The sequence below is a fragment of the Lepeophtheirus salmonis genome, chromosome 14 (genome assembly GCF_016086655.4).
Source record: "Lepeophtheirus salmonis chromosome 14, UVic_Lsal_1.4, whole genome shotgun sequence".
NCBI lineage: Eukaryota > Metazoa > Arthropoda > Copepoda > Siphonostomatoida > Caligidae > Lepeophtheirus > Lepeophtheirus salmonis.
In genome coordinates this window covers 38,463,834-38,608,012 of record NC_052144.2, presented here as the reverse complement: position 1 = coordinate 38,608,012, position 144,179 = coordinate 38,463,834, and the positions used below count along the sequence as shown (strand labels likewise).

General features: G+C 31.4%; 1 protein-coding gene across 1 annotated transcript; it reads left to right on the top strand.

Moving 5' to 3' along the window:
• The first annotated feature begins 58,640 nt into the window (after positions 1–58,640).
• On the top strand, positions 58,641–140,649 carry LOC121129441 (glypican-6). The gene is made up of 8 exons (XM_040725167.2): positions 58,641–58,984; positions 126,508–126,666; positions 126,730–126,964; positions 127,516–127,672; positions 132,740–132,908; positions 134,918–135,093; positions 135,163–135,586; positions 138,885–140,649. Exons 1-8 carry the CDS (start codon positions 58,843–58,845, stop codon positions 139,289–139,291), a joined length of 1,869 nt encoding a protein of 622 aa, XP_040581101.1. The 5' UTR covers positions 58,641–58,842; the 3' UTR covers positions 139,292–140,649.
• The last annotated feature ends 3,530 nt before the right edge of the window (positions 140,650–144,179 follow it).

Sequence of the window (144,179 nt, the reverse complement as noted above, 5' to 3'; positions counted from 1 at the left end):
TTTTCCATTTTACTATACAATTGAAGTGTACATTTCGTGGATGAAGCTTTTCTGACGTGTGAGAAAAGGGGCCTGTTGCAACTCTCCCCAGTCTTTCCTTCATGTACATTATATTCATATTAGGTACATAATTTGAATTATATTTCCTTGACAAAATACCAATAAATGTTCATGCTGAGAGCTGGTTTAATCATAGCCCTCTAAGCAACGGATGCATGACCGTAAAATCCAATAAGTTATTATTAATAGCTTAGGGAAATGATGCTAAATAAATGGAGGGAAAGGAATTGGTTCAAGATCATTAGTCAAATGAAGGAATTTGAGTTTTAATAGGGTCATTCTCTGCATGAGAAAGAATTTATATATCATCTGTAGTATACTCTAACATTGATTACTCTCTCGCTCCCTGTTCGATGAATATCCATTTTTTATTTTTAAATGTTACAAGTTCACACAAAGTTATACCATTTAAAAAAAAAAAACCTGTACTAATGGTTTTTTTTTTCTACTATTAATGGAGAATTAAATATTTATACTCTTTTAAATACTTGAAATATTTATGCATGACATATAATTAAAGATGGGATGTGTGTATAGCGATTGGAAAAAAAAACGGCTGATTTGTTACTCTTTCTTTTTTTGTACATCATTTGATTAGTCGTGGGTAGGTTAAAATCTTCTTCTAAAAGAAGAATTATCGCCCATCTTGGGTGTAAATTGTTTTTCAAATCAGTATATATATATTTCTAAATATAATTATGATATTTTACTTCTACTAATTCTGTTTTAAATGTAGAAGGTTCTCTTCATTATAGGTGTAATTCATTTTCTTCATTCAAAATCAGATAACAGCAGATGATATTAGCAATGAACTTCATTCAGGAATACCATATGTCACGCTCCTGTCTTCTCCTCGCGTTCTTAAACAAACCCCATCTCTACATATAATTACTTTTATATGTGAACTTTTATTTTTAACATTTTGTTGGATACATGAAAAATGTATCAAATGATAGAGAAATAGTTGAAATATTCCATCCCACCCAAAAAAAAAATTCAAGGGTCAAGGATGGATTTAAGATCGAAGCAATAATCTGGAAAGTGCTCTTTATAACATATGGCTAAGAGTCTTTTGGGTCAGGCATGTCTAGAGGTTTGTAAGAGCTAGTGAAGATGCATATAATAATTTTGGGTGTTTTCGACGAGAGAGGATCGACGGTTGTATCCGTGGCAAAATTTGCGTCTCTACAATAGAAATGAATATACAAAAATATATTTTTGGTGGACCCCCCAGACCTCTCCCACCGATTTGGTCCTCAAAGGTTTCCATATATAGTAAAAAATGTTGGGTCAGGCGTCATTTTCAAAAAGTATATTTATAAAAAGTATGGGTATTATCATATAATGAATATCCTATACTATTAATAAAATTATTAAGGGATTTTCCAAGGGTTCAAAAATCAATAAAGGCTTGCGTGCGCATTGTTTGATATAACAAGGATGTTCATTTCATAAGAAAAGACCATACACAACTTGACGCAACTTTCGTCATGCTTAACTCTTTCTTATCTCAATATTTATTTTGGGACGGTACCCTCTTTACTGAACATGTTCTCCTACTCTAGTTAGTCAACCAATATTTCTACATACATTATGACTCCATCTATCAATAAAGTATTTATGTGTGAAAAACAAGGAATATAGTCATCTGGGCTTTATTCTGAAGAAGCTGGGGAAGTATTAAATTAAGACATTAGAAATGCCAGACTTAATCACTCAAGAAAATCATCAAGAATTAACACCCTTACAGATCAGGTTCACTGTCTTCTCATAAACAGTAACCCCTCTATATATCACCTTCGAAAATATAATTCTAAAGGAAATAAACAAAGGTTATTGGAAGATACTAAATTAATATTTATATTCTTGAAATAAACGATGAATCTAATGAGATAGATTAAATTTATATTTTCGTTTATTTCCATGTATCCAAAAAAAAATTATATTTCAATTATTTTCGTAATTATAAAGAGAAATGTTTTAAAAATGATAAGAAATAAGTTGAAGTTAATATATATTTAATAAATAAGTTAAATATAAAACTTAAATTGCAACTGGAATTGTAAAAATAAATATTCAATATGAATTTTTATAGTTTTGGCCACTTTGTTGGGGAAATAAAGCACTGTGCGACGGTGACGGTAGATAAGGAAATATAAAGGAATAATAATGTTCATCAGGATCTTTCTTTTAGAACTAGCTTATGATCCTTTCTTAATGTAGAGGTTCTGTGTTCTTTTTTTCCACTTTGCTTTTCTTTTATTTTATTATCTTATTCTTTAATATCATATTATTCGTTAATATCAGATGCTTGTTTTATGATTTTGGAGGGAGAAAATGAATATTTGCTATAAAGAGGAGAATCTTCAACATTAAAAATAGTATTAGTATAAGGACAATATTATAATTAGATTTAAATTCATATATATATTTTGTTAGGCATTTTTAAATCAATTTAAATCAAAGATAGGCGAGAATTCTTCTTTTAGAGGGAGATGTTAACACGCCCACGGCTTATTAAATAATGAACAAAAAAGAAGAAAGAGCACACGCAACCACCCTCTTTTCCTTTTCTAATCGCTATACCTAGTGTTTTCTTTACACACATTCCTTCTTCCCTTATAAATAAAAAAGGGATTTATGTAAAGGAAAAACTTTGTTGAGCGATTAGAAACGGGAAAATGGTTGTTGTGTGTGCTCTTTCTCCTTTTTTCATAATTTAATAGGTTGTCGTGGTGCTAATTTCCCTCCTGAAATAATAATTCTTCCCTATCTTGGAAAAAATTGTATAAAAATGCATAACAATATGTGAATTTAAATATAATTATAATATTTTCTCTGCACTAATGCTATTTTAAATGTAGAGAGTTTGCCTCTTGATAGCAGTAATTCATTTTCTCTCTCCAAAAACAGGCACCTGATATTAACAAGTGTCTTTATTCAGTAGGATCATATGTCTCACTAACGCCTTCTCATTGCCCTCTTACATAAACTCATATTTCTACTTATACTTAATCAGTGCAACTCCATCTGACCAATCAAAGGAACATAAAAAACAACTAGGTTGAGAAACCTTGTTCTATTCTTCATATATATGAATGAATATAACATCTTCTGTTAATAAGGAATTAATATATTTTTCAAAATACCTTTACCTTGATTAAACTAATTTTGAAATATAATTTATCCGTGGAATACCCTCAAAGTCCTTTCCTAATACATACCTTTGAATATCTGTGGAGGACACCTTTTTTGATGGGGGGAAGGGGAGAGAGTCAATCCCACTCCCAGAAAAAATAAAATAATACAAAATTCCTTGAATAAGTTCAATAACGTCTCTTCAAAGGATTTTATATTAAATACATTTATTTGAAATTGTTTAAATTCTTGATGGAAATTCAATTATTATTTTTATTACATATGAGTAATACACAATTTGACAAATTACACATATAAATATTCATAGTCTGTTTCATGAATTTCATGCCTGTTTTGCTCTTATTTGCAAGACAAGCTCATGATATTAAATAAAAAGATAGATTGATCGATTTATGAGGTAAAGTTATTTGATCGGAATGTCTAATGATATTTATTTTTAATTTGAGCTTTTAAATAGATTAAATTGGTTAAATCATTCCAATCATAATATTTATTCTTTAAAATGATATGGATCAAATTTCAGTGGAGGTTCAATGTTAATAACGTAATAAAAACATATTAAAAAACATTATATTATTAAGAACTTATAGTCAAATGTTGACTTTCTCATGATAACAGTGATGAAAATGAACTGATCAAAACTTGATGAATCATCACGTTAATAACATTGATGAAATCGGCATATTATTACAATTCCTTTAACTCTCTAGGAGGTTTTCCAATAGTTATTTTTTCATTTTTATATTCCTTCCAGGGTATTAATCTAATTATAGAAAAGTTATATATTGAGTTCATTACTAGAACTCAGGTTAATAATAAAACCATGATAAAGTGATTAACTTTAAGAATTAAAAGGTATGAAAAGAGAGTTTTCACTGACGTCACAGATTATATCATACGCTGAAAATGACTTCATGCTGGGGACTGTTGTAAGTTGATATATTTATTGAACAACATGATAATTGAAATAAATTCAAACAAAAATTATTTTTGTTGCAAACATAAAATATAGCAACAGAATGCTTTTTTGATGCTATTATCAACGAAACTCCGTCAAACTGCGACTTTTTTTACATCTGTAACGACGCTGTTGGTAAGTTGAGTAGTTATTAATATTTTGTTGCATTAGTCATAGAATACTGCGAAAGTAAAAATGTACTATAGTGAACAACATTAATAAAATCATCAAGACCTCAAACGTGATTAAGGTTAACTCCTTGAAACACTCAACCTTACTGCTGAAAAGAAACAGAATGAAAAAAGCAATTATTATTTTGCTTATCTTCAAACAATGAAGAAATGGCAGATTTTATTTGAAGGGCCCCATATCGTGGCCCATATAAGTATTTTTAATCAAATAAAGGTCCTTAAATAAAGCTAACTTTCTTGTGTATTTTAAATTAAGCCACAAATTAGAATACAAATCCCATAATTCCCTCAATTACGTATTTGAAATTTTAGGATGTATGGAACATACATATATATAAAGTAAAAAAATTAGTTTTGATTTTCTCCTATTTTTTATTTTGTTCAAGATTTTTTTTTATGTTGATGCACCAAATAGACCTTTTAGTCAAACTAAAACAAAAATTTAATTCAGATTTTATTTACCAAAAATTTAATAACAACATTATCAATTATTTTAATGGTCTCAATGCTTCAAAGTCTTGACTTTTTTTCCTTCATCTCATCAATCCGTCAAACCCTTGTTCTTGTCTTGATCTCAAGCAAGGTGGTCCTGAACACAAAACTATTAAAAATCTTTGGATATTTGTATCTATCTGCTGAAAAACTATGTATGATTGACGGAAGGAATTTCAACTTATTTCCAAAATGATTTTAAAGCTGATTATTTCGTACATATTTCCTACTAAAAAATTACAAATATATATCTATATATATAAATTAATGGGGATATTTCATGTCAATTATAGATATACATATACTGTTGACAGAACAGCAGAGAAAAGTCCGAGGTGAGCCTGTAATAAAGATCCCAAACCACCTCAAGGGAACCTGTGAACTCAATGTGATCCTTTTGATGAGAATACTTTTACTGTTAACCCTGTCTTCAACAAACAGAATGATTGAGTAGTGACATTTGAGGATGTACTTTGATGACATTATGTCTGGTTTCATCCAACAGGAAGGCTTTGAATCCTGTGTGGGTAATGAGTAAGTCAAAATTTTGTACAACAAAGTTTTACCATGGATACAAACCATCATTGGCAATTCTTACTGGGTGTTCCATCAATATGGAGCACCTGCCCACACCGCAAAGAAACCCTAAGAGTGGCTCCAGGCCAACATGTACTTCTGGGCAAAGGACTACTGGCTGCTGCAAAGCCCGAGACTTCACCCCATAGACTATTCCATCTAGACGAACGGGGAGGCGCCGAGTACATTAAGAGGGTTTGCAACATCTTCCTCCCTCACCTTGAGCTCACTATGAAACTATGAATTCTATGTTCGAATACATTAACTAAAACATGTTCTTCGGGTTTCAACTTAATAGTTAATAAACTTGTTTCCTAATTCCTGGCATGGACTTCAATAATTTGTGCGTTAAAAGGGGTAAATAATAACGGTTGACCAGTAAATAATGCAGGTGGATTTACTCCCTGTTATAATAATTCCCCAATGACCATGGACTGTAATAAATTATAAAACATCAATAACGCTTATTCTATTTATATCATTCGTCAAATGTAACTTAATATTCGTTTATTCTTTAGGGAAAGAAGGTCTATAGCAATAATAATAATAATAATTTGTAATTGATGAGTGAGAATACGTAATATACTAAGAGTCACAAATAATAGGGACAGAACCTTGACTTAAGTGTATTTTTACACCCCTTTCTCTATGTACACCGGAGAAAAGGATTACTTACATATATATTTTAGTAAATGTATTAGGAATTTAAAGCCTCTGTTCCCTTGTTAAAGAGAGGGAACTATAACAACAAAGACAAAATTCAAGGACAGCCTTCGACATTGAAAAATACATCTTAAATATTCATATGTGTATAGAGACAATTTAAATATTCAAACATAAATTATGCCTATTCAAATATCCTTACTGTATAGAAATTGCTATTTAACATGAGTAGAGTTCTTAATAATTTGTCACTTATAGAAGGATTTGACGTGACGTCATCATTATGGGAGTCCACCATCTTAATAGAAGAGACATATATGTTTTCCATACACACTATATATCTATTAGAATAAGCGCCCTATCTTCATTTTTAATTATGGAAACTGGTGAATACTTATTGATCTATAAACAAGGGTTGTTTAAAAAGTCCATTCAAAGTCCGAGAGATGGCAATACTGGCGCGTATCGAGGTTATGTTGAGTTAGTAACATCTCTTGGAAGAACACACACTAACCGTCAGCCAAATCGGTCAATTTCTTTCTGATTGGTATCCATTTGAATTGAGGAATTAGCCGTAAAAATTAAGGCAACTGTCTTTTGGAAAAGGGTATAAGTATTACAGGAGCATATTACTCATCCTTATTGGACTGTTTGATAACCGTTCACGTTCACGATTGGCCCACAAAATGGACATTTGCATTAGACATCCATCAGTAATAAAAATATAAAAAGTAAACATTTTGACTCATGGCATCAAATTTTAGACGGTACAAGAGCTTCAAAATGGATAATTTCGACCAAAAAATCACATTTTTTTTAAAGTGAATCATGACATGAATCAAATGCCTCAGATGTCCCAATTTTTTATCAAACTCATTTTTGTCTGACCCCAGCAGAAAATGTCCATGCACTGAGAAAAAGAATATTCAGTCAAAATTGTGACAGTCTTCCTTTTTAAATATTATATATTTCTGGGGTGTATAAGTAAATACATAAGTATTTGAACTTTAAGGGATATTTTAATTTATTGTTAATGATTTCAAGTTAAAATGCTATACAGGCATGAATATAATATTTGTTACTTTTGAGCATTGATTCTTCATTGCTGATATAATCATGTAATCTTCCTTTCTACATAGATATAAATGTAGAAACTTTGAAGTATAATTTGTTAAAAAAAGTTTTTTTTTCTTTAATTAATAATCCGTCTTGGGTCATTCAAAAGTTTTTAAGATAAAAAAAAAACTTCCTTTTTTGATTTACATATTAATTTTTCATTTGGAATATACATAGATAAAAAACCTTCAAAAAGTATTTAATGTAAACTTTATTCAGTTTACAACATTAATCCTTTTTATATACATACAACGTATATATTACGTCAACAATATAGAAAAAAAAACACGCAGCTCAATATTTCATAGACATATCTGAGTCAATAATAGGCTTATTATTAAAATTGCTGGATGAGTTAAGATATCTCATGAATTTTAGCTATAGTTCAGAATTATGATCAGATTTAAAGTAATTTTATTTGCACCGATATTGAATATTCCAAAAAAAAAAAAAGTATTAATTTCTCATTATTAATTTGTAAATATCAATTTTATCAGAATTTGCGGTGCTTCCAAAGGGATAATACTGGTTGGTCCATAAAAATCTGAACACTTACCAATTAAATAAGTAAGGAAGGTTGAGTGATTGAAATGAATTCATATTCTTATTTATAAAAGTATAAACAATTAGTTACAAAACAAAATAAAGGCTTACGTACAAGTCAAGAAAATGACCCTTGAACGTAATCGACGTATTTCCATTCGCACACTCCTTGACATTGGACGTTTACGCCGTCAGCAAGTCCAAAATGTTGAAAAGAAGAAAAGTTCTGTCAAAAAGGCAAACTGGACGCAGAGGAGTTAAAAAAAAAAATAGCCCAGGCTAATAACCCAAGTCCATAAGGACCCATGAAAGACAACTCGGGGTTTTTTACAACTGGCTATTCAAAAACCACCCAAAAAATTGGGTGGAAAGAGCCTTGTGGGAGTGGAGAGGCCTACACTGGGACGCCATGACAGATAACTACATCTGCAATATGTGACAGGCCTTTTGCCTCCACCTGGAAGCCGTCGTTGCCGCTAAGGACTGCTACATTAATGATTAAGAGAACTCAGACACAAATCTATTTGTAGTATTAATTTTGTTGAAATTTAATCAATAAATTATATTTTCTCCAAGTTTAAAATTCAAAGTGTTTGGATTTGAATGGACCACTCAGTAAGAATAATTTGTAAATATAAATTGACGATAGTTTGCTGAAGAATTGTGTTAACGGACTTTATGTATTATTTAAGTTTATTTTTTGTTGAAATGAAACATGATAGACGGCGTCTTTTAGAATAAAATTAAGACGAAGAACTTCATAGTTATGAATGTACATGGATAACCTTGACTGAGAAGAATAGATTTTATTTTTCTTATGAAACCATAATGCGACTAATAACAACATATTTATTCTTTTTGACTACAAAGGATTTGAAGAAAACCCCAGGACTAAAAGTTGCTTTTTATCATTGTCATCATTTTTTTATTATTAAGTTCTTAATAAAATTGATTAAAATCAAATTTTCAATTGTTCTAAATTACTTTAATATGATTTGAAAATTGAATTTCCATAGTTACTCTCCTTAATCATATTTAGTTATAATTATTTATTTTTTTTGTCAAATAATAAAGGTAAAATAATAATTATCGTTGTTCCTGATCATGATAGAAAATTCATTCTTAATGACTAATAAAAAATATTGCTCCGGGGTTTATTTTTCCTCCAAATATTTGAATTGATATCAAGCGATAAGGGAGGAAAGTAATATAATTGTGAGAAAATGTATTTGTAAAATAAGCCTCAAATTCTTATGTATCTAAAACAACTTAAACTGATTTTACTTTTAACTGGTTTTTTTTTCAAATATATTGTATTTTATAGCAAAATAATATTTACTAATGTGTCTTAATATTTGTCTCAAACCCTTATTGGGACAACAGGTGTTTTCAATGGCCTCGGGGTGGAGGGATGAAAGGAAACTTTTTGAAGGCTCTTATGGAACATGAAAGTTTCTAGGCATCTACCTTAATTCGAGAATATGAACTTGACCAATTCAAAAAATCTGAATGGGGTCGAGGCTCCTCATTGGCGTGAATGTAAGCAAATAGGCCCCTAAAAGTAATAAATTCTGCTCTCTTGTGTTGCAAAGGCAGCAATATTGTTTTCCACTAGTTAGTTTTTATGATAGCAATGTTGCTGGAATTTGTTTTCATCGATGAGAGCTGAATACAAGTAGTAATTGAGAAATATAATTTTTTCTGTCCTATAAAAGATCATTGTTGGGTAGTTGAACTTCAGCCAGGGCAAGAACACCTCCTAGAGGACGTCTTGGTACTCCCTGGCCTCAATTTCAGGATTTCAGTTAAATGTGGTCCGGATTTACCTTAATGACCCTTTACTATGGCCCTGTTTATGTTTATAGGATCAAATTGGTACTTAAAGATGTGTAAAATTTGTGTATCTAAATATAACAAGAGATTGATCATAAGAAATTAATAATAGAAACATGGTTTCTTATCGCTCCTATTATTTGTTTTTGCTGTTACATAATATTAAAATATCTGGAAATAATTATATATCTAATTATGTAGGTCTATATCTAAACTTAAATATGTCACTTTCAAAAAGTACTTTATTCATTAGACAGATGCAAAGCACTGTTGTTGTTTTTTGCTCATTTCAAGAATCATATTAAGACACTGGGATGCAATTAAAAGTTTTTAACGGGAAATATCTTGCAGCAAATGTAACTTTCAAACTCAGGAGTCAAAATCACTGCAATACAAATCTAATATCTTCTTATTTGCAGTAGAAAAATATAAAAATATTTAATATATGAATGCATTTGTTGACTTTAGATTATGCTTTATCAAACGCAACCCTTTCTCAAAAGTCAACTTGTTTTAATTTCTATAGAAATTCACAATGAAATTATTCAGACTGACGACGCCTTAATCCCTATTGCATCAAAGAACAAAACCAAAGATAACGAATACCTTATCAAAATTGGAATTGCTATATAATAGTATTTACAGGGTGATCCAAACTAGATGTCCACATTTACCTCATTCGACAACTTCTGGGTCTGTCAGCAACACTCCCGGTCTCCCTATATCACTTGATCGAGTAGAAGAGCAATGACTTGGACACATTGAGATCTTTTAGGGCCTTGATAATGGACCTACAGCTCTCCCTTCCAAATGTAGCGTAACGATGGCGCACTTTGGGTTCATGATGGCATCGTTAGAGGCTCAACGAACACGTTCTAGAAAAAGTTTGTTTGACAACAAACAAAGATGGAGGTCGCATGAGTCATATGCAGTAAACATAATCAAAAAATATACATCTGCCGAGGAGAAATATTATGTTGAAGTTGCAGTCCTAAGACTTATGGGTCATCATCCAATGTGTACAAAGATGGGCTTGTACAAAGAGTAGAATTAACAAGAGGGTAGATAATAATGGTGTCCCTTAGCATCTGCATTCTGATTGGCTGAGCTGAGTGACGTCACAAATGGTGTATTCACTCAGAAATGAAAACAATAATATTAATACAATATCGTGAGTTGAGAATTTATCAAGGTGGTGAATGATAAAGCTCTCTTCAAAGGCTTGATCTGGTCAAGGGATCTCGAATCTTAAGGGGAGATCCAATGAACAAATATATCTCTCGGTGGATATAATCTCCTGTAATGGAAAGATTGTTCATTATGCAGGTATCTCTTCATATCATGGTGACTGGTGACTTATGATATCGTTAATAATTGTCCCTTTATATCAATTCCTTCAGATCTTCCACGGAATCATAGTATACTTCTATATAAAAGAACTAAGGAGTTCCATAAAACGACAGAATAATTGACTGAGATACCCATTGAGGAGTAGGGAGACTTCTCATCCTCCACCCACAGCTCCTTCTTTGAAATTATTGAATTTCAACTCTGCTTCGTCTCCACCTCTAAGAAAACTATTCCATTAATAAGAGTCCTTCAGTTTCCTGGATGTATATAACGCAGAAATCACTCATCTCTACTAAGGATAATTGTTAACTGCTAAGTTATAACTATATAAGCTGGAATACTGAGTCACTTGTCATTGGAAAATAAGTGTAACATGATTCTAGACTGGTAAAGATAATGTGCTTCTCTTTTCTCGATATTTTGGTCTACAAGGCATATTCTATTCTTCCAATACATAAAAATACATAGTTATTTGGAGCTGTGTAGAGACTCTGCGTTTTACAAAATATATAACAAACCTCGTAACTTCTGTAGACTGATGTTTAAATATCTTAATGTCATTGAAATTCCCAAACTTATCCATCTCCAAACAGCAAAATTGTTTGTCACCATATTGGAATATTACTCTCATAGAGATCAAAACAAATAAATAAATTATTATACGTTTTCCATACTAGATAAGTTGTTTTACTGAAAACAATAGTTAAATGTAACAAAATAACGATGCAGTTGTTTTAGTAATGATCGAAAAAATATTAAAGTATCAGTATAAATCTTCAAAATTTACATTCCATATTTATGAGTCCTCAGTTATTTTATTTTTTTTATTGTAATGATTAATTTGGTTTTATTTTGGACATACAAATGCTATTTTGTTATAATGATTGTTATCAAGCGAGTAGAAAATTTTAAAATCCTTCCTATTATTAGTTGTAGAACATTTATTGGTCTGTATTACAAACTATTGCAAGCAATATGAAAGTGGAAAATCGTTAGAAAATTTGATTTCCCAAGTATTATTCAAATATTTACTAAAATATACATCTCTTTCTGGAGAAATAAGTAAGAACCGCAAGGCAACAGAGGCTTATTCAATGCATCATCTTCAGTTCTGTAAGCAAGATAAACTCTATATCAACATAAATAACAAATTAAGATCTATTTGTAAGTTGATTTTTTTCACATGAGTGTTTCATATTAAGAAAAATACTATCCACTTATTTTTGATGTATAAGTATTTAGATTTCCTCGCTATAATGAGTTCAATTTCTAATTTAAAAATTTTTGAAGAACAAATATTCAAATATTAATTTTTTTGTAGAAAAATTTCAAAAATACATAACTATTTACAGAAAATTTAATTTTTTGAAAAGAAAATTTTTAAAAATTAAATATATTTATTAATTTTTTTTAATACAAAGCTAAAATTCCTTAAAAAGTAATAAATAGTTAAATACCAGTAATAAATCAGAATCGGATTCACAAATTAAACATTACTTTTCCGATCCCGATTCCAGAAAAAATACCATATTCCCGATTCCGATTAATCATCCCATCACTAGTTTCTATTTGATTGGTTCGAACTATACTATTTTATCTCGATCAGATTAATTATATAGCTAGGGGAAGAGGAAAAAAGGAAAATAATATAAATATGATTGATTTATGAACCATTAACCAATGCATTTTATATTCAGCCTGATTCTTCTTGGATTTTGAATGGTATACATTCAGTTTATCCATCCTTTTTTGGGATTTCAAATACTATCAGAAAATGAAGGAGTTGCTCAAAATATCACGTGATGTTGATATGAAACTACAACTACGACAAATATTATAGCTATATAATTGTACAAAGTTAATAAAAGCTGACAAAAAATAATTTATCATCCAAAATGAGGGTTTTTACCACATTAATTGCGTATTTGGAGTTTGCGCTCCTCAAGATATTTTTAGAGCTCATTAACTATTCCTTCTGATTTGTTAATTATAAATTATCTTCGCACAATTTTCCTTTTTCTTTCTTCACGTAGATATATAGGTAGGTATGTACCGAGTGGTTCATTAAAAATCATTGAATTTTGAATCTTAAACTTCAACAAGATATAATTCATTTATTAACAATATAATTTCTTCGAAATTAATACTATCTATAGATTATATATGTGAGTGTGAGCTCTCTTAATCTTAGAGGTAATAATGGCTTCCAGGCGGCGGAGGCAAGGGTTTGTTGCAAAAAAAAAATCCTTGCTCATCTAAGATGTCAGACGTTCATGCCTTATTAATTTTTTTTTTGTAGATAAGTGACTAGATACATATTGACAGACATATTTTTTAAAAACAAATAAAGGGGGCTCTGAAAGATTTTTCCTTCTTTAGGCTATGTAGGTATCAGACGTTGTAAGATTATCAATACAATTACATTGCAAAATAAACATTGCCTGCTTATTCTATTTTATAAAACCACGGTTCAAATAATGTTACTAAATAATTTCAGGAGTAGAGTTGTATAATATATATTTTGGAACGCGTGAGAGACTTTTTGTAGTTGCAACCTTTTTTTTTTTTTTTTCAAAGCTATTACCATTGTTCTTTAATTTTTGAAGATGTAACATCTAAGTACAAAGTATTTATCCCTAGTGTGTGTACTCATGAACGGCGGAGAGTAACAATGAGGATTATTATGGTTTATATTTAATTGTCCATGTTGAATCGATTTTATTAATCATTGAAATCGGAAAATTTACTTATTCAATAATGAATAAAAGTTGAGTGATTGAAATTAATTCATATTTTGATAAATTAAAGATTAAACAATTAGTTACAAAATGAAACAAATCTGAGCCCTCTAGCTTACTCACAATTCGAGAAAATTAGACGAATTTCCATTCGCGCACTCCAAGCAGTTGCACGTCTTCAGGACGTCTACACCGTCAGCAAGTCTGAAACTTTGGTGAGGAAGAATGGACTGTCAAATAAGGTCAAACTGGACCTGAATGTGTTAAAAAAAAACAGCCCAGGCTAATCTCTTCAAGGCCATAAGGGCCCATACAATAGAATTTAGATCAGACTATCAAGAAAGCTATCAAAAAGTTGGTTTAAAGACCCTTGGCAGGATGGAGAAACCACTTTTGACACCAGGAACAAAAGCAGTAATTCCTTTCCTCCCTCCAAAATCATAAAACAGGCAGATGATATTAACTAAGGTCTTAATTCAGATTTACAATACGTTTCGCTTGCGCCTTCTCCTAGCGATTTCATAGGGAAAAAACCATCTCAAGTAATATTCTTCCCGTGTTTAAGTTTAACTAATAAATATCATATTTGTATTCAAAAATACTTTAATTATTGTTCTGTCCAGTCTTAAGACCTGTCTAATCAGTGCTAAAGACCTTGGTCTTTAGCACTTTATAAGTTTGGGACTGGTATGCAAGACTAAACTGTAGTGGACCAAGACTGAAATAGACAGAACTGCAGTATTCATTAATAAATAAGGACCAACCCTACACTTACTTCCATACCTCACCATTGACATATTTTATTATAAAGGTAGTATCAGGGATAATAAAGGTCTTTTAAATCAAATAAAGGTTCAATCATATGGCTAAAATTATTGGGTATCTTAACTTGTCCTACAAATTTGAATATAAAAGAATATAATAGACTCAAAATTGTTCATGAATAATTATTGGTATATATGTTTATGGTAAGTGAAAAAATATATTATAATTTACATTTTTTGTTGATTTTTGTTCAAGAGTGTCTTTATGTTAACGCACCTCATATCTAAGTATGTAAAATATTTTTTTTTATGTAGAGTATTAGTACATATGATGTTGTTAAAATTTATAAAAATAATGTGAAATGTAGAAGTTGTTGTTTTTTTATTATTAGGCTATCTATCAAAAAATAAAATATTTTTTTTGAAACATTGGCTATTTCTTTTATAATTTAATAAATATATCATTAGCATAAGTGCAAATGAGTAGAGAGCTGAATAATTATTTCACAAAAAAAAAAGTTTTGAGGAAGTGTGTTAAAAGCAGACTTGGAGATCTACTAAAACTATTTTATTAGGCGAAAAGAGGTTTTGTCCTATATACAAATAAAAAAATATTTCTGAAAATGTCGTTATAGGTAATGTTTATGTATCCATGTTTTGTTTTTAGTTAATTCACGTTTTGACATGGAAAAATATAATTACAAGAATGTAATTGAATCTTGATAATATGGACATACACGTCCCCTAGGCTTCATTCCAGCTGCGTTGATATATCATACGTCATTATTGGTTCTTAATTCCTTACAGGGTGTACAAGCTATCTGTGTGGTGAAAATGTTTTTTGTTTTCTTTCAGCAGAATTTTCTCTCCAAGAATAAATCAATTAAACCATACTCTGAAAGCTGGATTGATTCTAATTTAATTTACTCATTCAATTCACCTCCAACCTTGATTACAGTATTTATACCAGGCCGAAACTGCAAGCAGGGCTTCACCACATGGCCTCTTGGCAAAGCCTGAAATCCCTTCTTGATCCGACTGATAAGTTCGTCTTTGGTGTTGCAGGGAGTTCGGCCAAAAGTCCTGCGAGATGAAGTCGTCAAAATTGTATTGGAGCCATTTAACCTCAATTGGTGTTGCCCCTTAATCCCCTTTAGAGTCTCAAATTCCATCCTAACCTTGCAAACGAACGTCTCACTGAGTCCTAGAGTCAAGCAATTCTTATTTTGTCGCTCCAACACGGATTCCAAGGAGGGTTCTGTGCCTTTTCCAAATATTTGGAACAACAAATTTGTCAATTGGTTCCATTTTTTTTTTTTTTTCAGGTTTTAACTATCTTACAAAAAAAAAAAAAAAAAACTCCCTAAGTACCTGCATTTTCCCAAGAGAGTGCACCAAAGTGGTGGCATAGACAGCTTGCACACTCTGTATCTAACAAACCATGTTTCTTGAATAATAAAGAAATGAAAAAACACTTTTATTAGACAAAAGTTCGTCAATATTTACTTTCTTAATGTGTACTTATTTTGAAGAAATAGAAACCATTTCCTTGTTATTTCTCTATACAACTATTTTTTCCGGATAAGATTTCACCTGAAAGAAAAAGTTAGTGCTGAATCATTCCAACTATTTACTTTAAATGACATAGGCACATAATTATATCAAGTAAATAGGACAGATTCCTAATTTATAATTTTCATTATAAATGTATGCGACACACTATAGTAATTTGGTCTGTGACATCATCATTGTGGAAGTCAGATATCTTGGAAAAGGAGTAGGTATAAAGAGGGTTGTACGCAGGGGAAGGGGGAAGTAAAACCCCTAAATTAAAGAATTTTAAATTTTTACTCAAAATATTTTTTTTTTGTATCAGCACATTAAATATCGGATTTTTTTTTTGTTTTAAATTTAATATGAATTATTCTTTTTTTATATTTGAAATTTAATTTTCGAATTTTTTTCAAAAAATTCCAAAAATATATATATATATATAATCCTACGGACGTCCCAGATAGACTATCACATTTTACAAGAACAAAACTGTTTTTCATATAACTATTTAAACATCCCTTAATAGGTACATAATATATCTCACTACAAAAGCAATCTTGAAAGTTTTATTAAGTAAATAAGCTTCATTGAATAATAATTGAGTTGATTCATTTTTATACCAAACTAGATGAAGTTTTTTCTAATCACCTTTCTCCATGACTGCATAATATATTAAAAATTATGTTTCTAACGTGACATAGATTTTGGTCGATCATGCAAGTTGTGACGTCAGGGAAAACGTCCAAATATTTCATTAACATAGTTCGGTCAGTTATGGGATTTATATTTGAAGTTTATGGGATATATATGTATTAAGGTCGTTTAAAAAGTCACTGCAAAGTCCGAAAGATGGCATTAATGTCACGTATTGAACATATATTTGGTTAGTAGCTCTGGCCATCTCTAGGACATTTCACGGACTTTTCAAAGGACCTTCGTATATAAATAAATATCTACCTCCTGGAACGTTACTAATAATTTAAAACTGAAAGCAATTTTGTCTTTACTGGGAGGGAGGGGGGATTTATGTAGATCTTGTTTGAATCTTGATCTTGTTACGCCCTCTATGTAAAAAATATTTTTTTTTTAAAAAGAACGTCAACAGCGTAAAAAAGAATTATTCAGAAATTATTATTATTTTCATAATATTGTCTTTTATTAAAATGAAAGGGGCAATTAAATTTCTAAATTGACTAAATTTGGATTCTGAAATTGAGTAATTGAGGTAAAAACTTGAAGTGCCTGAAAGAAGAATTAACCCTCATAATATATTTCATACAATAGAAAACAATTCATCTTTTATATACTAATAAAAATTGTTGGATATAAACTTATACTGTCTTTATCCAAAACGGAGACATATACAGACTTTAGGTATAAAATAGTAATCTAACCCAAAGAAGAAGAATAGCAAGAAGGACGAGTCTTGTAATATTATTTCTATAATATACATTTTGGTATATAAGAGTCCCATTTCAATATACATACAGGGTCCACAAGTTATCTGTGCCACAAAATGATTTTTTTTTTAAAACACTATTTTCTCTCCAACCAGTCATCTGATTTAAAAATAAAACCAGATTCTGAAAGTTTGATGGATTCGGATTTAATTTATATAATAAAACCCCTGAACACCGCAATTACAATCTCTATACGGAACCGAATGCGCGAGCACTTGGTCCCTTGGCAAATTCTGGATACCGTTCTTGATACGAATAATAAGTTGCAGGGGGTTCCGTTGGTTTGTCGTTCGATCACATCCCCCACAAAAAAAAAATCAATCACAGCCAGATCCGGTGAGTTTCGAGGCCAAAAGTCTTCCAAGATGAAGTCGTCCAAATTATTTTGAAGCCATTTGATACTTTTTTCGAAGTGTGGCAGGAATCCGAGTCCTGCTACCACGTATATTACCTCTCATTGGAGACTATGTCGATTCAGACGTTCACCTCAGTCTCTAGCACGTCCAGGTAGGTATCAGTTTTGACCTTGGCCCCCATTCCTGTTTCCTCAAAATCATATTTAGAGGCCTCAAATTCCCTTCTAACCCTGCTAACAAACGTCTCACGGCCAGAGCTCAAGCAATTTTTATATTGTCGCTCACGGTCTAGATTCCAAGCAGGGCTCTGTTCCTTTTCCAAATATTTGGTACAACAAATTTGTCAATCGATTTTTTTTTTCAAAGGGTGCAGATATGAACTAGCTTTTTTTTTAAAATAAGCTGCTTAAGTGCTTGCGTTTTCCCAATACAGACCACCAAAGTGGCGAAATATATATAATATGTACATCTTGTATTTATATAGAAATAATAAATGAACCATTATTTTTTGTCAATGACGATCTAACATTCAAAAATTACTGGTCTGGAGTAGAAAATATATGAATAGACAACGGCAGACTATCATAGCATGTATTTAAAAAGATAACTACTTAGTGTGCCTCAAACTCAGAGAGACTCCGTAAAGCATTGGCTGGAGTTAGAATCCGGAGCGATGAATAAACATTGAATTAGATATTGAAGGAATCCTAGGAGTTGGTATGTTATCATGACAACAGGTACAATTTATTCATTCCCGAGTAAAAGTTGGTAGTATGGATAACCGAAAAAATCATCTCAAGATTTGTGTTTCCAGATTATGTGGGTGTTTTTCTCTTGCTAATTTTTTTTCTATTTTATATTGGTGAATGTTGTTTCTTATTTGTTGATTACTAAATTGAATACCGTCTCAATAACTTACGGATAAAATATATTTTTAGTTTATTCATACACCTTTGATTTTTTTATTTTACATTCACTGCCACCTATAGGGCCAAGCTGGTGGAGCTTGGCTAGCGGTGTTTGTTTCAGTCTGGAAATCCTAGACCGTTATAATTTTGTAGGACCGAACTAATTGGGTCCTTTAAAAAAGTTCAATGTAAATCGTTCTTCAAATAAAATTCGGCCTATATCTGTCCAAAACAAAAAAATCAGTCTTTTTATTGAAAAGCTGGCTAGATCCCGTCCAAGTATAAAATCGGTCTAGATCGGTCCAAAGAAAAAAATCAGTTTTTTTCAAATTGGTGAAGCAAAGTCTAAGGCCGCCACTCGGATGCCCTAACTGGTGGATCCCGCCTAGTTTATGTAATAATTCAAATGTATGTCCCTAATAGCATTTTTGAGAAGAACCATTCTTAGTTTACTTTTGTGTTGATGGAACTCATATAATAGACAGTTGTGTGCAGACTATCTATACATAGTATTACAGGAATGTATTCGTATTGTTTGTTTGTACATTTTATAAAAATGTGCTCAAATACTTAATCCCTCTCAGTCATGGTTTAAAACAAAAAAAATATAAATGTCAACAAGGTCATAAGAATATTTTATGAATGAATGAACATTAAATCGTTTAAATAATAAGAAGCAAAAAAAAAAAAACTTTTTTTTTTGGGGTTGTTTGTCAAAACAAAGAAAAATAATATTATGGAAAAAATTATACAATTTAGAAGAAGAAAAAACAACCAATTTTTGAAGATTGATTAAATTCCATGGGATTAGTGCATCAATGCTTTAAAAAACGAATCATATTAATATATGTCGAAAAACAAATATATATTTTGTATAACCAACATACCAATTCAAGTTGCAATTTGTACCCCTTATAACATAGTTATTACGTATTATTTAATTATGAACCAAGTCATGTTTTGGATTACAAACGGGACTCAAAGAAAAGATTAGACAATAGAGTTAAATGATAAAGTGCATTGTGGGGATCAGAAACTTCTAGTAGCATGACTATATCACGACAAACATACCGGGTGTTCCATTAAAATCTGAACACTTACTAATTCAATGCGTGATTGAAATCAATTAAAATTTTGATATACCTATTAAAGTATCAACAATTGGTTATAAAACAGAACAAACCTGAGCTTTCTAGCTTACTTACAAATCGAGAAATTAACACTTGAACATGTTATACGAATTTCCATTCACGCACTCCAAGCAGTTGGGCATAAGTCCTAAACGTTGGAAAGGAAGAGGGGCTCTGTTAAAAAGGTCAAACCGGACCTCGAGAAGTTAAAGAATACAGCCCAGACCAATTCCCTAAAGTTCTTGAGGGAAAATACACGAGATCTGGGAGTTTCACCAGACTGTCCAGAGAGCTATCAAAAAAGAGCCTTGTGAGGGTGTAGCCGTCAATTTTGACACCTACAATGAAATAAACACATCTCCTCTGCTTCAAGACACTTTTGAGTTCTTTTAAAGTCTTTCTTGGCACTTTTGGCCCACCTACAGCCCTAATGTCAACTATACATTTTTGATATATGTCGAGGGAGGGAGGGAGGCAGTGTACGTAATCCAACACACAGAGCCCCTCATAGCCACTATCATCCTGTACTAGTACACCATGACAAAGGGATACATCCGCAGCGGGTGCCAGACCTTCCCCCCCCCCTAGAAACCATCATTACCGCTAAGGACATGTCCTTTAATGATTAAGAGAGCTCAGACACATATCTAATTATAGTATTAATTTGTTTGAAATTCTATTGTTACTTAATAAGCTATAACTTGTTCAAGTCTAAAATTCAAAGTGTTCAGATTTTAATGGAGCCTTCAGATCCTGGTGAACTTATTGTCAGTTTTTGACGATGAAGGCCGTGTCAATGGCGTACCACAATGTCATGATGGCAGCTTGGAGGGAATCCAAATTTGGATGAGAGGTGGAGCAGACATTCTTCTCCACGACACTAAAAGCTGCAAAGTCCAGGGGTTGAGGTCAGAGCTGGAGGAGGCTACATGGAGGAAGGTCAGAAGTCAGCCATATTGTTGAAGCAGAAGCTATAATTGAATTTTTGATATTGTGGTCAGTTTGGATGGAGGGTACTAGGTAAATTCATTCCCTGTAAAATTCATCCCCATATATTTCATTTCCACTTTAAATATGGATATTTAGTGACGTCATACAGTTCCAATCCAGAGCTGAACAAAGAGCAGGTAAGAGTAAGTAATGCTGGAGAAAGGAGTGAGGGATCTGAGCAAACTTGCTTATTATGTAAGTAGATTAGGATTGTGAGAAGAGCAAAGGAAGAGAAAAAGGATGACGAATTTGATGAGAAGGAGTAGGAGTAGTGATTGAGGATAGCAGGGTAGACTAATGACGGGATTTACTTCACCTTACCTAGCTATGAACAATATCCACGGATGGGGATTTAATTCCTACTACTCACTATTGAAGATTTAAGATGGCGTTCCTTATAACACTATAAATCATTCATATCCGTCTCCCATCCATCCCTGGTCATCACTCATCTCCAATTCCGATAAGGGCTTACAATTATAACTCCGCAACAAATCCTCAGGGTTACGCTCCCTCTTTTATGAGGATTCACGAATGTTTTATCAAGTTTTGAATATAATTGAATATATTTAGGAAAGGAAGTTCACTACTTAATAATTAAATAATAATGACTACTCCTAAAGAAAAGAAAAATCCTTCTTCAGATTATCAATTTTTGATAAACGGACCAGCTACAAAATTCACACGATTTACATCACTACTCTTGATCATTTGACCATTGTAGATATATTTAATAGATCTAAGAAAGCTTGCCTTTGGAAAAAATTGCCTTGGGAAAATTTTTTCTCGTTGGAATACACGCCCTGAGAAAATTCGATTTGGATAAAGCCTGCCGGATGCATGAACCACTTCATATATTTAATATAAATAATAATCTAACTTATGTATTAATTATTTAGTTCGAAACATGGATAAACTAATTTAGAATAAACGTTTGTTCGTTAATAGTTAATTTAGAATAAAGTTTGTTTTTGATTATTTTTCATCCATTAATTAATCAATAATTTGATTAGGACATTAATCATTACATGATTAGCACTTCTTCCATTCTTCCAAATTGTTTTTGATTATTTTTCTTCTACACTAAATTTATTAACATTACTTAATTAATATTACCTATTTCGCATGAAAATAGTGGACAGGTTTTTTTGGTTAGTAACATTATGTCAAGAAATCAAAAAAACCAAAAGTTAGGAAAGATCAGACCCCTTATTTACATTAAATAATATAAGGTAAAAACTAAGGACGATTCTTCCAGCCGGCGAGCTTGTTTAAGGGAGAGATCCATCCCAAATCCCACCAGAAATTTTACAAAGGTACATATTTTTCCTGATTTTAAATCACTTATTCAATAATATCGTCATATTTGTAAACATGCACTCAAAGAAAAACACAAAATATCATCAAGATCATTTTCTAAACAATGTTATCCATTTACCAGTTTTAAAATAGAGATAAAATGTAATTTTGAATTATGCGGCATTAGTAGGGGGGATTATTCCCAGTTTTTAAACTGAATTCACCCTTTTTATCAATTTATGAACACTTTTGTTTATTTTAGCAATTAATTGGGGGGAATTTTGCACTATTTTTCCGTTTCTAACACTTTCAGTTTACCTTGAAAAAATTTTTACCCACAAAATTTTGTTAGGCAAACATGCAATTCGTAAATTAGCTTCTGTACTATCTTCCTGGAAGAGATTTGCATCTGTGCAAACAACATCTAACGATTTTGGAGGAAAATCCCCCTCAAACCACACCAACCGGTAGCAACCATTTATATTCTTCCATCCTTACTCTTGGGGAGATAATTCTGCTTGGGTAGATATAGTTGCAGTAAGCCACCGTCTTGCAAATGAGTGTGACGTATCTTTTGGAGAAGTGATCTTGAACATGGTGGTAAAGAATTGCCATCCAACTTTTGCACACCTGTGATTCGTTCCTAGTCTTTCTTTGATGTGTACTTGTTCAAAAACAACTGGAACCGCACTTTATTTACAGATGTTATTTTCTTTTGGTGTACATCTCGCAAACAAACTTTTCAACAGCGGCAATAGTGGATATGTTGATTTCAGATGCAAGTCCAAGCTGACTAAAGGCTGACTGTGCTTCATCGTTTTTCTGGAGGAGCTGCTTTAGGGTCTTATTTTCCCCTTTCCATTGAATGGCGATATATAGTCACAACCCATGAAGGCGTGATAGGCAGGTAGTGATTTGCAGAACATACCGCCAAGAGCTGTATGCATCTTAGTAATGTTGATATATGGCTGGGGGTTGTTAATTTGGAATCCAGCTTCTAAGCTTCTAGCGGCTCTTCCATTGACAACTTTGTAGCTGTAATATGTATCTCCTGAATATGGTAAAATTGGGATTGTTATAATGTCCTGATAAAGCATTATCAACATTTTGTTTTAATTTAGGGGGGGGTACTTTTGGGGAGGTCTGACTAATTTTTCCAGACATAAATTGGTTAACGGTTTTTTTATAATACTAAAATAGTACTATATATTGATGCAAGTTTTGTCTATGTACTTTATGGTTTGAAATAAACCGTAAATTCAAGTCTTTTGGGGTGAATTTTTTGGGGGGGAGGGTCTGACCTCATTTTACGACTGAGCTTTTTGTCAGCCTTAGTTTTTTATGATGTCCTAACATTGTACAACACAATGATGCAAGTTTTGTCCATGTACCTTATGGTTAAAAAAAACCGTCCAGAGGCTATTTTCAAGGGGGCCTGGAGGCCAGACCCAGCAGTGGCTGTCAGGCTGACAAATAAAAAATTCAATGTTCTATGTGACATAAGTAATGTCAAGGGGCAAACCTTCTGTACTTTATGGGATGAAATCTTCCGTGGCAGGCTCCCAGACTAATAGGATTTACAGAACTTGTCAAATGTGTCACAAAATACTTGTCAATTTGTAATTCCTTGTCAGCTGAAAAGTAAAAATGTGCACACTTAATAGAGTAGCCAATGCCTTGGAGTAGGGTAATTTGGCCATGAGATAAAGAAATAAATATATGAGGCTCTTTTAAAATGATGGCACTATGGTCTGATCGCCCCAGTCGTCCTTTTGATCCATTATGTTAGGTGATCAATTGAGTGTCTTTTGTGATACTAGCAAGAAACTAAACTATTATTTATCACTATATTATTGCAACTTTCATTTCTCCCTTATTTCATGGCTGAAATTTGACTTTTGTACAATGTTTTATTTCAATTTTGGTCAAACATTTGCGCTGTCAAGCCTTAAAGTTATGAACATTTGCCTTAAAAGTCAAAACTGATCAAATTAATCTCTTAAGCAAGCTACTATTGCTATAGACACCATTTTGTTAACAATAGAACGTATTTTGAATATATTATATTATTTTACTATTCTCGCATGCTTTTACTTTTGAAAGCTTGTATTTGACAAATTTATTTCCCTTCAAATTGTGGATTTTTTCTCCTACTGGGTGGATCTTAAATACAATAAAAATATTAACTTCAAATTAAAAATTTATTACTCAATTAAATTTTGAGATACCATTGTCAAAAAATTTACGATAAGTTATAGATCAATTGCCCACAAAATTTAGTTTTCTTTTTTTACCTAAATTTACAAGGGAAGGGAGAGTAAACAGAAGCAAGAAATTTCTATATTTATTGAAGTTTGGCATACATCTCAAAAGTATCTCAAGCTTTTTCTGTTGAGGCTCTATTCAACCACTCAAAATGGTTAGTTTTTGGTTTTAAAAAAGATCTAATTCGCCGCCCTGAAGGATTTATAAGATACATAAACCAGAGTGAATGATGGTATAGGGTCTGATCAACAGGTTTAGTAAGGTACTCATTATCTTTGTGCCCTCGGGGATCAAAACTACCCTCGAGAAAAACTCTAAACATGAACACATTTTAACTTCAGGTAAGATACTTAGACCTTTAAACAAGATGGGGCTCACTATTACATATCCAATATGATTAAAAAAGGGTATGAGACTAATTTCTTTAGCTTTTCGAACAAAAATTTTTAGCCTTTATTAAATCCGAATTTGAGTCCAATGGATTTTGAAATCTGCTCCATTTTGGAAGAGATGGTCTGGTAGAAGCCCCATCCTGATTTGGATCTACTGAAAGCATTTTTAATTATTCAATGAGGGCACATTCTGAAGGAAGTGGAACGTTCCTAATGTAAAGTCTAGCCAAATACAAGTAAGGCTGTCCTGCAAAAAGGGGACATTTATGACAATTTTTGCCATCTATAACTATGATATTCAATAGTATTAATGCGAAATTTGCAGTTACTAATTATAGAAATAAAAAATTATTAGTGATCATTCATTTTACTGTATTTAAGGTCCACCCTGTATATTTCAGGTATCATTTATATTTGCAATAATGTATAATTATGGAGCCAAACTAAGAATAAGATGACTTTTTTTCTTCAAAAATCACCGGTTAGTTCACTCTTCTGCTTATCGATTTGAATTTTAAATTTATTTATAAGAAAATTAAATGGCCTTTCAGCTATTGATTAACCAGACTCTCACACACAGCGTTACTTTTATTGTACTTCGTAACCTTTTTTTTTTTTTCATGTAACCCCCATGAATTCGCTCATTTAATTCAACTAACAAACTATTCTTCAAAGCGATAAAAAAATTGCATAATCTATCAAGAAGAAAATGAAAAACTGCTATGATCTGTGTAGGCCACATACCTATATACTTTATGAATCTCGATTAAACTAAATATACACAGATATATTTTCTTGTCAGGTAAAAAGGTAAGATAATCGATAGCTGACCATATAATATACAAGATGCATAAGCTATTTTGGTGCACTCTATTAGGCAAACGTATGTACTTAGGTAGCTATATTTGATTATTAAATAGCTTGTTCTAACCTGCACCAGCAGGAAGGAAATGGAAGCAATTAACGAATTCGTTGTCCCAAATATTTGAAAAAGGAACAAAGCATTTCTTGGAATCTGCCCGGGAGCGACAACATCAGAATTGATCAAACTCGGGGACTCCGTGAGAGGTGCATTCGCATGATTAGGCGGAAATTTGAGGCCTATAAAGGTGATTTGGAGGTAACAGCAATGCGGTCTGAAACTCAAATGTCTACAAGACATTTTTGAACACTTCATCTCGCCTGACTTTTGACTTGAGTGGGGTGTGATTGAACGACATACCAACAGAACTCCCTGGAACACTAAAGACGAACCTATCAGTCAGATCAAGCATGAACTCCAGGACTTGCCAATGGACGTCGTGGTGAAGGCCTACCCGCACTTTCGGCCTCGTATAAAGACTGTAATTGGAGAATTTATTTTATGAAATAAAATAAATTAGAATCCATCAAGCTTTAATAATCTGATTTACTTCTTTTAATTTGGTTACTGGTTGGAGATAAAAATGCTTTTGAAAAAAATCTTTTATGCGTTACAGATAGCTTGCGTTGTGTAATTCGATATGAAAGCAGCTACTCTAAGACACTAAGTAGCAATAATTGAATTAAACATAATTCCTTACTTAAATTGCTTCATTCCATTTATTTTTCGGTCGTAATTTGTACAAAATTGCAAATTGTACACAAAATATGTCAAAGTATGTTCATTGTAGAAACATCATTAATGTACGTCTGTTAACCTCTTACAAATTATGGACGTATATATAAATATAAAATAATGAAATATTCATATTTTTGACATTAAACTCAAAATAGCTTGAAATCATTATTCCTTAAACGTCGTAAAGGTTCATTACAGAAAAGTACAAAATTCATCTTGGAAATGACAAAATATGTACAATTATTATAATTTATGAATTGTCATTTCACTTCTCATTACTTTCTACTCATTGATTATAATTGTTGTAGATTCATATAGCCTGAAGGAGCTTATTCTACAAATGGGTAGAGGATGATGGGACTCTGAGTAGTGTTTTTCATCTTTTGTTCAAAGATAATTAATGACTATTCCCGATGTTGTTTCCTTAGATAGATACATGGTCCTAAAATACCAACGGGCATTTGAGCAATAGCATCCTTCTAGTTAAAAACCTGAGATTCTTCCGCACAAAATGATGTACATTGTATCTCACAACCTATTCAGCAAAAAGATGTAGACAATACACCCTCATAAATTGGACATCATGCGATTGTGAATGAAATCTTCAAGACTTTCTTCCAAATGAAAAAGAAAGAAAAAACATTTTTAATGACCTCACAGAGTATATCATCATAAACTAAAGCGTTGCCATTTTGGAGGGCTAGAGTTGATATTGGGTAGGTTCATAAATAATTTGCGAGTAACATAGCTTTTTCCCAATAAACCCTTGATTAAAAACTCTGTCATCATCGTTTTTTCAAGCTCCTTAAGTATTAAATAAGGATTGTTTGTTTCATTTGGTTATGTTGTATCAATATACCAAGTGGTCCATTCACTTTGAATTTTAAACTTCAACAAAATATAATTTATTAATTAACAATAGAATTTTATCAAAATTAATGCTATAAATCGATATGTGTCTGAGCTCTCTGAATCATTAATGTAGACGTCCTTTGCGGCAATTATGCCTTTCAGGCGGCGGTGGAAGGTGTGTCACACACTGCAGATGTAGTCCTTTGTCATGGCGTCCTAGTGCCGGCTGACAGTGGCTTTGAGGGCCACGGTGTATGGATGAAGGGTACTTCAGGCCTTCCCCTCAACATGCAGCCAAAATGATTAGTCGAGGGAGTTGGCATCAGGGATGTAGGCGGGCAAAATTGTCCAAAAAAGAGTTCACGAGAACTCAAAAGAGTCTTGCAACGAAGGAGATTTATTTATTTCATTGCTGGTATCAAAAGGAGCCGCTTTACCCTCACAAGGCTCTTTCCACCCACTTAGGATAATAGGATAATATGCAAAAAAATATATGATCCTATCAAATCTAATAGTTAACTAATTCTCTATATTGTGTAAATAAGATTTTATAACTATAGAAGACTTTTAACAGATACTCGTGTTAGTCTGATATTTAATAAAAAAAATGCAATAGTCTTACGAAACTTCATTGTTGAGGACTCCAAAATGGCACACATCGAAAGTGCTGGCGTCATATGAACACACTCTATATATAAAAATTACAATTAGGTTGTTTCTTTTTGTATAAATTGCTTTGACTTAAGAGCTCCTGACAAGGAACAAATTAAACTCCTAACATGGTGTTACCTTACTGAAACAAAAAGACACTATGTATATTCTTGTCAGCTGTCGATTCCCTCGTCTCACCAGATACCTCATGGTATTTCATAGTTTATTATTTTTGATAAATACACGAAGTAATAAGTTATTCTATACATATGCTCCGTTTCCGAAAGGACAGGAATACAATTTCTTGTTGGTCAAGTAAAAAGTTCTGAGCGTTTTTCGCTAGCTGTCTTTAGTGAGCTATATCTCACCATTAATACATTAAAGGTTAAGCGTACAGTTAAACAAAGTTTATTTACATTTTTGTATTTAATGAAGCCAGTTGTGTGTTCCAGCATACCAAAATGGAAGTAGAAAAATAGAAAATTTGATAATTTATTCAGTATCACTACTATCTAAGTGAAACGGCAGTGCAGTTGGCCAAAAAAATAGTGCTACTTAAGGACACAATGCAACAGATAAGCGGTTGTTACAACTATTCCATTATGGTTGTATGGACGTAAAAAATGTCCATAAAATAATGGAAATCGTCGTGTTGAACCGGTATGTTTGCACTTATTCCATTGCCAAGGAACTGAAGGCTAGCCAGAAAACGTTTAAATCCATTTAAATTGAATAATCTTAAGTGGGTTAATTAACCATTCCGTTGTTGGTATTATGGACGTCGAAGATGAGTCATAATCCGGTAGGCCAAGCATCGAAAATGTCGATAAAATAATGGAATTCGTCGGGTTAGACCGACATATTACTATTTTTTTAAGTGCATTTGTCAAAATAAAGCGAAAAATCCTCTAAACTTTTTACCTCAGGAATAATTTTTATTAAATAATAGTGTATAAAGGATTATTATGATTTCAAAGTCAGTTAAAGGAAATAAGTTTGATTGGTTATTTTTTTATTAAAGCATTCATGTCAACCCGAATGGAATAGTATTTTTCTAACTGTAATTGCCGATTATTAATTAAAGAAAAACAAACAAATGAAACTTCGTATTATACCCTTTTCGTCAGCTGATATCTTTGCTAAATCATTTGTTCATCTTATCGCCTCTATGAAGGGTGTCCCCAGGGAGTTTATTGGAGCGGCTAAAGTGACCGAAAAATTGAATTTTCCACTTTTTTTCCAAAAAATTAAATTCTTCAATTTAAAAGAAAAAAAATTATTTTCAATTTTTTTTTTTTTCAATTTATTTCCTTTGAATAACTATGATTTTTTGAATTTTTTTCCAAAAAATCAAATTTAAAAATTTTTTTTTTAAATTTTTTGTAAACAGCTGTGGAATTCTGAAAATTTTCAGTAATTTTTTTTCTTTTTTTTTTGTGAATAGCTATTGCTTTTTTTTTTTTAAATACTAGAACATAATATTTTCAATTTTTTTTCCAAAAAGATTAATTTTTTGTAGCTAGTTGTAGATTTAAAAAAAAAATAATTCTATAATTTTTGTGAACAACTGTGAAATTTTGAAAAAAAATTCCGAAAAAATTAAATTTTTTGTTAATAGCCATTGATTTTGAAAAAAAAAATAATAATTTTTGTATATTTGTTAAAAAAAAAAAATCCAAAAAACATTTATATATAAACCCTTATTTATGAATTTATTTGTCTATGGAGTCACTGATATGATTACGTCAAAGAAAGACAACATACAAATTGGTTAAAACCCCATTCATCACAATTACGTCATCAAAGGACAACAATTAACATTAACCAATTGTTTTATTTTAAAAAAAAAACATTCTAGAGTACATATTCATATTATATTCAACCTATTTCGACTTCATAATATTAAAAACAACAATTGGAAATGTAATTATAAAAAATACCAATTTTGTGGTTGCAAAAGGGTCGGAAAATTAATTGTATCAAAGGGAATCCTTTTCTTTCTTTCAAATAATATCCGTGTGAATCCCTATGAACCAACACCCAATAACAACAAAATAAAGGGATTAACATTTTTTTACTTTATCAATGGCTGAAATGATTTTCCTCCAAAATGAGGTACGTACGTGACAATTTTTTTTAGATTCTTTTTCAGAGCAACTTTGGCTAATTTGTATTTATTTTGTTATCTATATGTAGTCATAATATTAAAAAAGGCACAATTCTTTTAGTGGAGCAAAGTCCGATTTCGTCCACATATAACTTGTATTTTTATGGCAAAATGGTCACAATATCATCAAAACACGTTGAAATTTTTTTGATGTCACCTTGCATTTTCTGAGACTCTAACAGGTGGGACGTCCGCAGTGAAGTGAGGATAGAGGGGGCTGTAGCCCTCCCCAAATAAGGGAATTTTGAAAAATTATACATCTGGAAAAAAATAAAATAAAAAAATAACGATTTCTTTTTCTAAAACGCAACAATTTCAACATTAAATAGTTCAACTTTATGAAATCATTTTTCATGAAATTTAATTTAATATGTTCTGTGGCCCATTAAAATATTTCAAATGGCAATGCACCCCATTATATTACAAGGTTGGGCATTCCTGTTCTAAAGAAACTGTATAGACTATAAATAGGCAAAGTCAACCGAGAAGAGAGAGAGTCATAACTAAAAACATGGAGCAACGTAGAGCTGTAATTTTGGAGCTATCTGCGACTGTGAAAATCACGATAACATATCTCTATAGTGCTGGCCTGTAACCACTCTACTTTATCTAAAACTTTATTTTATTCCGTAAACTACTTTGTATAAAAGTAATATTTTGTTAAAAATCCGGATAAGTACATTTTTTAAACTTATTTGGTTCTCAATAATTCAATGATAAAAATATTTTTTTTCATTTCCCTTGGGCATTTTTTTCTATAACATTTTTCTATTCTATTATTCTGGTTTTGGAAGAAGATTAGGTCAAAGGTCCTAACAATCTCAATATTGAGAAAATTGCATGCATAATATTCGCTTTCTTAGAAAAAAAAAAAAAAAAATGACTGACTGACTATATTATGAAATAAATATGCTTTGAAATTAATGGCAACTCCTTTTATAGGGTTGTGTGAGTCACCAATATATGCATAAGCAAAAATGCACATAGCAGACAACATTAACAAAATCATCAAGAGCTCAAGCATAATTAAGGTTAGCGCCTCAAAATTTATTGACTAGTGAAAAACACACACATTCGTTCCTTAAAATTCAAAATGTCACCCTTTAGCCTGAATTGCAGTCTCTACACAAGATTGGAAGGCCTTGTACACTCTGACGACATGCTCATAAGAGATGTCCATCCACTCCCGCTCAGAGGAACCCTTCAGCTCAACAGTATTTCTGTGGGGGGCAGTTCAAGCCTTGGCCTCAATGGCGCCCCCAAATCCCGTAGTTTTAAGGGCTTAGATCTGGTGAGGAAGGAGGCCACGATGTTTTGAACCCTAGGAGTTTCTTGGACTTGGTCAATCTGGTGGCCTTTAACGATGCTGTTATGAGCAGGTGTTTTTGGAGGATGTAGATCTTGAGGTACATGTATTCCTGTATTGCATTCAAGATTGTGCCTTCACTTACGTTGTGCTTTTTTGTGAGCTTATGCATCGATGTTTGAGGATTTGCCCCAAGGCACTCATGAACTCCTCCAATTTCTTTTTGTTGTGCCACCCACTCTCAGGCAGGTGTTTGAGTTACTGAGGGAAAATTTACATTTAGTGTCATTCCACGTGGTCAATTAAAATCTGAACTTTTTGAATTTTAAATTTGAACAAGATATAATTTATTAATTCATAATAGAATTTCAACAAAATTATAAATGTGCGTCTGAGCTTTCTTAATAATTAATCTATCCGCCCTTAGCGCAATGATGGCTTTAAAGGCGGTGGTAGAAAGTCTGGCACTCGCTACGGATGTAGTTCTTTGTCATACATTCCATTGCTGGCTAACAGTGACTTTTGAGGGTATCGGTGTTCAAAAGAGTCTAGCAACGGAGGAGATGGGTTTCTTTCATTCCTGGTGTCAAAAGTGGCCTCTCTCCCCTCACAAGGCTCTTTCCAACCACTTTTTTTTTTAGCTCCCTACACAGTCTGGTGTGAAATCCTGAGATCTCTTGTATGGGCCCTCATGGACTTGAGGAGATTACCCTCGGCTGTATTATTTAACTCCTCTAGGCCAAACTTTGCCTTTTTGACGGAGCATTTCTTCCTCTCTAACGTTTTGGACTTGAATGGTGCGTAGACAGTGGTCCAGGAGACGATCAACTGCTTGAAGTGGGCGAATGGAAATGCGTTTACCATGTTCAAGTGTAATTGTCTCCACTTGTACGTAAGCTAGAGAGCTCAAGTTTATTCTGTTTTGTAACTAATTGTTTATGCTTTAATATATCAAAATATGAGTTAATTTCAATCACTCAACCTTCATTCATTATTGAAGTAGTAAGTGTTCAGATTTCAATGGAACATCTGGTAGTTTGAATAAATATAACTGTCTCAATATATTTTTCACTCTGTTTTATATAACATTCACATTCGTCCAAGCCAATTAATGACACCATTTCATTGGTGTCTCAACCCAAGATGGGGTTGAGACCCACAGATGGAGGATCACTGATGAAGAGAATCTCTTCATGTTGAATAAATAAGCGAGGCACGACTATTCAACACATACATTAATACATTGGACTACAGTAGAAAAAGTAATTTAAATTTATGAGTCGTAAATCTTTCTCTCTGAATTGTTGATTCCTTGGCTCATAATAATGGATAATAGATATTATTAAGAAATGAATGAATTGAAGTCTCATAAAATGAGATGTTGATCAAAAAATAATTCATCTTTATATTATTAGTAATAAATATATTACTTAACGACATTTTCAACCTAGTATCTCTAAGGATAAGGATAAAAGTCTCATAAAATGACAAAATAAACAGATTTTTATTATTAGTTTGTCTTCTTTTCTTTTTTTCTACATAAAAGCTCATACATGTTTCAAAAATTTTTAATCTACAAAGAAGAATGTTTTCATAGTTAGAAACGAAGTTCGCGATGGTATTAAGCAGGGCATACCCAGGATTCAATTTGGGGGCGTGGCTTGGGTTTTGAAATCTAAAAAAAAAAGAAAAATTAACATTTTTTAGACAAAATTTCAGAAATAACATTTTAAATATTTAATTTTTTGGAAAAAAGTTAAAACATACAAAGTTATTCTCAAAAAAATTCAAAAAGCCAAAAAAAAAAATTTTAAGGGGAATTTTTGGAAAAGGGTTTTTCAAAATAAACAGTTATTCAGAAAAATCCCAAAAATTAAATCTCACATATTCAAATAAAATTAAATTTCAAATTTAATAAATTTTTTTTTTTTTCAAAAAAAAAAAAACCAAAAATCCACAATTATTCACAAAAAAAAATTGTTTTTTTGTAAACAAAATTAAAAAATCCAAACTTATTCACAAAAAACAAATAATTTTATTGGAAACAAAATTCAAAAAGCTATAACTGTTCCCAAAAAAAATAAATTTTAAGGGAAATAACTTTTATATAAATTTATATAATTTATTTAAAAAAAGTAAATTTGTGGAAAACAATTTCAAAAATACACAGTTATTCAGAAAAATTGAATTTTTTCTGAAAAAAATTCAAAAATTAAATTTAAAATATAAAATTTTTTGGGAAAAAAAATTCAAAAATTCACACTTATTCACAAAAAGAATAGTTTTTTTGGAAACAAATTAAAAAATCCATTACTATTCTCAAAAAATTGAGTTTTGAAATCTAAAAAAAAAGAAAAAATTAACATTTTTTGGCAAAAAATTTCAAAAATAAAATTCAAAATTTTTAATTTTTTGGAAACAATTACAAAAATACATTGCTATTCTCTAAAAAAAAAAAATTTTTTTAGAAAAAAAAATTCAAAAATCCATAACTATTCTCAAAAAAAAAAAAATATGAAAGAGAATTTCAAAAATACACAGTTGTTCAGGAAAACTAAATTTTTTTAGACAAAAATTCAAAAATTAAATTTCCAATATTAATTTTTTGGAAAAAAAAAATCAAAAATCCACACTTATTTACAAAAAAATAGTTTTTTTGGAAACAAAATTAAGAAATCCTTAACTATTCTCAAAAAATTAAATTTTTTGCAAAAAAAATTCATTAATCCACATCCGTTTTGTCTTTTTTTTCTTCTACATAAATGCTCTTATGTTTCCAAAATGATTTTTTTAATCTACAAAGAGGAGTGTTTTGTTATTAAGAAATAAAGTTTGTCATGGTATTAAGTTTCGTACTCTCTTTAAATGAGCCGACTGTTATAGGCGTATGTATGAGTATGTTTGTACCCTTCACCCTATTAATCAATGAATTAATTGCCCTAGATTTATTTAGATTGAAATTCCTCGAAGGAAAGGAACAGGTAATTTAATTTAATATTAATAACAAAAGTCAAATTTAAATAGAATGATTAATAACAAGGTATATTCGTTTTTAAATTGTTTTAATATTACCATGATTTTTTTTAACATCAAGGGAAATTAGATTTACAACTTAAATATAACTTAATATGTCGCAATTTGATGAATTTTTAATGCATCAACACGAAAACAATCTTGAACAAAAATAAAAAAAATCCCCATTATTTGGTTTACTTCACATTTATATACAGCCTAATATTTCAGAGATATATTTGAGTCAATTTAGGTCAATTATTCAAATTTATAGGATGAATTAGGATGCTTCAGAATTTTTCCTGTGGGTTAGAACCTTTATTTCATATTAAATACTTTTATCGACCCTCATACGGCCTTTCAAATAAAATATGTCAATCTCTCATCCTTTTGGGATTGTCCATTGAAATCCTACGTCTTACTAATTCAACAATAAATGAAGGCGGAATGATTAAAATTAATTCATATTTGGATATATCAAAGCATACACAATTAGTTACAAAACAAAAGACCTGAGCTCTGTAGCTTACGTACAAGTCGAGACAATGACACTTGAACGTGATCGACAAATTTCCATTGGGCATCTCCAGGATTACCTTCTATTAGCAAATCCTAAACGTTGGAGAGGAAGAAATGCTCCGTCAAAAAGGCCAAACTGGACGCGGAGGAGTTCAAGAAAATACCACAGCCCAATCCCTCAAGTCCATGATAGGCCATGCAAGACATCTCGGGGTTTCACACCATACTTTCCAGAGAGCTATCAACAAAGTGGCTGGAAAGAGCTTTGTAAGTGTGGAGAGGCCACTTTTGACACGAGCAATGAAAAAAAAAAACATCTCCTCTGATGCTAAACTCTTTTGAGTTCATTTGAAATTTCGACACTTTTGTACCCTAGTAGCACTCATACCAACCCCTCGATATGCACCTACAAGTGCCCTTCATCCTAACACCGAGGCCCTCAAAGCCACTGTCAGCCATCACAGGGACACCATGATAGAGGACTACATCCGCAGCGTGTGATACACCTTTCGCTGACACCTGGAAGTCAACTTTGTCGCTAAGGGTGGCTACTTCAATTATTAAGAGAGCTCAAACACATTTTTATGTATATTAATGTTGTTGAAATTCTATTTTTAATTAATAAATTATATCTTGTTGAAGTTTAAAATTCAAAGATTTTAATGCGTACCACTGCGTATTGTGAAGATCAGTTTTAGATAATTTAATTAAAAATTTCCAGAGCCTCCAAACGGTTAATAAGGATAATTTGTTGATAGGAATAGATAATAAATTGTCTTAGAACACAAATGTAATACACACTCAATTTTACAAAAAAAACAACATTGATTTTGATTTTGGGTTGACAGGTAACATATTTATATTACTTTACATGTTGTAAACTTGCATAAATAGATTGTACAAATAACAATTTCTAAGTCTCATCACCAACTTTCCATTGATGTTATCATTTCATTTTAATCTACAATTAAATTACTTATTTAACAAGTATTTACGAGTAATATAACCTATGCTATTACAACTTTATAGCGTGCCATATAAACTTATTAATTAATAATTTTCATTAAAAAAAAATTAAAAAATTACACATTTAATAATATCTCAACCATTCATGGAATGTACAATTATTGTAATCTCTCATCCTAAATTAGTCATGTAACTTTTAGTTGCAATTTGTACACTTTGCTTATACCAGTTATAACTTGAACAAAAATCTCAATTTGTACATGAGATATGAAAATGGACCACTCGTAAATAAAAGTTAGTCACATCTATATAGAATCTGTTGACAGATACTCACCAAAGTCTCAGGCATTTTTGACAAGCAGCTGTTATGTCGTAACAGTTGTTTGAGTGAGTTGATATGTGTGTTTTTGTGAAAATAGACAACATCGAGTGTCACTCTGTTGGAGCAGTTTAGACGCAATAAATCCGAGTTTTTGTGACAATTAATTACTCTAGATTAATCTTGTGTACTCCCAAAACAAAAATACGGTCCAAATAGTGGAACACAAAGATTTTCGTTAAATGAAGAGGCAATTACTTTCGTGAACAATTATTTTGAGTAGAAAAACGCCGAGTACTATTGAGATGGGTGTCAGAGATGGGAGCATCGCTGGGAGATGTGTGGTGAGTTTCAAGGTGACTTTGTTGAAAATAAAAAATCAGAAAAAATATTTTATATCTTTTTTAGGTTGGAAACTTTTCCGACCACCCTTGTATATCAGCATTAAAATGCCATAATAAAATAATTACTATTAGGGACTTTTTGATCAAAAAATGAACACACAAACACTTTACAAAATAAAATATCAGTATTTTTTGGAATTTTTTGTTATTTAACACAAAGATGGTAGAACAACAACTTGACTTTAGATGTACTACCATGAGCATTAAAACTTCAACATAAACCACTTGAGCACACTTTTTTAAAGTGTGTAAAAGACAAAACAAGGAAGTTATTTGAAGAAGATGAATGAAAAAAAAAAAAAAGTATCAAGAGCAAGGTAAGTCATTCGATTAGATGATTTATACACTCCAAATATCTTTTGACAAAAGCACAGTCTAACATAAATATATGGGTTCCCCAGGTATTTAGTTGTAAATACTAATACCTATGTGGATATGGTTCTTTGAAATAAAAACCAAAAAAAGGAACGACAACAATAAATATATAGTTATATCATGCTGAGATTCTAAGAGACTCATAATATATTTGAATATAAATAGTAATGACATTTATTATGTCTCATTATTGGGTAATTATGAGTCGTGACTCGGTTTTTATGGGGTTAAGACACCGAAGAAAAGAGAACCGCAGACAATCTGACTAACTCACTAAAGAAAGGAGCAAGGGTGTGTGAACATGGATACAAAATCATGATACTTAGGTAGAGGGAATAGAAAATTGAATTTGAGGAATTCACAAATTTTTAACTTGTTTTTATTAATAATAATAATCGTCATATAAATAGAATATAAAACGTGGCTAACCTTTCATCTTCCAGCTGCTATGGCGGTTGTAGATATGTACCGTGTGCTTTTAAAGTCAAAAACGGGAGAGCTCCAATAATGCGTGTTTAATTGAAGTAGGTTTTTTCCTATAATTATCTTATTCTTAGTGATATTTGCATTGAACTGTTGAGTTTTTTAATCACTAAGGCCTCTACATTAGTGATTTTGAAGCAACTACAGATACATATACAGGAGTCCGGGAGAGGGGGTCCTGAAAAACTGCAGGGGCGTCTACAGAAGGTGGGCTGGAGGGGCTGGAGCCCTCCTCCCCCAAATCAAGGAATTTTTGCTTTTGTCAGGAGGAAAAATATTTATGCTAAAATAAGGGTAATTTATATTTTTTTAAAGATTTATTTCCTTAAAAAAGGTCATTCGGGGCAAATTATAAGGCAGACCAAAAAATTTAATTTTGACATTTTTAGTTGATATGGATTTTTGGATTTTTTTCAAGAAAATTCCGAAACCTAGCCCCCACAAAAATATTAACATGCAGACGCCCCTTGACTGTAGCCTCCCAAATTGCTAAGTTTCCATCGTTATTATTATTAAATTATATTAAGAAAATACCCCCCACCCCAACAACATAAAAACAAACAAACATGCAGACGCACCTACTCGATGACCTCACAGATCCCCGGTCAGGAATCAATGTTCTACATTCATACTACACAGTCTCTGAATTTTTCTTCTCAAGTCAGATTTAAATCTCTATGTACGAAAAAAACAAAAAAAAAGAACAGGATATTTGTGGAAAGATTTTTAAAAAAAACTTTAGACAAAACATTCAGTTCAATATCCTTCACATCTCCCCATCACTGGTTGAACCTAAAATATACCGGATTCTTGGGCTCATGTAGTCCGATGGACCTTGGCAAACATTGCAAAGATAACCATAGTATTTGTGACATTGTTCAGAGCAGTGCAGAAAGGCTGAGAAGTCCAGACATGCAATATACTGACTAAGAAGTTTGCAGTCATTTATCGAAGGCTCCAGGAAATTGTGCAAAAAAGTAAAATCAATACAAACCCACTTGAGTTCTCCTTCTGGCACGAACTGCTTGAGTTCTGTCTGACTCAGCACAAGAACCCGATATAACTTCTCAGAAGAATAGAGGAAGCCTGGTCCAGTATTATCAACTCAGATATTATACATAGAATCTGTTCAATTGCCAGGAATATTCTCCAGCATACATACAGGATGCAAAAGCTATCTATCCCGCCAAAAGGATTTTTTTTTTTAAACGCAATTTTCTCTCCAAGCAGTTTACAGATTAAAGAAATAAAACTAGATTTTGCAAGCTTGATGGATTCTGATTTATTTTATCAAATAAAATCCCTCCTGCTTATATTAAAGCTTCTATACGAGGTCAAAAGCACGATCAGGCCATCACCACTGGATTCCTTAACAAATCCTGGAATTCCTCCTTGGTCCATCTGATAAGTTCGTGTATGGTGTTGCAAAGAGCTCCGTTAGTTTGTCGTTCGATGGTGTCCCTCGCAAAAAAGACCAAAAGGGTTTAGATCCGGCTAGATGAAGTCGTCAAAATTGCCACTTTGAGCTCCTCAGCTTGCAATGCTGTTGCCTCAAAACCTTGAAAATGAACTTCTTACTGAGTCCCAGAGTTCAAAAAATTGTTATTTTGTCTCTCCCGGTGCAGATTCCAAGGAGGACTCCCTGCCTTTTCCAAATTTTCAGGTCATCAAAGTTGACAATTGATTCTATTTTTTATTTTTTTTCAAACTGGTGCAGGTTAAACAAGTTATCTAAATTAAAAAATCAGCTGTCTTAATTCCCGTGCTTCTACGAGAGAGCTTGCCAAAGTGGCGGCATAGAAGGCATGCATACCCAATAAAAAATATCAGCTAACCATGACGAATCTGGTTAATCTGATTACAATGAAAACGAGTAGTATGTGGATTAAGCTTTAAGTAATATATCCGAATCAGTTCGGCTCAAATATGGTTGTAATTTTATTTTGAAAAGGTATGCTCATTAAAATAACACAGGGTACATTGTTCATTATTAATAACGAATCCATCGACGACGACGACGACGACAACCACTTTTCCTTCCTTTACTAAAATTTGCTTTAAAATATGTTGAAATATTTGTATCGTGGAATGTATTTACCTACCTATCTACCTAACTAAAGAAGAGGGGAGATTATTGTCTTTCACATTAGTTCAAATCATTATGTTGTATTTCCTTCATTGAAAATGGACATTAACAGCCATCAACTTTATATGATTATTGTACATGTATTTTTACTTCTTTTTTAATGCTCCTATGTACGCACAATCCTTAAGTTTTTTAAATACCAAAGCTCCAACCAAAAAAAACAAAAAACCAACTATTTTAACCATTTCTATCAAATACATACATAATATGTGACTATGTACCCTAGTCACATACTTTGTACATTAGAGCGGCTTGATTTTCAACTTTTAGAGGGTGAAAAATTGTCATAAACTATGAAAATGACCTATGCAAAATGACATTGTCCTACGAGGTTATCTTGCGCTCACACATTTCGATCAAATTATAAAAAAGGCAGAAACTCTTTACTTAGTGGATAAATATACTAAAAATATTTTTTAGTTATTTTGCATTAAATACTTTTAATATACATTTGTTTTATATATAAAAAGTTTAAACAAAGTTTTTTTTTTAAATTTGTTCTATAAAACAGAAAAATTGATTAACAGTATAAAGCGCGCATCCTTTTTCTACATTGTCAAAAAGGAAAGATCAATCTTTTCTTAGATTATTCTCTCTTTTTTCTCCATAGTGTAGCTTTTAAAAAGACTTTATTACTTTTTTTTATAGGTTAGAATAATGTCTACTATCATTATTTTATGCAAAATAATGATTAAAGCGTTATTTAAATCTTTATTGCGTAAATAAATAACTTATGTCTCCTTTCAAACTTTGAACTAGATATGCTATTTAAAGATGTCATCGTAGGCAAATGATATTTTTCATAAGTGTTTTTATTACCACCTCACTACTTTTTCGAAGTAGCCAACATCGAAATTCGAAAAAAGTTCAAAAAAGTAACCAGCCTAATATACAACCATGGCTAGTCTAAATGAAAGTATTTTTTTTTCTCTTAATTGACAAAGAAGAAATAATGAAATCCATGATCCAGGCTTTTGCTTCTTCAAGATTTATTAAATTGATGATTCTACCCATTACAATGTATATATATATATATAGGTACATTGTACACACGTATTACTTCACATACATATATTGTAAGTACATGATTTTTATTCCTTTACTACTAAGTATGTGACTACATAAAATCCTCTCAGGTTAAATTAAATTGATTTGGAATTCCTTCTATCCATGTCATTATCATCATTCTACAACTTTTATGAGTCAATTTCTTTTTAACTAGGCTACTAAGGTACTTAGCCCTCCGTTAGGGAACATACTTTTTATAATGCGGTTAGTCAATTTGGTAAAAAGGAAAAGGACTCTGAAAACTAGTGTACAGGCCGGGTGCATAAATGTGGAAATTAGGATCCCATGACCTATAAGTTAAGAAGGTTAACAATCGTATAATGTATGAACTTATCAAAATACCTTCTACCATCTATACTAAATTGTCCTGTTTACGGATTAATAATAACCTCCACCGGCAAAAACAGACTTGGGCAAAGTGTAAGGCCTCTCAGACTATTTTTGGCGTGGAAGAGGCTATTTAATATGGAAAAGTTGTATCCAACATAATATATCTTAGTTTAATCCTAGTTGAAGTAATGGCTGTTGAACAAAAGGCAAGAACATTCTCTTGTGTTATGCTTAACAAAAAAGGAAAACTGCAAACCATTGAGCATATCTAAGACCTCATATTTTATTTTTAAAAAAGAATCTCAATATTTTTGATGAATAACCCGACTACTAAAAAAATATAATAGGCAGTGCCGTCGCTATCCCTTTGTTTAGGGTGGTAGATTGAGCCGTCTAAAAGCTTATGAGTCCCTCCCCAATGTTTTAATAATATCTTATATATATTTATAAATCTGTTTTTTTTAGTGTTATCACACATGAAATCCAAAATGGTCGAACAGATCAGCCTAAAAATTAGCAACAACTAAGTGTGTTCCTATGATATTTTTTTGGGCATCCATGGTTATTAAGAGCCTGTTTTTGAACGAAATAAAACCTCTCTCCCCATCTGACTTTATATCTATCTCCCCTTCTCTTCTATTTCTACATCGCTCTCTCTTTCTTCTACCTTCTTTCTTTGTTTCTATTCATCTCTATTATGTTTTCAGGGCCAAGTCCTGTTGATAAAAGCTAGCAACGCCCCTAAGAACAAGTAATCATGTTTGCTAGAATACTAGATGCCTAAAAAGTCCACTTTTGACGCAAAAATTACATTTATGTACCATAAACCCCAAAACAAGACAGCTTCATGTATATCTTTCTTTGACTGGATCACGCAGTAATTTCTAAGACGACTGGTATTGGATCAAGGTTTTGAGGCAAGGGTGTAGTTAGAGCTGTTAAACTGAGGAGGAGGGAGGAGCGGTAGTCAAGATGGACACCACATAAATGTTGTAAATAGGTGGGGGAGGGACATTTTGAGATTAGAGAAAATCCGTTGAGACCGAGCGTCTACAAATGATGTCCGGAATTTCCACTAATAAGAAAAACATGAAATGTTATGAAGAAATTACTCAATTCTATGGAATATAATCTACTTTATCGAAGCAAGGTAAGTTCTTCGCACAGTTATTGTTCCCTGATTTGATGACATTACACTCAAGTGTAAATCCTTCTAATTGATCGGGAACCTAATCCTCTTTTACAACCATGTTATGGGTGAGTCGTCTTCATTAATATCATTACGAGATAATAAAAAAACAACTCAATTAGGATTATTTTATAACTTCAAAATATGAGAAGAAAAATATTTTATTTACTAGGTAATTTCTAAGTATCTGGAACATAAATTAAATAATTGTGTATGAATACAAAAATCTACACACACAATGAATTAGTAAATGTCCTCGAAAGGAAAAAGGCACAAAGCTCTATATACAAAAAAAAAAAATATTTTAATAACAATTGATTTTGTAAGTAAAGAGAACAATATTTTAATTATGAGAAACATTGATATAAAAACACTTCTCTAACAGAAAGTAAAAAATAAATAAACTTTTGTTATTAATGAAGAAATAATTAATATTTTTTGTAACAAGGAAAAGATCTACTGCTCAGAAGGTATGTAGTAGGTAAATGAATTGGAGAGTCCCCCTTCCTAGAATAAAAAGATGAATACGTGTTATTAAAATGTAGTGTTGGATTCGAGTAATGAAATCAGTTCGAGTTCCTACATATTTTGGCTGTTTTTTTCTTTGTAATACGTGAGCATTGAGCAGCTCTTCTTTTCATAAGAAAGTCCCATATCTGTAAAGGGGTGTCCGCAGGGGGTGGGCTGGAGGGATGTACCCCACCCTAAAATTAAGGATTTTTCTTTTTTACACTAAAATTTAATATTAGAATTTTTTTTTTCCAAAAAATTTAATGATGAAATTTTTTGACATCAAATGTAGATTTTTGACATTTTTTCTAACAAAATTAATAATCTAAATTTTATCCTTGTAAATTTACACTCTTCTCCCAGCGATGCTCCCATCTCTGTAACCCGTCCAAATAGTACTCGGTGTCTTTCTCTGCAAAATAGTTCTTCACGAAAGTGATTGCCTTTTCATTCGATGAAAATCTTAACAATCAACTGTTTTGACTGTATTTTTGTTACGGGGATATTATCTTGTATCCAAGTTCCATGTGCAGTAATTATTTGGTACCAAAGGACAGATTTATTAGACTAGGGAACAAAAGAAGTCGACTGTGACTAGATTTGTTGAGTAAGGTGGATGGTCAATCAGTTAAAACCGTAATTCGTTTATTTTTCAAGTGACAACTGATGAGGTGTGAGTTTGTCAATTTTTACAAAAATATTCACATCAACTCACTCAAACGACTGTTCTATAACAACAGCTAATCCCAAATGGATGAAACTTTGGTGAGTAACTTCCAACTTTGCTTTTATTTACAGGTGCTACCATCTTCACGTTGAGGTCGGAAACTTTTCAGACCAACCTCGTAAATGCATAGTTTTGTAGATCTTAAGCAAGCAATTTTTTTAACTGGCTGACATCCTGAGCTTTATTTTCTAAAGCCGTTGTCATTATTCTTTATTCTTGAGGAGAGAAGATCTAAGTATAAAGTATAACCGGTACTGTTTGTGCTCATGAATATTGAAGAGTAATACTGAGGGACTACTGGGGGCATATATGTAATATAAAATCTGTTCGACTCAGAGTAGAATTGAGCAAAATAAAGCTTGCAGCACATCACTAAGTTACATGGATATATAGAATATACATTTGCTCCTGACTTTTATTGACTTTAAAGAGATAAGCTTATTTGAATGAAGAAACTGGAGAGGCTTGCAAATAAGTATGTAAGTATAATCCCAGTTCATATTTATTATTCAAACATAAGAAGAGGGGGGGGGGGGCCTAGTGTATACATAAAATACATATGTATGAGCTATTACTTAGTCCTTCTAAGTTTTTAACTTATGTATTATCATCTATTTCTATTCTCTTTTTGAAAATGTCTATAACTCCATGACTACATAGAAAATATGAGTTGTCATATTTTGTACATTGTCAAGGATTTTGTGTAACGTCAGGGATTTTTTACATACATTCAATTCAAATACCAATAAATACTAAGTATTATTGAGTACTGAGTAGTCTTGGGTCAGTCCTCATTTATTCGGTCCAGTCTAGTTTTAGGGCCGGTCTTTAAGACAGTCAAGTCCTTAGTACTATCAGTACCAGAACGGATTAAAAAAGTAGAAACTAAATCGTCTAATAATTTCAGTAAAATGATAATGAAATATTAAATTTCTTTTAATACCGTCAACCAATCAGTAAACGATTCTTTTAATTCAATTCTTTCTTCCTACTCATATAAATTTCTTCTAACTAAAAAATAGACAACTTAAGTTGGGGGGAAATAGTGCGTTTGCATGTAGTGTTGTGTCAGTCCATATTTATTCGGACCCAGTCTAGTCTTAGGACCTCGAACTTTCATTCCATAGAACTGGTCCTTAATACTGTAGGTCCTTCGGACTATTAGTACTATAACTGATTAAAAAGAAGAAATAAAGTTAAAGGACCGAACACTATAAGTTTTTGGACTGATATGCAGGACTGAACTGGGCCGAACCGAGGCTGAATCGGACAGGGTTGCAGTTTTTATTTCTAAGTAAGGACTGAGACAAAACTAATAGTAAGCACCACATATAGTAAGAACTACTCAAGTGTATATACTCGCAATATTACGTACATATTAAACATTTATTAAAGATGGGACAGATCCACATTTTATCGGATCCGGGTAGTTTCGGATCTTTAGGTGTAATTATTTGAGCATTAGAAAAGAAAATTAGACGGAAACTTGTCTTCAGTTTTATGATCAATATAGATCAAATTACTTTTATTAACTAGGATTTACTATTAAAGAAGACTATAAGCTTTTTAAGATCCGCAAAAGTACGATACTGTAAGGTGTTCGGATCCCCACATTATCTTAATCAAGTAATACTATAGATTTTTTACATGGTTCAGGTCTCAGATGTGTTTTGGATAATACAATTGTACTTATACCTTACCTGGGTACTTCAGATCCGAGTTTAAGACCCGATATATCTCTAGATATACTTACCGGGTCTCACATTTTATAGAATTTTTTTTTTTTTTTTTAAAGATGCAAAATATGTGATTTAAAAAAAAAAAATTCAAATTTAGAAAAAGAAAGAAAAGAGCCACACATTTATCTTTACACTATGCCCCCCTGACGATAAATCAGTTATGGCATTGACAAAGGCTTAGTTAAGATTTGAAACTGGGAACGATAACTTTTTGGTGGGGGTGTATCGATCCATCGGAATCGGAAAGAATCGGCCTCTTTTGAAGAATTGGTTATCGGAATCGACTCAATCATGCCGATTCTACCGATACATGTGCTTCCTTATTTATATACATTATTAAGCAAAACAAAGTTATAATTAAATTATTTCATATGGTGAACCAATCAAAGGAATTGAGGATCATAGTTTAGACTAACCTAGGTTTATTTATTTTTCTCTAATTTTATTTTAACATATAATAAGTGCAATAATAATATACCTGCATAACAAAATTCAGGTCCATCCATTCAAAATAAAAGTCTATTCTGTGGTGGGAGCAATATAATACATGTAAGCCAACCAGGAATAAATTCACTCTAAAGGACAGAGAGAAGCTAACTTTTTCAATAATTTTAATTTCAAATTATTTGCAACTAATTATAACCATAAATATGTTTGAAAATATTTTTGTATTTTCTTGTAAAGCCCTAATTAATAAAAAGTTAAACATTTAAAGAAGTAATCAATTTTGTTGATGTAATTCCTTTATATATTAATAAGGAATCAGAATTGTTCATAAAGATAATATTAGAATCGGAGCTGGCAGAACCTCTTTTTTTTTTTCTGTATTGAACTAACTCAGGTAGTCAGATTTCCATCTGACACACTTCAACAATATAAAATCATTGATTAGTTATAATTAAACATCCTTATCTTTGCTCAAGCCTTCAATATCATTTTGGTTTTTGAGACAAATTTGTTTTAGTTAAAGTAAAGCATTTTATATGATAAATATTTAATAGCATGGTCCTTTATGTAACACTACCTAACTAATGTGTCCCTCTCAATAAATTGAAAACTGATGTAAAAGGGTTCTTTTATTATTATAAAAATGTTTTTATTGATTCTGTATCTTCTTCTGAACTCAATTTATTTACATTTTCAGCCTGAAAAATGATGAAAAACGACACTCTTCTTTAAACCTTTATAATTTATTCATCATTCATAGTGATACAGAATCTAATAGCTTTTGTATTTTTTGAGTGATAGTATTTTTATGGAGGTGTACCAGCAAATGTGGAATATTATCTTAATAATGTTTACTATGTGAATGTAACGATAATCACGTCATACCCTCTATTAAATAATAATAATTATTACTAACTCAATATAATACAGCACTTTGTTAAATTCCAACAAAGAATTACTAATTATATAATCATTGTTGCAATCCTGGAATCTTATTCCGAAGGAAGGAGTCAACTCTTCCTCCGTATGAAGCCTAGTAGTTTTTCTCAGATGAATTTTCATCTTGTCGTCCCTAGTGAATACAGAGCTCCAAATAAGTGCATTCTTGAGATGGATAATGGAGCTAATTAGTATATTCCTTCGATTACTTCTATCTCCTTTAAATTAGGGGGGGTAATTTATGAAAATGATTAAGTTAAATTTAAATTCAACATATGGTATATTAGAGCACCTCTTAAGCACCCAAAAAAAATCTATCCAAACTAAAGTTTAATTGAAGTTCCTTTTTCCTTTTATTAAGTGATCTTGGGCCTTTTATATGACATAAAAGCTGTACTTTATAAACTTAAAATGTTATATAACGATTGCTTTAAGTATATAAAAAGGCTTTAAATTTAATGATCAAGACAAATGCGATTTTCTTTTTGTTATTTTGAAAATATATTATAAAAACGCAGTCATGGGTGAAAAACTAATTAAATTGTAATTGGCCGGAAATTAAAAATTATTCTTTCTAGAGTGAATAAAAGATATTTTTGCAAAAAAAAAGGACTAAAATAGAATTTGATTTTAACGCCCCCCCCCCCTTTCTTTAAATTATATAATGATGACGTCATTAGGAGTTCCTGAATGAGTTTTAGAGGCCCCGTGAGTATAATTTTTCTGGGGGGGGGTGGTGAGCTTATTGACAATTTGAGTAAAAAAAGTTTTTGGAAAAATTTAGATTAATTTGAACAAATAAACAAATTTTTTTTTAAATTATACAATGAGTATTTTTTTAGAGTATAACCTATGATATTCCTCATCACTAACCTATGCATTATGAATAAATTATAAGGCTCTAAAGAAGAGTGTCATTTTTCATCCTAAAAATGGAAATATATCGTGTTCAGAAAAGATACAGAATCAATAAAAACACTTTTAAAGTATAAAAACCCTTTTAATTAAGTTATTTTTTCTTACTTTTAATTTGGGGATTGTTTTAAGGGTAAAAAATGACTCTAAACGATAATATTCCTGATTTTTGGATTAAAAGACAAATTCTTTTTTTTTTGGGGAGGGGGGGGGCTTGAAATCATTTTTACAAAATGATTGTTCCCCTGAGTTATCTATGATCTGATTAAAATATTATCATTGATAATAAATGTATGACATATTGTCAAAACACAAAATGGATAACTAATTAAACCGGTGCACAAATTATGAACCACTACACACAACAAAGGCAATAGCTTGATGATCCATCATTTTAAATTATAATGAAGCGACGGCAAAACGTGTAGCGACAAAATTGATAAACACTGATATGAATCCATATTAATAGACATGAATCATGATGGTAGAGCTAAGTCATTTTTTACCTTACTGACTTCAATACTTATGTCAAGCTTATGACAGCCACGAAAAAAAGAATAATAATAACAAGAAGATGAAGATGGTTATCATGACAGATCTCCCTATTTGTTAAGACGTTTCATCATATCTCTTCATATACATATGTAGCATAGCGTTAAGTACCTACATATTTAACCACATATAAAAATTGCAGCCAAATAAGTCATGCTAACTACCTACACTAATCAAATGCATACTTCCTCCAGGTTCTCAGTTTGCCGTGATATTTATGATCTTACTATGAGACGTCATAACATTTCTAATTTTTTTATTTTAATTTTCAACTCAGTCTCCTCGTAGGTCTACACACTTATCCCAACGATGCTCCCATCTCTGTAACCCGTACTCTTCGTTTTTCTCTGCAAAAATAATTACTCACAAAAGTAATTGCCTTTTCATTACACGAAAATATTTACAGTCCACTGTTTTGACTGTATTTTTGTTTCGGGCATATTATCTTGTATTCAAGTTTCATCTACAGTTATTAATATTGTAATAACACTCGGATTTATTCCGTCTATATGGCTCCAACAGAGGGATACTTCATTTTATCCATTTTCACAAAAACACTCACATCAACCATAGTTTACTTAAAATGTTAGGTAATCCATGCATCAACTCACACAAACGACTTTTACATAACAACTGTGCGTCCAAAATGGCTAAAACTTTGGTAAATAACTATCAACAGATACTAAATTGCTAGATAGACATGACAAGCTCTTATTTACGAGTGCTGCCATCTTCACGTTAAGATCAGAAACTTTTCAGATCACCTTCGTATTGATAAGATTGTAAATCCTAAGCGTTTTCGGTATGTAAAGAAAAAATAACAAAAAAGGACCATAGTGGCCCTGACAATTTGAGGAATGATTTGGAGGTGAGTATCTTAGCTTCCATAATGTTTCCTTATATTATCTACACAGAGCAGCTGTAACATGAAGGAAATAAACAAAAGTTCCAATCCATATCAAGCAAGAGTACAGACAGGAGTTAATCCGTTTTCGTTCCTCAATTCTACTCTGAGTCGAACAGATTTTATATTACATATATGCCCCCAGTAGTCCCTCAGTATTACTCTTCAATATTCATGAGCACAAACAGTCCCGGCTAAGCTTTATACTTAGATCTTCTCTCCTCAAGAATAAAGAATAATGACAACGGCTTTAGAAAATAAAGCTCAGGATGTCAGCCAGTAAAAATTTGCTTGCTTAAAATTGCTTAAGATCTACAAAACTATGCATTTACAAGGTTGGTCTGAAAAGTTTCCGACCTCAACGTGAAGATGGTAGCCCCTGTAAATAAAAGCAAAGTTGGAAGTTACTCACCAAAGTTTAATCCATTTGGGACGAGCTGTTGTTATGTAACAGTCGTTTGAGTGAGTTGATGTGAATATTTTTGTGAAAATTGACAAACTCACACATCATCAGCTGTCACTTGAAAAATAAACGAATTACGGTTTTAACTGATTGACCATCCACCTTACTCAACAAATCTAGCCACAATCGACTTCTTTTGTTCCCTAGTCTAATAAATCCGTCCTTTGGTACCAAATAATTACTGTACATGGAACTTGGATACAAGATAATATGCCCGCAACAAAAATACAGTCAAAATAGTGGATTGTTAAGATTTTCGTCAAATGAAGAGGCAATCACTTTCGTGAAGAATTATTTTGCAGAGAAAAACGCCGAGTACTATTTGGATGAATTGCAGAGATGGGAGCATCGCTGGGAGAAGAGTGTAGATTTACAAGGATAAAAATTCAGAAAACATGTCTTGTATCTTTGTTAGTTCTGTATCTTGTCAGACTACACTTGTGTGTCATTCTGCATTCATCAAGCTCTCAAATGTTTAAATAAGCTTTGATAAAGGAAGAATAATCCATGCAAACAAAACAAATTAAATACTTCAATTATACATTAATCTACACATTATCTTGTTTTAAGATCTTTATGACGGAAATGCTCATAAAAACCTTGTGGTTGTAAATAAGATATTTTAAATTGTTTTGATAGGCAATGAGTAAATAGTAGAATGTGTGGATTGGGAGAGTGAAATTGATTGGAAATGCATTAGATTTGAGAGCCATTCAGAATTGTTATTCATGAATTGTTTATTACTCATCCAAGTAAGTTTGAAGTCTCAGTCTAATTAGACTTATCTAAGTAAAACTCTAGAAAATGTGAACAACGCTCTGATCCAGCCATCATATTAATATTAAAACTCAATTATAATTGAACATTTGCATGTGACGTCAGCATTGTTGAGGTCGACCATCTTAAGGATATTAACAATCAAATTTAATCAGAATAAAATTCCTTTTTTCATAAAGATGAAAGGACATATTCGTGTAATAAGACATCAAAATGGAAATGATAAATAAAAGGAAGGAAACCTTTTACCATGAATGTATCACTCTAACGTATATCAGACTCTAACATGACTTTAAAATGTGTCCTTAACATAATTATTTATGATTATTTGCATAGAGTAGACAATCATTAATTAAATATTAAATTGTCAAGGATCATATATTTTATTTTTAATTAGTATTCTAATTTATTCGTTCTAATCGATCCAAACAAAATTAATTGTACAAAAAATGTGATTTAATAGGAATTTTAACTACCAATAAATTTGATTTAATTTTAATTCAAATATCATTGGGACTTATTCTTCTTTTTTTTTTTTTTTTTTTCTGCATGAACACGTTTTTATTTGTTTGTTTTTCTTTCATTTTAAAGACGTTTGATGAAGTTTCCCCAATTTTTTCTTATAAATTTGTTCCTTTAATAAATAAAAATAATAGTCTGCCACAAGGGAGTTGGCTGGAGGAACTGAAGCCCCCTCCCCCCTAAAAAACAGGGAATATTTGTTTTTTATAAAAAAATTCTCGATAAAAAGGTCATTCGAAGAAAAATGCACCAAAGAAAAGAAATTTAATATTTCAAATTATCAGCTACAAATTAAATTTTTTGTGAATAATTATAGATTTTTTGAAAAATTTCCAATTAATTCTTTTTAAATCTGTGGATTACAGAATTTTTTTTTCCAAAAAAATTTATATTTGAATTTTTTTTTCCAAAAAATTTAACATTATTTTTTTATAAACAGCTGTCGGTTTTTGAATTTCAAAAAAATAATAGTTTAAATTGTTTTTCAAATTTAAAAAAATAATAAATTTTTTTTTCAAAAATTAAATATTTCAAATTAAATTTTTGAAATTTTTTTTCCACAAAATGTAATTTTTTATGAATAGATATGAATTTTCAAAAAAACAAGCCCCCCTTCAAATATTATCCTACGGATGATGCTTCTGAAAATTACATATCAAATATGTGTCCCAAATATTATGTCGTTACGATATGAATTTAAATTATTAAAGATTATGTAAGTAAATCAAAAAAACATTTTCGGTATGTGAAGAAGAAATAACATGGTAACCCTGATAATTTGAAGAAAGTTTTGAGGAGAGCTGCTTAGCTGTCATTAGTGTTGTGTCGGTCCTCATTTATTCGGTCGAGCCTAGTCTTAGGACCGGTCCTATAGGTATTATTCCTTCACTGTCGGTAATTGTAATTTTTCTTACAAATGGCAATGATTTCTTAAGCCAAATAATATATATGAGATATGTATTAAGAATACACAATGCACATATCTTGCAAGAAATATTCATGTTTTCATTATAATACAAGCATATCATATTTTTATTTAGTCATAGAAGGTGTTATATTATATAATAGAATAATTTAAAAAAAGGAAAAACACCTGAATGATGTTAGAAGGGATCGATCGCTCCTTTTTAAGGAGCGATTTGAGGGACTGGAATGGGACCAGACCTGACCGTGATCCTTCGTCCTAAATAAGGACAGATACACCACTAGTTGTCCCGGCATTTCTATAAATAAGTAGGTAAAATATTCGACTATTTCAATCTAATAAATGGGTGGGTTTTTATTATTATAAAAATATGACAAATGGCCTTATGAACTTAGGTTATGTAATTGTAAAACTTCTCAGTTCTTCTACCCTATTTTGTAGCGGGCGTGTTTTTGTCAATTATTTTTTATTGTTGAATAATTTTGAAGTTAATAACTTTAAAATTTCGTCTTCTTTAAAAAAAAATGGATGCCAAATTGTGTCTTTTGACACTTTTCTAAATTATTATTCGTCAAAATCGTCATTTTTGCCAAAAACCAGTGCCCCACAAACCAAATAAAAAGCTTAGTCACGGCCCTGGATGTTTTCACCTCAAGAATGAAAGGGTCGTGACAACAGCTGTAGGGGAAAAAAACACTATTTAGGATGCCAAGAGCAACAACAAAACTTGCACGCTAAAAATATTTAGGATTTACATCCATAACAATGACCCATTCCTGTGCTTTGATTTCTTAATAAGATATGATCTCTCTTTTAATTTCTAATTGAATTGAATTAGAGGTAAAGAGAGGGGGGTCACCTATGGACCTTCCCGGGAGGAGTTTCATTCAAATTAATCATCTTTTCATCAACAACAGCTCTTCAGAGAGAAGAAAAAACAAGAAGTAATCCGCTATAAAAATACATAGGTAAATACAATATGAATAAAAGAATAGCTACGAAGTTTTAATTTGAATATAAATTGACATTAAATGATAAGATAAGAGACTCATCTGTTAGGTGTTTAAATATATATATTTATTGATGTAGATCAAATAGACTCGTCCATTAAATCATTAGGTACAATTTATACCGATAAGGTAATCCTTCAAAATTAAAAATTACTAATATATATGATGGCCCTTCAACACAAAAGCAAGATAGAATGCTTTTTCACACACTTGAGTATAGATTTTGTACTCTTGGACGAATTATCCGCAATTTATATCAACAAATTAAGCTTATGATCCCTTTGGGTGTGTCGCCAATGACACTTAATTTAGCAAAAATGGATCGTCACAATAAAAGAAGAAGAAATGGATACATTTTATTTGAAAGACCAATTTGTGGGCAATACAAGTCTCTTAAATAAAATAAAGATTCTAAACTACACGAGTGGGGACCTCAAGGTAAAGATGACAGCACTCGTAAATAAAAGCTAGTCACATTTATTTTGCATATGTTGACCGTTACTCACAAAAGTTCCAGCCATTTTAGACGTCTAGAAACTTCCAACTCTGTAACACAGAGATTGTAAATGGCCTTTCTCTCAGTTATACAATTGTTCACAAAACACTTTTTGTTTTGGGCTCAATTGCTCCAAGTTGAATTGACTTAGACGCGTTCAAATTTGAACAAAACGAGTCTTTATATGTCTGCTATTGCTTAATTTTATTTAAAGGTTGTTACACTTTCAAAAAAATATATTTGAGGACATCTCAATACTCAATTTTTTCCATTTTCACAAAAACACTCACATTATTCAATCACTCAAATGGCATTTACACAGCGCCTCCAAAATGCCTGAAACTTTGTTGAGTAACTCTCAACAGATGCTAGATAGGTGTGACTAGCTTTTATTTACGAGGGCGGATATCTTTACGTTGAGGTACGAAACTCTTCAGGCCATCCTCGTAGTTGACATTTAAGTGTAGGGTTTCTCAACAGACGGCCTGCTAAAATGTTGGTTTATCCACAATAGTGTCCTGTGCAGAGATGAATACAATGAAGAAATGAAGATACTTATAAATATTTTGATCTATTTAGGAGGGAAGTCTTAGGATCTTTAAAAAATGGGTAAATTTGTACAATTTTGTGAGCAATCGATAAGGAACAAGAAAAGTAAGATAATTAAAGAAAAATATCTTATTATTTCCATTGTGATAGTTAATTTATTGTCTGTTTATATGAGTGCATAATAAGTATTATAAAAATAGGCCTTAGATAGTTCAATGGATGAGTCTTTTTATTTGTTGATCTCATTTTGACATTCAATAGTTCCCTATTTTCCTTAATACTCGTAGTAATGAAGAAAATGTTTTTTTAGTATATCAACAATGCTGACGTCACATGAAAACGCTATATGCAATTACAATAAACATTGACTTATAATTATTAATAAACAATCACACAGCAAAAAGAGATGTAGGCCTAGTCAGCACACGGAAAACATACTTCAAATAAGAATGAATTATTATTATATACCTACTTCATAATAAGTCATTTGCTTTGATTTTTTACTAGTTGCAAAAAACAACAACTAAATACTATTTGTGATTTACAAGCAGAGGTCTAATATTTTGCATTCATTCATTTCAAATGTACGTATATATATATGTAAAATTTAAATATATGTACAGAGTGCGTACATAAAAATGTCCTACTAAATTGTTTGATATTTGGGTACAATAATTTTAATAAATATTAGTTTGGGGAAAAAATTATTTCTTATTTTACACTCCTTTTATTTAACTAAGTATATCTTGTTCATTATTGGTCAAATCGGATAATACGATATAGTGTTGTAAGACGTGAGTGAATACTACAAACGCTTTTGGAACAGTATTATGTTTGGCGGGTTCAGTCGTGAATTATCGTGCGTAGAGAATGGAGGTCTCAAAAAAAGAAATTCCTCATGTTTTACATTTTACTAACTCAGAGGGAAAAATGAATCGAAAGCTACCAAGAAAGTTTGCGATGTATACGGGGACGATACTCTTTCGATTTGTGTTGCTCCAAGCGACCCCCCTCTCATTTCTGCTCACTACTGTGAACAACTCGGCCGTTTGAAGCTGGCAATCGAACAGAAGCGGCCAGCAATTGTGAATAGGAGACAACAATACATTATCAAGACAATGCAAGGTCGCACACATCTTTGATGACGTCTCAGAAGCTCAGGCAGCTCGGATGGGAAGTTCTTATGCATCCAACGAGTAAATACCTAGCACCAAAGGACTACCACCTATTCTTGTCTATGGCCAACACGCTTAGGAGTGCAAATTTTGCCTCAATAGAGGCCTGTACAAATTAGTTGTCATAGTTTTTTGTCCATATGGACCAAGGACTCTACGAGAAAGTTGGATTCTCGTTAGCAACAAGTTATCAAACAGAATGGGGCATACTTGGCTTAAATCGGAGGATTTTAACTCTTCTAATAAAGCATTGAAATAAAGCGGAAAATACGGAATTACTATTTGCACAACGTATTCTTTAGTAAATCGGTTTCATTTTCTATATTTACAAATAATATAACTTCGTTTTCTAAAGTTTGACCAAAAAAAAAATGAGGGAAAAGTAAAACAACAGACAAATAATCCATTATCTTCTTGATGCACATTCAGGCCCATAAATGTGGGGAAGAGTGCTTGTGTTACAATCTCCTCGTCTCTGACTAAAAGCTTTATGTTAAATTTGTAAAAAAGTAGAAGTTTTTGTCAAATTTCTGAAAAAGAAAAAGGTTTTTTATGTTTTATTTTTAGCAAATATTAGTATATTTTTGAAATGAGCAATTTTCTGTAATCTTAGTTTAAAAAAATAAAATGTTTATATCAAAAAGGTCTAAACAAATGGAATTGTCAAAGTTTTATTTTTTCAAACATAGGTAATTCGGGATAATTTTGTCTCTTCCAAAAAAATGTAAGTCTAAAATTAAAAAATAAAGTTTTATGTTTTTTTCTAGAAAAAAATTATTTTTCAAATTTGTCAATTATAAAAAAAACCTTTTTAAATATAATTTAGGTCATAGTGACATTACCCAAGATATTGGGTGATGAATGTATGATTTGTTCGCAATTATAGCATGCCAAAAATGCTAGATTAGGCTCTGAGAAGGCCCAAGAAATGGCTGCCATCATAGGGTAGAATACAAAATTATGAGGAAACCATCAATATTAATTATATATGTACATACTCGGGCAAGCAGTATGGTATTTATATCAAATGATATTCCTTTTTTTATCACGTCATAAAGAAGTATTTTTTGCACATAAAAAAATAGGCGATTGAAAGGTATGTTTTCTAATAAAAATGTCAGGAAAATGTTTGAAAATAAAAATGTTGTCCACAAATATTTGGGATAATTTACTCCACAACCTTAATAGTTTGCCAATGCCCTCAAGGAGTGAATCACGTTCCTGAGAATGCTCTCAGTTAAGCTAGTAGCAAGGTTAGGGACCAGAGCCGAGGTTGTGATCAAGTAAATATTGTCTTTAAAACATATACATTTTTTGTTTGTCTAATTTCATAGGGATATTACGATTAATTAAATGAAATATAAGGTTTTTAAATCGGACATTTTTGCGTATGTAGAATAGAGCGGTTTGATATTCAACTATTTTCGAATTTCGATTAAAGCTAGTGCGGCAAAGTTGTCATATAGCATGAAAATTACTTATGCAAAATTGCACTGTTATACGGGGTCATCTTTAGGTCAAACATCTCGATCAAATTTTGAAAAAAAAATCAAAAACTCTTTACTTTGTGAATATAGATACATAAATATAAAATTTTTCATAGGGTATTTTCTTACTATATAACAACTCTTCCAAACTAGCTGTAATCGAAATTCGTAAAAAGTTGAAAAACAAGCCGTTCTAATATATAAAATTACAATATTATTGGTCGTAATCGTAGCAACTACTAAATTTACAAAGAAATTCATCCATTCTTAGAATACCAATTTCAATCATAATGATAATTAATAATTATATATCATTTTTCTTGTACATACTAAAGGAAAGATGTGCACGTCTAAACCAAAAAAGCAAAAATGATTTGACCATAGTTGAATCTGGATTATATATTTGAATTCTTCAACTAAATATCTCCTTTTTATGTAGATAAAAGACTTTAATTAATCCTTTTTAGGCTCCACAAATAACTAAACTTACAAGTGCCAAAAATACACTTGGCATAATTAAAGAACTTCAATATAAAAGAAGCCATATTGGTGCAAACCTTGGTCTCCTTAATCCAAATAATGTCTTAAACTATAGTAAACATTATTGAATATTCCAACTCATCCCAAAAGTTTGAATATATGGTCCTTAATTGATCGAAGTATGTTCTTAAAATATTGGACTGTTCATTTTTTTAATGTTAATTCAAGATTATTTACATATTCACGCACCACAAATCTTCTCCAGGTAAAGGATATAGAGATCCATTTGAGCAGTTCCAGAACCAATGGCGCCGATTGAATCAATAACAATGAAAGAGTGAGTGATTGATTAATTAGAGATGAGAAAGCGCATTTTTATGCGTGCTAGGATACAACTTGTTCGTACCACTTACAAATAGGTTATTATCATGAAGGACTGATTGACTTAAAATTGTCAGTTGCCATAAGGTCTATTTTAAAGGTCTTTAAGGCAATTTATCTACTACTTTATGGGCTTAATTAAATTATTTCTACTAATATTATTTAAGTTTATAGTGTAAAACTCACTTAAGTATTCAATATTTAAAAAGTAAATTCGGTTCTTTTTGAACTTTATATTTAATTTAAAAAAATTGAATTCTTTAATAAAGATAATAAAACAAAATATTTTACAACTATTTTATAAAAAATAACAATTTTAAATAATGAATCATGAGAGAATCAAGTCTATATATCAATCTGTGTAATAGCTAAAGATGAAGACCTTATTTTTTTCATTATATTTTTTTGTTCTTGGAAGATTTTTTGTCTGCCTGCTCTTTCTATTGATTTCCTTAGGTTTTCATAACTTGTGCAAGCAAATTGTACAATTATATCCTCGTGCACGTAAAAATACGCACATTTTCACATCTGAAATGATTGTGGAGTCATCAATACGTCACGTCATGTTTTTAAACTGTCCCTTTAATTAGTGTGAATATATGGTTTGATTCAGGAGATGAATCAAAGTCAGGATCACTAATAGAACTAATGGCATAATTAGTTTATCTTAAGACTAACATTTTGCAAAAGTGTCCGCACACAAGTTTCCGTTTTTAACGTTGATATGATGTAAAATCAAATGCAAATGCTCCTTTTAATTTGATACAATTGTTGGAGTTTATAAAGGGAAATACAATGTTTCGATCAACTATCTTTTTCTCTCGTCTGATGTCCCAACGTCAAAGTATTTCCTTTGCTATTGGTAAGTAGCATCACTTCACGGTTTTATCTCTATGGTTCCAGCTCCTCTGTCCAGAACTCCCATTCAAATCAAACTCTACAATATAAATGAATAATATTAGCCAATACTCTCTCATTCAAATTTCATATTTTCAAGATGTCGTCGGTCCTCCCTTGTAATTATACTAATTTTGTTTATTTATACTCAAAAGTTCACCTCTTTTTGAAGAAGAAAAATAATTATTTTGGACATTTTAGGAGCCAAGAGTCAAGAAGAAATCCCCGACAAAGTTATTGACTCGTTAAGGATTCATAATATTATCCTTTCCTATCTCCTCCTCATCTACGAGAACTTCCTTCCTCCTAAGTAATAAACACTGACCATGATGGGGGTAGAAATATAGGCCCACGTTGTTGTCACATTAGTTAAAATGTTTGCTTACATTTTTATTGAATGAATTGCGCGAGAAATGCGTGTAGTAGTTGTCAGTATATCCATCCATTAAGAATAATAAAAAAGAACAAACTTGAGTGAGCGCTCTCTCAACTCATTCAAGAAAAGGAAGAAAAATAATACGTGCGGCGACCGGCAACAACATAAAATGAAAAGAAAATATTAGTTGATTTCTAGAGTTTGACGGGGGAAGGCGAGTTCTGTGCTCTATTGAGATTATATATTATTTAATAGGATAAATATATATATATATATTTTTTTATAAAATCCCTTCTTATAAAAAATTGTGCCGTTTGATTGATGTTAATGAAAAAATAATAGTTATCCTTTTTGTTTTGTTCTTTCTGACTCAATCCAAACAGGGAGATGTTTAAGTTGTCTGTGTATTTCATTTCCCTCTGTTGTGTCGGACTTGTTACCCTTGTGTCAGGGATCCCGGATTGTAGTAATTCAAGATATTTCATACGGACTTTTGGAGTTCATAATACTCCCAAGTCTCCAGTGCAAGGTGAGCCCCATTTTTTATACTTATATTGCTTAATCCTACAAACATAACCTGAGTTGAACTTATGGATTACTTCTATGTACATTCATGAGCCTGGAGCTTGCCTCAAATGTGTAAATAACCTAAACAGCGAGTATATTGTGGTTATTATGTTAAAGTATCACTGGTCCAATGGCCTTAGCAAGTTATATGAGCTGAAATTCATTCATTAATTATTTTAAAAATTCTTAAATAAAAATCAAGAAATATAGAAAATTACAATTAATATTTTTACTTCGTATACAACCCAATATTTCATTGACATATTTGTGTCAAGTCTTATTATTCAAATATGTGGTATGATTTAAGATATCCAGGAATGTTAGCTGCTATGGTTTAGAGCCTTTATTTGATTTAAGAAACTTATATTATCGTGGATATGATCCCTTTCAAATAGAATTGATCAATTTATCATTATTTTATTGTGACAATCTATTTTTGGCTACTGAAAGTGCAATTTGCGACACACACAAAGAATTAAATAGAATAATTTGTTGATAGACATTACTGTCTAAAACACGTCGAAAATTACAAATTTACTCCACACTCAATTTGAAGAAAAATCATTCTATCTTGCTTTTGTGTTGAGTGACCACATTTTTTAATTTAAACTATTTTATCCACTCCAAAATAAAACTATGAAGTTTCATGATCTACTTTTTGTCTTAGTTCTTTCTTTGGCTTAAGGGATTTTTCGGGGGGAACGTACTCTACTTATTTGTGATTATAAGATGGATGCATTATCCAAAATGAATTAAATTAATGATTAATTTCATACATAATAAACATTTTGTTTGCAATTTTGCATTTCAATGCCTTTTAAAAATCTATTGGAACTTCCTTATAGGTAGATTGATATATGCATAAGTTTAAACACATAAATAATATAATCCTACCCATTTGAATAAAATGAGCAGGCTGACATAAGAATATGAATGACTCAAAAATTAACTCGTTGACTTGGAATTTTTATGTACCATTTAAGTAACGCAATACTACTACAGATAATTTGAGTAATTTGGGATATAATATTAAACTTTTTGAGACCTTTAGGAGGAACTATATAATATTTTTTTATTTTGCAAATTGATAGTGAAATTTCATAGACTATACTAAGTCAGTAAAACTCTTTTTTAAGTGTATTTTATCGTCCAAAAAGCTTAGAAATAAGCTTCTAATGTTATTTAATTTAAAAAAAAACACATTTATTTCAGAAAGTAAATTTAACAATTACTGAGCCAGGTCGGATTCCAATGTTTTGTACGAGTTTAAAGGCAAAGTTTTCTAGCCATTTTGTTTCAAACTCCTGGATATGTTGAGTACTGAGACTTCCAGGTTTCTACATTGCATACATAAATAAACCCAAACCCAGGCTAAGCGGATATTTCTACATTCTTTTTTATTATTATTAGTCATTTAAGATATAAATATATATATTTCTGTCATGTCATTAGCCTTAATGCTCATAATAGCCTTAATAATTTATGTAGATATGTTTTAAACATTTGAAAAAAAAAAAATGTTTAAAATAGGTTTTAATCTCTTTAAAAAATGGTGTTATATGTGCCTCCTCTATATGGGTTGGTTCTTTATGGGGGATGGATTATAAATAAGACTTAACTTAACTCGCTACCAATAATAAAATTATATATTTAAAGGGATTCAGTAGTTTTTTATACGTAGTATGAACATATATATAAAGAGGATCATATACTTTTGTGGAGGGCCTCCCAGCCCCCTACCCCGAAGAATTCCTGACAAGTATTTTGGAGGGCCATGGACGTCTATGGCCATTATAATGCATTTGTTAAAGATAAAGTAGATTGTTTTTTCCAGCTGTATTTTACCATAATATTATTTATTACTGAAGTAAAATTCATCAATATTGTCAGATTCGTGTGAAAAAGTTTGAGAGCCACTGTTTTAATAATAATACCAATAACATGCATATTATTTATATACTACTGTTGAGGAGTGGCGTGGGAACCCTAGGGGCCATTGCCCCTCCCCAAACTTTTGGATAATTTTTATACTTATCACAATTTAAAAAAGTCATAATGTCTAGAAAAAAATTTAATTATTATTCCTTCAAATTTTCTTAAAATAATAAATATATTTTTGAATATATTCTCCAAATTTTGTGATTGACATTTCATTTTAATCGACTCTGATATGATTTGAAAAACTAATGGGGCCCTTTCAATATTTCGCCAAAAATAATTTAAACTCCTTTTTGATAAATATTTTGCTTCATTTTTGATCAAATGAGGTTCTTCTTCGAAAGTAATGTTTTATTTTTTAATCACCTTTTTCCTAGACTTTGTCAATATTTATTTTAATGACGTTTTTTAGAAAATTTATTTATCTGACCATTTCTTAAAACGTCAATTTTATTTTCCCAAATTTCAATTTATATTTTCCAAAATCACTACCCTATAATCAAAAATTTCGAGTAGCAACCTATGGGATGTTATTTCTTATTACAGTGCTTATTGTAAATCCTGTTAACCAGGGGCGTTGCTCGCTTGTATAAAATTGTATCTTGTTCAACATATATATATATAAGTTGAAAATTATGGGGAACTTGAACCCCCTCCCCCAAAATAAAGGGATACATGTTGTGTTATGTCGTAGTTGTAAGGGCCCTGGGTGAAGATTTAGCAACAGAACGCCAGATACGCTTCAAGTTGTTTTATTTTTTAGTTATTTCAATTGGGATGTAAATTGCTGTGACTTTTGCGGTTCGTTCAAGAACGAATTAAACTCGTTTGTGACAATATTACTGAATGGTTGTAAAAAACTATGTTAGGATATGAAATCATCAAATTCGTGGGGTAATTCCTACTTAATAGATAGATGTTAGACCCATGAACAAAATATTATAAATAAATGTATTAAACTTCCTTTTGAGCATCCATCGATCTGGCTGTGTATGTGTGTGGTCCTTTCAGTTCTTTATAACATCTAACCCACCAACTAAACACTATTTGTAAAACTACTACTGCATCATGCTCACAGAAGATGATGACAATGAAATGAAAACCCACTTTATGGTTGTGTATTTTACTTACCTATTTGTTCAGCGCCTCTATTGATTACCTTCATCTGATTATTCTATTTATTTGTGGTTGTGTAAGCGTATTACATTACAATAGAACCTACATTCCACATGCCTCTTCAGTCCTTCTCTCCTAAATAATGAATTAGGAATTGATTGTACATCATATTACTTACATTGATATGAAAAACCATGTGATTATGTTTGTTCAAATATCAGGTTGCGTGATATTTTTTGGGGGGTTTATTCGTTAAGTAATTCAAACTACTTTAGTTGTTTATATAGGCATTAGGTACTTTTGCCTTAAACTATTTAGCCTCAAGGATATTTCACCTATAAATATAAATATATAATGATATAATTATGCCCTTAATTTCAATACATAGATACTATCAAAATGTATCTATGTAATGAGTTCGAATCAGTGACAAAATAGTTAATAAAATTAGTACAATAAGAAAAATAAAAAACAAGAAAACAATTTGAACGGATGCTTATCACTACTCCGTGATTAATTATCATTAGACAAGATGGGTTTTTTCATATTTGAAAATAATATTGGATTAATCAACAAGCTTAATACGAGGAAAGATCATAATTCCATCATTAGTCCAACAGAAAGCGATCATTTAACGCGTTTTATAGTATTACACTTTAACATATGTATTGTGATTAAAAAATTCAAAGGGAACATCAATTTCAACCAAAAATAATCAACAATAATCAAGTATTTATAAACCTAATTTATTTACATTTTAAGAGTAAAACTTTGAATAGTCTGGAACTAGAGTAAAATTGGAATATATTTCTATGTAAATATTTCGATATATCGGCAATGAAACTTTTCAAAAAACAACAATATCAAAATGAAAATATTCATATATGTACTATCTAATATGTTGAATTTTTATAGAAGAGATTTACCCAAAAAGTAGATCAAGAAGACTTAAATGATATACTCAAAATTAAGTGTAGATTACATCTGTATTTTTATACGAATTATCTTATGAACTCTGTTTGTACTGCTAAGATTATCAGACGAAAACTTAACGCTAATAATTAGGTATGTAATTAGGTTTTAGTCGTGTCTCTGATTTAATAATAATTAACTATCGTGTATCTACATAATTTACTACTTACGAAAACTTTGCAATGCATCTATTTATTTAAAAAATCAGCATGTATTTGCAAATGCGACCTCGTGGTCAAAATATATTTAAATTAAATTAAATAACTTTGTTGTTTGTGCATACCGATACAATATCTAAACAATAACATACATGGAGATACATAGTGCTTGATAAAAATAGTACAACACTAAGTATTTGAAAGTAGATTATAATGTAAAGATATGTAATTACAATGAGATTTAATGTAATTATAATATTATGGTCCAGGTGTGTTGTTAGCTTTTATCATTTGGGGTGGAGGGGGGCTTAGTCCCAAAAATTATCAATACTGTCATATAATTAGTTATAAAAATATGTTTATTTTTTATATATAATCAGGGGTATACGCTCAATTATTTATATTTTTTATGGTGAAGGGGGGAATTCCAAAATTTAATATTTTTTGGGGAAAATATTAAATTTTTTCGATTTTTTCTATTAAAAAGTCTACAGCTATTAACAAAAAATTAAATTTTTTAGGAAAAAATTTCAAAATATGACAGCTGAAGTATAAAAATCCATAGCTGTTTCCTAAAATTACATTTTAGGAAACATATTTTAAAAATTAAATTTCAAATATTAAAATTTTTGGAGGAAATTTTCAAAAATCAATAACTTTTAATAATAAGAATAAAATAATAACAAAAATAAAACATGTTTTCTTTAGAAAAGAGCACATTTCTAGACTCAACCATTTGTTTTGACTTATTTGTAAATAAAGAAGAGGTGGCCCATTTTTTTTTTTTTTTAATTGTAAAAAAATACATAACTATTCTGAAAAAAATAAATTTTTAGCAAATAAATTTGAGAAAGCCACAGAAAAAAATTTCAAAAAAAAAAATGTCAAATATTAAATTTTGTAGCAAAAAGAAAAATTCAGCCCTGCGATGTGGACACCCTCTGCTATTATCAAGATCGTCTGCAGGGGCGGGCTACAGCCATTTAGCCCACCCCTGCAGACAACCTTGATAATAGCAGAGGGTGTCCGCATCGCAGTGGTGAATAAAGGGGGATTTAAAGAAAGAATGAAGGCTGAAGAAAAGAGACTGAGAGAGGGATTTAGAAAGATGCTAAATTTCAAACGGATCTCTTCGACCATTTTGGATTCCATATGTGATAACAAAAAAATATTTAAGATATTTTTTTTTTTTTGGGAGTGGGGGAGCTTAAAAAACTTTTAGGGGGCTCAACATCGCCACCTCATTGGGTTAGTGGGGCGTCATGTACCTTTTGTTATGTACAAAAAAAAAATGGATCAAAAAATATATCTTGTATTAATGTTACTCTGCTTCTTGATGGAATAAAACTCGGTTCAAGCTATGCAACGGCTTGAAAAGTGTTATGGGGACGACTCCGCACCAGTAAGCGAATAATAATATTTTTAAAAACAACAACAACGTATTTCTTAGTTAAGTTTTCGGGACTTTTCAGCCCAATTGTTATGAATATGTATATTCTAAAAATGAATAAATAAGAAGCTAAAAATTGATATGGGTACTTTTTTTTTAGTTTTTTGCATTTCTCAGAATGTATGTAATTGATGAGATATTAGTTATAAGTATCTACTTTTTTTCTTCTACCTACCTATGTAAATGTAATACTTAAGATCTACATATGTTATCATATGTAAGATGAAATATATATACATTTACATGTATAATTTCAATTTCTTTATAATACGTAGTTATTGTATGTATATAAAATCTATCTATCTATAGAGATTCCTTCAGAGAATATTACATCTGTAATTTCAAACTTATGTACTTTTTCTTACTGTATTCATTGAATACAATCCTCCGTATTTGATTTTTTTTTTTACGTAAAGCAAGCAGTCTTACTTTTGTTCTCTTGTCTTTTGCCGTTTTTTTATATTTTATTTTATATGGATGTATGTAATTTGTATCATGTTTCCACAATGGAACGTGAGCGACAATTGTGTTTTATATGTGGATAGATAGATAGATATAAAGTTGGCTACATACCTTGTATTACGAGAAGTATTCACCACGTGCTTCGTTAACCAAAACTGACCGTTTTATATATAGATATATATTACTTACAAGTTGCATCACAATTAGGCAAAAAATAAGTGGATATTTTTAAAAGAAGAATTTACTTTGCAGTAATTATGAGTAGTGTTGTGCTGCTGTGTTCCGAATCATACTATAGAACCTATAGAACACTTTCCTAAATGACATCGTCATCATCAATCCATCTTGGCTATCATACAGACATAAACATCCAGTGTTGAAGAAAATATATCATACTTTAATTCAGCCTAAATTAAGTATAATGTCAAAAAATTATCGTGCATGAAGCTTACGTTAAGTTTGACTTGACCTATTAAATTGATAAACTAAAGTATTTATTGTAAATTATGTCTTGTACAAGATAACAAGATCATATGCAATTTAAAATACAACATTAAGGACCATGTCAACTTTATTTTTACATCGTTAGTTTTTCGAAAGATTTCGTATGGCCCATAATCCATCATTTCCCCTCTGCCATGAAGGCTCATCCAGTTGGAATAGGTGATAATTCGGGATATGAGTTCTTAGTTTACGTTTTTACAGAGGCGTCCTAGAAAGCATTTCCGCATTGGAGGGAGGTGCGATTGATATTAAGGCCTCTGCAATTTTAATATTGGGGAGGTGTTTGGGCACCTGTGGACCCTACACCACTTCTTCTTCGTATCATCTATCACAAATACATATACTCAATTCGAGGGCATTATATTTATATCTAATATGTATCTATATTGTCTATCATTGTACGTAAGCTGTTAATTATCTAATTATGCTGTTGTGTGAAGCTTCTGGGATTCATTACTATTAGTGTCCTAGTAGTGATGGGTTACTGACCTTTTTGGAATGAATACTTGGCGGAAGAAAATACTCATCAATCATGCTTTCAATTGCAAACGTGTCCAAAACACATGCAATCATCTATGTATGTATACATTTGCTAAATATCTTTAGCACATATGTAGGTAGACGCATATTTATAATAAAATAAGATTATATTTGATATCATTTTTTCTTTTTGGGGGGTTGGTTGGTTGGTGTGTTGGTGAAGAAAAAAAGAGTTTTTGAGTCTCTTCCTGTGGTTTAGCTCTCTCTCTCTCTATAAATATATAAGAACTACTCTTACTCATGCTATTTTCAATTTCCTACAAAAGGCATTAAAAAAACAAAAAAAAGATTGGGATCTCGATTTATTTTTCTTCTTATTTTTTGACGGGAGTAATGATATATGTATCTTTTGGGTACACATTAAAGAACGTAAAAATAGAAGAAATTCAAAACATTCAAAGCACCAGGGGTCTATGGTAAATTAAAAAAAATATATCAGGAAGAAAAAAAAAAGTCACAATTTATTAGATATAAGCATTAATAATAGTATAACTCCCAAAATAAATATTATATATAATGTCTTTATCTATTGTTTTAACCAAAGTAGGGAAGACTGTGAATAGTTGCAACAGAGTATGGCCCAACTGCTAGTGGTGTGGTGTCCTTATTTATTCGGTCTAGTCCAGTCCAGGCCTGTTCTTTAAGATCGTTGGTCTTTATGACTGTCCGTACTAAAATTGATTCAAAAAAGAAGAAATACATTTTTGGGTTTAGACCCCTAATGGGGTAGTAATGCCAAGGGGTCCTTTATTGATTTTGAGCCGAATGTGTGTATTATATAATATTATACGTTCCCTAAGTCTCTCAGCATAACGTCTAAGCCAGGGATGTCCAACCTTTGAATATAATGGGCTGCATTGCCACTTGAAATAATTTAATGGGCCACAGAACCTACTCATTTCAATCTCATGAAAAATGGCTTCATAAAACAAAGCTCTTAAATGCAAATTTATTTCAATTTTAGGGCATATATTAAAAAGGCCAAATCTAATTTTTCAAGGCCATTAGAGTCTCAAAAATACGAGATGACGTCAAATATTTTTAAATGTTAGTACGTATTATGTGGTTTCTACGCGTTTTGATGATATTGAGACAATTTTGCTAAAAAAAGACTACTTGGTGAGAGAATGAGTAGTGCACCGCACCTATACACTAGGTGCGCCAGGCGTTGGATACCCCTGGTCTAGGCCATTATTGAACATGTTTTGTTTTGGTCGTTCCACCGCTGGTGTTACTCCTATCAGTATTGCCAAATTTGATAGGATCTCGCCGATTTTGTTTTCACTTTGTGGGTATATTTTTGTTAGAAAAGTGGAGGAAGTCGGAGAGGTTTGGGAAGAACCATTCTTGACTCAAATGGTTCAACATAACGGCGTGTTTTACGATCGATCTATAATCTATCATTCATAATCGCAGTATAAATATGGCCAATTTTTGTACTAAACATTGACTGTACATGTAGGATATTTTAAGAATTTTGGGTTGTTTCCTGATTGCTTGCTCTCAAATAGATGGCTATATTTGAAAGGTTGGGTACCACTACTATATAGGAAAGATGTTGTTTCTCCGTGCCAAGGTTATGGCTAATTAATAGGTAATTGCTGCTACCGTCTTTTATTATGATATTTTTACTTTTTTTATTCTCCTTGGTCCACGTTTTTTTTATAATAGTAATACGATAATAACAACAGAGATATGTTAAAAGCTCCCTTATCTTAAATGTGAATACGCATCGTTTTAAGCAAAATAATAATAATATCCATTTTGGGTATAGAAGAATTTGGTATATAACATATACCTATATGTATGTGAGCACTGATAAAGCAAAGAGATAATGTATACAATGGTTCCTTATATTTATTCATTATTATCAACGATAATATTTTGATTAATATGACGATAGATATACGTATCGGTACAGTGTGCGTTAGCAAAAATACACCATGGATTAAAACTAAAATAAATTACAAACAAATTAACATAAAGAAATGAAACATACATTGTTTGAAGGAGCAGTCTTGAAGCCTTCCTCTTTAATATATACAATTTTTTTTTGTAAAGAACGTCAGTTTTGTAATGTCGTCGAAGAAACGTAGAGTGCTTGATTTGTTCCACGTGGAATTCCTGTTTGGGAAATGGTCAAGATTGTGGAAGTGAACAGGTCCATTTTTCGAGGATCAAGAAGGCTTTTAAGGCTGATGGCACCTATGAACAGAATTCTGAAATCCTCAAACCTCGATGCACAAGCTCACAAAAAAGCACAACTTTGGTAAAGGGAAAATCGGGTATGTCCTGAAGAACATGGACCACAAGAGCTACGTCCTACGAAAAAGATTATGTGTGGTGCAACGAAGATGTGTTTTTTCAGTAGTTTCACTAAATTACAAGGTGCAAATATTAATTACTTTGAGCTCTTGATGGTTTTGTAATGTTGTCGGCTATAATGCATTTTTACTTACGCACACTGTAGACAAGATATTAATGTCATTGAATTATTTATTATTTTTCCTACAAAATTCCATTTTGTAACAAAATATAAAGAGAATTAAACATAATAATAGTATACTTATTATGTTTCGATCAGGTAATTTATGGGTTTTTGAACATAGAGAGTTATGTACCCATCTTTACCCACCTATTTAATGCCCATGAAGAGAAGAGATTCTAATACCACATACATAAGTAGTGTAAGACTAAGTAGTCTATTTTTTTTAAATTCTAATTATTATTAATTAATTAGGGGTTGAAATTCTGTCCAAGGTGGTATTTTTTTAATTCGATTCGGTCTTATATAATTTTTTCTAGACTGATTTGACCCAATATTTCGGTCCAGACCGCAATCTCAGATCATAGACCGAAATTTAATCATATTCAAAACTCAGACCCATTTTCTGACGCACTTTATTTACGAGTTGTACACATCGATTTTTTCTTTGAGGCCAGTCCAGACTAGAGGTGGATCGTGCTACGAAGTGTCGAGTCTTGGGCCAAAATATGATAATCTATACGATATATTGTTTTATTTTAAAACCTAAATTGAAACTAAAATTTCAAAGCGAAAAAGTGAGGAATTACTTTAAAATATAAATAAATGTCAGGTTGGAAGGTTTGTGCCACGGGCTTTTAGGAGTTAGCAAAATGAGGTTCGGACGGAGGGCATTGGGGCTCGGGGATAAACTGAGCCCGAGCTCTAGTCCAGACGACACTTCTTTCAATGACCGAATTAGTTTGATCCACTAAAAATCATATTCCTCTTTGAGCGGTCAGGGATTTTCAGAGCGAAACTCAATCCTATTAATAAATATACTATATGCCATGAACCATATTTATGGGTGTTATATACCCTGATTGGTTCAACTAGAAGGGTCTCTTGTGAAGTTGTGGTTAATTATCTACTATTTAATGATGAATAGTTCGACAGTAATTGACAAACTTTAGTACCCACTGATTTTGGTCCATTGTTCTTTCTCTTTTTTTTTGTAGGAGGAAATATTAAAGATGTGATGGACAGTGGTGTTGCTAGTCTCTTTTATAGGGGTTATTCTAAGCTTCCCGTCCCAATATAACATAAGTTGTTTGTATTAGTGTGCTGATAATAATTGGGGCTAATCCTCTGCAAATGGTAAAGGTTAGCAACGCCACTGGTGACGGATATTGCTTTTAGGGTTGGATTTTCTGGGATTCCAGACTGCAATCTCATAATGTAGAACCGAAAATTATTTGTATTTAATATGTGAACAGATTTTTTCGGTCCTAATCTTTGTGTCGTTATTCTCCCTATTCCGCATGGTTTATGAATTCTTCTAGTACTTGATTTATGCAAGTCATTTAACTTCATTTGACGTTATTGTAGGTATATATTCACAGTTTTGAACCAGCAACTCTCGTCATCAACAATTCATCAATAGAATCAATCTCTAGACTGAATTTTTCGAAACTTTACCAATAGCATGTAACTTCTCAGGTTATTTGTAGAAAATCCCTCTTTTTATAAAAAAAAAAAAATAAAGTTAATCAAAAAAACTTTGATTGGAAAAAAAATTCTCAATTTCCTTCCAAACCTTTTTTTTTTTTTTTTTTTTTTGAGAATCAAACATCCTCAATTTTGTCAGATTTTAAATAAAACAGTTCATTTGTTGTTTTTAGAAATGTACAAGGATAATATTTTCAAAAAATATGAAGAAAAAAAAATATATGTATCGTACGGAATCTTTTCAATAATCGTAATGTGTTGACTTTTATTAATAATATGAAGCATAAACTAAATTTGATAGAAAAATAATTCTTTTATATATATATATATTAATAGAGTTGTATTTTATGAAATTCTCTTCTCTCTCTGTAGAAGGAACATCTGTTACATCAAAAAATATATCCCTTATTTTCTTTTTAAAAAAACTTTATTTTTTGACAATATTAAATTTTTTTTTTTTTTTTCACACTTATTATTAATAATAATCGTACTTTTTCGAAGGTCGTTTTTTCAAAAAAAAAAAAAGTATACATAGAAAATCCGGTTTACTCTTTGTACATACATTGATATAGAGTTTATGAAAGAATGGTTTTTGTACCTAGCTAGTACCTACCTATGCTCAATGAAGAATGTACATTCATTCTCTTGTTGATTAAATGATTTGGATTCTTTTTTACGTTGAACGGACCTCCCTATGAGGAAGAAATGAAAGAAATTGAAACGGTTTGCGTGTGGTTGGTTAACCTTTACATATGTATATGTATTTCCTCTATTCAAGGCACAAAAGGACCCAAAAGCAATCCATCAGTCAGAGTTAGAACTTAACCAATGCATTAGTGTTGATACTCGGTTCGAGACAGAATTTTTGTTCCAGTTTGGTTGTAATTGATTTCTTCTAGAGAGGGCGTACCACCATTTACGTTAAAAATTTACAGTGGTTTTTCGTTGTCAGCTGTCGATTGGTGTGCTTATTTTCCCCTTATGTATGTTCTGAACGTGGATTGGTCCAACAAGAAGAATGGACCAACTAACAAATGATTTTGATCCCTTTCATTCTTGTGTGTTTGTTTTTTAATGAGAGGTTGCATGACAAATCAAGCTAACTACATGTACATCGACCTGGGCCATTGTTTGGTACAGTGAAATCTAACAACTTACTAATTCAATAAATAATGAAGGTTGAGTGATTCAAATTAATTCATATTTCGATATATTAAAGCATAAACAATTAATTACAAAATAAAACAAGCCTGAATTCTCTAGCATACGGACAAGTCTAGACAATAAGACATGAATGTGATCTACAAATTTCCATTCGCACTCTCCAAGCAGTTGAGAGGTCTCCAACCAACGTCTACCTCTTCAGGAAGTCTGAAACGTCGGAGAGAAGAAAGTCTCTGTTGAAAAAGCCAAACTAGACCAGGAAGGGTATACTTTTGACACTTTTGGCCCCCTATACACCTGATGTTAACCCTCTTGACTATACCTTTTGGGTGTTTGTCGAGGGTAAGGCTTGCAATGTCTGTCATCCAAACACATAGGCCCTCAAATCCACTGTTGGCCAGCAATGGGACGCCATGACAGAGGACTACATTCACAGCGGGTGCCAGGCTTTCTACCGCCATCTGAAGCCATCATTGCCGTTAAGGGCTGCTACATTAATGATTAAGAGATCTCAGACACACATCCATTCATAGTATTAATTTTGTTGAAATTCTATTGTTTATAAATACATTTTATCTTGTTAAAGTTTAAAATTCAAATTGTTTAGATTTTAAAAACACTACTCGGTAAAAGTGATGTTTTATCTGTGTACACAGCATTCTAACCGAACTTGGACGATATAAGTTGGGTCTTACAAAAATTATAACCCTCTCAGACCTTGTCTATAATTTTCAGAATAGAACTCCAACACTAATACCAGCTACTTCTAATGAGGGCTGATGTGATAGTTTAACTACTACTTTTGTTGCTATAATAAATGATTGGCTATAATTGTGTCTTGACTCCCAAATATACTCCACTAATTCAATTACATAATATCCTACGCCTTTATTTCTATAATTATTAGTATTGCGACTCACCACTTCTTAATTATGTAGTATTAGGTACCTGCATACCATGTGTATCACTATTCAGAAAACGAAAATAGGTCCCCCATTACACATGATCTTTTTTATTTTTATTTTAGTGATGAGCCTCTTCCTGTAATGATCTTTGGAAAAAGAAAAAAAATCGTTAATTCTTTTTCGAATATCTTCTTCAATAATTATATATATATATATTTAAGGGATTTTTTTATATTATGTAAGCTGATGGATGTCTCAACAATAGATCCATTAGAGAACTCTAAATCATCATCACACAAAGAAAGGGAATGGATGCTCAAATACCTTTGCATATCCTTAAAATGGTTGATTGGTTGACTATGAGGTGAAGAAGCCAATTCTCACCTTGTTCTATCCTCCATTCTATTCTCATTGTAATATTAATAGACACAGTACCTCCAACAACAACAACAATAACAATAAGGAAGAATGAAGAACAACACAACAGTGTGTTCCTTCTCATCACCTGCTGTTGCTCTAGCCATTATGAAGGATGCAAAATATATATAACAGTTTACAATGGGGGACTTTTTTTAAAGATGGATAAAGTCTCTCTAAATTTGTATCTACCTTTGTAGTACATAATTTGTAATATTGAGTCACCAGTGTAGAGATCCTCCTATCCCCTTGGAATACAACACACAATAGTATGGGGAGGGAGAGTGCCCCACATTCTTCTTTCTGTATCTTTAATGTATATAATGTAACATGTCTCTAAATTATTATACATATTAGGCTGTACCGTTTTTGGCTTAATATCCCCCCCCCTACCCACAAAAAATAAGCCCTGAACAAAGACCTTTTCTACTGGAGGGAATCAAAATCTGAGTTTGGCAAAGTTTGGGGCCTCTCATGTTGGAGTATATGACTTTTTAATTAGCGATACCAAAATTTAGGCCGATTCAGACACCATCGATATGGAAGATTCTTTTTTGTTTAAAAGGAATTACATTAACGAATAACAAAATGATATATATTTTTTTAATGTTTAACTTTCTACTGAATAGGGCTTTGAATCAAATGTGATTTTGTCTTATTTGACGACTCACAATCATTTTAAACACAGAACATGATACGCCCTAAATTTTTGTTAAAGGTTTATTATTATTGCACTTCTTATATGTTTAAATAAACATATAAGAAAAAATAGTTTTATCCTTAGTTTTTAGACTTAACCAAAGTTGGTTGACCATTAAGAATAATAGATTTTAAAAATAAGAAACTATTGTTCTTTACTTAATACTGTATAAAAGTAAGTATATATTGAAATTGGGAGTATTGAGCCGATACTTTAAAAAAAAAAAAAGATTTTTTCCCATCCGATGCATCGGTTTACACTCCTAATTTTAATTATTTTAAGGGTCAAAGTTGGGGATTTTGATGCCTCTCTTTGTGTCTTTCAATTATGATGTTATCGAGTCAAAAAGTGTACTTTATATGCTTAAGTATTTGGTTTATCCTACGCCTTGTTTTTAATGGTTTAAGGGGGCTAAGATGTGTTCAATGATGTGCGGTTTCCCCGTTTTATCAAAGATAAAGAGAAGTAGTATACCCAAATATAAACCCAGTTGTACTCACAACAGTATTTTAATACAAAGGAGGAAATATTATCTTTAATAAAATAGGGAAACTCTAAAATATATTAAGTACATTTTTTTTTTCATAGTATCATTTTTGGGACGGTTCAAGAGGCTTTAAAATGGAAAATTTTGACTTAAAAAGTCCATTGAGGGGCCTGAAACTTAGTCAGTTTTTTATTTGTAGTGAAGGCAAAATGACTTTTTTGCAACAGAAAAAACTATTATCCCGAAAAATGTGTTCTATGAAACAACAAAAAGAGAATACAGGTAGGAAAATTTGATAATCTGCATCCTTTTTATACATTTTCAGAAAGAAAATATCAAAATTTTCTTAACTTATTCTCTGTTTTGGCTCCATCATAATTATATTAAGTTTAATATTCTATTTTAATCTTTATTGACCAAATAAATAACCTCTTTCTCATTTAAAACTTTAAGTAGATGTGCTACTACTTAAAGATGATATCGTAGGAAAATAACATTTTGCGTAGGTTATTTTCTTCCAATTGACAACTTTTCCGAGCTAGCCGTAATCGAAGTTGGAAAAAAGCTCAAAAACAAACCACCCTAATATATACTCTCATGTATGTTAAAAGGTAAAATAAGAAGATGTAAAAATAATAACAAAAAATGAACGTGAATTCTTCTCAGAAACTCTGTGAATGTTTTTATATATATATATATATAGGAACATATATATCTATTAGATACGTTCTAACGGCCTATTATTCTTTCCTGGATGTGAATTTGATCAATGAATCCTCTTTTTTATATTTATGTTCATATTCTGGTTGTTATTCCATGTCTTCTTCATGGATTCACATGCAATCTACTACTCCATCATTTTATTTTCCCCCAGATTCCTCTTTGATGGACATGAATCGTTTTATTGATATAGGAGTTCAACTGCAATATCAAAGTATCCGCTTTCCATTTGAGTGATGACTTATGTTTGGATTAAAAATATAGTAGTAGCCCTTGCATTAGACACACTTTCAAAAAGGTCAACCATTCTTAGCTAATATGGGCACTCATGAGCCAAATATTCTTGCATCAGAGCCGTCTGATATCCGTAGTTCCCCCGTTTGTCAGTTTATTGAATATCAAAAGGATTTTTACCTTTGTTTATAGTGACAAATCTTCTCATACTTCTTTAGGGAGTTCCCTTTCTCAAAATCCCTTAGCTATGTGCAGCTATACATATGACTTTTGGAAAACCAAGGTCGTTGGTTTGAAGATATTTCCACCTATTTCTACATAAATAGGGTATATTGCAAAAACTATAGGTGGAAGTCCTTATGCTGCGGTTTCAAGTAGAGGCTCAGGCTTTTCTTCTGAATTCCAAGTCCTAAAATATAATTTTTTTCTTCTATGTGTCAGATGATGGAGTTGCACCGATTAAGTATAACTACGATATTTTAGTACTAGAATTAATACATCTGACCCATGAAGTTGAAGCAAATATACAAAGTCGTATAAATGTTTATTGCCTTTTTTAGGAGTATCGAACTCTCGTAGATGCTACTCCAAAGTTGTGGGTCACCACTCTGTACATTTGTGTAAAAAAGAGAATTTATCTGAATAAAAAAATCCCCTTTTTAAAAACATGACGTCAATAACGAAATGGAAGTGTTTAAAGCTATAAAAACCTATATACATAAACTACATTTAAAATTCTTTTGAAGAAGGTAAATAAGGATATTTATTTATTTATAATACTTAATATTATTCAATGCTTGACCGCTCTTGGCATTTATACAATAACATTATGTTTACTCATATTAATTATATGTAAACATTTATGTGTAAAGTTGTAGTTTTAATACATTATTCAGAAGGCTGAAGAGAGTTCTTTCGCACATCATCTTTTCATTCTAATAAATTAATCGTATCTTGTTTCTAGCCAACCTATGTAGTAAGTTCTGCATGAGGGAAAAGTTATTTTAATGATTTGTTGTCCTTATGCATCCATTTGTTTCCTTTTGTCCTTTGTATTTATACATACGGAAAATTTAATCAGTTAAAAAAAATTCACTTAAAGTAACCAAACATGATCGTCGCAAAAAAAAGAGATATTAAGTTCATAGTTTTTATTTGAAAGGCCATATCGGGGCGAATATTAGTCTTTTGAATCAAATAAAGACGCTAAAATATAGCTAAAATTCCTGGGTATCTTAAATCAGCCCAGTAATTTAAAGAAAAGGCCTATAATTGAGTCAAATATGGTGATGAAATATTGGTCTGTATGTATACTAAGCTATATTAGGGCAAAAAAAAAATTACATTTAATCATTTACTTGATTTTTGTTCGAAATTATATTAATGTTGACGCACCACATCTGTAAATGATTCATTTCATTTTTTTGTTGCAACTTATACAGGACATATATATGCGCATACATAGGTATATTAGTAGCTAATCAAAAGTACGATATCCGACATAATAATATTATTATATGTATAATTGAGTTATAAAAAGAAACATTTGATCATGACTTTACACACATAAATATAACATACAAAGGTCAATTCAGGGTTGTTATTATTGCATTTGGCTCCCCCAAAAGATGCCGACATGTCTATGTATATGTTATATGTATATAGAAGCAGAAAAAAAGATTTATTGTTATATGATATCTCAATTGATTTCCTTTGAATAATAAGTTTATTGAGGTGAAATTGTTTGTGGATGTTGTTATAGGGGATTGTACAATGTGTGTATGTACTATGATTGCTACTGTTGCTATCAGGGGAAGAAGAAGAAATAGATGGATCCATCTCCATGGACTGGGATTGTTTACAATGCTCCTTCGGGTATGAGTGTTTCAGATCCATAATTCATTTGTAATTGGTTATTATTTTAGACTATTTTGTGTACTTGTAGGAACTAGTGTTAGGTTTCAGTCCGGAAATAGGAGACCGGTCAGAGACCGAACTAGGATTTAGTGGAACGAACTTATTCGGTCCTTTAAAGAAATTCAATCTAAACCGGCCTCATTTAAAATACGGTCTAAACCGATTCTATTGATGAATCGTTGATGACGTCATGTTGCTTTTAAAATGGTGAAATTAGAACTGCAATAATGTTTATGAAGTTAAATGTGTTGCATCAATTATAAATCCGAATATGGGAAGGAAATCAGTCCATAGATTGAAATCGAAGCAAATGATTAATGATTTGAATATGATTAAATTTCGGTCTACAGTCTGGACTCAAATATCGATCTAAATCGGTATCATGAGGCACGTCGTCTTGACACTACTTTTTACTTCCATGACCCAGTTTCATAATCTCAATAAAGCCTTGGATTTATTTTTATGCACAGAAATTTAATGACATTTCTTTAAATATATACATAAATATGAGTATTTCATTCTTATTAATTTTTAAACAAGATCTAAATTCCCTCATTTTAGTGGTGTGTTCTGAAAAGTACCTTGGTCTCTCTCTCTCTCTTTCTTTAAAATTTTGACTCTGACTTAAATAGTTAAGACTGTGAGCGTTATGGCAATAATATATGTCTTTGGCCATTTTTTTTTTTGTCACCTGTCGATTTTCCACTGATCTTTCCCGTATCCGTATTCTGAACATTGATAGGTTCCATTAGATTGAGTCCTTGTTCAATTATGAAAAATTCATTACTAGTATGACGATTATTTCCTCAGGTGGAAAGAATTGGCCAATAGGGCAACTGCAAACTAAAAAAAAACATTAATATCTGTAAGTTTATACTGAATTGTACAATATACTAATAAATTAAGATGGTGTCACTATTTTAGTCACTCTATAGTATAGAAACTACTAGTAATTTAGTAATTAAAATTTATTCATGCCCCAATTAGTAGTGATGTTAATCGTTTGGTGTTTTTTTTTGTTCGCCCGTTTTGTTAGAGTTGGCAACTTGAAGAGGAAATTGTCTCTTCATCAGCATCTATCATTATGACTTCATTCATGAGGAGTGAAGTTCATTTTCTACTAGATTTACGTCCTCAAAAAACTTAGAGAGTATCCTTAAAGATTTGTTGCGAAGTTATAGGTCTACGTCCTTGTTGGACTCGGAGTAGAATTGCGGATCGACATCCGATTAATTCTAGGGCATCTTCTTGTTTATTTCCTTCTCCTCCCTTGGCACAGCTGATTGTAGCTAAACGTCATGAACGCGAAGCTGCTCTATTCCACACATTCTTCCATTGTTCATGTTGATTTTCGGTTTCTTTTTTAACATACCTAAATTGCTACGGATTAGCATTCGAGGAAAGGTTGCGATATGCAATAAATCCATTTTACTGTCCATTTATACCAGAGATGTTCAACCTGTGTCCTACGGGCCGCATTGTGGCCTACTTAATGCTTAAGTGTGACCCACTACTCATTCCCACTTCACGTAGTACATATTTTTTATCAAAATTGTCATAATATCATAAAAACACGTATAATACGTACAAAAATTGAAAAATATTTAGCATATAGAGGAATTTTTGGCAAAATGATCACTCTGGAGAATTTTTTTTTTAATGAGAAAGTAGAAAAAAAAATCGTTTTAAATATGCAACAGAGTAAAAAAAAAATAATTTTTTCAAAAAAACAAAACAAACCCCTGCCAAAGATATAATCCTGTGGATGCCCCTGAACAGGACTGCCAGATTGGCCTTTTTTGAAGCAGTTTGGCCTGAAAGAAATGGATTTAGCCTAAATTTGAAATAAATATGTATTTAATAGTTTTGTTGCATGAACGTATTTTTCATCAAATTTAATTTAATAGGTTCTGTGGCCCATTATATTAAAAGGTTGGACATCCTTGATTTAAACTCTTACTTAAATATAGAGAAAGGGACTCTCTCACAACACTTACGTGAGGAAATGAATGTAGATGGAAAGTAGTGAGATCCTATCTAATTCTTACATATGTTAATTTGACTGTCCTAGAGCCAATAAACAAGAGGGTTTTTCAGTGTATCCTAATAGTATGGTTTGTCATTGCACTACCTTATTGTGTACAATATAAATTTTTAATATAATATGTACAAATATAAACATTTTCCCTTTCCTCATTTTATTAATCTCTAGTAATTACAGTAATTGTTCCTCTAATTAGTTTTCCTTCTTCTTTAAAGCAGGCATAGGTAATGTATGAATCAAGAAGAACAAAATAAAAGTTACGGAACAAGGAAAGAAATATATATTTAAGTGCTTCTATTAAATCTCTAATACCATTAAATTATGTACATAAAACTAGGAAAAACACAATATATAGATGTGAAAATCAGTGGAGTCAATATTAAATAAGACAGTTCACAAAACATGTCAAATGTTTTGTGATGAAATGTTTAATGTCATTTAACACACATCATCATTTCTCTGTGCATTATTTTCAGACACTTTCTTTGTGTGTGGATTTTACATATTGCAGAAGTAGCATTTCATATACGGAGTGGTCCATTAAAATCTAAACAATTTAACTTTTAAACTTCAACTAGATATAATTTACTAATTAACAATAGAACTTCAACAAAATTATTAATATTATAAATAGATGTGTGTGCCTGAGCTCACTTAATCATTAATGTAGCCGCCCTTTGTGGGAAGGATGGCTTCCATGTAGCAGTGGTAGTCCTCTATCATGGCGTCCCAGTGCTGGTGCACAGTTGCTTTGAGGACCTCGGTGTTTGGATGAAGGATACTGCAGGCCTTCGTCTCGACATCACCCAAAAGGTGATGCAGGGACTCAAAAGAGTCTTGAAACGGAGGAGATGGGTTTCTTTCCTTCCTGGTATCAAAAGTGGCCTCTCTACCCTCACAAGCCCCTTACCACACACTATTTTTATATCTCTCTGGACAGTCTGCTCTGAAACCCCGATATTTCTTGCATGGGACCCATGGGCGTGATAAGATTCGTCTGGGCTGTTTACTTTCACTCCTTCGGGTCCAGTTTGACTCCCAACTGCTTGGAGTGTGCGAATGGAAATTAGTTTGGGTTTATATTTAAATGGACCACCCGGTACGAGTACTCTATAGGTCACAGAATAAAGATTATGCATTGTCGCAACGACTCTTACTGATTGATATGAACCAATCAGTGATGTAATATATATATATGTACACTATTTTGTAGAGTTTTTGATGACTGCTCTCATTATTTTGTTTAATAATAAATATGTATGGGATGTTCTCTTCGTTCTTGTCTCTTTCTTCAATCGTTAAGAAAATGAAAAAATGGGAAAAATCTCTTTTTATGTCCCCCTCTGTTCCTCTGGCTGCTAAAATATCTTATGTTTTTGATATTAAATAAAAAAAAAGATAACTATCGTCATCGGTTGGTTGGTATGTATTATTTTTATTGTCGTTGTAGAGTCCATGAAATGGTTTTTGTAGATTCCCACAGTTGTCAGAGGTGCTCTTTGTCTCATCGACAGGGTTTTGATAAAGAGAAAAGAAAAGCCTGAGAGATCCGACTACATAATATTATTGTTATAAAGATGTCTTACACACTAATGAAGTCTCAAAGTTGTTTGGTATCTACTACTAACTGCAAGGGTGTCCCAAGGGGGTGACTGGAAGGGATATAGTCTCAAAGTTGTTGGGTATCTACTACTAACTGCAAGGGTGTCCCAAGGGGGTGGCTGGAGGGGATATAGCAGTGTACCCCAGGGATTTTGGCTTATTACTAGATTTTTTTTTTGGGTCAGGATAAAAAAAAATTCATGCAAAAATAGAAGTAAAAAAATAAAAGCAATATTTGAAATTCAATTTTTGTAGTTTTTTTTCCGAAAAATTTAATTTCTTGTTAACAGCTGTGGGTTTTTGAAATTTCTAATCAAAAAATTTAATTTTTTGTGAATAGTTATGGATTTTTGAAATTTTTTTTCCAAAAAATTAATATTTGAAGCTTAATTTTTGAAATTTTTTACAAAACATTTTATATTTTGTAAATACCTATGAATTATTGACATTTTTTCAAAAAAAAATTATATCTTTTGAAAAAATTCTAAAAACCAAGACCCCAAAAAAAAAAAAAATATATATATAAATATATAATCCTGTGGAAGCCCCTGAATGAACTACTATGATATATAACATCATAATATTTCATAAGATTAATAAAACCCTTTAATGATTAAATATGGGCTGTCTCAAAGTAATTAATAATACATACTACATATATTAGTGTTAAAACTCGGTCCGAAATTAATTCCTTCTTAGTGGTAGATGAATATATCCACTGCTTCTAAGGCAACAACTAATCGTTCTCCATCCCTTATATGAGGGGTTTCTAAGTATAGCCTCCGAAAGGAGTCACTTTGTATGACGTCATTAAAACAATCAGCATTGAGATAATAGATAATTCAAGGGTGGTCAGAAAAGTTTCCGACCTAAACAAATACGCAAGATATTTTTTCTTAATTTTTATTTTTCAACAAGTACCCCTGTAACTCTGCACACTTCTCCCAACGATGCTCCCATCTCTGTAACAAGTTCAAATAGTACTCTGAGTTTTTTCTTCAAAATAATTGTTCACGACAAACTTTTTGTTTTTGGTTCAATTACTCGAAGTTGGATTGACTTAGACTTGGTCAAATTTTGACACAACAAATATAAAACAATATGTTTGCTATTGCTTGAATCTATTTAAAGGCATCTCTTTCAAAAACAAATATTTAATGACCGCTCGATACTCTCAAAAACACTCACATCGACTCACTTAAACGACATTTACATAACAACTACTCGTCAAAAATGACTAAAACTTTAGTGAGTAACTATCAACAGATACTAGATAGATATGACTAGCTTTTATTTACAAAGTCTGCCATCTTCACGTTGAGGTCGAACTTTTTAGACCATCCTCGTATATAGAGCCCCAATGTTTGTTTTTTTAAAGCGGTTCTGATGGACGTCAGCTATTGCTGGGGGAGGGGGATTTATGCTATATTTTTAGCATATATATTTTTGTATCTCTTTTGTTCATACATCGGGGTAACAGTTGACGTGAACGTAAGGCACACTAGCACCCTCAAGCAATCTAAACTTATCCATGGTTAAGACTTAGTCCAAAACTGATTTGTTTTATCAACCCCCCTCCCGGGCTTAAGCGTGTATATTTCCAATATTTTTATACTGTGAACCATAATATAATCATTCTCCAACCCTTATTGAATGGCTATCAGACATGGTGTTACCTCACACTGAAATGTACACTGTATTTTTTTTGTCAGTTGTCGATTTTTCTACTTCTTTCATTCCCTTATCAGTGGTCTGAACGTGGATTAATTGAACAATTCGAGGGATGTCTTGTTAAGCTGCTGTGAACTATAATTAAATAATAATTAACTGCAAATCGATTTTAATCCTTTTCCTAGTTTCTTTTCGTATTAAAGGTTGCGAGATGCAATAGAAATAACGACGTGGGCGTACTGTGGACACCAAAATTAGTTACCACTTTGTATGACATGATGAAAACAAATTATGCTTCTTTCTAACCCCAAATCGATATCTTCAACATTTTCATACAATCTCAACAGCAAGGCGTTTATTTATAATTATTGGTGTATTAAAAATATATATATATATATAAAAGGATTATTGCGTTTGTATAAAAACATACTTCAACATTATCGTTAAAAAGGAATTTCCTTCTAAAGACCTAAAAATCAAAAAACAATCAAATTATCCCGAACTAATAAACAAAAAGCTTAAGTTATTCACACATACACTAATAGAATATAAAAAATGACTAAGAAATGTATAAAGAAACCTTTCTTGAAAAGCATGAAAAATATGAATTATTAAAAAAAAAAAATTTAATCAGTTTTACAACAAGTAAAACACTCGTACTTAAATTTTGTTGTTGTAATGTTTACTGTACTCTCTCATGTTCAAACTTAAGGCTTTTAAATGTCTGGGAGAGTCAAATGAATAAAATTGCAATAAATTTGCAGCAAAATCCCAATTTGTTCCGCACATCTGTGGAATTCTGATGGAAAACATTGAATATCTTGGTCCTGCTGAGATCCTTACTCCTCCAATATCTTATGGGTCGATTAATTTTTCTTCTCTTAATCTATGTGCCACAAACCAATGACATTTTCTTCTTCATTATTATTTAACTGAATAGAAGTGATGTCGAATAACATTGTGGCTTTTAAAACATTGGACTGCGGTTCCTTCAAGGTCAACCCTAAAAACTTATTGACTATCCACTACAATATTAGATAAGTTTTAGATGCGAACCATCAGAATCTTCTTTTTTTTTTCTTCGATACGAGCTCGATTCAAACTGAATCCTAACACTAGTAATTATATACAAAGGCATGCATGATGCATTGCAATAAAGACCCTGTGTGTGGCTTTGAGAAGGATTTATGACTCTACGTATGTATTTGTTTTATATGAGTATTTTTGTTGTGGACTTGCATGCTCATCGGATTCATCTATACCTAGAGCCTATCTGTGAAAAATTTTTGAGGCTCTCAGTCACATTAGCTTTAAAATTATATATAATATAACAAAATTAAATTAATTTTTCTGTAGTATCATAACGTCAGCTTGCTTAGGTTTTCCGCTGCGGCTTCCCCTTTATATTAACTAATGGTAATACATATTTAGTCATTAACCCCCCCAAGACCACCTGTGACTTCTTTTATGTATGTGTTATTTGATCTTATTTTCTTTATTCTTTTAATGATTAAATTGTGGGTATTACATAGTACAATGTGAGTCTATTTTTTTATGATTCTTCTTATTAATAATATTATCGGATTGAAACATGGGTGCATCTTCCTTTATTGGATATGATAGACAAAGAACCTTTATTTGAGGTTACTAATTAAATTTACATAGTTCATATGTGTTCCCTCAACACAAAAGCAATCTAGAATGATGTTTCTGAAAATTGAGCCTTGACTAATTATCCTCAATTTCTATCGACTTTCTTATTAACCCTTTCTTTTATTATGAAGATCAATTTTGGGTACAATTAAAGTAGCCAAAATATATCCTCAGAGTAATAGAATGAGAAGTTGACTGACTTTATTTGAAATAGGCTATATCAGAGCCACTATATGTCTCTTAAATCAAATGAAGGTTTTGAATTTAAGCTAAATTTTTGGGGTATCTTAACTCATCCCACAAATTTTACTAGGATTTTCTTTTCCTTTTTTTATTTTTTTTTCAAATGGTTTAATTGTTGTTGCAGTATGTATCGAGAGTTGAAAATAAAATAATTATAACCATGGAGTTTGAAAAATCTTAAATTATCTACTAAAAATATACTCTAGGATACTTTTTACTCCATAAAAGTATTCAAGAAGTATCATAATAAATGCAAACTATGGCATTTTTAAAATCTTTTTTTGTCCCAAATTATCTTTGCTTAATGCCAAATCGCTATAACATATTGTCAATACTAATAATTTTGGTGCAATTATAACCTTTTGACTCTCAGCCCTCGATATAAACATGAGTATACAGTGATATGTACTTTAGTGGTTCCTTTCTTCCAGTTTTGAATTATCTTTCGGCCAAATGTTTCTTCGACAAATTGTCCTCTGTAAAAAATGTTTTCACACAAAAGTCCGCTCTCAATATAAAAGATAGGCCACTAAGCCATGATTGATTTGAAAAGTAATTGGATATTACCGTATTTTGAAATATTAGGTTGGGGGAACAAGTAATTTTGTCTTTTTTTTAACAACGTATGTCTTGTTCAGTAAAAAAATTTGTTCGAAAAATACGAAATTACTTTTTCCCCAACCTATTACTATACAAATCCATTCAATATAATATTTACTTTAAAAAAAGTTTTTTGGAAGTTGTAGATAAATCCATGTACAAATAATTTATCCATTTAATTCAAGCAGTATTGAAGACATATAATATTTCCTATTATATATATGTACATATATTTAAAAAGAGGTATTTTTTCAAGCACAAAATTATTGTATATATATACTATTGATTACACTTCTGCCTTCTTAGAGTAGGATGAAGAAGACAATTAATGACTCAAAGAGATGAGGTTGTTTTCTCTATGTGGTTGTCCATCAAGATATTTTGTTTGGGAGATTCACATAAATTAAGATTACTTCATTTATACGGATATGATTATATTTATTATTTAAAAATTTATAAATAAAAAATTATCTGATTCAATGCATTTGCCGTATTTTTTATCTGCATGTATATCATCATTAGGGCGGTTGATTTGCCAACTTTTTTCAATTACGGTTAGGGAGGTAATAAATGATATTGTTCTATTATGTCTTCTTTAGAGAGCGCATATCTCGGTCAAGTTTTGAAAAAAGTGAAAATTCTTTATTTAGTCAATAAATATATAAATAAAACAACATTCCATATTTTGCTTAAAACATTTTTGATAGACATTTTTCTAACCTATAAGACATATTAATAAAGTTTTTTTTCTAAAGTCATGCTATGGAGCAAAAATTGAAAATACGTAAATAAATTTTGATCTTTACTTTCTGAAAATGAGTATCATTGAGAATTACTTAATTTTCCTTCTTTTTTTTCTAATGGGCGAATGAAGTTGAACAGAAGTAATGCTTAATCCACTCTATGTTTGTCTGTTGTTCACCAGAATTACAGCAAATGTTACAGATCTATTTCGATCTAACTTGGATTCGAAGGTTATATATGGTTATAGTAAGAGGCCATTAAATTTGTGTTGTACAAAATGTTAAAAATACATAATGAACCCTAACTTTGGAACATATTGTATAGCACAGAGCTTAAATTGGTGTATTTATGTAGGTTTAATAAAGAAGATTCATATAGCTAGAAATTGAAGGTCAAAGTCTCACAAAATACAGAGCTGAAATCCTATCTATGTGGCACAAAAAATATTTATAACACATATCAATATTATATTAAATTTAATATGTACATTTTTTACTTTAAACTAAAGAAGAAATGACCATTGGTGGAGGATCGCGCTCCACCGAGTGCCCATTCAAGTATAATATTTTTTATAGGTTAGAAAAATGTCTACCAAAATGTGTTTACGCTCAATAAATAATACTGCTTTAAATGCCCGAGAATTGAGATAACTTACAGAGGACATGTAGAGCAATTAAATTATATATAAGTTATTTTTGTTTTTACTATATGAGTTTTACTGGCCAGACAATCAGCACCATTAAACTGTGTCTCACATTTACAAAAAAAATAATTTTGGATCCATTATATGGATCCTATATGTACCTAAATATATATAATTTTGTTTGTTATTTTTTAACCTAGGTATAGATTATAAGGAAAGTAAAATCATTAGTTAAGTAAAAATGAAAGTTGGGAAGGGGAGCGGGAAATAAATAAGTAATGCAATTCTTTTTCATATGTATTATGTGGGTATATTGTTGTTATGCCTACTTATTTATTTATTTATATACCTACATCCGTTGGATTGTCCCATTTTTGGGTAAATATTTTTCTCCCCCTGCGCAAAGAACTTTTCTAAAGGGTACACTCTAAAAAAATGACTTTGGGGTAGTTTGAACGTTCTGGACCTATTTTTGGCGTGATAATTTTAGTTTAGAGAAATGGCATTTTTAGTCCTCTTGTACACCGGTCCCAAATATGATGATATGTAGCGGTGAAAATCGTGTGTATTTTGGACATGTTTGGAAAAAAGAAACTGAAAATAAATATGGTAACGCTCATAATTTGAATAATTTTTTTAGGAGAGGTGCTACAGTCAGCTGTGACATGGTAGGAGGGGAAAAGGAAAAGAAACAAGGACATTGGCACGAGTTACTCTGATGTTGATCCTCACTTCTACTCCCAGTCCAAGTGGGAGTTAGAATTATAACTCTCCAACCAATCCTGTGTCTTTTATGTGCACAAACGAATGTTCAATAAGGTTTTGAATAAAATGGAATCACTTTAGGAAAGGAATTGACTACTCAGGAATTTAATAATAACGAGAGCTGCTGAAGAAAAGAAAATTAATTCTTCAGATTTACAATTCTAAAAAATACACACGATTTACATCACCAATGGTTTGAGTAAAAAATTGTGCTTTTTATATTTTTAGTAGTCTGTTGACTAGTTCAAATTACCTTATACGCTTTGTTTCTAATCATTTAAGTTGCCTAATATGTGTTCATTGATGTTTTTATCAAACATATCATAGCAAAATATAAGCCTTGTTTCATGAGATTTGTTGAACAAAAAGGAAGGACACTATCTTGTGTAATCCTGTACCACGCCAAATACGCTTTGAAAGGACTGTAACTATACCAAATCAGTTCTTTTAACAATCCTGAGCAGAAAATGCATTTATGTAGTATGAAAAAAAATTTCATTCAAAAAGGAACAGTCTAGTACCCATCTTCGATTTAAATTAGACATAAATCTCCTTGGATTATTATTACAATTTGTATATGTATTTTTGGATAAATAAAGTACTAGTTTTTTTTTAGTGTCTCTTATGATTTTTTTATTTCCAAAATAAATCATTATTCATGTCACGTATTGTCATTTATGCCATGTTGAATCTATGTAAATGTATACCAAATATTATATTGGTTGTTTTTTTTGGTTTTTTTCAGGTAAGACAATTCTTTCTCTTCTTGTTAAGAAAGAAACAAAAACCAAAGACGTATCTATTAGGTCGGAGGGGGTCGAATATGTTCAATTGCTAGGTAAGAAATTGAGTGCTATACAGCACGTATTTGATTTAACATTTAAATGTAAGAAATAACGTTTATAGGCACGTTATATGTGAAGATATACAACGTTATGCAAACTTTGTTGAACATCCTATACGAGTACATAAGGGTTGGATCCTAAAACCTGTAAAATAAATAATCACTTATAAATTTTTTATTAACATAATTAGTAACCTAAAATTTTGCCTCAATACTACTTAATAATTTACAAAAGAAAAGTCCAAGTGGTCGTATTTAGCGTATAAGGTAAGGTATAACAGTAGGCGCGGGGCATCTCCATGGGAATCTTGCCCCATTCTCGAATTAGGGAAGTTTTATGTGCATCCAAATAAGGATGGAGCTTCTGCCAGACCCTGTCCTCCTAAATGAAACAGATTCTAAAATCCATTGGATTCAAATTTGGACTGGATGGAAGCTAAAAGTCGTTGCCCCAAAAGCTTGGGAAATGAGTCTCATTCAACTTTTGCATCGTATTAGACGTGCGAGAGTGAGAACCATCTTGTTGAAAGGTATTAGATGGATTGGAAATTCTCTCTAAGATGGTACCCACGTACTCAAAGCTGGTAATTTGTCCCCCTAGGGCACAAAGTTAAGGTGCACCTTAACAGAACGGCTGATACCCACCTATACCATCACTGACTCTGAATTTTGCATCCAATAGATTCTACAGAGTGAATCAGACGTTTTATAGACGTAATTCTGACCATTTTGTGTGATTAAATAGAGCCTCAATAAAAAACAATTAAGCATCACTTAAACAATATTAGGACGTGCTCCAAACTTCAACAAACTGAGAAATTTCCTGCATCTTTTTACTTTTTTTCTCTCGTATTTGAAAAATGTTTTAAGCCGACTTTATCACGAAATTTATTACAATGAGATTTCTACTTGTTTGAGTTATATATGTTTAACTTTAAGTTAATTTTTGTACAGTATTTAAGGTACACCCTGTACGTACCTACACATACACGATGTAGTTTAGTACATTATGAGTATTTATGTAGAAAGTAATTGTTGTCATTGTTATTTCCTGAGTACGAATTCGAATTGTAATTCTTTTGCCTTTCTCCAAAAATATTTCTTTAAAGAATATATATGTTTGATATTATATCGTTGGTTTAGAGCCAATTTGTGCTAAATGACACTTTTTCACAAATAAGATATCTAGCTATTGTATTTAAGTAGTAGTTTCATCCCCAATGTAGGTCTTTCCGTTTCCTAATCTCTCAGTTGGAAAAACAAAGTTTATGCATAAATAGTAAAAATAAATCTACTTTTTTTTCCAATTGATGTCTTTAGTAATGTGTATTTGTCGTGCTATAAGTCAAATCGGTTTACGCTAGATACCGTTAGAAAGATAAACTGTCTTACTAAAAAATGTTTAGAGAGATTTGTGATTATTTCACTTATTATTGTTTGAGCACGCTTCAAAGATGGACACTTGCAATCTTTCCTGGTATATATGATTATTTAAAAGAACCATTCGTTGGCGATAAAGCAGCCCCTGTGTTTCTTACACAAAACCTACCTATAAAATGGGTTGCTTTAAACACTTCAATAAGCAATTAACTACCGTCGAAAGATGATTTAATTATATTTAAGATGCCCAAAAAAGGACTTAAATATAGAAATATGCCTTAAAAGACTTTGATCATCATCATCTTAACTTCTTTTTAGATCTGCAATTTCATCTACTTGAAAGCTTACGCTCATTTGATATTTAGAGTTAAGAATAAAACTGCTCATATCCCAACTTTTTCAAAATGTCATTTAGTACCATTTGGCTTTAAACCAAGGGTATTTCTTTCAGAAGATTTTAGACATAGTCTGCAAGTCAGATGATAAAAGGGATCAATATTGGAATGCACTATTTAATTTATAAATCTAAGTTACCAGAATTTAAAATATTTCTTGTTTGTAAGAGAAAAAGTGTGTCTAAGTGATACATTTTTGAAGTACATAAGTTTTCTCTACCAAACAACCACCTTTTTAAATCACAGAACCTCTTTATTTTGAAAAATACCCTTCTTACGGTTTAAGGATTATATTGTTAATTCTGAAACATATTTTTTACGTGTATTACTATTATTTAGCATTGTGTCGACCAAATTTCTACGGTCCATCTAATGACGGTCTCAAGGACTGGTCTTTTAATATTACTAAATATTATTAGTTCATAAGGAAGAAATACTTCCTTGACGTCACGAGGGATCAAATGTTTCTTCTTTTTACGACTACTTAGCGGGAATGAACTAGACTGAAGTCATTTGTCCTAAATAAGTATGATAAATGTTAAAACCCACTTTTAGAACTTTACATTATCAATTTAATTATCATTGTCAAAGCTATGAGGCTTTCTCTCTCAAAACAAACGTTTACAAATTTTTAGGCAGTATATTTGTAATTCCCCTGATATTATTTAATAAGCTTACATTTTAGTTCGATATTATCCTGGTTGGTATTGTCCATTCACTAAAAATTAAACAAGAAAACAGTGAAAACTGGAAGAATGATTAATGTTGGAATTAAAATAAGTATCCTACAAAATTAATCTGTTCTAACGTGCTGGGATCGTCTGACGTACAAATTCCCTTGTTAAGGGACATCATTTTCATGTTACAAACTTTAAAAACATCTCCTTTATTTGACCTTTGAATTAATGTCACTCCTTATAAAAACACAATGCGTTGCAGTAGGCCTCGTTGTTGTAGTTTATGTAGTCTACTCTACCTTTGGAATAGGAACATGTGAATGAACTTTAGATAGACAACTTGTCGACTATTTGTTTTTATATTTTATCCTTCATTTTTTGGTGGATTGCCAGAGAATTTTGCAATAGTTAAGTACATATTATATAGTAGTCAAAATGGAATTGACAATAAGTGTAGTAATCATTTGTTCATAACTAAAAAGGCAGTGGGAATAGAATAGGCAGTTCTTACTTTTATGTACATATAATACTTAGATATGTATTAGAAACATTCATAACTAAATTTATGTGTGTAATATGATAACACATTGTTTTTGTTCTTTCCAACTTTAAGAAAGAGTATTAAGAAAGTAGTATTTTTTTGTTTAAAAAAAATTATAAATAAAAACTTGTGATAACGCAATGAATAAATAAACACAAAAACTGAGATACATAAAAATATGTACTCTATATTGGTAGGTACATTTAAATTTCCATACTTTTGTGTAGATATGTGTATTTATTAAATGATTTATCACACAAAAGTTAAGTTAAGTTCTTCTACCTATCTAAAAATGTTCATTTTATGTGGAAGGAACTAGGTAAATAGATACTACATAGATAGGCTCTTCCTTTATAATCCCATATTTCTGATGATGAAAAAGAAGACGTATGTAGATTATTATAGGATCTACTAGTGTTGGGTCTGAACATCTTGGAAGCAGCAAAGGCCCTTATACGTATAATTTGTGTAGTAAGAAACTAAATCGGTCCAAGGTCAGTCTTGATCGGTCTAGTTGAAAGCTGTGATGGGTTTCGGTTTGAAAATCTTAGACCGATATGAAACCCATGGCACCGAACCATGAATTACATTGGGCCTCACATTTGCAGAATTTTTATTGCTATCCCAAAAAAAAAATGTCATTTTGTATAGAAAAATTTAAATGTCGTGCATTTTTGGGTAGGTAAAAGGCACAGTTTAGTCTCCTCCAAAAAATTGTAGTTCTGAAAAGTTTTTTGTGTCGTCCCAAAATAATTATTTGTCAAATTTGGCATTTATATAAAAAAAAAAGTCCTGTCAGAATTATCAATGAATCCAATGGGCCTGCCCCCATTCCTAAATAAAAAGTCATGCAGGTTTCCATTATAACGTCAATTTGCTATATAAAAATGCCATTTTCCTTAGAAAATAAAAAAATTGTTATGAATGTATTTGTCAGTTCACGGTTTCAAATTTCGTCTACAAATTCAATTTTTTGTTCCGCGGTTTCAAATTAGGTCTACCATTTCAATTTTTCGTTCCATGGTTTCAAATTTGGCCTAACATTTAAAAATTTTGGTTCACTGTTTGAAGTTTGGCCTAACATTTAAAAATTTTGATCCACCATTTTAAATTATGCCTATCATTTAAATGTTTCTTTCCACGATTTCAAATTCGGTCTACCATTTTTTTTTTTTTTTTTTTTGTTCCACGGTTTTAAATTCGTTTAAATTTAAAATGTTCTTTCCAAAGTTTAAAATTCGGTCTGTATTTAATTGTTTCTGTTCATGGTTTCAAATTGGGTCAAACATTTAAATTTCTTTTGTTTCACGGTTTCAAACCGTGGTCTGGACCGAAATATCTGTCCAGATTGGTCGTGAAAAAATCTAATTTCAGTCACGGGCCAAGCTTTAACACTAGTAGAAACCTACTACTGGTGATGATGTGTATATATAGATATATCTTTATTAGAAAGCAGTCACTAGAAAAATACAACTTTATAATTTTTAAATTTTATTCCTCAAATACATATTATGTCTTCTTTGTTTTGTCTTGTAGTTCTTTGTTGGTTTTTTATAACAAACAACCCATACTTCATTTGCATATTTGACTCAATTTCGTTCTTGATATTGCAAACACGTTGTTCCTTACTTTGTACATTGTACATACAAATGTAAATTGTAAAAATAATATCCAATGATGGTCATATGTATTGCTTTTACTCACTTATGTACTCTTGAGCGGTCATTTGGAACATACATATTTGTTTGTGTGGTAGTCAAAGGACTTTGAATACATTATTTTTTGTGTCTTTTTGAAATATTATGTAGTCTTGAGGGGTCACTCATGCTCTGGAACATACTTTTTTTGGCACAAAGTAATTTTTCCTTAAACCATATTGCTTCAGAATATTTTCCCTTAAGGATAGATTTCACCTGAATTTATTAATAAATAATAGTTATTTTGTTTATTTTTGAATACAATTGATGTTCCCTTGGAATTTTTAAATCAAAATATGTTTTATGTATTACTATAAAACGTATTAACTGGTTGTTTTCGGTTTGGAATCACACCCCAAATTTCAATGTATACACCAACACATCTAACTATTTAATAAATTGAACCAGAGACAGATTAGGTTATAAAATCACTAGTCCGTTGGTAATTATCATTCGATAGACAAGAGTATCATGCCATCATTATTTCAACAGACAACAAACATTTAATGCATTTTATCGTAATAAATATTGCATTTTTTGATTTAGAAAATGCAAAAAAAAGGATCCATGTGCGTATATGTTAAGATTTGAAATAAAAGGCCACACTAATATGTTAAAACGAATTTTGTTTGTTTTTATTAATGAGCTCTCTTAAGACTAAAGTACTCATCAGTCATCCCAAAATATTAATGTATTTTTCTCAAACTCTTATCGTTATTCTTTCCTTCTTGAGAAGAGAACACATATAAATTTATATGATAATTGAGTAGTTGCGTGTCACTGTGGCTTTCTTGGGTAGGTATTTTGTATATTATTTAAGTAAAAATGCAATGCCGGGTACTACCACTAAATTTGAGTATAAAATCTCAAAAATATTCCAACAAATAGTTGACCTGTTTGTCAGTGGAAGTCAATAGTTGAATGTTGCCTGCAAATCTTGTCGTATCTACGGCCAATATATCTACCAAAAATAAAGAAGACATAATGGAAATTTGCCCATTCATGGATTTGGTAGAAGGTCATTGTCAAAAGTGTTCCTTAAATATCCGAATAATATGTCTTCCATTTGAAAATAACCGGTTGGCAAGTCGTATAAGACCCATGGTTCTTCTTACAATGACTGATTTCTACAGTAGTCCTATTTATGTGCCGTATTAATTATGCCTCAAATCAGCCCTAACAACCTTAATTACGGCACAGACCTATGAATGGATTAAAATCCTTCGACATTTATCGGGGAATAGTCAAGGAGCTTAATAATGTTCTTAACATCTGTTTAAAACATGTTTTTAATCCTGTTTCTATACATACATGAATAATAATGCTCTCTTGGTTGGTTTTCATCGAACCCTCAAAAGAATAGTTGTAAATCACCTAAGATGAGCAGAGGAGCACACTTCACAAGTAAGAAGGGAATTTGATACTCAAAAGGAGAAAAACAACTAAAGCTCTCATGTTAGCTATACAATAATGAGGACAGGTGTGTGTACACTTATGTGCCACTGATTTTGATTTTGATATTTTTACTCTTCTTGTTTTACATCCTATCATACAAACACTTTCCTATTTCTTTCATTTCGTTTGAAGGTTTGGGAGCCCGCAGGATTGTATATATATTTAGGGGGGACTTTTTTTTTTTTTTTTTTTGTTCAAAATTTAAAAAAATCCAAAAATTCTCAAAAAAAAAAAAAAAAAAAAAAATTGAACAAAATTACAAATTTTAATTTTTTTAAATTATTTTTAAAAAATTTTACAAAAAATTAAATTTCAAATAATAAAAATCCACGGTTGTTCTTAAAAATTTCAAAAATTAAATGTTGATTTGAAAGAAAAAAAATTCAAATATTAAAAATTTGTAGAAAAATGTCGTAAATCCATAGCTATTCAAAAAAAAATTAAATTTTTGGGCAAAATAAACTGAAAAATTTTAACTCAATTTCATATACTAAATTTTTTGCAAAAAAAAAAATCAATTATTTTAATTTTCTTGTCAAAAGCAAAAAATCCTTAATTTGGGACGAGGGGGGGGGGTGCTAGACACCCCTGAATGAGGGCAGGTATTATGGGTCATTGATTTTGATATTTTTTTATCCTTAGTTTTTTTTACATCCTCTTATATTAATGCTACTCAATTTCTTTCATTTCACTTGAAGGTCCCCTAGTGAATTTTGTTCAAAGATGATTTGATGTTTCTACTATTTTTATAATAAAATACATATTTGTTCCCTTTACACATTTCCTCTTGTTTTTGTTTTGAGTGCTATCGAATCCCTGTTATTGTCGTTTTTTTATATTTATTTATTTATTTTTCAAATATATCCCTCAATCTCATTTCCTTAAAATCACATCACATCATCCATGAACAAAAAATAAACAAAACAAGAAAACGTTAGCAAAAGGTATTGTACATAATCTCATGCTTTTGATATTTTTATATATATATATAATTTGCCACATGATATATACTATATAAGTGGCCCGTCAACACCAAAGCAAGTTGGAAAGATTTTTCTCAAAATTGAGTGGTGATTAAATTTCCTCAATTTATATGACAAATTATTCATATTAACCCTTTAGGTGTTCTGCAAGTTCTACAGTAACTATCCAAAATGAAATAATAATTCAATATAATAAATATTCGTTTATATTTTCGATTTGAATGGGGCCCATATCGGTATTTCAAATCAAATAAAGGTTCTAATTGGTTTTAATGTTTGAAATTTTTTGTGAAAAGGCATGGGTTTTTGAAAAAAAAAAATATTAATATTATTTTTTTTTTTTATTCTAAAAACCAAGCCCCCCTGCACCTGATTACTGACATAGAATTTTGCCCATCTTTTAGTGAAACCATTTCAGCCCCAGCAATTGATTTATCAAAAACTTTAGTTAATAGAAATATAAGATTATTAGATGATACTTAATTCTCACTCAATTTTGATACAAAATCATTTTCACTTGCTTTTGTGTTGACGAGGCACATATTGTACCTTATATTAATAAAGACAAAAATGCATACGGAAAAAGATAGTTTCATATATACCTAGAACAGGTAGTTAGTTGTATATTACTTATATATCAAGTAACTCGAGAATGAAATTATCATTATGATTAAAGCAATAACAAAAACAACGAGGCATTGATTGGTGTTCGGTATGTCAAAAAAAGAATAGCTATCAAACTAAATGGACGATCGGTCGGCTTTATATTGTATATTCTTTTAAAGGAACTGCAATCAAACATATATTCAAAGTTATAAAGAGACCCATAACCACATATGCAAACTGATTGGAAGCATTATAAAAATCATTATTTAAAGGGGAGAGGAAATGTGATATATTTTTCACAAATTATAAAAATAATTAATTTGATTACTATTACACATTAGTCGAGTAATTTAATTAGACATGGAACCCAAAAGTTGCAAATATTATGTACATCTATACCCATAACTATATAAAAGATGGTTGATGCCCTTAAAGTTATTTATTCTCCATCTATTTATATAGGTATAAATATGTTATTTTGCCCAAAAATCCCTATATGGAATGTCCCCCATAAAAAGCCCTGTACATAGGTAGATACTTAGATATAAGGCAAAATAAGGCTTAATGATAAGACAAAACAAATAAATAACTAAATAATATCATGGTTGTCTGTATATTGGCGGGTGTACCCGGCAATGTGTGGAGTTACACTTATTGTCACTTTTATATATATATATATGTTTGAATAATTATGCCCAGGTTTATGTTTAAACGATATCAAGTATTAATTAATTAATTATTCCGAAACTATCGCAAACACAGATAACCAAGGACTTCTTCTTAAAACTTATTTTTAGTACCTACTTCTTTCTTGAATTCATATATCTTAACCCTTTTTACTATCGACTAAGACTCCAATATACGTATTCGTGATTTAAAAAATATATTTAATTTAAATATGACGCACTGAGCGTCACCCACGTGTGTTGCTACAGCATTATTTTTTAAAGCAAGTAGTCACACAGTTCTAAGATATTAAGGACGCACTCAAAAATAAGGTCTCTACAGAAAGACATACTCACTTTGCTTGATGTAGAGATACTGGGGGTCCGCAAGATTAAGACTATTTTTTGGTGGCGGGGGAAGGCCCATTATTATTTCCAAAAAAATCCAAAAGTTTAATGTGTTGGAAAGAAAATATTTATATTTTAACAGCTATTCACAAAAAAAAAAAAAAATACAGTTATTCACCAAAAATTACAATTTTTGGGGGGAAAAAAATACAAAAATCCACAACTGTCCACAAAGAATTAAACAAATGTTAAATTTTTTGTAGAAAAAATTTCAAAAATCCATACTTATTCACAGAAAATTTATTTTTTTTGGAAAAAACTACTTTGCATGTTGAATGGAGCTTGAAGACAGCCGGTCAACGCCCATTCCGAACAGGATGCTGAGTACAAATTAAAACTAAGTGGCGAAATTCCTTGCATATAGGTTTGCAAAAGTATATTGAGAGATCAAATAATTTGCAAGTAATGTATATATACATATATGTAATGCAAATCTACACAATTCGACATGGTTTAACACATATTATATATATATATAAATATGTATTTGCATTTTAGGATATATTTAATTATTAAAATAATACCTTTGTGTTATAATATATATATATATATATATATAAATAAACAAATCTTAATTAATTGGTGAAGAACGGAAATTAAATTGCAAAAGAATGTGGGATTGCAAATATTATTAAGGGATTGAATATCCTTTTAAGGGTACTTCACTTTTAGTTATTATTGTATAACTACTAAATGACTATGTAGGTAATAATATGCCGTTCAAACTTAACTTTTTAATATATCTAATTTAAGCAGTAACCACATATAACCATCTACAAGCCTACCACTGCACATTTGTTTCAAGCATCAAAAAACGCCAAAATATGACAAAAATCTCACTTTTGTCTTTTATATGGTGTTTAATGTTGGGTCGATCCAAGGAATGCATTCCTACTCAGTCATCTCTCCCCCTCTTTCAAAACTTTTTCCAATCGGTCCGGTAGCTTTCACCTTCATCAGTCCTAAATATTTTATTCACTTCTTGCTCGGATTGAAGAAAATAAAGAAAGATAGCTAGAACGTATATTTACTTGAGTGTTATATAGATTATACGATATCTCGTCACTTTGAAAGGGGTTACGATAAAATTTCAACCGCTGAAATGACGTATAGTTAGTTTGTACGTCAATTGTAATTACCAATAGTGTTGTGGGCGTCCTTATTTCGGACTGAGAAATGCAGTACCGTTCAATTCCGTCTCTGTGCAGTTTTTTGTCCTAAAAACTTATTAAGTTCAGTCTCTGATGATGTCACTCAACTTTGTTTATTATTTTTTAGTCAGTTATTCTACTAACAGTCCAAAGGACAAACAGTCTTAAAGATCAGTTCAAGAAAGACGGATCCTAGGACTAAAAAAATATAATTAGGACCGGACTGATCGCACTGTAGACTTTTTAGATTATTTTTTTTTTACGCCGATACATAACTAATGGCAGTACAATAAGAGCTCAGGATTATGTATGATATATTCTTCTTCAAATTATTGTCAATTTCTACCAATAAAGTTATTCTGATTCATCCTTTGGACCCGCCACACATTCCACTTAAAGTACCATAAAATCATCGTCCCAGTGATGAAATAATTAGACATTAATTGATTTACTTTTTGAAAAAGGGGTGAAAGTGTAGTTAAACTTCTTTTTTTGGAATAACAACTAGTTCCATAAATTTGAATATAGAGCGTTGAATTGACCGGAATATGCCTAGAAAATATTGGACTGTATATATACATTGATTGTATCCCGCAACCTATCATTCAAAATAAACATAGGGGAAAAGCCTAAAATCATTTGTTAGCCAATCCTTCCCAAGCATTATTCAATCCTTGGTGTGAATTGTTCACAGCTTAACATCAACAAATACAAGTATAGAACATTGATTAGGAGAAAATAAGTTGAATCGTCGACCGCAGACAACTAAATACACTTTTTTATGTTTATTTCACGACGTGATATATAATGTAAAAAAAAATAATTTTGCAATTCTCATTTTCTTTAATATTGTCGCTGATTGTTTTTGTCTCTACGTATCTATTCTGTTATCTTGTCAATAACTATATTTATTAATCTTGGAAGGCGGCCTTTAGGAGAGTGTCCTTTAAAGTTATATTGATTTACTTACATACCTATATACGTATTTGTACATATTTATCACCTTATCCTAGACGCTTATTATATGACCAAGGCAGGATATAAATAAACGCTAACAAATCATATCTTATCAAGAGTTGCATGTCTAGCGTGTTCTCTTCTTTTTTCCAACAATATTTATTACTTGCCGAAATAACAACGTAGATAAATATGATTTCTGAATCCATTCATTCATTCCATTGGGGGTGTTCCTGTTCTACTACTACTACTTCCACCACAATCAATGCAAAGTGATTGTTGTTGACACAGTTGATTAAACATTTTATCATATTATCACCCCCCCCAACAAACACTTTGCTCATGTTTTTGTTGTTAGACTCCTGAAAAATATATCTACAATGGTTGGTTACCCCCATAAAGTTCTTCCAATATTTCCTATATGTATTTTATAGTAAGCTGGATGATTTGCCAACTCTTTCCTCTTACCCTTGTGAAGCCCTGAACTATTATCTAGTAGTTGTCATATTTGTGTTTTTTAACCATTTGGATCATGTTTAGAAATCATTAGTGACGATTTGTAGGTTTAACAGCAACTTATTTAACTACGCCATCAGTCATTTTAATTACCAATTAAGAGTAATTGCCATAATTTCACTGTTTGATCTGCTACAATGATTTATTTAGTATATATTTATGATATATGTATAACTGTGGACATTTGAACTTTATAATGTACCCCAAAACACTTACAAAATAGTCATTTTCATCAAAATAGTTTACAATTAAACCTTTAATAATTGAATAATTACTGTTAGTGAAGAAATAGGATCTTTTTTTTTTCTCGTGATGGCAGAGGAAAGCGTTGAGAGATATTGATGGTAAGCATCAACATTTTTGCTGCCTTTTTATGTTTTTTTAAATATTATAGGCTCAAACTGTACCTTTAGTCTTTACTGTTGGAATATTTCTTACATTTTTTTCAAGCCTCAGCTAAGATTATGACTAGGGAAGAAAGTGCCAGAAGTCAATAAATCCTTTGGAGAGGTTAGCTCCAAAAATCATCCAGGTCGTTAAATAACTACTTATGTAAATGGGTTTATTATATAAATATATATACTAGCAGAGGATGCCCGCATTGCAGGGTTGAATAGAAGGGAACAGAAACAAAAAATGAAGGTAGAGGCAGGAGACATAGAGAGGGATATTTGAAAGATACAGAGGGAGACAGAAAAGGAGAGATATATAAAAAGAGAGAAGATAAATGAGGTTTTATTTTGGTCAAAAACAGGCTTTTAATGACCTCGGAGGCCCCCAAAAAATATCTTTGGAGCATGTTTGGTTATTTTATACATCTATTTACTAAATTTGATACTGAACTGTTTAACCATATTGGATTCTATGTGTTTTAACATCAAAAATAAACTTATAAATATATATAAGATTTGATACACTTTGATATACCCCCCAAAAAAAAAAAAGGTACTAGCAACTCCACTGCCTTTCAATATAGACTCATGATCCCATACCAGTGAATCCTTTGCCCTTATAAACAACATTTTTTCTATATTTCCTTACTATTTTCTATTTTTCTTCTTCTGATCAATGTATCGCTGAGATGCAAGGATAAAGTTCGAACCTATATTATAAATACATAAAAAGACGGTGAATATGTGGCAATATCCTCAAGAGTAAAAATGATCCTTTCTCTTGTATTTTCCTATTTTCGGTGTTTTTCATTCTCCTCATCATTTTTTTTTTTTTTTTTTTTACTTGCTAAGTCATCACAATTTTTTTATTAAACGTAATAATCATCATCTTAATGAGAGGCTATTATGTATGATAATTAATTGATTGCTATTATATATATATATATATACATAATTCCTTGACTTAATTATTAATTTTATTTTTTATAGGCACATATACGCAGTTTTAGTAGTAGTTTGTTATATTTACTTTTATATAGGGAGAATTTGCTTAATAGTCTTTCATTATAAGAGAATAGCTAGAGAAGCAGATTAGTATATTCATTTTTTCTTACAAAATCATGTATTTTTTTTTTTTACAAAGGAATGCAATTACTATTTTAATGTGACTTTTTTTGGTAGAGTTCCCCCAAGAAACACAGTTGATTTTTTTCTTCTACGCTTTGTTTTTTTTGCTTTCTTTTTTGTAGGTATATTATTGTATTATTATTTTCTTTATAAAAAAAAGATTTTGATTTGACAAAAAAAAACCTAAAACTCAAGGATTAAAAGTTAATAGAGATGTTCTTTCAACTCTGAGCCACAAATATTTCTTATAATATGTTCATAAATATAATCAGGGAGATATCAATTTGGTTGTTTAGGAGAGTGGTTTCAACCTGTGTATATTGACCCTCCAACGGGGTTGCGGCTCCAATGCAAAGGTTATTCTACTGATTTTGAGCCGAAAGTGTATATTATATAAAACACGGTAAAAAACACTGACAGTCCGAAGGACCGGCAGTCATAAGGACCGGTCCTATGACTGTACTGTACCGAATAAATAAGGGCTGACACAACACGGTCATTTAGCAAAGATTTTTCCATGGGACAACGTCTTTTACGATCGATTAGTACGACTCTTTAAGATTAATGACGGATACGTCAAAAATTTTGAAGGGATATATCCCTAGTACTAGCAGCTAATAGTGTTGAAATTAGCTCCAAAACCGATTTTTTTTTTTCGGGTTCGGTCTTCAATTATTTTTTCCAGATCGATTTGTAGTGATATTTTGGTTCACACCGAAATTTAATCGTTTTCATTTTACGGAACCCTTTATTTGGGGATCTTAATCTATGGATCACCCCTTCTTATTTGTAAGGTGTACAAATATGATATATGCCAATGGCTCCCAAAGTGGGGATCGTGACATGAGAAGAATACAATTTCAATTGTCCCATTAAAACTGAAATAATGATGGACATATGTACATATTTTTACAAGTCTCTTCTGGATCATATAAAGAGTATTTACCAGAAGATAGTGATCCACAAAACATATTGGATACGTGTTGAGGTGTGTCAGGAGGGGAAGGGGCTAGATTAAGGTATTTTTTCTTTTGACTAGATATTTTTTTTTTGCAGAAAATGCACTCCAAATTTGGATGAGTAATGTAGGGGTCGCACATTGTCTAGCCACATATTTAAAGGTTCGAACTACAAAAAGTCTGAGAACCTCTGATTTATGCAACACATTTCCAAAAATACATGGACGAATTTATCCATAGAATCCGTCTTGAACGTATTTAATACTGCCCACAATAATTACTAAGGGCCTCAAACCGGTCTAGGATTTTCAAACCGAACCCCAAAACTAGTATTAGCAAAGGTGTTGCGGTGTTTTTACAACTTTTAAATGAGTTAAAAACTATTTACAATATACATAATATAAATATTGTTTGGACAGAGTGCCGCTAAAGGTCAGAGCACCTTGAAAAATGGATTTTTCACGTGGGTGCAATAAGTTGTATATTTCTCTCTAGATAATTACACCTAAATGCATCACTTTTATTTTTCTGTTCGAGGTATGATGATCAAGATTAATATGTTGGTAACTATCCCCTACGATAAATGACTCGTACATATGATTATAATTGATGCTCTCTTTCCTTCTTTAGTTCATACCCGGTCCGAACGTCATAATTAAAGAATAGTTCTTGTTGTTGTTGGTGGTGGTGTATTAGTGATTTATGGACTCGCATTTGTAAGATTTATCAAAAAAAAAATTGCCGCCCATATCTTCTGACCACCACAAAAGAAGTGTTGTTTAAATAACAATGTTATATTGTTTGAAACGACGACGATAATTTAATACATATAAATAATCATAATTATATCTATAAAGAATACTTTTTGAATACCCATAAAATTATAGGTTTTTCTCCTCTTTTTTTTTTTTTTTTATTATTACCCAACTGTTGTACATATAAGAGAGTCTCTCTCTTTTTCTCTTACAAACCATCAATTATCAGTTGTGCATGAACTATGTCTATTCTTTTTATTTCTCTCTTTTGGCCCTGAGGTGATTTACCTTTTCTATGAAATGTTGTATTCTTCTTGATACTTTATCTTCTTTGAATCCCCCTCCCTCCCCCTCTTCAATAATAATAGTAGGCACATGATATTACATATAACGGGTATGGAAAATAAATAATTATATGGTCGTGGATACAGAATTCTTTATCCTCATACTACAGGAGTCACATTTTTCAAATTCTTTTTTATCCTGGTTGGTTTCATTTTGGTATTTCAACCACAACTACGGTACCACTTTTCAGATCATATTATCATAACGATATTGATATTAAACTAGGGATGTGTGTATACTACCCATCTGATATATATTAGGTACTTGAAAAAACGGGGGTATTGTGAGTTGTTTTTATGCTGACCACGGGGTTATCCCACTACTACAGTGCCGTAATCCCGGGGTTTTTTTTAGAGGAGGGAGCTGATTGTAGTGAGTATGGATGCTACATCATTAATAGGTTGATAAATACCTCTGCTGAAAAAATATTCAGGGGCCCCTCTTTAATGAACGTTCGATTTACGCGGGGTATTCCTTTGTCATCTGTATATTTACATAGTAAGGTGGTCTGAAAAGTTTCCGACCTAACAAAGATACAATACATTTTTGCTCAATGTTACTTTATTTTTGAACATAGTCTTCTACACAATTCTGCCGGGGATGATGTCATCTCTGTAACCCGTTCCAATAGATCACTGTGTATTTCTCTGCAAAAGAATTGTTCAGAAGACACTTTTTGCCTCAATTACTCCGAGTTGGATGGACTTATACGCGTCAAATCTTAACACAACAAGCCTTTAAATGTCTGCCTTTGTTTGAACCTATTTAAGGATTACATTTTCAAAAACATGTATTCGTGTCCAAAATGGCTGGAACTTTGGTGAGTAACTGTCAACAGATGCTAAATAGATGTGACTAACTCTTTTATAAGGGGGCTGCCATTTTAACGATGAGGTCGGAAACTTTTCATACCTCCATCGTATATAACTCCACTCATGATATGTATACTTTTTTTTTTCTCAGTTATTGATCTCCTTTATTAGATTTTTGATCATTGATCACTCAACTCCAACCATTTATCGTTGTTCAGCAAATAGGGATTTTCATTGCTGAACAATGATAGGAATGAGGGTTTGGTTAATGAGGAATTTTGAGTTTTTTGTCTGAAAATAGCTGAATTATTTCCTCCAATAAAATGATAAAGAAAAGGCCCAAATTCAATTGGTATCAATGTGGTTAACTAACTACCCAATAAGCATGCTCAGATGTTCTTTCCTTTGCTACAATATACTCTAAACAGTTTGTTTCCCATCCCTTTACTCTCACAGAGTGTTTTTTCATAAATATTATGTATAACACAAATCTAATTATATCATCATAACTACTACTTATCTCTCTAAGCATATAACTAAAAGTACCTAATTATATGTACATCATGCGGCCCTCTCTTAAGGTCAATTGAGGTACATACTCATTATTCTTCTGTTTTATAACTACTTATATGTATGGTATATGTACATAGCATCACGTTCTTTTCCGCCGTTCTGGTAGCGAAAAGGGTTTAGTATGACTATCGGCATAGTTAATTATAATTAACTCACTTACAAAAACACGATAATTACTTAGTAAAGGGGGGAAATGAAGAAGGTTTTTCTTGCAAGGTATCAAAAAAGATAATAAAATGGTGTGTTTCATTAAAATATGCTGTACTCGTATCTATATAATTAAGAAGTTCTTTCAAATTAAAATAATAATTACACTCAACGACGAGTTTTAAACATAATATTTGGTTTTAATTAGTATATTAATAACCTCTACATTAAGAAAATAAGCCAAAACATTTTGTAAAACATGTATGGGGCTGTTTCCTCTTAAAAAGTTAGTGTAAGTTCAGGATTTTGATCATTAACTGAAGGTGTTTTCCCAGTCCTTATTTAGGATTGAACACTGCAGTCCCGTCTAATTCATTCTCGTTCTGGTCCAATTCAGGCCTGCATATCACTCCTAAAACTTACAAAGTACGGTCCACCATGACGTTAGTCAACCTCTTTCTTCTTCTTTTAATCATTTCTAGTACTGCCCGTCCGAAGGACCGATGGTCTTAAAGACCGGTCTGAACACTAATGTTGGATCGGTCTAAAAAGATTGTAGCCCTATTATTCTGCTCCTAATAAAATGTGTCTCTCCTAGGACCGATCCTTATTGGTATTTTATGATAACATCAACATGACCTCTTTCAAGAGACAAGTTAGCTGAAGTTTAAGGTAGGAGGTGTGTGGCCGGAATGAATTATTACAGATTCTAGCTATCCTTTATTATATTTTCGTTTTTATGTTATTCAATCTTAGCTATGTGTGAAGAATAGCTATCAAAATAGCTAGAACCGTACGACTGAGTTATTGGTCCTTAGGGCTGTTGATTGGTAAAAAAAAAAAAAAGATCGGTCCGATTAAAAAAATACATACTGATTAGGCAATCTGTCCTAGGACTGATCCAAAACTACTATAAAGGTATGAGTAGTGATGAAGATCGCCTGGTTCTTGGGCATGTTAAAAAAGAAACAGAAAATCAAGATGAACGCCCTGACAGTTTAATGAATATTTTAAAGTAAAGCAGCTTAGCTTTCATTAGATAAGCTGTGATGAGGGGGAGAAGGAAGTAAAGGACATGTGCAAGACCTACTCCGTTGTCCATCCTCAATTCTACTCCGAGCCCAACAAGGAATTACAATTATAACTCATGCAACAAATCCTCGCATTTATGAACACAACGGTTATTGATCGTTTTTAGAAGGACTCACTGTACTAATAAGTAATATAATTGAGCTAAGACTTAACTAGATCATCATTTAAATCAAGCAATTTCTCTTCTCCCCCCTCTCAATTTTGCAATTCCATGTATATATATATATATATACAATCATCACAATGCAATTTCACAAATTATAAAGTAGGGATTTCATACAGCTCCTTGCAAAATTAGAGTGTCTGTTTTAAAATCCACTTCATTTTTGTTTTAATAGGATATTATTCCGTTAGTAACTATGATTAATGATACACAAACGAAGAAAATAAAAATTGTTATTTTTCATATTTAATAACAAGTTGTGTCCCTTTTATATGTAGTACTACTATTCTATCAAGCAACAGTTCCTTAATCCGTTCATATATATTAAATCAGAGACAAACATATTTATAAGTCTATAACATATTTGTTAAAAACAATCTTTCTTCATTATTAGTTGTCCTAGGTGATTAAAAGTAATTAATATATGTTGAATCTTTCTTCAAATAGAAGATACGACGGGACTTGACTTCTATACTACCGGGGGTCCATTGAAATCTGAACTCTTACTAACTAATGAAGGTTGTGCGATTGAAACTAATTAATAAATCAAAACAAACATAAGTGCTCTAGCTCACGTACAAGATGAGAAAATGACACTTTAACGTGATCCACCAATTTCCATTCACGCACTCCAAGTAGTTAAGCGTCTCCTGCACCATCGTCTACACTGTCAGCAAGTCTGAAACGTTGGATAGGAAGAAGGGCACAGTCAAAAAGGCCAAACTTGACCAGGAGGAGTTAAAGAAAAGAGCCCAGGCCAATCCATTCTAGTCAATGAGGGTCCATGCAAGATATCTTTGGGTTCCACATCAGATTGTCTAGAAAGCTAACAAAAATTTGGGATGGAAGGGATTTGGGATGAGGGTGGAGAGTCTTAATTTAATTAGCTTAGATTCGTTTTGTGTGAGTCCACTGGTTCTAAGACTGGTTAGGACCAGTCCTTAAGACTGTCTTGACTAGAACTGATTAAGAAGGAAAATATAAAGTTGAGTGTCGTCGACAAAGACAAAAATTATAAGTTTTAGGACTTTAAACTGGATGGGACTCCAGTTTTCAGTCCTAAATAATGATCGACACAACACTACTAAGAGATAATTTTTTCCTTGTTTCGGTCTTCAGTGATGTTTTCTAGATGGTTTTGTACCGATTTTTTCCCGTCTCAAGCTCTGGAAGAATTTTCTCCTCTATCCTGATGTAAGAATTGTACAAAATTAAGTTATGAAACACATTTAACTTCATATGATGTATGTAGGTCGATATTCACAATTTTTAAAAGATGCATTTCGCCATCAACAATTCATCTTTAGAAGAATCGGTCTTGCTCGATTTTTTTCATCGGAACTGATCTAGACCGAACACATTCGGTCCACTAAAAATCATTACGATCTCTGATTTTCTATGATTTTTAGACCCAAAAATCCAACACTGTTGTATGCGTGTACTCACTTGGAAAAAAGGACTAGTTTCCTCAAAGACGTGTGCTCTGGACTTAGTTTATTCTAAAACGTACAAATAGAAGAACAATTGTTGTGTTTTTGAGATACTTTTTGCCAAAAACATGGGAGCAAACAGCACATATAAGTCATATGCATTTTCTAATTCTACATATGATTAATTATCATAGAGTTCATTTATCACTGTACATAAATATAATTAAGATATTAGATTGAAATCCTTTTTTTCTTTTTCCTTAATGTACTACATATATGTATTTACTGCAATGGAGAACATCGGTATACGCAAGGTTAATAGAAATGCAAGGTTATACCATAATACGTGTACGTCTGATGTTTAACTTCAACCACTCTTTTTAATAGTGACGTCATAGAATACGATTGGTTGCGTATTTTTCAAAATCTGTTTTTCTTGTCCAACAACTGGTACGATAACTCAAATTGAAAATTCTAGCAATCCCGATTGCATGATGGTCTAACCTTGTATTTCTTATAAACTTTGGTATACGAAATATCTTTATAAGTTTTAAGACTGGGCCAAGACTGAACTCGACGGGGCTGCAGTCTTCAGTTCTAAATAGGGACCGCCAAAACTACTGAGTAGTGATCCAAATGGCAACTAATTCTACACTTTCTTGTGGCCAAATTTCTTGTACCTGATAGAAATCTGAACACTTATTAATTCAATTATTAATGAAGTTTGAGGGATTGAAATTAATTTATATTCCGATATATTAAAGCATAAACAATTAGTGACAAAATAAACTTAAGCTCTCTAGAAAAAGACACTTGAACGTGATCAACGAATATCCAATCGTGCACATCAAGCAGTTGGGTGTTTGCAAAAGCAATGTCTACGCTGTCAGCAAGTCCAAAACGTTGGAGAGGAAGAAGGGATCCGTCAAAACGTAGGAATTGAAAGAAAATAGCCAAGGTCAATCTATGAGGCCCCATGCAAGAGATCTCTTGGTTTCACACCGGACTGTCTAGAAAGCTATCAAAAAAGTGGGCGGAAAGAACCTTGTGAGGATGGAGAGGCCACTTTTTACACCAACAATGAAAAAAAAACCTCTCTCTGTTGAAGAACTCTTTTAAATGAGTATTTTGAACTCTTTTTTGACACTTTTGGCCTCCCTACAGTCCTCATCCAAACCCACTTGACTATACCTTACGGGTGCATTTTAAGGGTAAGTCGTGCAGTATTTTCATCCAAACAACGAAGCTTTAAGCCACTCTCAGCAAGCACTGGGACGCCATGACAGAAGACTACATCTACAACAAGTACAAGGTCTTCCTCCGCCGCCTGGCGGCCATCATTGCCATTAAGGGTGGCTACATTAATGATTAAAAGAGCTCAGACAAACATCAATTTATAGTATTAATTTTGTTAAAATTCTATTGTTAATCAATAAATTATATCTTGTTGAAGTGTTTAGATTTTAATAGACCACTCGATACCTACATTGGTAGGTAGGGTGTACTTCAAGGATATCGCATTCCAAGGCATCAGTGTTTTCTGATTATGGTGTCTATTATTTTGAACGACGTCGCCCTTCTATATTTTAATTCCTTTTTGTTGTGATTCATTATTACATTTTATACAAAAAAAAAAAAAAAAAAAAATGATTAATCGTCTTCACCATGATTGTTTTACTCAAATCATTAAGAAAGAAAGATAGATACATAAGTCTTTTATAATTTATTTATCATCTTTTTTTTTAATGTAATTGTTATGGGACCTAGGCGAGAAATCGTTTAATGATATTTCGTGATCCATATACGTATTTATGTAATTAGAAGACCCTATAATATGTATTATATAGAAGAGATTATTTGGATAATATTTATGATCATAATGTTTCAAACAAATCATTTTTTTTTCTTTTTTCCAAAACAACTACGGGTATATAATTTATACTCTTAATGTGATTCTTGAGCCAAGATCGTGTTTTTATGGTTTGAATGTGAAATATGAATTATACTATGATTTTAATTTTCATTTCTCTTACGACACCAACTTAATGTCCTTGAACGATGAGTCCCAGTGAGTGTGGTAATTTAAATTCATTACACTCTACTTTAATGGCGTAATGTTGTATTATACATATATATATATATATATTTGGGTAATCAAATTAAGAAAACTTCTGTTTAGTTTATTTTCTCCTTATTCTTTTAAGTATAAAACTTTAGGAAACAATTTACCTAAGCTATATACCCATATATAAGGGCTCTTTCCTTGTTATTATTGGTTGTCTTTGTATGATATATCCAAAAAAAAAAGCCTCTTTATGTGAGGAAGGGGATTAATGACATATATTCAAATTACTTTACATAATTGATCTAATTTAAATATTTATTTTTCAATCCTTAATGGACTACTTTAGAAAAATAAATACTTACCTCGATAGGATTGGAGAAAAGGTTGCTCCTATGTATGCGGTGATATAAAAACTCGATACGAGATCAATATATTTTAAGCTCCTTGAAAGATGTTTCAGACAATGACACAAAATATAATCATTCTTGAACTAGAAGACACTGAAAGTTTTAAGGGTCTAACCCAGTTTTTTGCATTAATCATCTATGATGAATATTATTCTAACCTATAAATAATATTATTAGTTGTACCTTTTTCTACCTGAAAATGCAAAAAAAAAAAAAAAAAAAAAAAAAAAATGCGATCAATACGGGGATCATCAAACTTGACTACTAACTATTTTTTGTTTAGAAAAATACTTTATTAAACACTTTTTATAGGTTAATAAATGTCTATCAAAACTAGTTTATGCATAGTCACTCAAAAAATCTTCTTAGTATACATATATATTTACTAAGTAAAAAGTTTCATCATAATTTGATCGAGATGTGCTACCTAAAGATGACCTTTAAGCAACTTGCAATTTTGAATAGATAATTTTATTACCAATTCCCAACTTTTCCATACCGGCCCTTATTGAAACTCGAAAAAAAAGCTTCAAAATGAACCGCTCTATTGCACATGTATAAATATGCGAACTAAGAAGTATATGTTTTATGATATTAACATATCATAATTTTACTATGCATTTATCTATTTTTTTGAAGTGTGTCCAGTTTGAATTGCTATTATAATACCATGCCTATTATCCTCACTCATCACCAACTAAGAAATAATATTACAAAAAGATGTTCTTCGTATTATTTTTTTTTCTACATCTCAAGTGTGTGCCTTGTTCTTGAGATTCATTTTCGCATTCTCCTCCTTTGATAGAACTTTCTTTTTACTATTCGTTTCAACATACTTCTATGTACATACACATATATTCCTTCTCCAACTTGTGTTCAAATAAAGATATCAAATGCGTTACAAAGATAATATTGATTTAACTGTTCAAAAATATATATTTTGTGAGAGAAAAAAGAAATGTTTAAGTGACTGTTCTCGTAAAATAAAGACTTGGTTGTCTATTTATTTGAATATTAGTGTTGTGTGTGGGTTTGAAAATCTTAGACGGGTATAATACGCAACTAAGTTCAACTGGTCCAAGTTTGTTGTGGACTGCTCTTGTAGTAAAATTATGGCTGCACTAAAAAAAATAGGTCTAAATAAATATTCTAATAAAACGGTCTGGAACCAAATAACAGTCTAAAATGGAAATGTTTCAGTCTTGGATATATATATGTGGTAATTAATGTTTTATTGCAATTTTGGGCCACCTTATCTACATTTGTTGTGGGCTTGCAAGTAATGTTATACCCATTAGTTCTACAAGTTGATTGTTTCGGTTTTATATTCAAAAAATAAGGTGAAGCATTTTAAATGAAGGATGTTTCAGATAAATATTATACAATTATTGAATTTTCATCCATTTTTTTAAGAAATATTATATATAATGTCCATATGCATTTTGGCAAGTTTGAGAAATGTACCGTTTGAGACTATTGGCTAAATGTACTTTAGATATCAGTATACGTAAATTTGTGCTACGAGTATTATGTGTTTTGTGTTGTTATTGTTTTTTGCTTAGTTGGTATACACTGTTCCAGTAATATGTGTTTAGAAGGTTATTTGGTCATCAAAATCTCATTTTTTTTTTTTGTAAAAATGCGCTCATAAAAAACTCAAAATATAATTTTTCGAAAACTTTGTGTAATACATATTATAAGGTCTTTAATAAGTAATATCTCCGTATATAGGACCGTGAATTTTATATAAGTGTAAAGCTCCGAAGAATCCGGGAATAAAGGATCCTGTAGGTAAAGAACCGTAGTGATGAAAATCCTGTGTGTAATGGGAATGTTAAAAAACCGAAAATCAACATGGAAAAAGAAAATTCATTCTTCATATTACAAATTCCATAATAACTGGGTAGCTAAAAAAAAATCCATGATTTACATCACTAAACATACGTATTCAGTGACGTCTGATATCTTCCTATCTAACTTCCCCATTATTTTAATCATATACGTACACATCAAAGTCATACCTTGATATTATATATGTACAAAGGTAATAGTTTAATATTTTTAAGTACTTTATCTACATGCTATATGTGCTTAAACTGCTCATTCAAAATATATTAAAAGAATTATGTATTTATTTATCTTTTGAAGAAAAAAAAAACCTCTACTACATATAACACTCCGATAAAAGTTTGGTTTTATTTCCTCATTGTTCCTCCAATTGAGCAAAGTAATTCAGAAAGTTTTATATATCCTTCAGAAGAAGCCTATGTATGCTTTTAATGTGAGTAAGTACGGGAGGGGGGGGATTATACTTTTTTTTTATTCATACTCTCTTTTTTTTCATAACTATGTTTTGTAGTTCCGTAGAAGTCAATCCCAAGAGTTCAGACCGTAGAGAAAGAAATGCGTAGAGGCGACAAGATCCACGGATGATTAAACAAAAATATCAGCTGACATAGGCTGTATAATATGAGGTCACATTTCCTTATATTTTCCTCCTTTATAATAATAGTCAATTCCATCCAGAGAAATGATATTCAACTCTGATTGACTCCAATGGTCTAATAAAAAGTAGACGGAGCAACAACGTATTTCCTTTAGGATCATCTATTCCATTTACATTTTTGTTTAACTAATAGTAATAGTCTACAAATTATATACATCTAAATATGAAAACAAAGGGAACCAAAGCTATAAACCAAGTGGGGAAAATTAGACCAAGTTATAAATATTTGTACAAAGTATTGGTTGCTAGGGGCATCAAGTATAAATCATTTTGACTGAGTTCACAAATGAACAGATAGAGCCTCCAGGTATATTTACTAAATTTTAGAACATAAAAACATCCATCTAGGTTGTGCTATCTATTAGTTGTGACGTCACGTGGAGATGCTCTTAAGGGGGGATATAGAATTTTAAACGATACTGATGACTGAATGCATTATGAAATGTGACACCCACAAGGAAATGATACCAGGGACTAATTTGAAGTTTTCGACATGAACTTCAGCTTCTTTTGGCCGTTTTGAGAGCCTCCCAGGTTTTCATTTGATTGAGCTCTAATGGCTATTCTTGTTCATCAAAGAGTCTCTATACCCTTTTAACTCAATTATAAAGGGTAATTCTGTACAGAGATAAGCAGGATTGGGAGTCTACAACTCAAGCTTAGAGTCGTATTTGTGTTTTAAAATTGTGAAAAAGCTTTGTTTTAAAGCTTTAGAGAGAATAAAATATGAACTGATATGCAAAATAAAACGTAGGAACTTTATTTATCTATTTGTGAGTAGTAAGTGGGGAGCATTAGTAGTGTGTACAGAAAGCCTACTATTATGGCTGTTTATATAATTTATTACTTGTTAGAGTTAAAGAAAGAATTATTCTCTATACATGTATATGTATATTTTTATATCAATGTACATTTGGAAAATAAGGGTATACATAGAATTATCCACGAATATTTCTTTCAACATAATTTACTTAGGTACTTTCTTTCCTTAAATTACGTTTAAAGATGTGTTGAGGAACATTTTCAAGTTTAAAATATTCCCTTTCTCTTCCTTTGGTGATTGTCTTTCAATAGTGCCTCGAGATACTCAAATATATAAATATATACGTGACCGTCTTGTGTTTCTGGTGGGAGTCAAGTTCTCACGTAGTAGACTTTATTGTATATGACTGTATTTAATGATAAAGAGCTCATTTGAAATTTAAATTAGGTAATTTTTTAATAGGATTATACAGTTTGTATTTCTGCTTAACCCGCTATGTAGTTGGAAATAGGTCAAGAACACTTAAAGGCATTGTATGTAAGTATTATTATTACTATGTACATGGAATTAATATGTAAAGCAGAAACAGCTCAATCACTTCATCAAAACTTATCTACAGGATGATACGTTGTGACCCCCTGAACACTACTACAAGCTTCTCAAAAAATGAGATGGGAATAGATTTGTATACTATTATTAATAATAATTGGGGAACACAGATTTTGCACTAATGAATTCGGGCCAAAAAAGGATTTTATCTTTGAGCGGAGAATCCAAAATTGATCTCAGTTTTTCTTTCAGTCATTTGAATTCTGAAATATCTAGGATTATTATCATTCAGAGTCATTTTTTGCTCTTAAAACAATTACTATATTAAAAATAGGATTAATAAAACTTATGTAAAAGCGTTTTAACTGTTAAATTCGAGATGAATATTTTTAAATATACTTTTTTTTTTTTTTTTTAAATTATACATTGAATATTTTTCTATAATATAAGCTATGATATTACTTATTCATATGTATTATGAATAAGTAATATGGATCTAAAGAAGAGTCTCATTTTTCAGCCTAAAAATATATCGAGTTCAGAATCAATAAAAACACTGTATAATCATAAAAATACAATTACATAAGTTTTATTAATCCAGATATTTCCGAATTCAGATGAATGAGAGAAAAAATGAGATCCGTTTTGCATTCTGCCCTCAAAGAAACATTCAATTATTTCCTTCAATTCGTTTGTACAAAATGTCCCAACCTAGTTGTTTCTCTGTGTTATCATCCTTTCATAATAAATTTATGAAATATTCTAATTTATCATTTGAAGCCATTGCAAATTGCATTTACTCGTTGCAAAATCCATACTCCAAATTAAAGTGAGCATAAATATTTAATGAATAAAAAGTATATTATGTGGATAAGAGCAATAAATGAATGCTCTTATTAATATTTTCTCCCTATTGTGAAAAGGATCATGTCTCAGCGACGCATAAAAACATGTCGTGAATGATTTTTCTAGAACGGATTTTACAAAAAAGACCGGACCAGACTGAAGTTGGATTGAATTAGTATAAATCTTAATTGTCTCAGAGTAGTCTTGGATCCGATCCACCAAACTATGGATTACTTCCTATAAGCCATTATTTAGTGATACAAATCGTATCTATAATGGGCATGTTTAAAAAAAAGAACGATATTCGTAAGAATGAATCCCCAATTATAACTCCTTTTATGAGTACACACGAATGTTCTATCAAGTTTTGAATATAATTGAATCTATTTAGGAAAGGAAGTTCATAATTAAATAATAATGACGACCGCTAAAGAAAAGAAAACGCATTAAGTAGCGGGACAGCTAAAAAATACACACGATTTACATCACTACCTATATGTTTTCTTTAGCAAGGTGTTTATTGGATGAGTCAATAGGTAACCTACTATTATGTATTTCCTTCACATTCATATTGAGGGTCATTCCTTTCTTTCAAAGAGATTCACACAAATCCCCCTCTCCTCAATAGGATGAATAAAGTTCTACTAAAAGCTTTGTGAGCCTTCATTAACCAAATTCCCTGAAGAAATATATGTATATTAGAAGAAAAGGTGGACCACACACATCAATACAAAATTTCCATGGTTCTTTGATAATAATATGTGTATTTTTTTTTTTGTTCTCGTGAGTTCACAAGTATTTTTTATTTTATTTTTTTGTATGGATTTGTATAGGAAGACGAAAAGGATTGGGAACACGGGAATATTGAGATGTATGATACACACGTGAATATGTTCGCACAGAGCAGACACTCATGATTTCTGTTTCTTTTCCATTCTTTTGGGTGAGAAGAAAATCATGAGAAAAGATGATTGAGTTTTGCAAATTCCTTTAAAGTTAATTTAAGAGTGTTAAAATGAAACAAATAGGGTTATATTTAAACACCTTGGACTACGTGCAACATCAGTTTGATGGAAATGATTCATAACTAAGAGTAGCTTTTATGGCAATAATAAACGTGAACCCTTTCCTCCGAAAAGAAGCAGAAAAGGGCCCAAAATCAATTGGTAGTTGGTCAATTATTCCCGACTATGGAATTCATTAGCGTCTTTGATAAATACAATTTATTTTCCATTGTCTTCTTTAATGTCAACATAATATATCAACAACTGGAAATGCTTACAACATAGCACCGCTTCTGCCTTATTATTCAATCTGTGACGTCAATAAAACTGATATATAGAGCTTGTTTCCAGAAAAAAAAATATATATATATATGGTTTATTTTTACCTATAAGTACTTTTAAGTGTAGCTCTAGAAATATATAATTTGCTCAATATTACTTTTAAAAAGAAATGTTGTTGAGTTCCAAGGCTTCTTCATTGAGTGACATGTAAAAAAAAAAGCCTCAATGAAGTGTGTCCTTGTATGGCTCATATATAAATGCCTTCAATGTGAGCGACTTGATTCTACATAGTCTTAGGTACAACGAGTGTGGTATGAAAAGTTTCCAATCTAGATACAATACATTTTTTATATAATATTTTTCAACATAGTCTCCCTGTAACTCTACACATTTTTTCCAACAATGTTCCCATCCCTGTAACCTGTACAAATAGTACCCCACGTTTTTCTCTGCAAATGTTCACGAGCCACTTTTTGTTTTTGGCTCAATTACTCACAGTTGGATTGAATTACACGCATCAAATCTTAACCAAAACAAGCCTTTATAGGTCTTCTATTGTTTGAATCTATTACAAGATTACACTCTCCAAAAAAAAAACTCAATTCAACTTACTCAAACGACTTTTACATAACAACTATCCGTCCAAAATGGTTAAAACTTTGGTGAGTAACTTTCGACAGATGCTAGATAGATGTGACTAGCTTTTATTTACTGCCATTTTTACCTTGAAGTCGGAAACTTTTGAGCCCACCCTTGTATATGTATACCTTTTTGCTGATCCGTTCCTTTTGAAAAATTATCTTTGAATAAAACCTGATTTTTTATATTTGTATATTAGGTGTATATCTTTATAAATGCCTTAAGCATTGAAAAAAGGATATTGAGTATGGGTCATTTTATAACCTATAATTTAAATATTATTATCCATGGGTACAACGTGTTTTTTCTTTTCTTTCTCTCTTTCCCATGGTACGCACCCCCCTATTTATGTTTAGTCTCTCTGCTAATGAATGGTTTAGCTCTTTTTATTATTGCGTTAGTTCTTTTTGTTTGTTAAGGAACGTCTAAATTAAGTACAACATGTTCATGACATGAAATTACCACCGTTTATTTAGGATATTATGGTACTGACTGAGTAAGTAAAAAGGAAAAAAAAAATATATCATTTCTCTTTATAAAATTATAGACAAGGAAAAAGCTTTTTTTCTTTGAAAGGGCATTAAAAAAAAGTAAGCCAAGTGATAATTAGGAACAGGAAGGAATCCACCTGGGAGAGGGGGTAGCCACTCAGTTGGATAAGTATAAGATGCTTTCAAAGGAAGAGGTGTCACACAAAAAGGTCAAGGATTACATTTTTTTTTATTTTAAGTATTTGGTGTTCAAGTTAAAATTAGTAATGTAATGGATCCTTACATGACAGCAATGTTGGATCCGTACTTATTTATCCGATCTAGTCTTAAGACGGGTCCTATCAATCCTTGGGACTAGTCCTCTGGATTGCCAGTATTAGAACTGATTAAAAAAGTTGAATGACGTCATAAAGTAACGAAATGTATAAGTTTTTAGGACGGATATGCAGAACTTAACAGTACCAGACATAGACTCAACTGGACGGGACTGCAGTTTGTAGTCCTAAATAAGGACATATACAACACTGGATGACAGTTCATGGATTTTGTGAACGGTTGACAGACCCACATAGAGTATCTTTATGTAAATGGCCCGTCAAAGAATTGAAGAAAGGTTTAATGGGCTCTCTTTTAATAGCCAGGCTCAAATATAAACACACATCTCTTGACCCACATAGAGTATCTTTATGCAAATTACCAGTCAAAGAATTGAAGAAATGGGCTCTCTTTTAATAGCCAGGCTCAAATAAAACACACATCTCTTGACCCATTTTGTCAGTCAAATATCAGTACAAAGCTTAAGACAAAGGATGATGGGCCCATTAAAAAAATCATTAGAATGTCTCTTTTGGAGATTTGTGAAATAGCAGTTACTCATTTTTTCTCGTGACGTATGGAATTTTTTCCACCTGTACATAATTTACCTTGTTAACTCCATTAAAAAGGTAAATTCATGGAAGACATTATTTAGTTAGCCATAAGGTAATTCCTGGCACACTCAGGCCCTCTACCGGACAAAAAATATTACTGTAGTCAACTAAATTTGGAGAAAAATAGATTTCGTAGTCTTTGGTTTTATATCTTTGGCTCAGTGTTGCGCATTCTTTGTTGTCTCTAAATCACGACCTTACCTCAATTTACTAACTTATTATCAGCTGTCGATTCTTTCACTTTATCTGTTTTGAGCGTTGATGGATTAAAATTCATTAGTTATTTCTTTATACTTAGATGTTGTGTCTTCAAGAATTAAAAATATCAAATTCTGCTCAGATTACCTTCTAGATTATTCGAATTAGCTGTCGTGGAGCAGCTGTGAGCAATTCCCAGCAGCTATCAAATAATAAAGCCAGGATTAGAAGAATTTCCCAACTGATTTTGAGGCCTTTTGTTCAGTTTCTTTGTAAAGATATTGGCTGCTAGAACACAAATAAATGTTATTCAGATTATCCTTAGTTAAAAGTAGAATAATGGTTTTGTTCTTTGGAGAGGATAATTCATACATAGTCTTTCAGAATAAATGGAATCTTTTTTATGGGATGCCGTGAATATGTATTATAATTCTTTATCAAAAAGTATGTTTGTTTTTATACTATTATTTCCAATGGAATAGGGCTATATATCTCTCTACTCAAATCTATTTATTTGAACTTATGTACAGAAATTTGTTCGATACGGAAATTACATTATATTTTTTTAAAACATAGCATGTACATTGTACATATATCAATATGTTGTATAAGATATATTTATATAAAATGATTTTAAAAAATAATACGTTGAAGAAAAATTATTATTATTATTATTATTTGATTGAAAGATGGATCCATTATAGTCAAAGGAGTAATGATATTTTTACTCAAAAGCTTTTGCGTATTCCGATTTATTCATTCATATACATAATATATAGTATCTTTATTGATGCAAGGTAATTTGTTACACATTTTTTTATTACTTACTTGAGTTGTAACTTATATGACCTAAAACGGTGCTGTATTTTTTGTAGTGGCCTCTGAACGCTGTTTTTTATTTTCCAAAGCTGTTATAATTAATTTTTCATTCTTGAGGAGAGAATCATATCTATTTATAAAGTGGTGTGTGCTCATTTAGAGAGATGAAAATCGTTTATATAATGGGCATGTTTTAAAAAAAAGAAACAAAAAATCAACATGGTAACCCGGACAATTTAAAGAATATTTTGAAGGAGATCAGCTACAATCAGCTGTGACAAGGAAGAAGGAAATAGGAAAGAATTACTCCAATGTTGATCCTCAATCAATTTTACTCTGACTCCAACAAGGACATAGAATTATAATTATGCAACAAATCCCCAAGTTTACTCTACGCCTTTTATGAACTCACACTTCTATCAGGTTTTGAATTCAATTAGTAGATCAAGAAGGGTTTTGAAAGTTCATTAGTTGATCAATTCGAATTAACTTTTGTGCATCTCTGAACAATTTCAAACAACTATTAAAATTAGCTAACTGTTACTAAATGATTTTAAGTATTTTTTTTTTCCAAGAAAATGTTAAGTGATACAATAAGGTGTTGGGAATTCAACTAATAAATCAGAGTCAATTGTTCCAAATGATCTTGTTAAGGGTTTTTTATAGGCAATACATGTATACGAATTTCCGTTAAGGAAGGGGCTCTTAGCAATGTGACCAGTAGGCTATAAATTTATGTACAAATGTTAGAAACTATGGAGAAATTGTACCAGTATTGCCCTTTGGCCTTATGATCAAGAGTATTATAATCGGCATATTTTATCCGTCAAATAATGCATATTAATAGTAATATGCATGTTAATATATTATGTGCCCTTGATTTCCCATTTTTGACCGATTAAAGTGATGTGCTAACTAAATTCTAAGTTTAATATATATATTGAATTCCTCGACAACAAAAATTAAATTGTTTTATCATTAGCTGTTGTTTTTTTAAATAAGGAATAAATTCTCAATTGCAAGTTAGTAGGTTGGCACCAAGAGTTGAAAAGGTTATCGTTGCGGTTCAGCCTTAAATGCTTTTTACTACATGTAGATATTCTCTTGTTGAACCTATTATATTACAAGGTGAAGATGATAATAAAAAAATATTTTAATTCCGTTAAAGTAACAATTCTACTATCTCTTATATTTGACTGATTTTTTTCTCCCAATTTTCGTTAAATTTACTTTGTGTTCATACTAAGCATATAAAATGATAATTTTTTATTGTAGTATATTAATGTGAGTCTCTCTTTTAAAAAATTACTATTATAAAAAAAGTATTGATTCCTGGAATTAACACCCATGTGTACAAACACTCCAGTATCCAATATTATACACATATATCTCCATGTCTTATCTAATTGAACAGTGTCTTCAAAGAAACTTTACACCCACTTATATAAACACTTTTTTCTCCTTTGTCGCAAGCAATTAATTCATTATTACATTATTCGTCAGTAGTTACAAACTCAAATCGACAGTAAATTGAAAAATGTACCATAGCAGACCTAGAAGGTTACTTACCCTCGAATATACAAATGCACTGGACCACACACAAGGCATGCTCCTGGACGACTCAGAATAATAAGTGATTGACCACCAATGACGTCCATTATTTAAATAGAAGTGAATACATGCAAGTTTTTTGAAGAAAACTCGTACCGATCATATATAAATATAGATTATGTTTTTATTAAATGAAGTTTTAAGTGGGGAAAAAATGTTATAAATTTTAAAAAAACTACATTTGCCTTTAACCACTTGAAATTTTTCTTAAAAAAGGGAAGGACAAAAAAAAATGGTGAGGGTTTTTTGTTATTGTTCTGTTAGAAATACCAAATGAAAAGTGTACCTTTATTTAAAGGTACACACTCTAATAGAAAAAATAGTTTTTTATAATCACTTATCCAACTTTTTATTAAATTAAAAATTAAGTAAGAGTTTGATTTTCTTTGGGGTGTTTTTCCCTTTAAATCCCCACTAACATATTTGTATGATATTTTCTAATAATAATTTTATGACTTTTTTTTTTTTTAAAAAATAATGAAAGAGTCTGCCTTCATTTTATGAGGTGATGGCATGAAGTTCATTTATTCTTTATATATATTTTAGTTAGTTATCACAGGTGTGCTGTTAATATGATAGGAGGAGGCTAGAAGGGGGTATAGATTAGTTTTGAGACTCAGTTCAAGACCGTTTTTTTTTTTTTTTTTACCTCGGTCTTAATTGATTTTTATAGACTGATTTATAGGTGTAGTTCGGTTCAGACCGTAGACCGAAATTTAGTCACTTTCAAATCGTGGACAGTTTTTTATCAAGCACAAATGACGTCATAAACATTCCATCTACGAGGGTAATTTGAAAAGTTTCCAAAATCAACTTGAAGATGACATCACCTGTAAATAAAAGCTAGTCATATCCAAGATTAATAGAAATGCAAGGTTATACCACAACGCTTTTCTTACAAATATGTAACTTCCACGACGTTATTAATTGCGGCGTCAAAGAGTATAACTCTTACCAAGAGTAGTTATATATCCCCTTCCTAAGCAGTTACCGCTGTTATACTCTATGACATCATAATGAGTTGAGGAAAATGAACAAAATCGAGTATTGAGCTGTCATTAAATATTTGTTGTCCAAAATGGCTGAAACGTTTGCTGAGTAACTGTGAACAGAAGATAGGTAGATTTGACCAGCTATTTCAACTATTTTGAAGAAAAAAATATATTGAATGACAGCTCAATACGCGATTTTGTCCATTTTCACAAACAACTGTTCCATTTACAACTCCGCGTCCAAAATGGTTGAAACTTTTTGTGAGTAACTATCAACAGATGCTAGATAGATGTGACTAGCTATTATTTAGGAGGACTGTCGTCTTAAATAATAGCTAGTCACATCTATCTATCTTTGAACCCGGTCCAGAGCGAAGTTCTTTAAAGGACGGAATATGTTTGGTCCTTTTATAAATCATAGCAGTCTTAGATCTTCAGACCGGATCCCAACACTAGTGCACATATCATTTCCAAGAAGAATTTCAATTAGAAAATGAATCACCTTTGTGGCCCTCATAGGTGAAATGCTTTTTTTTTTTTCAACCCTCCCAAAACATTCACACACTTCTTTTATGCATGCGTCTTTCAAAAAGTCGGAACCGCTGGTCTCTTACAAAGAAGAACCAAGCATAACATATGTAGGTTTCTTGAAAAAGCAATAACAAATATAGGTATACAACATTACGTTCAAAGGTAGATAGATGAGTAATTAAATACATTCCTTCGTTGATGGCCGTGAATGCTTTTTCTTTTTTGTTTGGTAGTTTGATGGATTACCAAATCATTGCTGGATTGCAAATCGCTTAAATAACCTTTATTTTTAAATAAAAATGATTACTTTCAAGTATTTAAAAATATTTTATATGATTATTGGAATTATTAAAGGGAATTAGGGACAACATTTATTCATATTTTTTAAAGAAAAATTTGCTTTCCAGTATTTATAAATAGTGCTGTATCAGTCGTTATTTATGACTGAAGACTGTTCATGTCCGTCTCGGTACAGTCCAGTTCAGATCTGCATATCAGTTCCATAACTTGGAAAGTTCAATCCTTGATGACGACTTGACTCAACTTTATGTCTTCTTCTTTTTAATAAGTTCTGGTACTGACATTCCAAAGGGCACACGGTCCCAAGGACTAATATGACCGGTCCTAAAACTAGACTGAATAAATATGGACTGACACAGCAATATGTACAACAAACAACCCTGGTAATTAGGTATGACAAAACTTAACAAAATAACAATCCATATCCACTAGATGGCGCCAAATATTTGTAATGACTTTTATTTTACTCTCTTTACTTCGAGACGGCGTCAAACTACTATGAAGTAAAGAACGTTCCTGTCCCATTGGTCCGGGAGTATCCCGGACTGTTTGAGACCATCAGTGTTACGAACATATACATTATTTTCTTTACACAAGTATGTAAATGGGAGATATTATTACTAAAAGATTTTAAAACCCGTACTATACATACCCGGACTGTTGGAATCCGGTTGTAATGAGTTATGTATTGTTGCTGAAACAACTATCATACATCACCAATACAAGCTGTAAAGCGTCTTGTTTTTGATTTTTTTTTAGTTTTACTTCTTCTAATTAGTTCAAAAACAGAGTGAAGAGACTCTTCATCTGTGTTTCTTTAATTGACATTCTGTCCCATAACGAGAGTCAGTACAATTTTACTTTGTAAGTAAAGTATGTATACTTCGACACTCATCTCACATATTGAATATTCTCCATAGTATAATGTATAATGGCTTCTCTGCCTACGAATACAATGCATGCCCCTCTGTCTAAAATGCAACTCTTTTTTTAATGGTGCTCCTTTGTTCTATATTTCGATGTTGAACCCTAATGAAATAATGTAATAAATTGTCTAAAAAAACTGTAAACAAAGTCAACCAATAAATAAGAGTGTCATAATCAAAATATGAAACAACGCAGAGGATCAATTTTGGGGGGGAAATCACCATCTCTAAAGTATGCTGGGATGTAACCCCTCTACTGTGTACCGGGTGACCACAAGAGAGACACCAAATGCTTCGGAAAGATCCAAATCAATGCCAAAGCGGCCACAAGAATTAGTTGAGGCAGTTAAAGCACCATTGATGGCAGAAGAGGGAAGATAACTCTGAATAGCCTGACTTGGGCATTGGACAGCAGGCAAACGCTGCTTTGTGAAGTAAGACTTGAAAATTAGTGACAGCAAGAGAACTCTTTGTCAGGGTTTGAAGCCTTTGGATCAAGTAAAGCCTCCCGAGTACGATAAACAACAAAGGTCCAACTGAAGGCCGCCATCATCAATGCTTGAGCCAACCTAGAGCAGAGCATTGTAAATAAATGATACGTAAAGTTCCGTACTAGGCTGAAAATGATCATTCAGGAAAAAGGTGGCTATATTGACGTAGAATGTAAATAAGGCGTCACTTGATTTTATTTATGAATTACATTTTCCAAATTTGATGATATTTTTTGAAGTATAATAATCTTTTTAATTTTCAAAAAGGGTTTTTATTTTAGACAGAGGAGCCTGTACGACTCAAGTATCTTTTATCTATGTACATAAAATGCAATTGATTAGTTCTTGTTGTTTTTTTTAGAGAGAGGTTCTTTTTCAAAGGAGTTTACTTCTTGAGACTGTAAGAAGTTACATTCTTTGTAAGAAAAAACTCTACTTCTACTAATTATATATTTTCCATGGAAAATACGTCTTTAAATCTTTTTGTTGTGTTTTTTGTTTTAATGTGTACCGCTCAAGAAAATTATAAATAAAATAAAAAATAACTAAAAAGGCAGAGTAAAAGAGAGATAAGGCGCTCTAAACAACATAAAGAATCAAGGTTTGGGTCTTGTAATTATACACCTATTTGAAGGGAACTACATATGTATCTTAGTACAGAGACAACAACTCGCCTATGTATGATCATCTATAACAGAAAGTTGAGTCCATGACCAAGATGAAATCTACATAGTTATTTATATGTTACATAGGAAAATGATGAATAAATTAAACTATAAATAAAAGCATGTTTTGTTTTGAATTTTGTCATGGTTCTTCATAAAAAGGTAATAAGAATTTTTTGTAGTTATTTTTTATGAGGGTCAAAGAATCCTGCCAAATAGAGACGCGATATAAAAAACTTATTTATAAGTTTACGACATATTATTCATTTTACAATACAGATATACCTGAACAATGTAGTTTAATTCGTTCCTGGAAGCTGCTCATAAGTCTAAATCAATTTATCCCGTAAAAAATCATTTTAAAAAATTGTACCATCGCCTAACATGGAACAGCTCCTATGTCAATGTAAATTTGAAAATTTTGTAAGAACATTATTGAAAGCGTAATTAGTACGCCTCATAATACAATATATACATTGATATTCCAGTTAGTGAAGGCTATCATTTCATTTTAATCCATTAAAATTACTTATGTATCATGTATTTACGAATAATATAACTACGGGTATTTGAACTTTATAGTGTCCTACAGAATACGTCTGATCAATTTGTAACTTTAACCAATAAAGCATTTTCACTTAACGTTAGCATTGTTAATATCTATCATTTTGGGGCCTAATCAACCCAAATTTTTAATGATGAAAATCATTTTTTAATAAGTATTAAAAATGACTTAACCTTAATGTCTATCAATTATATATTCATTTCATCCCTAGTCTAATTATATATGGTGCACTATATGTATTGAAAATATGCTATTACATCATTATACCATCTTATTTCCGTAGTATAAACAATAAGTTAACTATTACAATGGAAAATTAAGATATTTTCTCTAATTACTCTACTTTTATCGTCCCTAATCGATCGCCAAAATAAATAAATTGTACAAATCAAGCCATTTTTTAGGATTTTTTTAGCACATTTAACTTTGATTATATTAATTTATTAGTATTCAATGGGGATGTTTAAACCATTCAATTTAGTTTTATCAAGTTTTAATGGAAATGTATCCATTTTAGTTAACTTTGATCCCTAAAGTCTCCTTTAACTATAATGGATTTTATGACGTTAGCAATAACGATCTATAAATTCAAATACTACAGTATCCATGGAATATTCAATTAAGAAGTACTCTAAATTATTCCATTTTTGAGTTGTAACCTGGACACAACAAACATACGCACATCACTACTGTTATGGTCTCTTTGATCGTCAAATTGAATGCAGGGGATTGTAGGGAGAAAGAAAAAATTAACTAAAACGAAACAAAAAAAAAATATACTGAGTAAAAGATAATCCTAAAATTGGTTATCAGAAGCATATTAAATAAGAGGGATTTTTACGTAAAAAAAAATGGGTATATATAAAAAAACAAAAACTTCCAAATATATAAAAAGAAAAAAATAACTTCTTATCATCATCTCAATTCAAATATGGAGGGACTCTACCTTAAGTATGTATACTAACGTATTGTATCAAGGGTATGATGCCTCTGTTGCTTTGCCTTACTTTTTCTTATCAAAAGGTGAAACGTAATATAAATATATAATAGATAAATTTGATTAGTTTTTTATTGTCAAATCGTTTCCTTAATTAACGATAAAACTTGTCACAGCATGCAGTAAAAGAATCATTTAAATCGTGGCCTTTGTAAGTAGACGAAGATATCTCAGAAAGGTGTTTGTTGATATCTTTGTTTGTTTTTTTTTTTTTTCTCTCTCTCTCTATCCTTTTCTGTTGTTGTGCAAAGTAAGATAATAAAGAAAAAAGTTCTTAAAATAAAAACTTTGATTTTTTTCCCCCTCTAAACAATACAAAAACAAAACAAAAATTTAATGCTTTAAAAAAACTCCCTAATTTTTTTGGGAAAAATATAAGAAATATGACTTTTCCTCGACCCAGCTGAGGGCCCTTTATTCCTCATCTTTTGACAAAAGGATAAGAGTTACTTCGAAGTTGGTCGGAAAAGTTTCCGACCTCAACTTTATAAGGATAGCAGTAAATAAGAGCTAGTCACATCTATCTAGCATCTACTGACAATTACTCACCAAAGTTACGTCCATTTCGGAAGGCCAGTTGTATTTTAAATGCCATTTGAATGGACAAAATCGAGGTTCGAGCTGACATTATTTTTTGTTTTAATGAAAGTGTAGCCTTTAAATAGATTCAAACAATAGCAAACATTTAAAGGCTTGCTGTGTTAAAATATGACTCCTTTAACGCAATCCAACTTGGAGTAATTGAGTCTAAAACAAAAAATGTCTTGTAAACAATTATTATGGAGAGAAAAACACTATTTGGACGGGCTACAGAGATGGAGAATCATCAATTGCTTTTTAATGTTTCTCTGAAGGGTTATTTTTTACATACTTAATAATATTTTGTTACAATATTTGTTAAAACACATATCAAATTTTTCAATTATTTATTGAAGTAAAAAAAAAGAGGAATTAATACACATGCATTAGGTTTATATCTCTAGGTATATATATTTTTTTTATCAAAATGAAATTTGATATATGTAGGTATATATATAATTCAAAGTAAATTCAAAGCGTTTTCCCGAATTGATTAAAACAATTAGATATTGCCCCCTCTTATTTACCTACGTTTTCTTTGCTCAACGAGCGTGTAATGAATAGTTTTAATTGATATTGTAATATTAATTAATCTACATAAATACAAGTACTAATTTGATTTTTTTTTTTTTCTTAGGAAATAATCTACAAGTATGTTCAAAGGGACTCACGTGTTGCACGGAAGAAATGGAGCAGAAAATGTGGGCAACGTCACGCAAGCAATTTAACAAGGCCATGACTGACTCCATCAGCGATGTGAAGAGTTTTTTCGCCAATCGAGCCTATAAATTTGATGGTAAATAATAAATAGAGTCTAGTTTATTTTATAAATTCAACGTCAATCTATTTAATTCCTTAGATTTCTTTATCGATTTGCTCGCCACATCCAAAATCAAGTTCCATGCTCTGTTTCAAAAACTCTATGGAATCATCTATGAGAGGAACTCAGATGTCTTTATCGACTTTTTTCGTGATCTTCAAGACTATTACAACACGGGGGAAGTGGATTTGGAGGATGCTCTCAAACGATTCTTTGAGCAGTTGTATCAGCGAATGTTTGAAGTCTTTAATTCTCATCATGATTTTGATAAAACGTAAGAGTTTTTTCAATATGTTTTAGGTATAGCCTAACACACCCATGGCGAATTGATTATGGGAGGAGGGGGTTTGTCACGCGTGTCCAATTTTGAATATTTAAGGAATTCTTTTTAGTGTGTGTTATTTTCTTTTATAGATTTGCGAAATATTCGTTTGTAAAGTTTATTTATTTCACACCTATGTAGTGAACATTTTTTATTGAACAAAAAAAAACACGAAACTTATTAAAGAACTGTTGTGTGGTGAGTATGCAGTTGTTGGAGGGGGGTGCCTTTGGCCATTGTTGTCGTTGTTTTTCTTATCATAAAAGAAATTCCAGAATCAAGTTCTTCTTCATTTTTTTTTTTCTAATGAACAAAGCGCGTGAAATAAAAATGGAGAGACTTTTCAATGTGTGTGGGATCATCCCTTCGTGTGTACCACACCATCTTTTTTTTTTCATGAGAGGATCCCCATAAATACTCAATTACACATCCTATTCAAATCCAAATATTACATAGACAATAATTTCTCTTTTTATATCATTGACTTACAACCATATTTACAGGTACTTGAGCTGCGTGTCAACCACGATGCGAAAACTTCAACCCTTTGGAAATGTGCCTAAAAAACTAACGGAGCAACTCCGACGTAGTTTTGTTGCAACTCGCACATTTTCTCAAGGACTTCTTGAAGGGAAAAAAATTGCTTATAAAATTATGAAGGTAAGATCTTATTTTATGATTATATATTAATGTTGAGCAGTGTTGCCGAAAGTATTGGGAGCCAAGGGAGCATGAACCCTCAACACACAGGCACACTTAATTTTTTTTTTTTTTTAAAGTTCTTTGGCGTATATAAAAGAAAATTAGTCTGTCAAAATTGTCAAAAAAGCTTCCCTCAAAGAAAAATCCTAGTTCTGATCCTAACCCCCCTATTAAAAAAGACCTGATGACGTCACCATTAGGGGGTCATACATTTATATCGTCTGCAAAAAAGTAAAAATATTTTTACCCCTCTCCTCATCCTGTCTGTTTGTTCAAAACTTGATACCTCACTCCGATAGGACATCCTTTATTTTTAGAATGTTTTTTTTAAAAAAGTCAAAAATTTTGCTCTTCTTCATAATTTGTTGGAATGACTTTCTTAATTTTTAAGGAAATAAATTGTTAAAAAACAAATTTTAACCCCTATGTAACTATTTTATGCACCTGCTCATATACTTCTATTGAAAAGGTTTTGTTGATGAGGGAAACAGTGAGCAGTTCTCAATGTATATCCCATACACTTCCCCTCCTCCTCATCCTTAAAAAATTCTTTAAATCGGTTACCCCCCCTCTCATCTGAACGTCATAAATGTATTACCCCCCATATAATTCCACTTGCAAATACATTTCGGGACCGGCGATGTTGAGACTCGGTCCAACAATGATTTTTTTTTTGTTCCAAAAAGTTTTTGCTCTTCTTTGACCGATCTGGACCTATATTTCAATGGCCGAAATTGAAATTGTAGAAGAAAAATTTAAACCTTGGACCGAAAAAAAGGTCATTACAATCTACGTATTTTCTTTGCGTAGAGCTAAATTTTACTGCAAGACCGATCCAGACTGAATTAGTTTGGTCATACAAAAATAATAACGGTCTCAGACAAGTCAAGGATTTCCTGAAGGAACCCCAACAACACTATAAGAGAATATTTGAAGAGTGAAGGCAAAAATAATCTCAAACAAAAATCAAGAAAAAAAGAAATCTACAATATATATTTTTTCCCCAATATTGCATATACCTATTCTGGTACATTATATGCCTTGTATTTAATTATCTCGGATGATTTGAGATACTTGATAAGGTTTACTATAGTTCCACTCCTTCATTTGATATTGTGAATGTATTGGGTCCAGATATGGCCTCTTATCAAATAGTGATTTGATTAATTACTTATTTTTAAATTGTGACAATGGAAATTTTGCTACTTAAAGTGTCCTTTGGAGAGTCTCCCAGAAACATCCTTGAGGGTAGAAATTGACGATAACTATTTTTCAAAGAATACAAATATACTTAATCCAGAAATCATTTTGATAAAAGTCTCTGTATATTGCTTTTATGTTAGTTCGTTCGTCACACTTTTTATTTGTTCCCACTGAACTTCAAACTGGGAGCTTTTAGAGAGGAAGTATATTATTTTGCGGGAAGGACTATGAATGTCCAAAGATGTGGTACATTGAAATCGAAACACTTACTAATTCAATAATTAATTAAGGCGAGGCATTGAAATTCATTCATATTTGGATATATTAAAGCATAAACAATTATTTACAAAACAAAAGAAAACCTGAGCTCTCTAACTTATGTACTAGTCGAGAATATGACACTTGAACGTGATGGATGAATTTCCATTCGTGCACTCCAAGTAGTTGGACGTCTCCAGGACTACCGTCTACGCCGTCAGGAAGTCCGAAACGTTGGAGAGAGATAACAGCTCTGTCAAAAGGGCCAAAATGGCACAGGAGGAGTAAAAGAAAAAAGCGCTGGTCAATCTCCTCAAGTCCATGAGGGTTCATACAAGAGATCTCGGGGTTCCACACCAGACCGTTCAGAGAGCTATCAAAAAAGTGGGTGGAAAAAGCCTTGTTAGGGTGTAAAGGCCACTTTTGATACCAACAATTAAAGAAACCCATCTCCTCCTTTGTAAGGCCCTTATGAATGAGACTCTTTTTTGTTTGACACTTTTGGCCCCCTACAGCCTTGATACTTTTCGGTGCATGTTGAGGGTAAGGCCTGCAGTGTATGTCATTCAAACACTGAGGTCCTCAAAGCCACTTTCAGCCAGTACTGATACGCCATGACAGAGGACTACCTCTGCATTGATTGCCAGGCCTTCCGCCTGGAAGCCATCATTGCCGCTAAGGATGTCTGCCTGATTGATTAAGAGACAACCATCTATTTATACTATTAATTTTGTTGAAATTAAATTGTTCATTAATAAATGATATCTTGTTGAAGTGTTCAGATTTTAATGGACCACTTGGTATGTGTATTTTGATCAAAATAATTCTAGATTGCTTCTGTGTTGACGGGTCACATATTATATACGTTTTTGGTAGAAAAAAAACAGCATCAAGGAAAGAGGAGTTATCTTTTCACCTCTCCTAAACCATTGTTTCCTTTCCATCTATTAAGCCATTCAGACTCAAAAGAAAAAAAAGGAAAATAAAAGGTTGCAGTGTTCTATTGTTTTTCATTTTCCTTGGGGGCTTTTTTATAAATATTATATGGGCTTTGAAATAGAAAATAATGGTGTTTTTGGTACCTATGACCAACTACTACTTTTTACTGTTGCAGAGTCGTAAATATGTCCAAAATAATATTGAGACATTCATTAAATTTATTGAGAATCCTTTTTAACACTACCTATTTTTATTTTCTGTTGTTCTTGTTGCCCATTATAAAAGAAAAGGACAAGAGGAAATGTCCCATGAAAAAAAAGAAAAATATGTTCTATTATTATAGATAGGAAAAAAAAATTGTAAATGAAAAGGCCAACATAAGTTAAAACAAATGATGTTGATTATACCTTTTTTATTTATTTCTTACAAGGTCTTTTATTTCTTTAGATTTTTATAGACATTTCAGCACCTAATCTTGAGTTATTTTGTCCCACAAATAAGCTGTTATCAACTCAATATCCAGTGTATACAATAGACCAGTTTGATTTCCAACTTTTGTCGAATTTCGATTAGAGGTCGCAGGTCTAGTTCAAAGTATGAAAAAATGCAAAAAATATTTACCTAGTGAATATCTATGCTAAAAATACATTTTTAATTATTTTGCATAAAATAGTTTTGATGGACATTTTTATAACCTACCAAAAATATTTTTACAAGTTTTTTTTCTGAAATTGTTTTATCGACCAAAAAAGAGAAAAAAGTTGGGAAAATTTGATGATCTGCGTATAACACATATCATTTTGTTATGTAATTCTCGCTTTTTGCTCCATAGGGTAGCCTAGGAAATCAAACTTTATTAATGTATTTTATAGGTTAGAATAATGTCTATCCTTGTTAATGAATGTAAAATAATGATAAAGACCGTATTTTAATCTTAATTAACGAAGTAAATAACTTGTGTCTCCTTTCAAACTTTGAAGTAGATGTGCTACCTAAAAATGACATTATAGGACAATGAGATTTTGCATAGGTCCTAGACGTATTCGAAATTCGACAAAAGTTGAAAAACAAACCAGCCTAATATACAACTAGTCTCTCTAAAATTGTATGTACCAATCTGTTAAACAATCAAAAAAGGATTAGTTCTTAACTATACTTTTTACTTCATAAATATGTATTTCATAATGTCAATATTTAATAAAGAAATTATATCAAATATATGGAATGAGTTGAGATACCCAACAATATTACCTATAATTTAGAGCCTTAATTTGATGTTATGAAACTGTGTTTGAGTCGGATGTTATAGTTTTTTAGATACATATAATCGATTATCCATCTTTTCTTCAATTGTACCTCGGAATGGCTTGCAACCTTGTCACCGTCATTTTATTTTGTATATCAAAGGTTGGTATAAAAAAAATAAGGATACACATACTAGTGCCAAGACTATCCAACTTTTGGCTACCACAAATACTCGATAACAATGCCGGTACATCACTAATTTTTAATGAAAGTAGCTCCATGAGAAAGGTGTTTTTTTGAGGGAGAGGAAGAAGCCTTTTTCGGTAGATTTCTTTGTCGATACCTAATTAATTGTTGTTTGAATGCGGCTCAGAGAATGAGTGAGAAAAAATCATTTCCCTAAAAGTGCATTCTAAGAGGAGAATTAGAAAGGATGTTGCGGTTAAGAGGATGACTTAAATTAAATTATAGTCAGTTAATGGGGTAATTTTCTTCGACATTTTTTTCAAATAGCAAGTAGCAGGATGTGAATTACTTTTCTTAGTACCTAATATAAGGGTATGATTAGGCCCATGACTAGGATTTTTTTGTATAGGGAGAGAAGGGGGAATCTCTTTACTTTGTGAATATAGACACTAAGTAGACATTATAAGTTATTTTCCTTTAAATAATTTTGATAGACATTTTGTCAACCTATAAATAATGCTTAAAAAGTTTATTTCTAAAATTGTCCAATCGAACAAAAAAAGAGAAAAAAAGTTAGTAAAATTGGATGAACCGCGTATAGCGCGCATCCTATTTTTTACATTTTCAGAAAGGAAAGATCTTACGTTTATCTCTATTTTTGATGCATTGGGTAGCTTTATAAATAAACTTTTACATGTTTTTTATAGCTGAAAATAAAGTTTATCCTAATTAATCAATGCAAAATAAGGATTAATGCTGTATTTTAATCTTTATTGAGTAAACAAATAACTTTTGGCTCCTTTCAAATTTTGAACTAAATGTTCTACCTTAAAAGAACATTGTAGGAAAATGAAATTTTCCATAGGTTATTTTCTGAACACATGACAAATTTTCCAAACTAGACGTAGTCAAAATTCGAAAAAAGTTAAAAAACATACCACCCTACTCGGTAACCTTGTGTAATATTGTTTATAAACATGGGTTATTATCAATTTATTTCAAGAAAACTCTGTGTACATAATATGTAGATATGTATATACTGTTACATATATACACAGAGCCACTTTTTTTTAATCTCCCCCCCATGTTTGCCCTTTTCATTACCTCAGTACATCTAAATAATTTGTAAACATATCAAATACAGAAGATGACAATAAATTATTCTATTTTTTTATTTATTTTTTATTCTTTTAGTTGACTCCAAGGGATCAATGCCTCACTGCCTGGATGAAAATGTCCAATTGCCCTTCTTGTCAGGGATATCGAAGCTATCAGCACCCATGTGAAAACTATTGCTTAAATGTCATGAGAGGATGTTTGGCCTACTATTCGGAACTGGGGGATTCCTGGAATAAATTTGTTGGTAAGAATTAATTAAATATTCATTTTCCGTCGTGTAGGGATCATTCATGTATTAATACGAGTCTGGTCTGAAAAGTTCATTTAAAAGGTTATTTTTTTTTAAATAAATTTCAAAAATCATAACAATTCACAGAGAATTCATAGCTATTCAAAAAAAAAATTGAAGCATTTGAAAAGTAAAAATTCCTTAATTTGAGGGGTGGGCTAGAGCCCCTCCGGCCCACACCCTGCGGATGCCCTGGTAAGACTGTTGGTCCTTCGGACTGTCATTTCTAGAACTGATTGAAAAAAGAAGAAATAAAGTAGATTGCCGTCATCAAGGACCGAACTTAATAAGTTTTTAGGACTAATATGCAAGACTGAATTGGACCGGACCGAGACTAAACTGAACAGAACTAGAGTCTGTTGTTCTTAATAAGAACAAACACAAACACCACTTGTTCTATGTAAAGAATATTACTTGATGTAATACTGGGTGTGGCCAAAAATATCTTAACACTTCGTGTGTGCTACATAAATCATGGTATTTGTGAATGCAATAAAATTGTTGTAGGACAACTCGTCTTTCTGGCCAAAGAAAATGTGCCCCCTACTTACCAGATGCCAACATCGACTTACTTCACTTTTTGGGTGGATATTGAGTCCAAGCTCTGCACCGTCTGTCACCCAAATATCAACAACCTCAAGCAACACCGTCAGCCAGCATCGAGAGGCCATGTCTGATGACTTCATCTGCAATGGGTGCGAGGCCTTCCGTGACCGCCTGGAAGCAATCATTGCTGCCAAGCGGGGCTACATCGATGATTAGTGTGGCCAAGACATCATATTAGTTATTTTTATTTTATTGATATACACATTTACTAATAGTTGTTGAAATATATATTGATTGAAAGTGTAAAGATTTTTTCGCCGCACCCAGTATATGGACATACTTCGAAATATTTATTTCAATATTTTTTCTTGATCTGCAGGAAAGTAATGATATATAATTTTTCATCCCTGATAGGTTTTTTTTTTTTTTATTTCTCCCTCTTCAACATAAATAAATATCAAGTAATAAACGTAATTGCTTCTTTTTTTTTAAATAAAAAATGCAATTCATACCTCCATCCATCTATTTATGTATGTAAGCATATGCTTATAATATATATTTTTACTCCTTAACATAACATTTTAAGGTGTAATAATATAATATAATATGTTCTTACAAATTATACTCATAAGATATAATTTTAGGTTGGACTTGACTAGGCGTGCATTATGTTTGTTATTAAAATATGCATTCAAAGCAGGGATGTCTGCAAGAGGTGGGCTGTAGACCCCCAAATTTCCACAAAATTTAATTTTTCAAATTGTTATCCAAAAAAATTAATTTTCTCTAAAATACTGTGGGTTTTTGAATTATTTTTTCAAACAATCAATTTTTGAAATTTTTTGTGAGCAGCTGTGGATATTAAAAAATTTGTTAGCAAAAAAAATAATTTTTCAAATTTTTTTCCATAAAAGTTTAATTTTTCAAATTGTTTTCCAAAATGTTTAATTTTCTGAGAATAGCTATAGATTTTTGAATTTTTCTTCCAAAATATTTTTATATTTGAAATTTTTTGTGAACATCTGTGGATTTTTGAAATTTTTGGTGTATTGCTATGGATTTCGGAGGAAAAAAATCCAAAAAATCCAAAAACTTGACTTTTTTTTGCCCAAAAAAATTAATTTTTAAAATTTTTTGTGAAAAGCTATGGATTTTTTAAAAGTATCTTTCAAAAAAATACAAAAACCAAGCCTCGTTTAAAATATAATCCTACAGACGCCCCGCTATAGAGTAAATAATGTCTAGTTCTTAATAAATATTTAATAAGAAAATATTCTAACGACTCGTTCTTTGTTTTTTTGTTTTCATTACTGGTTGCCACAATAAATTCATTCTTGAAAACATAAAGACAGATAAATAAATAAATACAAACTGAAAAACAATCATTATTTATACTCTCTCTCTCTCTTTCTCTCTAGTTGCAATACAAAACGTCACGGATCGTCTCGTGGGACTCTTTGATATTGAGCGTGTTGTAGAACCCATTGGGGTTAAGATATCTGATGCAATCATGAACTTTCAAAATAATGGATTTGATGTGAGTGTCAAAGTCTATGATGAATGTGGAACACCTCGTATCCACAAAAGAGGAGCCGTGAGTCAATAATTACATTTGCAATAAATGAATTTATTTTTTGATATTTTTCTCCCCATTGTTTTTTAGAGCAATCCCTATCGAGGATTCTCATTGGCTTCTCGATCTAAGCGTAGCTATACCAATGAAGAGGACATGCCAGAAGTCCACAGCGACTATGAGAAAGAGGACACAAAACTAAAGATTCTCATTCGTGAGATCAAAGAGAGTATATGGAAAACGCATGGCTTTTGGGAGAAACTCCCAGGAGATATTTGTAACAAGGATCGTCATGCCAGGCGTGACAAATGTTGGAATGGATCTGATATTGGGATCTACAAACATCCTCTCATTCCTGCAGGGCTTCAGTACCAAGACAATAATCCAGAGGTCAGTGTGGATGCCACAAAGCCGGATATTAACATCAATGAGCAAATACTTGCTTTAAAGCTAATTACGAAGAAGTTGGAGAATGCGGCCGATGGGGCGCATGTGTCCTGGGATACGAGTCCATGTAAGTCCCCTTTTAGAATGTGTATAGAGATAGGATGTGTATTTGACCCGGATCCGATTAACCCGGTTACGGTATTAATAAACTATCATTATACGAAACGATCAAACACCCAAATGGTTTGGTTACCCGGACTTTTATAGGTCATATAAACGATCCAAGGGAGTTTACGAGTCTTAAAAAGCTTTCAGTATTGCTTAATACTTCATCCTAGTTATAAAAAAAGATTTTATTTATATCGGACATACACATCATTTATCTTTATTAGTGATTGGATCATAAACAGTTACATTGGTTATTCTACACGGTGTTATAGTGCTAACCTTTATTGTATCACGCAAGTTTTTTCTCAAAAATCATTTGGTAATTAGCATCTATCTACATGGAATTATTGTTCCTTGATTGTTGAAAATTGTTCACCGTTTAAAACAAGATAATTATAACTCAACCAATCAATGTTTGGAACACTGATTAAAAGAAAAAAGCAGAAAAATCGACAGCTTACATATAACAAAATAAACAGTTTATTTTTGTGGAGAGAGGTGACATTGTCCTCACAAACACAAAAATGTACACTTTATTTGGTTGTTAGCAGAAAAAGTATCTTCTTCATTTTCTCCAATCAGTGTTCTTAACATTGATTGGGTTGGATACTAATTACTTCTTATCAAGCTGTGAACAGTTATCAACTATTATTCAATAATATTTCCATAGTAAAAAGAATTGGCCGACGACCAACTGATTTTGGGCCTTTTCCTATGTCTTTTATATAAATAAGGCTATGAGATACCATAAAGGTAATAACGACCTGTTGAATAACTGTTATTATAACACATATTTTAATAAAAACTTGTCAGGGGCGTCCACAGGGGAGGGGCTATAATAAAAATTAATGAAATTTCGCTTTTTACCCGAAACCATTTACGTCATTCGGGCAAATTATGTAGTGAAGCAAAAAATTTAATATTCGAATTTTTTTACCAAAAAAATTAATTTTTTGTGAATAGCTTTAGATTTTTGATTTTTTTTTTTTTTGCAAAAAACGTCATATTTTGTGAATAGCTGTAGATTTTTGAATTTTTTTTTTGAAAAAATTTAATTTTTTGTGACAAGATATGGATTTTTGACATTTTTGGATTTATTCAAAATTATTCCCAAAAGGAAGCCTCCTTCACACACAAAAAAATATATATATAATCCTGTGGACGTACCTGCTAAAAGCAGTAACATTGGGGTACTTAATTTTGGTTTCGTATCTTGATCCGAAAGTTGGGGTACCCAAAATTTACACAAGGTTTTAGCTCCAAACCGACCCGGAAATAGAGAAAATGTGGATCCGTTCTCTCTTTAAAGTTGTATAATAATAATAATAATTCCTCCATGTTGTTTTCTTTAGCTTCCATCTCTTAAGAGCATAATAAGGAACTCAATCTAATATATGTAAAATAAAGTACTTGTAGTATAATAACCGTATAATTTAAAAATAGGAAGATAGTGGCTCCATTTACCCATATAAATATTATGTACATACATTTATAAATATGTATTAAAAAGTATGAATTAATTTAGTAAGCTTCGAGAAAATTTTCTCATATTATGTATGTATTTAGATGGTAGCTAAACTATATATTCCTACTCCTTACTACTATTATTTCTTGATATAAAAGGCATATTTAATTTTAGACATTTTGAAAATTTTTGTCTATAGCTGTGGATTTTTGAAAAAATTCCCGAAAAATTTAATTTTTACAACTTAGTTTTTGAAAAATAATTTAATTTTTAAAATTTAAAATTTTTTGTAAATGGCTCTAGAATTTCAAAAAAAAATCAAAAATTTTATATTTACAATTTAGTTATTGAATTTTTTTCCCAAAAATTTGAATTTTTGAGCGTAACTGTGAATTTTTGAAATTCTTTTTCAAAAATTGAATACTTAAATTTAAAAAAATTCCATAAAGTTTAATTTTCATTGAAGTGCTATGAATTTTTTTTTCTTCCAAAAAACATAATATTTGAAATTTTTTGTGTAAAGCTTTGGATTTTCGAGAAAAAAGAATGATTTTTCAAAATAATTAATTATTAGTCAATAGCTATGGATTTTTGAAATTTTTTCAAAAAATTGAATATTTGTAGTATAACTCTTAAAAAAATTTCGTCAAAATCTGTGGATTTTGAAATTAAAAAAAAAAAACAATTTTTGTCAATTTTTATAGATTTTTGAAAAGAATTTCCCAAAAAAAATTTTTTTGTCCAATTATTTAATTTTTTTGAATAAATACAATGGACTTTTGAATTATTATTTTTTAAATCCTCCCCACAAATCCTACGGACGCCCCTGTTAGACCATATATTCCTACTTGTTACTACTATTATTAAATATATACGTATTCTACAGCACTAACAATGTATGCATTTATATACAATATAGATAGGCATTTATTAATAGTTTTAACTTCATATCGAAAAACTATTTTGTAAAGTATTTCTCTGAGCTTATATTATATACCTATAATATATGAATGTATGTACAATAGAGTGCTTTGATTTTTAACTTTTTTCAAATTTCGATTACGGCTAGATAGAAAAAGTTGCATGTGTTATAACAATGATCTATGCAAAATTGCATCGTCCTACGAGGTCATCTTTAGGTCGGACATATTGATCAAATTATGGAAAAAGGAAAAAACTATTTACTAAGTCCATAACGGTACTGGGAAGACATGTTTTGTTATTTTGCATAAAATAATTTTTATAGACATTTTTTCAACCTATAAAAAATGGTTCAAAAGTTTTTTTTTCTAAAATTGTTATATGGAACAAAAAAGAGAAAAAAGTTATGAAAAATTGATGATGATCTGCGTTTAGCACCCATCTTTTATTTATAATTTTTATAAAAGAAAGATCAAAATTTTATTCTCTAATTTTGCTCCATAGGGTAGCTTTAGATAAAAACGTTAATAATATTTTTTAATGTTCAGAAATATGTCTGCTAATGAATGGAGAATAATGATTAATGCTGTATTTTAATCCTTAGTGTTGAAAGAAATAATTTTTGTCTCCTCTCAAAGTTTGAACAAGATGTGCAACCTAAAGATTACATTATATGTCAATCAAATTTGCATAGATAATTTTATCTCTATATAACAACTTTTCTGAACTAGACGTAATCGAAATTCGAAACAAGTTGAAAAATGAACCCCCTAATGTACAATAATTAAACTTGATCTTATAAAAGCTTTCTAAGGATTATATTATATAATACATATTGTTGTGTTACTAATGATATATTTTCCTCTTACAGATAATATTGAGTCACCCGAGCCCATCAACAGTGGAGACTGTGAAAACACGGATGATGAAGACTGTTACACCTCTGCAGACTATGACTACTATGGATATTCTGGAAGTGGTAGCGGAGAGGAGGATGGTCGAGTCCATTCCTACAACGAAAAAACTGATAATTATGACATCAATGAAGAAGATGAGGACGCTGAAGAAAATTGGCCTCCATGGGTCACTCCCAAGTCCCAAGTACCTAAAACTCCTTCCATTATAGTCACAACATCCAAGCCAAAATCTAAATCCAGTAGTGGTACTACGTCGAGCGGTTCACGTACCCGGGTTCCAAAATCACTCAAGGGTCTTCTCTACTATTTAGTTCCCTTGTTCACATGCCTACTCGGGAATGCCATCTCTGTGTCCTGGTAAAGAAGAGCTGCGTCTACTTACAACATATCTACATGAGTCATGACTTTAAAATAATGTGTGTATGTGTTTGTACGCGTCAGACTTTAAAGAATATTCAATCAGTAGGACCGGCCTTTTTGGCAAATAGATTAATGTTCCAACGTCTATGACTTCCACTACAAAGTATCTGAGAGGCCAAAACTCTTTTTCAAATTCATTCTGTTTCTTCACACAAGTAATCATTTATTATCATTAATAAGAAGGGTTACATGAATCTATGATATGTAACCACCAATAACAAGAGTCCTTACATTATGTGCAAATGATATCACGAATGTAGGCATTTACAAAATGCCTTGTGATGTCATTTAACATTATAATTAAGGACAATCTGCCCACATCCGCCCTTCATTAATTGATTGGTTATTCCTGTTATAATAATATTCATTACTTTTCATAGACAAAAAATTAACCTTTGAGCTTAGAATTACTATGTACTATCGTTGTATGTTATTATTTTTGTAATAATGACTCAATTTGTCTGAAATATGCTTAGTTAATATTCACTTATAATTTTTTGTTTTTTTTTTGGTTTGTTTGTTTTTTTCAAATGAAGAAATGTACATTAATAATTCGTAATTGGCTTTACTACTATAATTATTATGATTACTGAACTTGGGTCTTACAAGCGACAGATTTAGTTGCGTGGTTTTTTTGTTTGTTTGTTTCTTACTTTTTGGTATTCATCTTCACTTCTAGTCTTTTTTTATGTGTGTATTACTTGTTTAAAAAATTATTTTTTTTTTTGTAGTACATCTGTGATTTTTGTATTGTTGCTGTTATATATAAATACTTGTGCGTGATTGTATGTTTATTAACAGCTATTAAAATTAGGGAGATCCGATCATGATTGTTTTTTTTTTTTTTTTTTTTGTAAGTAAACCAAAAAATACTCTTATCAAAGCTATATTTTGTAAGCAGAAAAAAGTTTGGTCGTTGAGTACCTGAAAGAGTTGAATTTGTCAACGCATTTCTTCTACACAATGATGATAAACATGGTTGAATACTTAGATGCCCTCCCATGAGAAGCTTTTAATATACATTAATATTTTTATATAGACATTATAATACCTACCCCCAAATATATGTATATGATTTAAATATGTATGAGATTGAATTAATAATAAATAATGCCTTTGTAATAATCTGTTATACATAGCTATAAGTATTGTAATAGTTTTATATTATCCATTAAAATCACGTGCTATTATGTACTCGTGCATACCTCTCTCTCTCTCTCTCTACTAAAAGTTTTCATCATCAATGCCATGTCAGATATTGATTAAAAAATTTATAAATATATAAAAAATAATGATAAATCATGGAACTTTGTTGCTTTTATTTAGATATAATATCTTTGTCACACACCTTGTATTCATAATTAATTCATTATGAATGACTAGCAAAATACCCGTTGGAGGAAGCTGGGGTTTGTAAGTATAGGGATTAGAAAAGGAAAAACGGTTGATGCGTGTGCTCTTCCTTCTTTTTTCCTCATTATTTAATAAGTCGAGGATGTGTTAATATCTCCCTCTTAAAGAAGTTTACTCGCCTATCTTGGTTGTAAATTGATTAAAAAATGCATACATAAAAATATAGTTATAATAGTTTCCCTTCATTAACACTGTTTTAAATTCATTTTCTCCGTTAAAATCATACAACAAGGTGATGATAATGGTTTAAATTCAGCATTACCATATGTCTCACTCCCCCCTTTTCCTAGCGTTCTTACAAAAATTCCCTCTCTAGGTTGTGACTTATAAATACTGTTAGTCTATTGCTATTATAGGCAATAAATTCTCATGAGCACTCCATGAGAGTTAGGAAAGAGTGTTGTCAAATTAAAAAAAAAAAATCAAGTGTCATTCATTAGAGAACATAAATTTTTTAACTTTAAGTTGCTGATTTTTCTGTTTTTTGTATTTCATATATGAACGTTGATTGGTTGGATTTGAATTATTATCTGTTGTTACGCTGTCAACAATTTTCTCCCAATATTATATTGTAATTTCAAAGTAGAGAAGAATTGGCTAATTAATAGCACTGATTTTGGACTTTTTTCTGTTTTTTTTTTTACCAGATACAATAAAGGTAACGAAGTGACATCATTGATTGATTAACTAATTAATTACTCATGATGATGGAGCATAGAGTAGGTTACTGTATTCATATTTCGATTTCCAAATAAGAGGGTCGGACCAGTTTTGGTTTGAGGGAAAAGGGGTTAAAAATTAATGAATATATATATATATACATTTTACTTATACATGTCTTCATTTTTTTTTTTAATATTAAAGATCTAGATAAACCTAATAATATAGGACATTTCATAATTTATAAAAAGTTCCCAGACAGGGTGAAAAGAGAGGACATGTCCGAGTAAAATACTACGATTGGGAATCTTGCTATAGAGAAGAACATGTTTTTCCAAGACTGAGCCAATTCTATTTGCAATAAAGGAGGGAAACGCGCTTTGGGGGATTTCCTTAGCTAACTCTTTCCCGCTAGATGTTGCTTGTTCACATATCTAACTCAATTGTTTCGTGTGCAACCTTTTCTTCAAGGAGAACAGAAAAAAGGTCTAAAATCAGTTGGCAGTTTGCCAATTACTTCCAAACTACGGAATTATTATGAAATCATTAATAAATAGTTGTTCACACCTTATTCAAATTGAACCAATTAACGTTCAAAACACTAACGAGGGAGGAAAATAGAAACAAATACAACCGACAATAAAATACAGGATACATTTTTATATTAGTGAAGTAAAACTCTATTTTAGATACCGGAGATGACGTTACTTTATCATTTTTCCTAGTTGCATATGCTATTTTTTCTTCTCTTTTCATTGGAGGTTGCGTTGTAGACAAAGAAGGGATTTTTGAAGAGTCTTTGTTCAGAAATTAGAAAAAGAAAAACGATTGATGCATAGGTTCCTTTTTGTCCATTCATTAATAGATCATTGTGGTGTTAACATCTCCCGATGAAAGCAGATTGATCACCTATATTTGGGCTAAATAGTTATACAAATGTGTAATAAAAATTTTTTTTTATTTAAATATAACTTCAATATTTTCCTTGCACTTATCCTTTATATAGAGTCATTGAAGGCACTCTTAGCAATCCCAAGTGGTAAAAAAAATACTATCATAGCATGTGTTGGGTTAGTGCTTATTTAGAACGGAAGAGTGGAGTCCTGTCCATTTCACTCTCGGTCCTGTTCAGTTCAGTCCGAAAAACTTATAAAGTTAGGTCCTGGACGACATCACTCATCTTTACGTATTTTTTTGTGGACCGACAGTATTAACCCACTCTCTCCTGGTCATCCCGTATGGGATCACAAAATATTTTCAAATGAAGAAATGTTTAGAATCAAAATCTTATATATATATATATGGATCATTAACTCGTTAAATAGCTAGATTAATACGGAACCATACTCTATAAGCTGAATTATAGGAGTTAAAATATTTAAAATTTTGAAAAATATTCTATCTACATCAGTAACATATCTTTTTTTCAATTTTGAATTTAATGAGGGCAACCTTAACTAGTATATATATAAAATAAACCTATATATATAAGAAATTATATGGTGGTATTGATAATTTTTGGGGCTAAGACAAATTATAAAAGCTGGTGCTAGCCCCTGGCTAAAGCACAATTTCTCGAGAAATGAAAAACCTAATACTGGGTGGTCTATTGAAATCTGAACACTTACTAATTCAATCATTAATGAAGGTTGAGTGATTGAAATTAATTCATATTTCCATGCATTAAACCATACAAAATTAGGTACAAAACAAAACAAACTTGATCTCTCTAGCCTATGTACAAGTCGAGAAAATGACACTGGAACGGGATCGACGAATTTCTATTCGTGAACTCCAAGCAGTTGAGCGTCTCCAGGACCACAGGTCAATCCCTTAAAGTCTTTCACACCATACTGACTAGAGATATATCAAAACAGTGGGTGGAAAGGCCCTTCTGAGGGTAGAGAGGCCACTTTTCATACCAACAATGAAAGAAACCCATCTCCTCCGTTGCATGACTCTATTGAATGAGTATTTTGAGCTCTTTTTTGCCACTTTTGCCTCCCCCCAGCCCTGACGCCAAACCCCTCTACTTCACCCTTTAGGTGCATGTCGAGGGGAAGGCCTACAGTTACCTTCATCCAAACACCAAGGCCCTCAAAGCCACTGTCAGCCATTACTAGGACCCAATGACAGATGACTACATCAGCAATGGGTACCAGGCCTTTCGTCGCCGCCTAAAATCCATCATTGTTGACAAGGGTGGCTACATTAATGATTAAGAGAGCTCAAACACATTTATTTATACTATTAGTTTTGTTGAAATTCTATTGTTAATGAATAAATTATATATGTTGAAGTTTAAAATTCAAAGTGTTCAGATTTTAATGGACCACACGGTATATACATTAGTGGTTGACCCAGATCTTTATTGCAAGTAAACCATCTAACTACTTCATTGATCCATCCAATTGATAGCTTAATTATCATTTCAGGCATCCTTCAGTTCAAAGACAAAAGGTCCTAATACTTAAATAGGTATCTTTGTAATTATTTATCTTTACATAGAAGAAAAGAATCATCTCCTGTGGAGAAAAAAAATCATTTCCTATTAACTATCCGCCCTTATTCAAATTTGTGTCATTAAATGCTCATTAACGAATTTGGTGACAGGTGGGATCCTGGGCTCACCTGCAGTAGCCAGTATGTAGATTGTAGATACATGAATAAACATCATCATATTTCCGAAGAATTAATCCCAGAAAGTGCGTTTAAAGAAAAGTGCCGATCATCCTTTGAATGGATGTAAAAATATG

Excerpts from the sequence above, each read along its gene's own strand:
- LOC121129441 (XM_040725167.2), top strand. The coding sequence starts at position 58,843 with ATGTTTAAGTTGTCTGTGTATTTCATTTCCCTCTGTTGTGTCGGACTT. Across the intron at positions 126,965-127,515 it reads CATCATGATTTTGATAAAAC|GTACTTGAGCTGCGTGTCAA; the intron begins GTAAGAGTTTTT and ends CCATATTTACAG. Across the intron at positions 132,909-134,917 it reads TTCCTGGAATAAATTTGTTG|TTGCAATACAAAACGTCACG; the intron begins GTAAGAATTAAT and ends CTTTCTCTCTAG.